This window comes from Nesoenas mayeri, assembly GCF_963082525.1.
Source record: "Nesoenas mayeri genome assembly, chromosome: 20".
Taxonomy (NCBI): Eukaryota; Metazoa; Chordata; class Aves; order Columbiformes; family Columbidae; genus Nesoenas; species Nesoenas mayeri.
In genome coordinates, this window is record NC_137569.1 from 10,111,281 (window position 1) to 10,227,091 (window position 115,811).

Genomic DNA, 115,811 nt, shown 5'->3' on the forward strand with positions numbered 1-115,811 from the left:
TACTGAAAACTGTCTATTTTGCATGATTTGTTATAACTGAGCATTGGGGTCCTCAGACTTACTCATGACTGTCCATCTGACAGCAGCTTGGTGGAAGTCACTGCAAGGTCTCACTCTGGTTCTCCTGCTGGGATTTTCCACGACAATGACCAGAAGCCCAAGGGCAGCAGCAGCTCTCCTACTGCCTGCAGCACCAATTTCACAGGGGCCAGGGATTCAAACTCTGTGCTGCCCCATCCCCAGACACATTCTATGGTGCTTTGACACTTGACAATGAGTTGGACTCGATGAACTTGAGAGTCTCTTCCAATCAAAATTATTCAATGACTCTATGATTCTATGATTCTGTGACAGGGTATTTTCCAGCCTTTCCAGCTACTTGTTTCCCACATCCCTCTTAAGCATCAGGAACGTGTGCTTTAGCACCAGCTCCTGTCTCAGCTCAACCTCTGCTTGCTGACAGGGACATCTCAAGGGGCTGGGGTGGCCTGGCAGTACTTGGTCATTCTGGCACACTTTGAGCATCCCATCCCATCCCATCTCATACCATCTCATCCCATTTTGGCCCATCCCACTTCATCCCAGCTTCGCTTCTTCTGAACACTGCCTATCCCTCTTGGCATCCTCTGCTGGACAATTTCTCATCCAAAACCAACTCCTGATAGCTGGGGTGACTCCTGATCTGAAAGAGTTTCCTGCACAGCCCTTGTTAGCATTTCGGCCAGCTAAGGGGCCATGGGAAGACCTATTATCTTCCAGGTATTTGTGTCTCCAAGGCTGCTATCCCACAAGCCCCCTCATGCAGATAAGAGCCACCTCATCCTGTCACCCAGCCCTGCTGCCTCAACCACCAAAAGCTTATTGAAGGGTCAAGGTCATGGTTCTGCCTGTCACACGTCTGCAGGATGGATGAACAGCCCTGATGCAAAGGAAAGGGCCAGAGCAGGGTGAGGAGACTTTGGACATGGGCTACAGGGCCACCTGGGGAAGAAGAGCTTCAGGAAGGAAGAGAAAAGGCTGACGGGTCCCCAGTGGGGTCACGGGACTGCTGGGCTTCCAGGACATTGGCACATCTGTCCTGGCATGGCTTGTTGAGTGTCAAGCCCATTGATGAAGTTTGGAAGCAGCCATGGGGCACAAGAGAGGAAGAGGAGAGTCTGGGTCCATGCAAGGTGTCCCCTGCCCCCAGGAAAGCCCACACTAGACTGGGTCTGCCCCCACCCCCCTCACCCCCCCATTCATCTGCGAGGGGGAGCAGGCGCTGGCACTGCCCAGGCAGTGTTGCTGCACCCCTGTGCCAAACGCAGCCCCCAGCACAGCCACAGCATCGCACTGAGCACAGGGTTTGCTCTGGTGCTTCATCTTGGCTCTGGGAGGTGTTTGGAGGCATTTCCTGTGTTGCCTAAGCATGGACATGCATTTGACCAGATGCCTGGACTACCCTTGTCCAGTTTGGACTTGTCAGTTTAAGAAGGACAAGGAATTACTGGAGAGAGTCCAGCGGAGGGACACAGAGATGCTGAGGGGTCTGGAGCATCTTTGTGATGAGGAGACACTGAGAGAGCTGGGGCTGTTGAGCTGGAGAAGAGAAGCTGAGAGGGATCTGATCCATGGGATCAATAGCTCAGGGTGGGTGTCAGAGGATGGACCAGACTCTGTTCATGGTGCCCAACGCCAGGGTGAGGGGCAACGGGCACAGACTGAAACACAGGAGGCTGCATGTGAACATGAGCAGAAACTTGTTTGCTGGGAGGTGCCAGAGCCTGGCCCAGGCTGCCCAGAGCGGGTGTGGAGTCTCCTGCTCTGAGACATTCAAACTGCCTGGACCCACCTGTGTGATCTGCTCTGTGACCCTGCGTGAGCAGGGCTGGGCTGGGGATCTGCAGAGCTCCTGCAGCCCAACCAGCCTGGGGTTCCGTTCGTGTGGGCTGGTGGGCTGCTGGAGCAGTCAGAGGGACAGCAGGCTGCACACTGAGATGGTGAGCAGTCAGGAGCTGGAGGGAAACAGGGGGCTGTGGGCTCTCTGCCACATCCTCAGTCTCAATGTGACCTGGCTAAGGGCCCAGGCGGGCAAGGGGGGAAGGCTGCAGGAACTTGATAAAGGGTGTGGAGGGTGGGGACATGGGGCTGGCTCTGGGTTGCACAAGGAGAGCTGTGGCTGCACTGGGATCCCAGGGATGCTGTGGGGCACAAAGAAGCTGATCTGGGAGATGTTGAAGTGTCATGGGGTGAAGAAAGGCAATAGGCACAAGCCTCCCTGGCAAGGAGGGACTGTGATGTCCTCACCCAGCAGGGAAGGGGGTCCCTGCAGCCTGGACTGGCTCAAATGAATCTGCACCAGTGCTCAGGTCCCCTGAGCAGCCTGTGCTCAAGAGACATGAAGATGCTGGAGCAGAGGAGTTGTGCTCTGCCTAGACAACACCTAAACATTTGCACTGTCTTCCTTGCTCAAAGGACCCCGTGTTTTGGAGCTGTAAATCTAGAGCCTGGTGGTACCTGGGCTGTCTAGGATACTGGAGTCCAAGGCATCCTCCTGAGCCCATCTGAACGTGCACCTGAGCCCCTCTGAACATGCACCCAAGATCATCCCCACCATGAGCAATAGTTGGTCAACTAGTCCACCAGTACTTGGATGTGTTTAGCCCTTCACTCCACAGGCAAGGAGATGGTCTGCAACCATCACAATGGTGCTGCGTGCCTCAGTTTCCCCCATCATCCTAGGCAGGAGCAGATGAGACATCAGGGCTTGAACACAACTTGTGTGGTCCAAGCAGTGCAAGGCTGAAGGGGATGGAGGTCTGAGACCCACATGGCGCTGCAGTGAGACCAGCGCCAAGGTGGGAAGCTGCTGGCACTTGTCCCAGAGGCTTCTTGCCAAGATGACACTGGCTGGTGTCAGAGTGGGGGACAGGGCTGGCTGCTGCTCTGTTCTCCATGCTCCATCCACTGGCGGGACCACGGGCTGATTTGCTCCTCCTGTCGTGTTCCAGCACCTCATGTTTCCCTGTAGCACATCCCAGAGGGATGTCCTCCCCATGGCACACTGGGGTTCCAGCCAGACAGGGGCTGTTCAGGCCAAGACATGCCTGCTGCTGCATTGCATCCCCTCTCATCTACTCTACTGCAACAAAAACAGCCAGCACTCTCAACCCTGCCCAGCCCCGGCCCCTGGTGTGACCCAGACAGGCCCTGCTGCGAGGGAACAGGGGGTCAAGGGCCACACAAACATCTGGAGGGAGGCGCAGCCCATCCCGCATCCATGCAGAGGGGCTCCCCGCAGACAGGCAGCACTTGGGGGTCAGAGGTGTCCCCAGAGGCTGTGCCCCCAGCCGTCTGATGGGCAGGGGAAGGGCATGCTGGCAGCATCCCTCAGACACAGCCGGTCCAAGGAGTCCCAGCAGCAGTGCACAGCTGGCTCACTGACCGCCTGCACATCTGGAGCTGCTCCGGCAGGTCCAGGCAGCCGCCCGCAGAGGGAAGCGCTGCATGTTGCTGCTCTGCTGGGAGGAACGCCAGGCTTGTGGCAACGGGGCTGCCACTGCACCCCACTAAAGCCACACCAGGGCACACTGCTGTCCCCACTCACTGCCCTGCCCCATCCCCACAGGATGTCATCCCTTGTCCCTGGCACCGGGGTGGCACACGAGGGCTGGGCTGCAAGGACCGGCAGAGCAGGGTGACATACAGCTGCTATGTCAGCTGTCTTGTCCAGGATGGATGGCTGCTCTGCCAGCACCCCCTTGCTGCCCACCGTTGTCTTCTGGAAGGACAGATGGGATGGATGGACAGGGACAGAGGGCATGAGCAGACTGCACAGGGAGGGTGGAGCAAAGTGTGAGCACAGCTGGTTGGGGAGGGTCACCCAGGACAGCCCAGCTGCCCCTGGTCTTGTTGGACCTGGGTGTTATTATCAGTTGTCTCTACGAGCCTTGGGCTCCTCCTCACATGCACCCTCTGTCCTTTGCTTTGGATTCCTGTGCACTCCCAAGAAAGGAGCCAGGAAGATCTCAGAAAGGCTTTGGAGCATCTCCTGGAGATGCTCACCCCATGGTGAGGGGGTATGTAGGGCCACCAGCACAAGGTGAACATGTCCCAGACCAAGTCCTGCCTGACAACTCCACCAGCAGCCCAGTGGAGAGCCCTACCACAGCCTTCCTACCCCACCATCCCCCTGGACCACTCCAGAGCATCTGCTGAGCACCAGCCCTTCTCCATCAGGGAGGATCTGCTGCTGCCCACCAACAAGCTGGCAAGTGAAGGGGAAGAGGGGGAGTGGTGTCCCAGTGCTGGAGCAGAAAACGTCATTAGTGAAACATCAGTAGCTCATTGGGGAAAGCAAGGCTATTCTTGAGTTCAGATCTAGATTAGGCAAGAGAGGTGAGTAACAGCGTGGGCTGGACCCATGTAAAGTTGTTGGCTCAAACAGACTAAAAAATAAACAAAAGAAGAAAAAAATAAAAAGAAGAAATACCATATTCAGGTCTGGTTTGTTTATTCAGAAATGGAGAAAATTAAAACATAAGTACTAGGACAAAATATGCCAGCTCTAAATTCTGCCTGAGATGATGATTTTATTAACAAAGAATCTGGATCTCAAGTTATATCTCAAAACAACACAAAACCAGATGCAGAGGTCAATACTCTCATGCCTAATAACAATGCTTTCAGTGACATCCTTAAGGAAGAGATGGGCTCATCAGTACTGCAAGAAACTTTTCAAGCAAATTTGGACAGCAAAGAAGACAGCAAGATTTCACTGTTAGAACCTGCAGTCTAAGTTGAGACAGAGCATAATGAAAGTTCTGTTCCAAGTGCAGTCCCATGACATCACTAAGATTCAACAATTAACATCAGCTGCTTCCCAAGTAGTTAGAAAAATGGAGATAAAGTCGTAACTCATCAGCTAAAGTCATCCCATAAGAAAAATCAGCGGTATCCTGAAAAACAAGGGGGCTTGAAGTCTCAATCTAAAGCCATTTCCAAAGGGAATAACAGCAACACTGGTAGGAAATTAAAAGTATGTGAAAGTCATACAGCTTGAAATGTTCATGATAGTACTAAGACAAATGTAAATAAAAAAACATTCTTGCAGCAGAATCCAATTCTGTGGACAAAACACTCTGTACTACCAACCAAAGGAAAGACATCTTGAAGGTCAGCAGGAGCAGATTCCAGCTTTCCAGGTTTGGAAGAGAAGATCCAGTTCCAAAGAATTATTTGGGCATAACAATGTTGTTCACATTAAAAATGCTTAAGAAGATATAAAAAACCCGGAACACTAAAGATTGTCACAGAAGTAGTTAAGAGATCCTGCAATAAAAACAAGTATTTGGGGCACTGAGACCAGATGGCATCTGTTATTTTGCCTTAAAATCTTTTCTCCCCTGCACTCAAGACAAACAAAACTTTCCAAGCATTTCTATAAGGGAAGGCATTGCAAAGTGACACAGCGAAGGTGAGAGCCGACAATGAAGAACGAAGGTTTAGACAGTGAAATGTCTGAATATTTGAAAAACTGGGGTTCATCGGATGAGAGCTGTGGCCGCTTTGGCAGTCACAGGTATCTCCCACAGGAACAAAAATGAGACAAAGGAATGGGAGAGTCAGCAGATCGATGGCTGGTTGCTCATCGACCACAAAGGCTCTGCATGGATGTGACACGAGTATCTCCTCCAGCTTCACTATGGACATGAGAGGCACTGCCAGTGCTGTCAGTGGTGTCAGAACTTGCTTTCAGCAAACCGGATCTCTGATCCAAAGTTTCAATCGAGACATGGCTCACATCTGTCAGACAGTCTCCCAGGAGGGCTTCTTGGCTTTGCTTGCTGCTATCTGTCCTGGAGGAAAAGTTGATGAGGCTCCACCACAAAAAATGCCACTATCAGTCCCTGCTCATTACTGGCATTTGAAATCCTAGAGCAACATGCCAGCGTTGAAAAAGATATGAAGACCTTTTGTGGTTTGGAATGGACAAATATGGTACTGCAACCATTATAAAGGCGCCCAGTGGGAGTGGGAACGAGTCTCCAGTACCATGGGGAACCCTCTCTTATCTTTAAAGAAAGCAACAAACACATGGCATGTGGTGTTTTAGAGAATGTTTACACGCAACACTGATGGTTGGAGGAGAAAAGGCTCCAGGGAGACCTTACTGCGGCCTTTCCATACTTAGAAGGGGCCCATAAGAAAGATGGGGACAGATTCTTTAGCAGGGCCTGTTGTGAGAGGACAAGGTGTGATGGTTTAAACTAAAGGAGAGAGATTCAGGACAGACATGAGGAGGAAATTGTTGGCCCTGAGGGTGGTGAGAGCCTGGCCCAGGTTGGCCAGAGAGGTGGTGGCTGAACCATCCCTGGAGACATCCCAGGCCAGGCTGGACGGGGCTCTGAGCACCCTGAGCTGGTGCAGATGTCCCTGCTCATGGCAGGGGGGCACTGGGGGAGCTGGGAAGGGCCCTCCAAACCAAACCCTTTGATTCTATGATTCTAAGTGACCACAGGTTTCTAGAGAAAACCAAATGACCATCGAGGTTTGGTCCCTGTCTGGTGGTGTGCCCTGAGCGACTCAAACACAGAGGTGAAGACTGAGGTCTCCCCTCAGCTCCTATTCTCCAGCTGAACCCCTAGGTCCCTCAGCCGCTCCATCACACTTGTGCTCCAGCCCCTCACCAGCTCCGTTCCCTTCTCTCAACTCGCTCCAGCACCTCAAGGCCTTTCTTGGCATGAGGGGCCCAAAACTGCCCCCAGGATTTGTGGTTTGGTCTCCTCAGGTCCCAGAACAGGGACGGTCACTGCCCTGGGCCTGCTGGCCACACCTGGTACCAGCCAGGATGCTGGTGGCGTTTTTGGCCACCTGGGCACACACTGGCTCATGTTCATCCAGGAGACACTCTCACCCAGGGGTGTCGGTGCCTGGGGATGAGCAGGGACCTCAGAGACCATCCCTCTGCCTGCAGAGCGCTCAGCTGCTCCCTCCTCCCTCCAGATCTCCGCATGCATCACCAGATTTTGCAAAGGGGATTTTCCAGGATAAACAGTTGAGATGAACTCATGGAAATGTGTGGCTCGTTAACCCTCGTTAACGGCCACTGGCAGGAGCCCGGGGACTCGAGTCCCCAGAGGGACAGCCTGGGTGAGGGTTTTAGGGAGAGCTGCTGGGCAGGAGGGGCTGCGCAGGTGACCCTGACGCTGGGGCTGGCAGGGCTGGACGTCCTGTTCTCCAGTCTCTCAGCCCAATTAACATCACCTCGGAGAATGAGGTCACCGTAGCGGCCAGACAGTCTGAGAAAACACTTTCACAGCTCCAGGAGGATTTCCTTTTTCCTTTTTTCAATTGTTCCTCTGCGCTGGCTCCCCCACTCCCTATCCATGTCCTCAGGCCTCCTTTGCACTTGGGCAGAGGCAGCTCCTGGATGCTGTGCTCACAGCATTCCTTCGGGGAGGCAGTAGAGGCAACCACAGCCTGCAAAAGGGCTTCGTGGGAGCTGGGGGTGACCCCAGGTGCTGCAGTGGATCCTGCTCTGCACAGGCTGTTGGGTGACCATGGGAAGAAGGTGGCTGCAGAGCTGCCTCTGCTCAGCCCCAACAAGCACATCCCATCCCCAGGAGTGATGGGGAGTGGCAGAGCCAGTAGCTCTGTCCTTATCCTCCTCTTGGTCACCTATTTAGGACAGTGATGTCTGCTCAGCGTGAGAGGCAGGACACCTCTATATTTTGTCGCCAAGGATATGAAGATGCAAGATGCAAGTCTTGAAGATGCAAGTCTTTAGAGTAAATATTTATCCAAAATTTGTCTTGCACCATGTGGGCAGCAGCTGCCGCTGAATCATGTGTCATTCATTCAGCAGCATCACTCTCCCACCTGCTGATGGTTTGTCTTGTGTATCTTGTTCTGAACTCCTCAGCTTCACATCCCGAGGACCCTGGTCCTTGAGCTGTTCAGGCCCTGCATGGTCGTCACGGTACTTGATAGCCAAAGCAAGTGAAGATGTGGGGCGTGACACTGGACCCACATTACCTGGAGTGGCTGGTTTGGCACGTGTGAAGTACAGTATTTGGAGAGTTTATGTGCCTGTGACTTTCCGAGGGACCAGATTGTTGCTTTGGGGCACCTCTTCATTCAGATGTTGAAGGGTAGCATCCAACATGGCCAAGACACCAAGTAAGAAGGACCCTCAGGGCTCGGTGTCCTGGCACTCGTCCATGGGCAGAGAAGGTCCTGGCGCTCCTGGGCCAGCTTGGCCTTGGAAGAGGAGATGTGCTTGCAGAAAAATCACATCTCACAGCCAATCTGATGCTCCACAAAGCATCCAGGGAAAGGAGATCTGCAAAATCACTTTTCCAAAGGAGATGCCAGACTTGTCCATGGCTCCACCACAGCCCTGGGCTTTTGCACTCACAAGCCACTGCTGCCTTATCCTTTCTGCACCACAATGTTTATTCCCGCCAGCGCCCACCACCCCTCCTCACCTCGGGAAGTGCTCCCATGTGCAGCATCGCTCTCCCCTCGAGCTCGCCACCTGCCCTCTGCTCAGAGCCAGCGCTCCAGCAAGGGTTTGCCAGCCCGCTGGTAGACATGACCTCAGGCCAGTGTGCAACGTGCTCCAGAGGTGCCTGTTTTCCTCTGAGGGGGTGGAATCCACAGAACAGCTCGGATACAGGGATACACAAACCCGTCTGATGTGTTCAAAGAATTACTGAGCATCTGCAAGGAGAGGGAAAGAAAAACAAACACATGGATGAAAGGATTCCTGGAACATGACAAAAAGGCAAGAAAAGGAGACAGGGATGAATAAGGCCACCCAGACTGGTCCCAGGCTTGTCTGGGAGCCCACCATCCCCTTGAGGAGAGGAACCTCAGCACCTGCTCTGTGGCCAGACCATCACCACCTGCCTGTCCCCTCTGCTCGTCCTCAGACAAGCCATTTGGTGCAACTTCATCAGTGCAGAGCTCCTTTCTGCCAAGCAGAGCCATTACTCCTGAGCTCCCTGACCTCTGCCCTGACCATTTGGAGAAGCTGATGGTTCTGTAGGTATTAAATGAGGCTCATGTCCCTTTTACATCCTCCCTAAAGAACTCTTCTTTGCATGAAACATGCAGCCCAGGGCAGACTTTTCTTGCTGTCCTTGGCACCAGTCACATCAGACACATCCATCCATTTTACAGTCTTCCAGGTCTCGCTCCACTGACATTCGGAAGTCTCCCAGGTATTGTTGCACAGCTTCTTTTTCCTGACCCAATATCAAGCACAAAGTTTCATCCATCCGAAAAAAAGCCCTGAGGGCAACTTGTGGTCTTCCAGGATGACCAGAGGAGCTGCAGCTCTAGCCATACCCAAGGTGACCACTGGAGGAGGATGCTGAGAGCAGTTCACATCCCTCAGGAGATGCTCGAGACTGGTCTACAGACTGGACTGGGATAGAGACAGGTCTGCGCTGCCCATAGCCAATGCTGCCTTCGTGGAGAGAAGCTGTGCACGGGCACAGCTCACTCCTGCGATACACAGACCTCTACTGCATTAAGGACGCTATTTTAAAGCACTGATTGCATCTTAATTACTCCAAAAATGGGAGCCGAAAAAGGGAGGTGAACCAGCAGGAAGCTGTTTGCTGTCAGGACTAGTTTTCACTCTGCAGTGTCTCAGTGTGCGATGGGACAAGGAGGTACGGGTGGGATGGATGAGAAGCAGAGTTCTCCAGCAAGGGAGGGAGACGGACACTTTGAGTGGCTTCAGCCTTTGGACAGGCTTTGCTGGCTCATAAAAAAAAATCAAAATGGGCTCAAGAAAGAGTCAGTTAGGGACCGGTGCTACCTGAGAGATCCCATGGGAGTCTCAAAGGACCACAGCATCAGCCCGGTGGTGGGACAGACCCAGGAAGGAACAAGCACTAGTGGGATATTCCCTGGTCCCCAGGAGCCAGAGGCTCTGGGGCACATGGAGAGCTCAGGGGTGCATGGGCAGCTGTCCACTGCCCTGTGTGCAGCCCCAGAGAAAACGGCAGGTCTGGGTCCGGGTCCAGGTCCAGGTCCAGGTCCATGTCCATGTCCATGTCCCGGTCCAGGTCCATGTCCATGTCCATGTCCATGTCCAGGTCCAGGTCCAGGTCCAGGTCTAGGTCTAGGTCCAGGTCCAGATAGAGGTCCAGGTCCAGGTCCAGGTCCAGGTCCAGGTCCAGGTCCAGGTCCAGGTCTAGGTCTAAGTCCAGGACCGGGTCCAGGTCTAGCTACTGCTCAATGCATAGCTGGACAGCAGGTGCCACGCAGTTGCTGAGGTGTATCCAGGGGCTGGCTAACACAGGGACAGGAGGAAGATCCTACAGACATGTCCCCACTGCCTCTTGCCTATGTGTCCTCTCTGTAGGGGCCTCCTAGGTGCTCCTGTCCCTATCTGCTCCCTCCCCACAGATCCCAGCCCCTGCCCCTTGTCTTTCTCCCACCCTGGTGCCTTGGTCCAGCAGTCAGCTGGTCTCCAGGAGATGCTGTGTGGCTGCAAAGCTCTCTTGCAGCTGTTTTGGTGGATGCTGTTTGTCCCTATTAAGATGAGACCTTCTGGGGTCCTCCCCCAGAAGAGATGGGGAGAAATCACAGCCTGATGTGATGTGCAATGATAGCACCAGCCAGTGCCAGCACAAAGCACCCTGAGCACACCAGTTCATGGGGACAGCACTGGGAGAAAGCCGCGCATGGCCAGCACAAGGCACAGACTGAAGCTCAGTGTCTTTTTCTGGGTTGCACAAATATTAGTGCTCCTAGGTCCGAGGTTTAGTTGTTGAGTCAGCAAGCGCCAGGACCATTAATAGTGCAGTGACAGTGTTTAAACTGGAGCTGCCACCACCGCAGACACAATAACTCCTCGTGCCCGGGGAACTGATTAGCCATGGCCCCACTCTACATTTTCCATCACCCTCTGTAGAGCAAGTGAGGGATGTGTCTGCAGAGAAAAGGGTGCAAAGTGGAGCTCTGGGGCTATGGCCCACCCTGCCACCACCAGGTCCTTCCCCATAGCTGTACCCCGTACCCTCGCATCCCAGAGCCCCTTCTGCAGAGCTTCACGGCTGTGCTTGCGAGCTATTGCTGAGTGTTTACTGCCATTGCCGGGGAGACATTAGTTCAGATTATGTCAAAACAAAGTTATTCCAAGCTCAATCCTAGAGAAAAATATTATTGTAAGCAGTGATTGGCGAGGGGCAGCATGTCCACCGCCAGCAATCCCAAAGCCCAGGGGGTGGGGGGAGATGATAGGATCTTTGTTTTCAAGCCAGGCTCCCAGCCAAGAGCAGCCAAAGCCGAGGTAGAAGGGAGATTTTGTGAGGCAGCCAGCAATTCAGGTCAAAGCTTCATTTTCTCCAGAAAAAAAAAAAAAAAATCCTTTAAACTGTAAAGAAAAAGTCTTGTTCCAGACCCAGCTTTGGCCAGAGAGCATATGTGCCATATTGTCCAAGAATTGAATGTAAGGAATCCAGATATGCCATGTTATCCAAGAATCACATGTAGGAAATCCAGGAGTGACTTGTTATCTAGGAATCACATGCTGGGAAGCCAGACACAGCCTGTTAGACAGGGATTGTATGCAAGGAATCCAGATGTGGCACATCAAGATGGGGGCTGGCTACAAGGAATCCAGATGTGCTGCATTACCCCGGAGCTGCAGGGAGCGATGAGAAACAGGCAATCATGTGTAGGCTGCACCCAGCCTGAGAGTGCAGGTACCCAGCTGGCTCCAGCCTCCACTCAGAAAGAGATGAAACGCAAAAAGTAGCCCCAAAACCAGAGGCTGTGAGCAGGGCCAGACCAGGCACAAGCTGGTAGGGTGGGAGACCAGGCGGGCAGCTTGCAGCAGGGCAGAGAGGAACGCGCTGGGGGTGGAGGCAGATTTATGGGCTCAGAAACCAACCGTGGAGATGGGGGTCAGCAGGGAGAGGTGGTGGTCATTCACACCGGTGCTGGACAGTGGCCACAGGGCCACCAAAAGAGATCCAGGAGCAAGAGGGGGCAGCTGGTGGAGGGAAGGAGATGCACCAAGGAGGGGAGGAGATGATGCAAGGGTATAAATGAGCCTAAAGAGGTGCAAATAAGGACAGGAAAAGTCTCAGGAGAAATTCCCAGACAGTGAGATAGAGCGGGCAGTGGACACCTCTCCCCGGGGCTGGAAGGGGATGGATGGGAGCTGTGGAGCTGGCTCCCCGGGGAGGACAAGAAGATGGAGCCGAGAGCAGCCCGGCTGGGCTGGGTGCCTGAGCCTCGGTGAGCTGCATGAGGACATCTCAGGAGGGTGGTCACCGAGACCACCCCAAGTCTCATCGCAGTCAGATCAAGGGTAGCACAGCCCGCTCAGCTGGGGACAGGGGCATGGTGGGGGGTTGCGTCTGCACAGGCGAGTTGGCATGGGTGCTACCACCACCCCAGCCCCCCCATGAGGCCTTTTGTGACCCTGATCAGTGCCAGGGGAAAGGAGAACTTCCCCAACACATGTCCCCTAGGAACATCACTTGGTTTGGTTGGAGGGAGACAGCGCTGCAGGGTCACAGTCCCACTCCCAGACCCTCCTGTGCTGCCAAGACATCTTCCCAGGAGCTGGGAAGAGCTTCAGAGCAGCTGGTACCACCCTGGTAGTTGAGGCTCATCTGGTCCCACCCCTGAGGAAGACTGGGAATGGATCGCAATCACCCCAGTGCTGGGACAATCAGGTGCAGGCAGCGATCCATCGCTGTGAGCTTCCCATAACAGTGCCCAATGGTGCCCAGGTGCTCTGACCCCATCCCCTCCCCTTCGGGATGGGGTTTCTCATCTGCTTCTTCTCTCAGCATCTATTTTTGTCCCTCCTTCCAGCCCATTTAATAACTGCTACAGAAATAAAGCACCAGACGGCTCTTGGGACTGGCCAAAGCACGAGATGTGCAAATGGCACCGGGCAAAATGCCCGGTATTATTCTGGCACTGGAACAGGCTCTTTAGGGACTGGCCAGAGCCTTCTTCCCCAGAGCTCCTGGAGGAACAGACACCCACAGGGTGGAGGTAAATTGTGCCCCAAACACTGCGATGCACAGAATCAGCAAATCCTCCTTTGCTTTTTAAGGTGGGGGTGTAGGATGGAGCAGAGAGGAGGGAGTGGGCAGGAGTAGGGCAACAAGGATGTCTCCAGGCAAGTGGGTAACACTTGCATCTGAGCCTCTGGGTGTATGCTCTGGGAAAAGAGCCACTGCGGGTGCCTGGTCCTGCTGGTGACATCTGCTGGGCACCGCTGCTGAGTGGTGACAGACACATGGCAGACGGGTGCTCAGACCAAGCAAGATCCTTTTGCAGACACATGGGTGAGTGTCAGCACCACCAGCTGCATCCTTGTCCCCAGCACTGTCTGCTGCTGGTCTGTATCCTCATGTTCAATGGCTTATATCTCTATCCCATAGCATCTTCCACTCCTCTGCGCTGTCTTGTCTGTCTTCCATATCATTTCCAACGTCCACCACTGTTCTGGTTTCATGGTCCTCTGTGGGTGGCCTGTGGCCCGAGAAGCTCTTTGGTGCAGGACCTGGGCCCAGACCCACTCTCCTGCGAGTACTCTGACCCTCTGCTCAGCTGGATAGCCCCACCAAAGGGTACAGCCCATTTCCACTGATTAAAATTGCTCTGTCCCAGCTCCAAGCAACAGTGAATCCTCCCAGTATCCAAAAATCTCCTCCAGTGCTCAGTGAACCTTGAGGAGTGGGAAACTGCAGCTCGTTTCAAGGTTCAGTTTCTGTAAATTATGTTTCCACCCAGTGGACCGTAGCACACATTTGTCAACGCTCCCGAAAGCCTTCCCCACCAGGAAACATCTTTATGTGCGCGTACCTATAAAAATGATCACGTCACCTCCCAGGCTTCTCTGAGTGAGCAGGATAAACCAAGACACACATCCTGCAGCTCATTTCCCAGCCCGTGGGACCAGGGGTCCATGACAAATGGACACCACGTCTGGTTGCACGTCACCCTCCCTGGGCCCTGGATCCTGGCAGGTCTCCAAGCCCTCGATATTGTCCTGTCTTTCCAAGTCTTGTTCAATGTCAACATAAGCATTTCAAGGACTCTTCCAGCAGCTCATTCCCGGCTCAAGGGTTGATCTGGGATTGCACAGCCTCCAACCATCACAGATGTTAATCTCAACCCTCCCAGGACTGAAAGTGTCTCTGTGCTTTGACCCAAGCACAAGCTGGAGTCATCTATTGAATACTTATGGTTTCGCTTGTTACAACTTGACTCTATTTGTTTTGTGCAAGGCTGAGACTTGGGGTTGGCTTGGTTGTCCTAAATGTATATTTTTGAAGACTTCTAGCTGTCATCAGCCAGCAACAGCCCGTTGATTTGTTTAGCTTCCCATTATACCACCTGCAGACTTTAAGCAGCAGTTCTTTACTCTCCCTTTACCCCATCCTCGCTGCAGTGCTCCAGCTTCTCCAGCACATGGCTTGGACCTTGGTTTTTGACACATCCTAGGCTCTTGGCAAGAAGCCTTCTCCGTGCAGGAGGAGATTTCTCCTGCCTGCTCTGCATAACAGGTGTCAGGACAGATGGGAGCGCCCCATGGACCAGACAGACCCTGCTTGAAGTGTTAACCCTGTGTATTTCATTGCTGTACAAGCTTCTCCTGGGCTGCAGCAGAGCTGTGCCTGATTTTCAGGGATCTTGAGAAGCTGAATTGCACCATTTTGGTGCTCAGTAACAACTGGTGGGAGTGACAGTGCCTGTGTCTGATCACTCCTCTCTGGTGGGATGGAGCAGGAGGCTGGTGGCTCTGCAGGGTCTAAGGGCAGATCCTTGCTGAGGTCTTCACCAGCTGCAATTGCCCTGTGGTCCCAGGAGATGCCACCAAGGTCACTTTTCTCATCCAATAGCCACTCCGTTCCACAGCACCACCCTCTCACTCTGGCTGCTCCGTATGAGTCACCCCTCCAAAATACACGGTCAAAGCAGAAGAAAGAGGATGAGGAAGAGGGGAAGGCACACTGCCTTCTTTTAGGCAACGAAACGAAGTAAATACTTCAACCTTCATCCAGCTTTCTTCTCCCTACCCCAGATGCCGGCCAGGCTCCCGCCTGGTTCCCACCTGCTGCATCGCTCAGGGCAGAGCGGTCCTCCCCCTCCGGCTGTGGGCCACCACGCTTACACGTCCAAACCGCCTCTGACAGCCTCTTCCCTGGGAGAATTATTTTGGTCTATGAAATCATGGCTTTTTGGGCACTGTTGGGATGTCCTTGAACGAGTCCCAGTTTTTGCTAACACCTCCCACTATAAATTTACAGTCCCAGCTGGCCATGCCAGCGATTGTTTCACATTTTAGCAAATTTGACCTTTCAGATGTCCAAATAAACACTCTGTTCATTGATGTCCAAGGCAGCCACGCCGCTCTCCAGTGCCTACAGATCCCCTGCGCCCGAGCCCAGCAACCAGCCTCTTGTTAGCGGAGCGGAGCCCACTCTCTCCTTACCCTGACAGTGTCCAGAGCTTTCCGTAATGACCGGCTCTTATCTGGGATTTTTAGAAACTCTTGAGAAGTTACGTCACTGGCTGCACAAGACATCTGCTGCGCCTCTACCGGGCATTTCCAGGGAAGGAGCTCCTTCCCTCTACAAACTTTCCTGTAAGCTGCAACCACGTTTCCCCTAAATGACCCTCTAATTAAAGAAGCTGGGCTGTCTCTGGGGTGGCCGGCGGGTGCCAGAGCCATTGGTGACCGTGTCCGGTCCCCTCCTGCCCCTGGGTTGAGTCAGCGCATCCTCGGCAGCCACTCTGCTCCCGGGGTCACGATGCTCATCAAGGATTTTATCAGCTGTTCCAGGGCTTGAACAACCCCTCCTGGCAACAGCACTTCATTCATTCCTCAGCCCATTTTTCCCTTCCTGTGAGACAATTAAATATTTTACCTTTGGGGGGTTTTATTACTATTATTCACCATCAACAGCTCTGCAAACACCCTGAGTTTGGACTAGCGCTTTGCCAGGTTTTTGGCAGCCCCAGGGACCAAGTATCTCCCAGCCACCTTCGCTCCTAAAAGCCTTTTTTTTTTTTCCGTAACTCGCACTATTTCTGGCGATACTTTCACTAGACGGACTGCTGCCACTATGTTTGTATCATGTGTTGGGCAATAGCATGAGGAGATTTCATGTTTCTAAAACTGACTAATTTTGGGACATGTGCAGCGATGCTGTGGCTGAGGTCAGACATCCAGCTGTGTCCACGCACCGACGTCCTGGAGACTCCTCTATCCCATCCCACCTTGTAGGACATTCACTGATGCTCAGGTGTCCCAACCCTGTGCCAAGGGGCTCAGCCCATCAGCACAGGTCACTCACAGTGGGGACCATCCTGCAGCAGCTGACCCAGGGTCCTGTGCCTACCACTCACACACACGGTCCACACCAACCGCCCAGGGCCTCCTTGATCTCCCAGGATCTACTTGATCTCCCAGATGGTGGGATCATTTGCAGGAGGAAAGCTGGCGAGGGTTAGATGCCAAGTTTATGTGGTCTCCACATGTGGTTGGGTACTGAGCACACTTTGCTTGGCATTGGACACGATGTGGGTAATGTTTACTTGTTGGTCACAGCAAGAACCGCTGCTCCAGGAGCTGCTCATGCAGCACTGTCTGCTGTCTTCTGCCCTCATGTTGTCCAACAGCACATGTGACTGGTTCATCAGCAATGGTGTGAATCTGGATTCAAGCACATTGCATGGACAATTCCCTCTCAACACAGCTCTTGTGGCATCCAGATGCTTCCATGGAGATTAGCTAGCACAGGGGTATGGTCACCTCCTCCCTATTGCAGCCACATCTCCAGCATGAAGGTCTGCAGCAGGCTGAGCTTTCTGCATCAGGTGGGAAAGGGTCAGAACCCACCACACCAAAATGTGCAATGCTGACGGATATTCTCACAGCTGGAAGGACCATAGCACCCCTTGGATCTACTTCCCACACAGGCAGAGGGGACAGGAAAGGCCATTGGCTCCAGCACAAGGTCGGTCTTCTGCAAGGAAACCCTTGTCCCATGGGACAGACCCTTCACCTTGAAGATCTGCAGCATGTCATGCTGTCAGACCCTGGGATGAAGGCCCAAGACAAGCTGCCAATGGCTGTCGGGATTGCTGCTGGTAGATGACAGAGATGTCCAGGGGGCTCATCAATCCCAACAGACACATGTGCCCACCTGAGCTCCCCCAGGGCATGGAGCACGTCTGCTCCGGGAGTCCACAGCACATCCAGCACAGAGCAGTCCCTGGACCACCACGCGGGGTTTTAGAGGTGCCGTCAGCGGCAGCGCAGGCGTCGGTGACTCATGGAGTGAGAACAGGCAGTTCTGCGGGACGGGGGAGCCCAGGGAGACAACAACAGTCTGAGATTTATTCCACAAAGCAGCCTACAAACAAGCCCGAGGAATGTTTTTTATTTTTCCTATGTGGCAGGGAAATAAAGCACGATTGTCTCTCGCCTGGAAATGCTGGCATCCCCACACACGGCTCCTCCGCTGAGATAGCGTCCGCAGCTGGACACTCCCAGCCTTGAGTCAGGGCTGCCTCTCCGCCATCCGCACCACGGAGGAAGGGAGATTTATGGACTGACTGAATCTCTGGGACTGAGCCCATTGGGAAAGGTCATCCTGGCCGCAGGAGCACCTGCCATGGATGTGAAGGCTTGGGTTTTCTTTCCCTCTGGCATAGTCCCCAGGCTGGGCGTGATGGATGTGCATCAGCGAGGGATGCCACCTCCCCTTCCCCCAGAGCCATTTCCCTCCTCAGCGCTGGTGGCACAAGAGAGCTGTCACGCACAATGGGGCTGCCACATCGGGATGCTTCTGTCAGGTCCACAGCTTGCACACCATCTGCACCCTCCCTTGGCATCCTCCCAGCCCCCCTCCTTCCCTCTCTGCCCCCCACATCCCTCCTGGCTCCAGCAAAGGCCAAGCAAGGTAGCACTTGGGACATCATTGGCCAAACAGCACCCACCCCAGCCCAGATTCTCTGCAATTCTTCAGGCACCAGGCAAAAACTCAGAGACATCATGAGGAAGACCAGGTCATATCCAGCACTAATGTCCACACACCCTACAGACAGCAGAGATTCACCACAAAGCCCGGCTGGTCTCACATGGCACCACATCCCACTCAGACACTCTCTTCTACTCTGCTTCCAAGAGATCTGAGTCTTTGCACCCCTTCCTGAGGTGCTGTTCCCAAAGGTATGAGGGCAGCACCCTCCTGGGGTGCTGTTCCCCAAAGCTGCACCTTCCCTTTCCCAGGATCAGGAATAGCAGCGCTGAGACTGGTATGAACTGGATGTGTGTGGGGATGGGCTGTCAACGCTGCTGGGAGAAGGGCCCTGGGAAGGGAAGGTGTTGGCAGAGAACATCAGCCCACCAGCAGCACCTCTGCCTTGTGATTTCCAGAGGTGGGCAAGGACGGAGAGAGGAAAGACTGTGGGCGCTGCTAGCCCATGCACACCGATCGCAGCCACCCCCAGCTCATGTTTTCCATATGCCACCTTCCCCTGGATAAGCCAGACTGCAAGCCAGGCTCCCGCTGGCCAGCGACCTTCTCTGTAATGTGGTCTTGCAAGTTTTTCCAGCTTTGACCTCAGTTCTGCTGCAGTACACGCAGGCTTGGGAGGGCTGGAGCTGGTCCCGCTCCCTGCCCTGTCTCGCAGGGCCCAGCCCTTTACAAATCAAGAATGTTTATTTAAAACAATTTAAAAAAAAAAGCCCTCACGTAGAGCTAGGGAAGCCCTGAGACAATAAACGAACATGAGTGTGACACTAAGCTTCAAAAGGGCAGGGAGAACTGATCTGTGCCTCATAAAATAATGACTGAGTATTAGGAAAAGATCCTTAAATACCACAGATGAAAAAAGCAAAAGCATCTGGCACAGACCTTTTGCAAAGAACATCTCTTGCCTGACAAACTTCATGGTGTTGTCAGGAAGAATTATGGGATGAGGCCAATTAGAGCCGGATTTTGATTCGGTGCCCAGTCTGATGTCCCCAAAGATTAGCACCCACACGCATCTCAGTGTCCTGAGCAGTGTCACACCAGCTCGGGTCCAGCACATGGAGCAATACCTGGGAACTGCTGGGGGCACAGGGCTGTGTCATGGTTGATGTGGTCACCAGCTGCCCTAGGAGGGGGGGCAGGGTCTGTTCCTGAGCCCTGGGGACACCACAGAGCCTGGTCTGCTCTTGCCCAGAGAGAGAAGCGAAGTAAAGCCCTTGATCCCCGGACCACACAGGTGGTCCATGGCGTTCCTTCTCTGAAGGGTCTGGGGAAATGAACTCTGGAAAATGGTCCTGAAACCTGGAGAGGGCAGTGAGGAAGGACAAGTTTGCATGGTGATGGAGAAGCAGGATCATCCTCAGAGTGCAGCTTTGTGCTCCCAGGCACCGTCTCCAGGAGCAGCCCATCACAACCTGCTCTGGTACCTGGGGGAGGACGTGCAGCTCCAGCAGCAGAGTAATGCTGGTGGATTGTGACCATTCTGGCACCGGGTTGGGTGCTGGAGACAGGAGGAGGGTCACACCCCAGACAAGTGTGCTGGAAATTCAGCTTTAAACAGAGGCTGTAACGAACAGCCCAGGGCTCAGTAACAAGGTCAGGGTCCCAGGACACACTCAGGGGACACCCCCCATCCTGCATCTTCTTCACCACTTTCCAGCAAACCTCCTTTGCAGTTTATCCCTTCTTTGACAGCCACCGCTTGATGCCACCTCAGTGCCTTCAGCCCCTCAGGCTGCGCTGGGCGAGCATCATCCCTGTGTGCTATCAGAAAATTACAGACAAACTGAGGTTGGAGGGGGCTTGTCTGGTCCAGCCCTGGTTCCCCCAGCACAGCAGGTCCAAGGTGATCAGGTTGACTGGGTTCATGTCCAGTCAAGTCCTGAACATCTGAGCCTTTGTTCCGATGTTTGATCACCCTCGGGGGGAAAAATTTCCATCAGGAAACACTGGGATGATTCCCTGTGTTGCAACCACTGCCCATCACCTCTGGCCCTCCTGCTGCACCCCAGCAAGGCGAGGGTACCAGACCATGCGGGGTAGGGAACAGTGCAGCCCCCAGCACCCCTTCCCTGCTGCTCCTCCTCACCCCCATGGTCCTGCTACATCACCCCAGCCAGTCTCCTGGCCAAAACGGGACTGTGTCCTGCTGAGGGGATGGGTGGTGGGTCCATGTCTGCAGGTGCTGTGCTTCCTGTGAATATTTGCCCTGCCCATACTGCTGGGGCTTTGGGCTCAGGGCTTCGTGGGGCGCAGGGATCTGCGGGGGCAGCACGGGAAGTGGGAAAGGACAGAGATGGGGAAAGCTTTGGAACAGCACATGCTCAGGGAGACATCCATTCATGACAAACAGCAACAAAAAACGTGAGTGAAACCAGACCCTGGTGGAGAGATAACAGAACAATTACAGTGAAACTGGAATTCAAAAAATGGCTTACTTGCTTTCGGCTGGGGAAAGTGCAGACAAAATAACAAAAGACCTACCACGGGGACATGGCCCTGGGCACCGGCTACTGACCCACAGAGCAGGAGACAGGGCAGGGGGTTGTGCTCTCAGTCAGACGGGGCTGGTGGCACCCAGGGTTGCTTATCATAGGATTGTAGGATCATTTTGGTTGGAAGAGACCCTCGGGATCACCAAGTCCAACCATAACCCACCCCTGGCTCTGCCCCACGTCCTGAGAACCTCATGTCCGTCTGTCCAACCCTCCAGGGATGGTGACTCCAGCACTGCCCTGGGCAGCCTGTTCCAATGCCCCACAGCCCTTTGGGGAAGAAATTGTTCCTGGGAACAGGGCAGCAAGGGGGCTGAAAATTTGGGATTATGGGATGGAACACCTCTTCTATGAGGACAAGCTGAGAAAGTTGGGGCTGTACAGCCTGGAGAAGAGAAGGTTCTGGCAAGACCTTATTGTTGGCTTTCTGTGCTTAAAAGGGGCCAATAAGAAAGATGAGGACAGATTTCCAGCAGGGCCCATTGTGAAAGGACAAGGAGTGATGGTTTAAACTAAAGGAGGGAGATTCAGGCTGGACATGAGGAAGGAATTGTTGCCCTGAGGGTGGTGAGAGCCTGGCCCAGGTTGGCCAGAGAGGTGGTGGCTGAACCATCCCTGGAGACATCCCAGGCCAGGCTGGACGGGGCTCTGAGCACCCTGAGCTGGTGCAGATGTCCCTGCTCATGGCAGGGGGGCACTGGGGGAGCTGGAAAGGTCCCTCCAACCCAAACTATTCTATAACTCTATCATAATCCTGGAACATTGGACCCTCGGCACTCTCATCATAGGACAGAAAGCATAAACTAGTCCATGAGACATTGGGGAGGCGTTTCTCTCTTCATCGCTGACCCTCAGGTTCCCCGGGTTGGTGGGACATTGCCCCTCTCTGCCCACAAGCCCCTGCAAGGGGATGGGGCAGTTCCACTGGCACCATCAGCCACAGGTGGCTGCAAATTCCCCTCTCTCCACTGGGTGCAGAAGTACCATCCCAGGATGTGCTTGTCAGGAGGAGGAAAGCGGCCCATAAATCACTCCAGCTGTGACAGGAGCTGGGTCGGGGCCATGGCCATGGCAGCCCCTCCTGCTCCCCGTGCCAAAGGGAACAAGCTGGGCACGGGGGTGCTGGCTGTGCCGCCGTCAGACGCAATCCGTCTGCAATGCTGCAGTCTGTATTTATATCAAACAGGGGGAAGGGTTGTATTATTTAATTTCTCTTTTTTTCTCTTTTATTTTTTTCAGTCCAGCAGGAAATAGTTGGGATAGTTACATACCTGGCGAGATGGCCGAGGAACCAGAGGCCAAGAAACATAGCAGATCTGGCATCACCCGAAGCATCTGTGCTGCACACAGCTTGCGAGCATCCGGGGCTGCGTGTGGATCCGTGTGCCTGGCAGGGGAGAGCCGGGTCACAGCAGGGACCCTCACGAAGGGCCAACGCTTTGTGAACCGGTGGTGAGCAGCCAGCATGTGCCCGGTGTCCGGAGGTGGAGCACTGAGCTCCATCCACCCGGCCGTGAAGCACAGGTGCCCAACAAGTTGCAAACAAGCACACAAAGCCCAGCCACCACTCCACCTCGGGGCAGGCTCAGACACCCCCTCACAGCCCCAGTGCTGCGTTCATCTGCTGACCCACAGCCCAGGAAGGGACCAGGCTTCTCTGCAGCCCATGGGGACTGCAGGAGAGAGGTCCAAAGTAGGAGCTGCAGAGCTCTTGACATAGAATCATAGAATCATTTCAGTTGGAAGAGACCCTCAGGATCATCAAGTCCAACCATCACCTATTCTAACTCTAGCACTGCCCCATGTCCCTGAGAACCTCATCTCAGGTCTGTCCAACCCTCCAGTGATGATGACTCCAGCACTGCCGTGGGCAGCCTGTTCCAATGCCCCACAGCCCTTTCTAGGAAGAATTTTTTCCTAATATCCAATCTAAACCTCGCCTGGTGCAACTTGAGGCCATTGTCCATCCTCCTATCCCAGCCAGGAGCCAGGACCCCCCCCACATCGGTGTCCCTGCATTAGGGCATGCTGCCCACAGCCCACCGAGTCCCAGCACAGCACCAGGCATCAGGCTGGTCTCTGGTGTTGGTAATAGTAGAGTTTGGACTAGGAACCTCCTGTGGTCCCTTCCACTCAGCTCTGCAGTCAATTCCATCTCAGAGACAAGGCATGTTGAGCTCTGCCATCCATCCCAGACACCCTGTGGTGAACCTCAGACCAGACACCCTCCTCCAACGCCCACTGTACCAACCACTGTTTGAAGACCAGACCTGGTGAAGCTCAGCTGGCTGTGGCACCAAGGGATGACCTCCCTGACTCAGCCTTGTGGCAGGACAGGACCTGTTATGGTAGGACAAGGATGGGGGGAAGAAATGAGGAAGAAATGTTTTACCCTGAGGGTGGTGAGAGCCTGGCCCAGGTTGGCCAGAGAGATGGTGGCTGAACCATCCCTGGAGACATCCCAGGCCAGGCTGGACGGGGCTCTGAGCACCCTGAGCTGGTGCAGATGTCCCTGCTCATGGCAGGGGGGGCACTGGGGGAGCTGGGAAGGGCCCTTCAACACAAACTGTTCCGTGATTCTGTGATTCTATGATGTCAAGAGGGCTGCAAGACACCAGCCCTCAAAAGCAGGGATGGGATGAAGCTGGAGAGACTCTCCTAGGGCTTGTGGCACAGAAGTCTCCCCCAGCACTGGTACTTCACCACTGTCATCTCGATCCCCAGATCCTCATCCTACCAGCAGAGCAATTGTCATTCCCTTGCTCAGGCAGATCAGACGAGGTCCTGACCCTGCCCTCCAGCCCCCACGGTGCCACTCCAGCCCTGCTCCTTTCCAGCCTGCCTGGCTGCATCTTCTTGCTTGAGAGTTTCCTTTTAGAGCATTGTTAAGCTATACCAAATAATTCAATAACTTAAGGCAGTATATTCCTTAACAGTATGTCCCTTAAGGAGGTGGGTTGTGGAGTGCTTTTTAATAAGATAATTTATTTGATGTCTCAGGATAATTTTGATCTCTGAATTGGTCCTTCAAGGCTCCTCGCAGGGTTGTGGAGTCTGCAAATGAGACCAACATGGTCTTCATTTGAGGGCGTTGAGGATTGCTCTTGGGGAACTACATCTGCACACAGGTTGCAGCAGTCCCAGGTGATTCACGCTCCCTGCTGACCAGCATAAAACGATACCAGAGACCTTCCTGCAGTTGAGGATCTGACATGTGCCTTTTCCACCCACCTCTTCACTTGCTGCAGAGGGCGGTTCGCTGCCTTGCCCTGCACTGAAAGGTGGGTGCAGCGCCCCAGGGCGCCGTGCACCCCGTACCTGGCAGAAGCACAGGACCCACACGGGGTGACACATCCTCAAATACTTTCTCATCTTACAGCAGTTTGCAATTCATGGACCTCCTGAGCCAGACCGGAGTCTTTTTATGTGATAATCCCTGGTGGATTTTTCTTCCATGAACTTGAGCTGAACCCACCCTTTGAACCCATGTGAGCTCCTAGTTTACTTGTTCTCAAAGATAATCCACAGACGAGATTTCTTCAGCCAGTATTCCAAGTGCCATAAGACAAAAGCCCACCATCAGGCTTTTGAAAATATGGGGGTTATCCAAACACCCTTTACGCAGACCTCCAGCCCAGCCTAGGCTGAGCTCTCACCCTGCCGGAGGACATCAGCTCAAAAGGAACGTGACCAACCAGCCATCCCAGACCCAGCCACAGTCACGCCTCCCCACGACACTGGGACCACCAGGGACCACCAGGGACCACCTTCCCCTTGCCTGTGGACTCTTGGAAATGCATCAGCCACCTCCAGCAGGTCGTGCTGCGTCTGCCCATGCACTCACATTGCCCTGTCTCTAATGATTTAATGCTGTTTCCGCTGTCTGGGCTCCTCCTCCTTGTTCTTGAGATAATAGCAGAGATTTCCATTTTGCCAGATTCCTAGCCTCTCTCTGAACTTACTCCCTTAAAGCTGTTTCTGAAGGACCAGGCGGGATCCTCCCTCGCACGTGTTTCCCGGGAGTTATTACGTTGTGTTCCTCAGCCCGTAGTCTTCGCTTTGCTGCTCCCCCACCTTCCTTTTCCAAGACATTGATTGCACATCCTCTTCCAGCTGCAACTGTGAGTTAGGATAGACCCACCACCAGACTGCCTAACCAGGTCATTTGGATCGACGTGGGCTGGAGAGCATTCAGACAAGCAGCTCAAGCCAGGAAATCCAAAGGAGCAATCCTCCAGCAAAACCCTCCAAAGCTGACATCCTCCGGCAAAGGGAGGGCAACACTCCACAGCCAGGAGGGCTTGGTTGATGTTGTTTCAACCACAAGAGCACACGTCATCACGCTCTAGGACACATGAACTCTCAGTCCGTGGTCACCATCACTCAAACCGTTGTCACCTTCTCGGTCCATTGCTCTCTGCTGGTCAACCCAGACTCAAAGCCACTTCATCTTCTGTGCGTGCTTTCCCTGAATGTGTTATACAGTCCATGTCTGGTGATTTGGTTCCAGTTGGAACTGTCAAAGCTCAGCTCAGGTTTAGCTCAATTTAAGAAAAAAATAATGATTTCACCTCATTGGCTCCACTCCGCAAGAGAACCCCACAGTCCCCATTTGCAGGGGTGGGCAGGGGTTGAAGCAACCGAGGGATCCTCCGTCCCTCCTGCCGAAGGTGAGCTGCTGGGCTCACAGCAGAGCTGGCGTCCACAGACGCCACTGCCAAGAGAAGGCCTGGCCTTCCGGAGACAATGCAAGAGCCTGAGGATAAAGTAAATAGGGACAGCAGCAGTCCGTCCTCCTCCCTGAATATATGTATGTGGGTGCTGGTGGAGGGAATTAGAAATTGCTTTTTAAGATTCAGATATCCAAATGACACCCAAGTTCCAGTGTAGACAGAGTTCAGATGATTTGACCTCACCAAATGCCCAGAAGTGCTTTAGGATCATCAAGATGGTCCTCAACAGGTAAAGTCCAGACTACCCAGGGCTCACTGCGCTGTCTGCTTGGGCTACACCAGCCTCACCGAAAGCACTGGGTCATCTCTTACAAGGCACAAGAAATCCTTTGTTTATTTATGGCCATTAATCCACTCATTAATTCCTGCTCCAACGAAAATTTGCACCTTATTACTGAGCTGAACTTTATTGACTCCAGCTTCTACCCTCTGGATCTCGGCCAGCCTGTCCCCAAGGTTCCCCAGGAGGTGGCAGTCGCCTCCTGAGACACACGGGCAGACCGAGGCAGTCTCAGGGATGAGACTTGGAGCTGGGCCGGGTCCCATGGGTGAGATCTGGGCAGCCGGGCTGGTGGCAGGGGGTGGTTGGGTGGGATATGCACCCTGCCATGGGGTTGTGGTCTCCAGCCCTACCCGGAGACCCAGCAACACGCTTCAGGATTTACAGTGAGTGGCAGGGATGTGGTCAGCAAGGAGTGGGAATGAGCAGCTCCTGGGGTGTGCCTGGGGAGGGACCACGAGTCACAAGGGTGCTGTCTCACGAGGGATGTTGAGTGATGAGGGTGCTGTCCCACGGGGGATGTTGAGTCATGAGGGTGCTGGCCCGCTAGGGACATCAGCTCACGAGGGTGCTGTCACATGAGGGACAGGGCTGAGATGGTGACGATGCGGTGGCGCTGCCCATGGGCGTGGGAGCAAGAAGGTGGCGCGGGGTGCCTGGCTGCAGGAAGGGCTGCGAGGGAGGGGACGTGGCTATGGGACACGATGGCTAGCAGGCAGGGGCTGTGGGTGGGAGCTGAGCTGAGGCTCCCAGGGGGTGTTGGACGTGGCTGGGGTGGAAAGTGGAAGTCCCTGGTCAGGGGAAGAGAACAGATGGCAATGGGGACAACAGGAGGGAGCAAGGCGGAAAGTGCAGCTGGGGCAGACATGGGGAGAGGCCCGTGAGCTGGGGTTTGGACATGGTCTGTGTGGGGCTGCTCAGTGGTGAGGAGGTTGAGCAGAGCAGTGGGTGCTCAGGTGAAGAAGGAGTTGCTGGCATCTGGGATAGGGATGGTGAGAAATGGGAATGTCACCAGTGTGGGAGCACCATGTCCCCATGATGTACTGATGTGGGACTGCTGTGCCCTGGGGGTGCAGTGGGGCAGGGGGCACCAGACATTTGGGGTACAGGAGGGGTGGAAGCCATGTGCACCAGAGGTACAGGAGAGGTTGGAGAACTATACATTGAGTGTGCAAGGAGGATGAAGCCCTTACATTGGGAGTGCAGGGGAATGGAGCACTGGGCACGAGGGATGCAGGAGGGGTGGGAGCACCATACAGTGGGGATACAGGAGGGATGAGGTGCGGGTGACACATGTACAGAGGCTGAGGCTGATGTGGGAGCACCATGGCCTGGGGAGGTTCTCAGCATGGTGGGACGTCTTGCTGTGACCTGGCCCTGGGGAGCAGCCATGGTCAGAGCCCCACAGGGTGACAGGCCACAGCCGGGGGACACGTCAGGTCCCCAGATGTTGCATGTGGCACGGGCAGCGTGCTTCGCTGGCGGGAGGACAACCCATCCCAGCCATGAATCAGCTCTGTGAGCTGCTCCCCCCGTCCATTCCATCAGACTGATCCCCAGCCAGCGCTGTGCTGCACTGATTTATATTGCAGCCTTTTCTGGCTACCTGGTCCTGAGCCATGCGGGCGTGAGGGGCCGGTGTGGATGGTTTAGTGACAGCAGCCCCGGCCACCATCAATCACAGCAACACTTGGATTTACGAACTGAGAAGTCGGGCAAGAGCCCAGCCGTCCGGGGGGGTCATGGTGCTGAGTGATATGTGCTGGGGGCAAAATCCACTTGTCCTTGGACACCGAAGGGCTGAGCTTTAGGGAAGGAACTGTACAGTTCAGGGGCTGATGGACTCCAGCCACGTTTGGATGCTGGGAAGGGAAAATGCTGTGTCCTCTAAGCATGCAAGCGCTGAGCCGCCCCAGCCCACGGCAGCGCTGATGTGCAAACCCCAGCAGCCACCCCATCCGTCCTGCGTGTCCTTGGCCTCAAGCACAAGCTCCCTCCTGCCTCTGCCCCCGCATAGGTCCCTCCTGGCTGCACCCCACAGATTTTACTTGCTGTGCCCCATTCGTAGCCCCAGAGCACCCAGTTTCAGCAGGGCAAGTCCTGCACCTTGTGGGGCTCAGGTGCCCCCAGGATGGCTGTCCTTGCTCCTCCAGGCTCAGGATGCAGAGCAGGGAGGTCAGAGCAGTCCATTACCAGAGCTGTGTGTGTCGTGGGGTGCCTTGAGGACATTCTCTGGCCCTGGCACCCTCCCTCCGTCACCAAGGAGGACCTGGGGTAGGGAGAGGTGATGGCACCTGTCCCAGTTCAGCGGCAGATCCAAGGACGAAGGACCCACCTAAGCTGCCTTTCCACCCCTGCCACCATCTGCTTGGTGAAGTAGAACAGGTGAGGTCATGCCAGATCTCGGGGTGACCAGCCAAACCCCTGCCTTGGGGACACAAGTCCCCCAAATCTTCTGGAGGGAGGACACCCCACCAAACTGGTTGCACTGAGCTGGCCCGGCCCCAGCTCCAGGGTCCCAGGAGCACAGGCCAATGTGCCCCATATGATATTGGATATTAGGAACAATTTCTTCCCCAAAGGGCTGTGGGGCATTGGAACAGGCTGCCCAGGGCAGTGCTGGAGTCACCATCCCTGGAGGGTTGGACAGACGGAGATGAGGTTCTCAGGACATGGGGCAGTGCCAGGGGTGGGTTGTGGTTGGACTTGATGATCTTGAGGGTCTCTTCCAATAAAAATGATTCTGTGATTCTATGATTCTGTGCAGCCAGCACAACCAGGGCACAGCCAGATCCCCTGTCCCCAGGCAGGGGACAAGGACAGCACCCCAAGGAACTGCACCGCAGCAAGAGGATGACACATACCTGAGTGGGAGCCATGGGTGTCAGGACAAAGTCTGACCTCAGGACTAGCCACAGGGAAGCTCCAACCTGCTTCAACCTGCTGCCACCCCTCTTCGGGGTCCCCACCATCCCACCACGCACCCTCAGGGGACACAACACATCCTCCGACATTGGCACTGGGTCCAGTTCAAACCCCGGTTGGCCAGCACTGGGTCAAGCCAGCCCAAAGCCACCGGGACACGGGACAAAGCTGTTTGCACAGCTGTGCGCAGCGTGGCGGAGCGAGCCAGCCCCGGGAAGGCGATGTTTGGAAAAGCACCGGAGGATTTGGGATGGGATCTGTGCGGGTCGAGGCTCGGGGATGGTGTGACCCAGCTGCAGCCCGGAGGGTGGCAGAGCCAGGGACAGGGGGACACTGGCGGCGTAACCTGCCTCTGGTTTATCTTTTGAATGAAGATCAAGCTTACTTAGTGGTGGAAATCATGCTGGGAGTGTGAAAGCCATTACGAGAGTTCTGGTCACAAAGCTGTCCGGTGGTCACCACGGTGCTACGGCAGGAGGTGCAGAGCTCGAGGGTCAGGATTGAACCCGTGACAGCGGCTGCAGAGGGGACAAAGTGCCCGTGGGGGTGGCAGGAGCTGTCCCAGGACTGTAGTCCCCCCGGGCCCCAGCCGGGAGTCACCCATGTCCTTGGCACAGGTGGGGGTGACCCCTGCGTCCCCTCTGCCACCTCGGGGGCTGCTCCGAGGGTGTCCCCGCGGTGACCCGGGGCTCTGCCGGCCGGGAAGCCGAGCGCGGGCGGAGGGCTCCCTCTCGAGGTCCCGGCCAGCACTGCCCGGCCAGGGGCACGGCCACCCCCACGCGTGACCGCGGGCAGGTCCCCGCAGGGCTCCCGGACCTGCTGGCTGGAGGTGAAGCGGCCACCAGTGGGGTGGTGGCCAGGAGGACATGGGGACAACGGAGGAGCATCATCAAGCTGCCAGAGGAGTCGAGCAGAGCAGGAGGTGATACGAGCCACCAATGCAGCCTCAGGACAGCCACCAGCTCCTTCAGGCCACCCTCATTTTCTTTCCGGAATTAATTAGCAGCTGGTTTTGTCTGCTTCACGCCTGGAAAAAGCCAGAAGGCAAATGATGGGTTACAACAGCTGGGGATGGTCCCACTAGCCAGAGCTTGTTCCACATCATCCACCATGAATGTCAAAGGTTGGTCGAGCAGGAGAATCACCCCGAACACAGCAGAGACTCAAAAAGTAATGAGTGTGTTACCTCCAGGTGGGATCCTTTCTACCCAAGAGCTAATGAACTTCTCTCATTAATCAGCTAGCTATGGTATGTTAAAAATGCTGGGCACCTGATCAAGGGAGAAAGCAGCTCACCACCTCCTTGTGCGTGTTGGTGCTCCGTGATGTTTCTTGTCCTGCTTCCCCTGAGCAAAATTCAAACTTGATAGAGCCAAGATGTTCGACCTCCCTCACAACCATGGCCCCGTCCTCTGTCCCCAAGCTCTGCTCCTGCTGCTGCACACCTTGTCCATGGGTGAGGGGCAGCGCACAATGGCCACCCCATGGGAGTGGTTCACGCAGAATCACACAGCACAGCTGGGGTTGAAGTGACCTCTGCAGATCCCCAGCCCAGCCCTGCTCACGCAGGGTCACAGAGCAGATCACACAGGTGGGTCCAGGCGGTTTGAATGTCTCAGAGAAGGAGACTCCACACCCGCTCTGGGCAGCCTGGGCCAGGCTCTGGCACCTCCCAGCAAACAAGTTTCTGCTCATGTTCACATGGAGCCTCCTGTGTTTCAGTCTGTGCCCGTTGCCCCTCACCCTGGCGTTGGGCACCATGAACAGAGTCTGGTCCATCCTCTGACACCCACCCTGAGCTATTGATCAGCATACATGGCTGGGCAGCTTGAGATGGGTGGACATGTCAGGACATGAAGGACCTACCCCGGTGGTGGGGACTGTGACAGCTGCTGTCACCTTTACCCGTGGTGGGACATGCTGGGGTCAGGTGGTGCCTGAGGAGCGTGGTGGGTGGGAGTGGCAGAAGATGCAGGTGCAGGTGTGGAGGTGACAGCACAGCATCGCGGATGGGACCAGTGGTGGGGCAGGAGGTGACCTGTCCAGGGAGCAGGGTCACCATGCACGGGTGACACGGGGGAGCAAGAAAGCAGCGCCTGAGCCCGCCAAGGGACAAGGCAGGACCTCCAGGAGCAGCAGCTGCCTGGGGACACTGCAGGGACAGAGCACTTGGTGTCAACTCTGCCAAGGGTTCCTTGTGCCACCACCCCAGCAGACTTGATGTCAAACCCCAGGGCACTTGGTGTCACCATCCCCTGGACAGTTAGGCACCCGTTGGGGCACTTGCTGCTACCCCCGGGGCACTGTGACGCCCCACCGGGACACTTGGTCTCACCCGGCCCCCTCGGTGCACCCCTACCGCCCCGGTGGACTTGGTCGCGCCCGCTCGCCGTTTCGCGCGGCGGAGTGGGCCGGAGGAGGCGGTGGCGCAGGTCGGCCGGCCAATGGGGCCCTGGGGGCGTGGTTCGGGTTCACGAAGCCAATGAAACGCTGGGGGCGTGACCAGGACAGAGAGTGAAGCCAATGGCGCTTCGGGGGCGTGACCAGGACAGGGAGTGGAGCCAATGGCGCTCCGGGGGTGGGGCCGGGGCGGGGCGCGGATCCGGCGGGCCCGGGGATGCGGCTGTCGGCGGGCCCGCGGCGGCGCGTGGCCGCGGTGCACGGGGCTGCGCCGCTGCCCGAGCGCCTGCGCTTCTACGACGGCTGGGCCGCCCAGTACGAGCAGGTACCGGGGCCGGGGAGCCGGGGCCGCCCCGCCCCCCTCCGCTCCACTCCCCGGCGCCGCTGATCGCCGTGTCCCCGCAGGATGTGGCAGCGCTGGAGTACCGGGCACCGGCCCTGGCTGCCGCTTCGCTCGCCTCCGCCTTCCCCGCGCCTCCCGCCGAGGCGCGGCTGCTCGACGTGGCCTGTGGCACCGGGCTCGTAGCGCGGGAGGTACCGGCCGGGCCGGGGCCTCGGGGCCGGGCCGGGCCGGGCCGGGGGGTTAACGGCGCCGTGTGTCCGTCTGTCCCTGCAGCTGCACCGGCGCGGGTTCCGCTGCCTGCACGGCGTGGACGGCAGCGCGGGGATGCTGAAGCGGGCGCGGAGCACCGGGCTGTACCGGGAGCTGCGGCGGTGTGTGCTGGGCCCGGAGCCGCTGCCCGCGCCCGCAGGTACCGGCCCGGCGCCAGGGAGCGGGGGTGCAGCCCGGAGTGACCCCCGGTGACACCACGCGTGTCCCCGCAGAGCACTACGATGCCGTGACCGTGGTGGGGGCGCTGGGCGAGGGGCAGGTGCCCAGCTCGGCTGTGACAGAGCTGCTCCGGGTCACCAAGCCGGGTGAGGGGGTGTCCCCTGCTGTCCCCTCCCTGCCGCGACCCCCGGGTGGCAGGACAGGGACACCAGATCCCAGTAGATGTGTGTCCCCAGCTGGGCGCTGGCCCTGTGGCACAACCAGAACGTGGCCTTGTCCCTTCTGCCAGGTGCAGGGATGTGCAGTGAAACCCGGGTCCCTGGCCATGCCTGCTGGCTGGGGTCAGGCAGGGGACATGGCAGGAGGTGGCAGTGGCACTCCTGATGTGTGACAGTGTGTGCTTCCATGTGCTGTCCTGCTGTCCCCTGTCCTGCCTGTCCCCTGCCTGCTGACACCCATCAGGGTCTCTCTGCTTCCCCTTGCCCCCCACTTTGCAGTGTGACACCGGTCACATGGTGCCCTGCTCAGGGGGGTACAGGCATGGATGTCCCCTCTCCTGGCAGGAGGTTTCATCTGCATGACAACCAGGAGCGACCCCTCGAACCTGCGGTACAAGGCAGAGCTGGAGGCAGCGCTGGAGCGGCTTGGGGCGCAGGGAGCCTGGCGGAAGGTCCTGGCCCAGGAGGTGGAGCACTGGGAGAGGGCGACCACCGAGGAGGACAGCACCCAGGGCACCGGCTACATCTCCGGGGTGGTCTACATCTACCAGAAGTGCCCCGTGTCCCCCCTTGAGGAGGGCTGAGAGCCATCGTGCTTCTGGGGAGCTGGGTGAGCACTTGGCCCCACGTAAAACCCAACTCAGAGACCCTCCTGGAGCTGGGCAGCTGCTAGGGGGTGAACAGTGTTTTTGGGGAGCCTCCTCATTCCCTTCCCCAGCTCCTTCTCCCCTGGCAACCTTGCCCGTTCCTCAGCCTGGGGAGGGTCTCCTGGTTTCAGTGGGGTCTCCTGGGCACCACTGTTTGCTCTGACATTCAGGTACTGTCCCCAACACCTTGGCCCTCACCGTCACATCTTGCAGACTGACTGTTCAGAGCCATCTCCTGTCCAGGATTTCTTCTCCCTGCTGTGCTCACCTCTCAGCCCTCATGGTCAAAATTTAGACCTTTCTTCATCCTCCCCCATCCCAGACCCCCATGGTCTTTACCCGAGGAGTGTTGGAGGTGGGTCCCCATCGCCATGTCCTGCGCTTCCTCCATCTTCATCCTCCCCAGGAGCTAACCCAGCGCACCCTGAGCTGCAGGAGGCGTCCCCAGCTGCACCAACGTGACACCCAGCCGGAGAAGCTCTCCAAGCACCACATCGGCCTTTCATCCCACAGCAGCTGCTTAAGATTCTCATCTTCCTACATCTTTGTAGTTAATGGTCTGGGTGGGAAATGAGGCTGGAAGGCTCCCAGGAGCACCCGGCATCGCCGGCCCAGCCTGTTCCCCAGCCCCTCACCCAGCTGCCCCCACCCCTCCTCCCCCACTGCTCCCTTGGGAAGTTTTTTACCCAAATCTCTTGCTGGGATATTTCCTTTTCATCTTTTCTCTTTCCCAGACCTGTTCCTGCTCGTCCCGTTCCCATGGCCCTGGGGAAGGTTCCTTCCTTCCCCTCAGGAGCTCGTCCCAGGCTGGAAGTGGTGACTGTATCTCTCCTTGTCCCCGTCCCCCACCCAGGGCATCCCACCCCTCCCACACTCGCCTTCCCCACGGTTCCTATCACCCTTGTGTGTTGTCCCGCCAGGTCTTGGGGTCCATGCACCCATTGTGGGTGGCTGCCCTGCTCCCCTCTCCCCCATTTGTACCCTGGGGACAATCCCACCTGTTGAGTAAACTCCCTGCCTCTGTTGCCTGCTGTGTGCTGTGTGCCTGCTGTGGACCCTCTGGAGTGTGCAGGGGAGGGTGGCCAGGAGCTGGGGATGGAGGATTTGGCCTTTCTTTGCAGTCCCCTCCCAGCCTCTGGGGGCTGAAATGTCCGAGTTCTGGGTGCCTGCTGTCCCTCTGTGCCCCTCTTGGCTCTCAGCACCCTCTCCCTGCCTCAGTTTCCCTGCTGGGGGATGCACAAGGAGCATCCTGGCTGATCACCGCCACATCCCTGTGGGGACATGAGGACATGCCAGGTGCTGGGGCAGCAGCCCCCGAGCTGGCAGGACACAGCACCCATAGGACATGTCACCATCCTCCCCCCATTGCTCCCCAATGAGCCCAGGCAGCCTCGGTGGCACCAAGATGTTTATCGTCCATGGTGAGCGCAGCACCCGCGAGCGGGGGAGGGCAGAGATGGGAGGATGGTGCTGGGGGTGCAGCCGGTGTGGGGGCGGGCAGGGGGAGGCAGCGAGTGGCGGGGGGGCAGGACGGTGGTGCTGTTCCGTGAGCTGGCAGTGGCGGCTCACACATAGTCCTTCATGGGGTAAGCCATGGGGCTGCAGCCCTTCACCGCTCTGTACACCTTGGGATAGGTGTCCTGCTGGGAGGGGGGTCCCGAGCAGCACAGGATGCCCCCACCAAAGAGCAGGAGGGCACTGGCAGCCCAGCCGATGTAGAGGGCAGCCCCCAGCTCCCGCTTGAGGGCTGCGGGCACCATGGGGTTGTAGAAGTTGGTTACGATGCTGTTGGCAGACCAGGAGACAGGGATGAGCAGCATGATGCCGGCCAGGACGAAGATGGCACCTGCCACGATGGAGATCCTGGTCTTGGCATCCTTGTCGTCCACGCAGCGGGTGCAGTCTGCGCCCGAGATGGCCGTGAGGAAGGCGAAGAGGGCCACGAAGATGGAGGTGACCACCAAGGCGCGAGCGGCTTGCAGGTCCGAGGTGAGCTCCAGCAGGGAGTCGTAGGCCTTGCACTGCATCTGCCCCGTGGTCTCGTACACGCAGTTCATCCACAGCCCTTCCCAGAAGACCTGGGCCACCACGATGTTGGAGCCGATGAAGGCCGTCACCTTCCACATGGGCAGCGCGCAGGTGAGGATGGAGCCCAGCCAGCCCAGCGCCGCCAGCAACAGCCCACCCAGCTGCATTGTCATCGTTGCCATTGACAGCACCTGTGGGAACAGGGGACAACTATCATCAATACCGTCCCAGAGACAGGGGTGCTTTCTGAACAGTGTGGGCTCCATGCTGGGTGTGTCCTCATCCCCATCTGGACGGGAAGAGATGCAGGATAGTGTGGGGACACGTGTGACCTGGGGCATTGCTGCAGGATGGCATGGGGACAGTTGTGACAAGGGGCATTGCTGCAGGACGGCATGGGGACACGTGTGACAAGGGGCACTGCTGCAGGAGGGCATAGGGACATGTGTGACAAAGGGCACTGCTGCAGGAGGGCATGGGGACACGTGTGACAAGGGGCACTGCTGCAGGAGGGCATGGGGACACGTGTGACAAGGGGCACTGCTGCAGGTCACCCCACAGTGCCCACCCCACGCCCTGTTCCATTGCTGGTGCTTCACCCCCCGGCACCGGGGGTCCCGGGCAGCAGCTCCTGCTCTCACCGCGGCACCAGCTGCTCCAGGTTCAAGAGCAGGTTCTGCTTCGCCCTTGGCAGCCGTGCTGCAGTGCCCTTTGGACCCGGGAATTCTCACCTGTGGCGCTGGAAATGGGCCAGAGCTCAGCGCTTACAGCGATACCAGCTCTTCCCTCACACCGTGACCAGCGCCAAGAGAGAAAACCCCCGGCAAGGGGCTATGGACCCACAGGCATCACCCCTGTAAGAGGGGTGGCAGGTACAAGGGGACATGCTGGACACGCCAATGGCTCCACCACAGTCACACGCGGCCAAGTCTCCGCTTAGCCCCACACAGAGCAGATCCACGGTACCACCGCAGGGCAGAGTGCACCCGTGGGTGCTCACACCCGTGCTGGGCAGACAGGACCAGCTCAGTTTTTATGAGCCCCACACAACAGCGCGGTATCGGCTGTGCCCGGCGCACCCTCTGGCCTCGTAGGAGGTTTCACCACGGTTTCTCTGGTCCCAGTTTCGGTTTCTGTGGCCTTTTCTCCCCCATTGCGTCCCCGCTCCTTCCCCAGCGCCTTTCATCACACAGACACCCAGGGCTGGGGCTTTGATTCCCTGATCCATGAAAGCCCCTTTGGGCCAAAAATAAAGCTTCTCTCACCCAGAGAAAGGGGGACCAACCGCTGGGAAGGTTGGGGAGCCAGGACAATGGGAAGCCATCACGGGCACTGTTTCCCAGCCAGTGGGACCTGGACTACAAGAGACACCCAAAATGGGGTGCAAGGCCACCCCCAGTGGGGACAAGCGGTGTCCCCACGGATCCTGGCAGGAATGTTCACCCAGGCATCGCACTCACATTTCCACCCAGCCACCAGCACAACAGGGCTGTGGGAGCATTTTCTAACATTGCCAGTGAAGGGATGGGGGAGCTGGGAGACCCCAGACCCAGATGAGACACCCACAGCCTCATGTTCACCACGCAGCAGCATCACCCACCATCCCTGCGCACCCCGAGGCACAGGGGAAGGACATTCCCAAGCCGGTTCAGCGCCGCCGCTGCGCCCCAGCACACTTTGCCATGCAGGAACCGAGATACGCAAAACACCGGGCGGTGCCCACGCTGGCCCTGGGGAGCTCCCAGCCGGTGCTGCAGGGTGGCCCTGGGGCCAGCAAACCCCGACCTGCCCTCACCAGCACCCGTCACCTTCCTCCTTTCTTTGGAAGATCACGTCAGGACAGGGGGTAGTTGCGATGCCATGTCGGGTGCTGCCAAGGCATTGTGCCATGGAGGTCCCGTTGTCACTCCCAGGGAGCAGGGGCCCAGGGAGGGGAGCGGTGGGTGACGGAGCAGGGGTTGGGGGGCTGGGATTGCAGGAGGCTCTGGAAAGCAGATTTAGGGGGGGTCTCAGGGGGACGGGGATCTGCGGCACAGGAGCACTGGTCTGTCCCATCACCAAGGCAGGTGTTGGAGAAGGTAAAGACAACAATGCACATGGGGCTGAGCAGCTGCCGTTTAATGTGGGAAGGTTGTGACATGGGGACAGATGGCAGCACAGTCCCAGAGGACACCACAAGCCACCCCCTCCCAGACAACCCACCCGGGGGATGCCAGGGGACTATATGGGGCTGGGGGCACCCCATGGGTCAGGATCCTGGAGTCGCCCCCTCCATGCGGGTGCACAGACCCGCTCCGCTCCCGCCTCCCCGACCGGTTCTCCCAGCCCGGCCGCTGCCATCCCACTCCCAGGATAATGATGCCCCCGCCCCGGAGATCTGCTGCGAATAATCACACGTCTGTACCATCCATACCGCCACTGCGAGCACCGAAAGTAGGTCAGTGTCAAAATCTACAGGGACAACAGGGGGTACAAGCAGGTGAGATCCCCCATGTCACCCCTCAAGCCCCTGACAGGGTTTTCCAGAGCCACCATGTCCCCATGACAGTGTGGGACAGCTTCGCTGTCCCCATCAGCACCGCCGTCCACCCGGGGGGACGCATCCTGGGGGGTTTTACCAAGTGAGAGCCCCGTGTCACCCACAGGACAGGCCCCGGGAGTTGCGTCACCGCACGGCACACCCCGATACCGGGAGCCAGGAGATGCTCCGGGGGGGTGTCGGGTGGTGTCTCAGAGAGATGCCGTGACCAGGTGCTCCAGGGGGAGCGGGACCCCGCCGGGGAGGCAGCCAGGACAGGATCGCCTTGTTCTCCGTCTCAACCGAGATTAAAGAACCAGCTTCCATCCCCCGGTGAACAAAGGCAGCTCTGTCTGCCGTCCCTCGCGCCGCCCCGCCACCGCCTCGGCGCCGGCCAGCACCCAGCCAGGGGGGTCTGCGGTCCAGGGGCGCCCCAAGAGCTCCCGGCTCCATGGGGAGGTGGGGGGTCCAGGGGGGCGCAGCGGCTCCTCAGACGTAGTTACTGGCTGGCAGTGAGCGAGCAGCCGTGAACTTGGCAGAGTAGGGCTTCTCGCCCCGGGGGGGGCAGGTGCAGCACAGGATCCCCCCTCCCAGCAGCAGCAGCGCGGAGGCCGCCCAGCCCACGTAGAGGGACGAGCCCAGGTCCCGCTTCTGGGAGTCGGTGACCATCGGGTTGTAGAAGTCCTGGATGATGCTGTTGGCCGACCAAGAGATGGGGATGAGGACGAGAACACCGGCGATGATGAAGATGATACCGGAGACGATCATGACCTTGGCTTTGGCGGTGTCATCCTCCACGCAGTTGGTGCACTTGCCGCCGGTGACAGCGAGCAGGGTGCCCAGGACGGCCAAGACGATGGCCACCACCACCATGGCGCGGGCGGCTTGCAGATCCTGCGGCAGGGCCAGCAGGGAGTCGTAGAACTTGCACTGCATCTGCCCCGTGCTCTGCACCACGCAGTTCATCCACAGCCCTTCCCAGATGATCTGCGCCGTCACGATGTTGTTGCCGACGAAGGCCGTCTCCCGCCACATGGGCAAGGCGCAGCAGAGGATGGTGGCCAACCAGCCGATGACGGAGAGGGCGATGCCCAGCACCTGCAGCCCCATGGAGGCCATGGCTCGCTGCCTGCACCCCTGCCCGCCTCCCTCAGCACTGTGCCGCTCGCCAGGACCATGGCGGGCGTTATATGCCTTCGCCGAGGGAGGAGCGCAGCCACCGCCGCCGTCCTGCCGCCGGCACCGGACGGAGGGGTAAAACCAGTTTCCCAGGATTCCTCCACTTGTGTTTCTCCCTGCAGCACTGACACCGAATATCCCGGCTGCTCTTGCGGAGGAGGGCGCAAGGGACGGGGATGAGGCCACCCAGGTGTGGGAGCGTGTCCCACCGCTGCCCACGGGCAGGTCACAGATGCCAAGGGCAGTGCTGGGGCTCAGCCTGGGATGCTGAAGGGGAAGAGCCGGTGTCCAGGCATTGGGATGTCTCTGTCATTGCTGCCAGCACCTCCTGCTCCATCACCCACATGTAGTCTCTCTATGCTTTTGTGCCTCAGTTTCCCCCCAGCTCACAGGGCGGCTTTTCCCGCAGCGCTCCAGCCCCTGGCTCCCGCAGCCCCGTGCCGGGGAGCAGCACGTCGGCCGTGCCCCGCCGCCGGACGCCGTGCCCAGCAGGACACAACCGACTCTTGTTTGTTCCTTTGCGGCCGGACCCGCGCTCCCTAGCCCTCTGCCAGGCCTGGGGCGGGAGGTGTCGCCACCCAGACCCACAAACTGGTTGGAGCGGCTGCCGGCTCCCTGCGGAGGAGACACGGTGCTGCCCCAGGCGAGGGGGGGGCAGATCCCGGAACCGACCCCGCCTCGTGCTCCACTGCCGAGCCGGCGCTCACACGGCAGCCCGGTCCCTGCCCTGCTGCCTGCGCTGCCTGCGCTGCCTGCGCTGCCTGCGCTGCAGCCGGGCTCAGTGGGTCACAGGCTGCAGGGGCAGAGGTGACCCTCGAGGTGCCCCAGTGGGGACTGGGGTGCCAAGCACGGGCAGAGCAGCATGGACAGGGGGCCATGTCGTGCTGGCAGAATTCTGGCACATCTGGCCATGCCAGTGGCCAAGCTGTGCTGATACCAATACCGATGCCAGCTCCAGTGCCAATACTGATGCCAATAACGATACTGATACCGATGCCAATGCCAATACCAATATCAATATCAATGCCACTTCCAATGCCTGTGCCCATGCCACTTCCAATGCCAATACCAACTCCAATGCCAATGCCAACACCAATATCAATGCTGATGCAAATACCAATGCCAATTCCAATGCCAAAACTGATGCCGAAGCTTTGGGCACTGCCCAACCTCTCCTTCACTCCACGAGGCCCTGCACACACTTCCCCTCCTCGCTCCCTTCAAAGTCCCTCCAGCACCCACGCAAGCACTGCATGAGGCCAGACAGACCATAAGGACGGACAGACAGACAGTGCACCGTTCTCCCAGCCCGGCTTAATCCCAGGCCTCTGGAAAAGATAACAGGGCCATAGATTATCTTGGTTTTCCCAAGCACTGGAGTTACCGATATGATCCCATCGCTTGTGCTAATTGTTTGGCTACCGCTGCCCACACTGGGGTGTCCCCGGGCATCGCGCCCTAACACAGGGGGAGAACCGGGTGGTTCCTGCCTGCGGTGCCGTGACGATGCCAGCAGCACCTGGGCTGGGGACACCAGTGCCCGGCGTGGCAGGAGCAGGCAGGGTGCTCGGAGACACTGGGGTCTCATGGCAGACCCTCACCTGCGGGGACAAGCCAGGGTCCTGACCTGTGCCAGGGGAGCCATGCTGGGACCATCTGTCTGTCCATCTGTCCTGCTGGAGCGCCCACATTGCTGGCATACCAGCGTGCCCACCCCAGGGCCAGAGCCTTGTGGTCAGGGGCTCCCTTTAATCCACGGGGATCGGGAGCATCCCCAGCCTCTGCCCGAGGCTGAATGTGGTTTTCACCTCCCAGCCGGCTGCTGTAACCACCAAATTACATGGGGTTGGAGACAGGCGTGCACCACGTGTGTGTGTGTGCAAATGGCATGGGCCGTGTCCCTGCAGGCACACAGGGACACGCTTCAGGGCTGGGGACAAATGACAGGGACTCCTCCACGTGCTCACGCTCCCCCTTGGAGCAAGAGCAGGCGCCAGCACGGCCCTCCGACATCCAATTACTGTAATTAAAGCCAGAACGTGACATATATTCAAACAGGCAGCTGCCACCCAGAAACAGCCCCTGTGCCCATCCCCATGTCCCCCAGTGACGCACTCGCCCGGCCGGCACCACTGGCCCCATGTCCCCAGCACTGTTGGCCAGCAGGACAGACAGACACGGACTCGGCGGGGAGGGGAGGAGCAACAGCCCCCGTCTCCATGGGCCAGCCCCTCATCCCCAGCACCCATTGAGCCAGGGTGCTACTGCAGCTCGGGCAGGACCACAGCACCACCAAGCACCTTGACACGTGTCATTCAGGGATGTGACCACAGGGACACCAGCACCACAGCCCCATCCCAGCTGCCCAGGTGCATCCTGCAAGACCTAAGCCCCAGCTTTGTCCCAGCGCCACCTGCAAGGACACACAGCGAGGAATGTGTCCTGATAGCAACACAATCCCCCTGCTCAACTGGGAGCTCCTCCACTCCAAAACAGGTGCTCACCCCAAAACAGGTGCTCACCCCATCCCCAGCCCTCACCACCTGCAGCTGCCGCAGCACCCAGTGGGTGCAGGGACACAGGGATCCGAGTCCCTGCCCCACTGCACACTAATGGGATCGGTGACAGCACAGCCACCATCTCGGCACATCAGCCACCGGCCCTTTGTGGCTCGGGACATGCCCTCTGCCCCTCACCCCTGTGTCATTGAGATGGGGACACATTTCAGCCCCACGGCTGGGCAGCAAGGACATCCCCGGGCAGGGAGAGGGGACCGACAGCCTTGAGCAGGTGTCACCGCAATGCCGGGCACCACCAGGCGCACAGCAGGAGCTGCGCCACCCTGACCTTGCTCAGGGCAGAGGACACCCCGCGGGGAAAGGGCTCGGGGCACAAATCCTCTGCCAAAGCACTTCGGGACGTCCCACCAGGGACACAGGTGACATTCCCACCTCATACCAGCTCAGCCCCACGTCCCCCAGCACCCACGCACAAGCTCGCTGCCCCGGCTACCTTGAGGTCCCACAAAGGCGCGTGAGACTTGCCAGGAGCGGTGATCCACCGGGATCTCCGGCTTCACATCCACTGAGCAAGGCACAGAGGGACGGCCACCAGCCCTCCCGCTCCGCCGGCGCGGAGCTGGCAGCCTCCCCTGCCAGCGCGCGGGGATTAGTTACCGGCAGGCCAGAGACTGAATGTTCCCAAAAAAAAGTCCTTGCCCAACATAAACCCCCCCGACCGGCTCAAATATGCAGAGTCAGGTTGTTTCCTGCTATGGGAAAGCAAATTCTTATCGGCTCAGCAGAGAGGAGCCGTGGGGTCCCCTGGGGGACGCGAGACGTGAGAAACGGGACCTTGGACCTGAAATCACTCCAAAATCAAAAGTCCTGCCTAATTTTCTGAGCAAAAAGCAGCTCTGAACGGGGAAAACATGCACAAGTGCTGCCGAGGTGGTTGTCAAAGGGATGGGGAGATGACAGCCATGGCCCAGGGAGGGGGATGCAAGCCATGCCATGTGGGGACCCCCACAGACGATGCTCGGAGGAAGCGGGATGCTGCAGCAAAGCTGTCAGAGTGAGGGTGCCCCAGGGCACACTGAGATTTATGGGTGACCCGGCATCCCCCGGGCGAGCTGCCAGCCCCCTGCCGGGTCCTGCCGGACCGTGCCCCCCACCACCCCGGCTCTCCATGTGCCGACAGCCCCGTCCCCGCCCCGCCAGCAGACAGAGCTGCCATTGATGCTGGAGGAGCCCTACCTGCTCCTCGCCGTCGCCGAAGGGGCTTCAACAATGGGCTGCCTGTGTGCCCTGGCCGGGGCAGAGCCAGCAGCCCCGCGCCTGAAATATAAGAGGTCGAGGCAGCGTTTACCGCCCCAACCCAGCTCCCCCGGGGGGGAAACGCGCCGTCACTCCCGAGACCGCAGCGGGGGGGAAACACCCCAACCTGCCCTGGTTGATGGCTACACGTGAGCGGGACGCGGCCCCGCGGCCCCAGGGCGGTTTCTGGTGTCACCTCCTGCTCGCCCCGGGGTGCTGGGATGGGGGTGCCCTTGGTGGGTGTCCCCCCCACCAGCACAGGTGTCCTTCCCACAGCACAGGCCACCAAACCAGCAATGCGACTGTGACCTTTGGGTCACCACAGCACAGGGGCAAACCTGTCCCCATGTCATCGGTGGCTCCATGCAGCCACGCCACCTTGTCCACATCCTGGGAGACCCGCTGGCTAAGGTCCTCATCCCATCCCTTCCCAGCTGCAGGGGGAGAGCACAGGGGCTCCACCAGGGGTGACACGGCAGGGGATGGATGGGGATGCTCCAGCACCCCCCAGGGACACCAGCCCCACGCAGCTCTTTTCAGTAAACCCCACGAGCCGGTTTGCTGGCCACAAGAATGCACCTCGGAGCGCGCGGCAGCCGGCACCCCGAAACCCCGGTGGTTTGCCCCTTCCTCCGCCGTGACTCAGGCGGCTGCTGCCCCGGGCCGGTGCGGCACCACACGCACAGCCTGTACTTTGGGCAATTTGGGGTGACAAAATGGGGACGCGGCGCGTGTGGGGCTTTGATTGCAGGGTCGGGGGCTGCGGTGCTTCCCCTGCCCCCTCCCACCCCATCTCTGCCCCATAGCCCCTGCCCCACGTGTATCGCCCCTGCCTGGGATATCCCAGCACACCTGCGTGGGGTACCCCTGCACCCCACAACCCTGCCCGGGGTACCCACAACACCACAACCCTTACCTGGGGTACCCCCTGCCCCACATTCATCGCTGGGTACCCCAGTGCCTCACAGCCTTGTGTTGGGTACCCCCATTCCACAGCCCTACCTGGGGCACCCCCTGCCCTAAATCCCTCCCTGGGTACCCCTCGCCCCACAGTCCTACCTGGAGTACCCCCCCTACCCTTTCCCCACAGCCCTGCCTGGGGTACCCCAGTGCCCCACAGCCCTGCCTGCCGTATCCCCTCTCCCCACACCCCCACCTGGGGTACTTGCCTGCCCTACAGCCTTGCCTGGGGTCCCCTCCACCCCAAAGCCCTGTCTGGGGTACTTCCCTGCCCCACAGTCCTACGTGGAGGACCCCAGAGCCACACAGCCTTGCCTGGGGTACCCCGCTCTGCCCCAAACCCCTCCCTGGGGTAACCCTACACACAGCCCCCCTGGGTTACACCCACCCCTGCCCCGCAGCCGTGTGTGTGGGGTGTGTGGGGTGCACATGCGGGTGTACCCACAGCCATGGGTACACCATGGCGGGGCTGGGGGTGTGTGCGCCCCCACTGTCATATGCCTGTTTGCCTCTTCCTGTGTGTGGTGTCTGTCTGTCTGTCTGTCTGTGGGTGCAGATGTGGGTGTCCCCACCAGCAGAGGGGGTGTGAGCTGTGTGTGTGCGTGCGCCTGCGCGCATCTGCACCCCGGGGGTGCTGGCACAGCCCCGCCCACGGTGTGTGCTGCCTGCACCCCTGCCTGCACCCCTGCCTGCACCCCTGCAGATGGGGGGCCCTGGGCCAGACTGCACCCCGCTCTGTTTGGGTTTGTGGTGCCAGTAACACCTTGGGCAGATCTGACCCTGTACTCACTGTCACCTGCTGCAGCACCAGCATCATCGGCACTCCATGGTGTCCCCAAGGACCAGCACCCAGTGACAAGGTTACTGCCCCCAGGGTGCTGCTGGCCTGGGCTGCCCCTCAGCAACATATACAGGGTCACCCCTGGGCACCCCCGCAGCCACCAAGCCTGGCTCAGGGTGCCCTTGGGGGGTGATCAGGCTACAACGGGGTGGCAGAAGCCAGGACAGCCAGACACGGGGGACATTGGCACACAATGGGGTGGCAGAAGGCTACCTGGATGGATACAGGGTGTTTTTGGGGAGCCATGGGTTGGTAGTGGCTAGCCTGGCTCGGTACGGGGTATCGGGGTGGTGCAGTCAGGTACAAGGTGCTGCAAGGGACCAGAGGCCAACCCAGATGCATGCAGGGTGCTGGGGTGACATGGGGTGACAATATCTGCCCCAGCCAGATTTGGGTTGTCAGGGTGCTGTGGGGTGGCAGGGGGACACCCTACTGGCTCTGGTTCGGGGTGCTGACCCAGGCACATCCGTGGTTTTGGGGCGCTGTGGGGTACCCAAAGCCAACCCCCTGGCTCCAGGGTGCTGGGGTGCTGTGGGGTAACAACCAGGACAGAGAGCTCTCCCCATCGCAGACCTCGGGTCCCCGAGCTGCTCCCGCCATGGTCCAGCATCCCGCTGCGCTCTTGAGTAGTTAATGAGTTGTAGGGGAGATTTTGAGCAGGCAGGGAACAGGCAGGAGCGAGCCCGCGTCTGGCGGAGGCCAGCGACCGCATTCCTGGGGGCGGGGGGTGGCTGGAAATGCCACCACCAGTGTGAAATGTTGGGGGGCTGTTGCTGGGGGACGCACACGCCCCCACAGCCGCTGCCCGGTGTGTGTGTGTGAGCGCAGGAGCCGCCCCGCACCTGCCCTCTGGGGTTTTTTTATTTTCCCTTTGCCGTCTCCCTGCTCGGTTGACCGGGTGACGCTGCGGGGCGGTTACGTGCGTTATCTGCTTCCTTCAAGGCCAAAATATTTGAGCAGGATGAGTAAAGGTATTTATCACCCAGTTCGGGGATCCCCGCCGGTGCTCCCTGCCTGGCAGGGTGGGAGAAGGAGGGGGCCGGGTGTTGGGGACCCTGCACCCACCCCACAGGGCAGGGAGCACCCATGGGTGCCCTGAGGTGACAGTGTTGGAGCAACAAGCATCACAGCAAAGGGGCTGCACTTTGCACAGTGATGCAGAGGTGCCTGGCGGTCGCTGAACTCCAGTTAAACGTGAGCACTGATAAGATGTTCTAGAAATAAAAGCAAACCCTGACCTGGCGACAGCTCCAGGTGATAATGGTGAAGCTGAGGAATTTCCAGGTCCCCAGAGGGGGTTCAGTGGGTCCAAATGAGCAGGGTGGCTCTGTGTTCCTGGCACCTATCACCCCGAAACCAAGGGGACGGCCGTGGCAGGTGGTGTCTCTCCCCCTCCCGCCCTTCTCAGGTAACCCAGCGCCATCTCTGCAAACAAAGGGGAGGGTGTGGGACGCAGGTGACGGTGACGGAGGAGCCGAGAGGAGCGTCCAGCAGTGAAACCCCACCCCGGGCGGGCGCTGGAGCTGGCCCCGCCAGCCCTTATAAGCACAGGTGCACCCAGGTGTAAGCTGATCCCCCAAGGGCTGCGAACAGCGACAGGTGGCGGTGACGGTTTCGGTCCGTGGGTTCTTCTCCACCATCGCCTGCAGCGCGGCAGCGAAGCGGTCACCATGTCGATGGCACTGGAGATCAGCGGGGTGGCCTTGTCGGTGCTGGGTTGGTTGTGCAGCATCCTCTGCTGCGCCTTGCCCATGTGGAGGGTGACGGCTTTCATCGGCAACAACATCGTGACGGCGCAGACCATCTGGGAAGGGCTGTGGATGAACTGCGTGGTGCAGAGCACAGGGCAGATGCAGTGCAAGGTCTACGACTCCCTGCTGGCCCTGCCACAGGATCTGCAAGCCGCCCGCGCCCTCCTGGTGGTAGCCATCCTCTTGGCCGTCCTGGGTTTACTGGTGGCCATCGTAGGCGCCCAGTGCACCCGATGCGTGGAGGACGAGAGCACCAAAGCCAAGATCACCATCGTCTCCGGCGTCATCTTCATCCTCTCCGCCATTATGAACCTCATCCCCGTCTCCTGGTCGGCCAACACCATCATCCGGGATTTCTACAACCCGCTGGTGCTCGACGCGCAGAAGCGGGAGCTGGGCACCTCGCTCTACGTGGGCTGGGCAGCCTCTGCCCTCCTGCTGCTGGGGGGGGCTCTGCTCTGCTGCTCCTGCCCCCCCAAAGACGACAGGTACACCACCGGCAAGGTGGCCTACTCAGCCCCACGCTCCGCCGTCACCAGCTACGACAAGAGGAACTATGTCTGAGCCCCCCCGGGATCCCCGGGACCCCCCGACACCCACTCCCCCTACCCCACCCACCCCGAGACCCTCATCACCCTCCACAGGGCCAGGGGTGGCGGCAGCGGGGCAGGGGGGCGCGAAGGAGGGGACGGGGACGGCGGAGGGGTCAGGGCCAGGCTGTGTAAATAGAGACAGTTTCGGGTAAACAAGAAGCGGTTTCGGGTTGGCGGGAGACGCGGCGCCCAGCGCGCCCCTGCCCGCGCCGATGGGGCAGGATGGGGACTGGGCTGGCGACAGTGGCCCCCCTCAGTGTGTCCCCCCCCATCACGCCGGCCGGGCACCGTTTGTCCCTGTTACGTGTGTCTGTACCGGTTACATTTGTCAATAAACGTGTCCTGTTTTGGTAGCCAGAGTATCTTTGGAGTGTGTGTGTGGGAAACAAGATCGCACCAGGTACGGTGGGGTTGCTGGGGCTACGGCCCCCCCAAGGCGCCACGTCATGTCCCCCGCTAGGGCAACACCGGATTTGGGGGCGGGGGTGTCCCGTTGTGGGGTGTCCCGTTGTGGGGTGTCCCGCTGCAGCCCCTCGTCTCCCGCACCGGGGGTCTCTTCTGGGGGGGGGGGCGGGCTCCCCCCTGCCCGTTCGCGGGCACATTCCTGGCGGGGTCGGGAGGCAGCGGAGCCGCTGAACTCCGGCAGCGACACTCCCTGCGCGCCCGGTCCAAAGTCTGGCTCCACGGAGGGGAACACGGGGTGCTCCCCCCGCCCCCCCACCGAGAGCAGCGCCCGGGGCGAGGCCGCATTGCACAACCGCTCCCACCGGCCCGGCCTCCCCCGCCACGCTCCAGCGGGCAGGGACAAAGGGGGAAGGAGCCGCGGCAGGTGCCCGGCCGGATCCCGCGCTGCCCGCGGCCGAGAGGGCTGCCCGCTGCCCGCACCCCGCCCGCCCCGCGGCTCGGAGCAGCTCTTGGGAAAACGCCGCCCGCGGGCAGGTGGGAGCGGGACGTTGTGTTGCCTTCGGGCTGGGATGTGGCTGCGGGCAGGCGCAGGCAGCGGGAGCCCGGCCCCGAGCGCGGTGTCCCGGCCGAGCCGCGCTGCCCAGCCCGCAGGCGGGGACTCTGCCCCAGCCCCCCCACAGCAGCCGCGATAAGGATCGGCAGCGCCCGGGCTGGGCGGCGCTGCCCGGCCGAGCCCGGGGGGGGTGACAGACGGGGACGCGGCGCCGCGTCCGGCCCGGCAGGCAGCGCGCGCCCGGCGGTGACCTTGCCGCCGGCAGCGCCCGGCACGCAGCGCCCTCCCGCCGCCAGGGGGCGCCCCGCTGCCGGCAAGCGAGGCGGGGGCGGGGCCGCCGGCGCGCACGCTGCGTCACGGCCCGCGCGCCGCCGCCGCCGTCGCCATGATGCTCCGCCGGCTGTCCCTCGCCCCCGCCCCGCAGGGCCGGCTGCGCCCCCGCCCGCCGCTCGCCACCGCCCCCCGCTCCGTGGTGACGTAAGGGCCCGGCCGCGCGCGAGGGGCGGGGGCGGCGGGAGGGGTCCGGAGAAGAGGGGCGGGGCCGTTACCCGCCGTTGGTCCACGCCCCCCGGGCGTTAGCCCCGCCCCGTGGTATGGTTTCCCTTCACGGGGGCGGGGCCCGCCTGTGGCCCCGCCCCCAGCCCCCCTCCAGCAGGGCAGCGCTTGGCAGCACTCCCGGGCTAGCCACGCCCTCACCCCGACCGCGCCCCCTCGGCCACGCCCCTCCCCCTGGCCACGCCCCTCTCCCGCAGCGCGGTGCCGCTGGCGTACACGGAGGTGTCGGGACGCGGGGACCGGCCGCCCCTGGTGATGCTCCACGGGCTCTTCGGCAACCGCGGCAACTTCCAGACGGTGGCCAAGGCGCTGGTGCGCGGCGGCAGCGGCAAGGTGAGGCCGCGGCGCCCCGAGGAGGGGTCACGGGCAGGCAGTGCCGGGCCGGGGTGACACGGTACCTCTGCCCAGGCAGGTGCTTGCGCTGGACGCCCGGAACCACGGCAGCAGCCCCCACAGCCCGCTGATGAGCTACGAAGCGATGAGCCTGGATGTGCAGCAGCTCCTGACCCACCAGGGCATCACCAAGTGCATCCTTCTGGGCCACAGCATGGGGGGCAAGACGGCCATGACGCTGGCCTTGCAGCGGGTCGGCAGGCGCAGGGCTCTGGGGCTGGGGGTGCGCAGGCTCAGGGGGCCCCTGGAGCAGGAAGCTGTAGGAAGGGGGGTGGCCCTGGGGGGTGTTGTTCACCAATGCCAGCCTTGCCCACAGCCCCACAGCGAGTGGCTTTTCTCCATGTGGTCGGTGGTGCTGTCCCGCTCAGAGTGGTAAGCCGGGCTGTGGAAGCAGGAGCGGGTCTCTGTCCACCAGCCCACGCTCTGGTACTGATTGCAGGTGAGGTTAGAGATTGGTGCCAAGGCACAGGGACACAGGAACTCACGGAAGGGCACGGGGAGTCTTTGCTGAGGCAGAAATGAGCTAAAAGCCTCTAGGGAGGCTGACTAAGAGCAGAACTCTGTGCTCGGTCATGCTGCGGAGATCCTGGCTGGCATCTGTCTGCCGTTTGTGTCCCCAGCCAGACCTGGTGGAGCGCCTCATCTCTGTGGACATCAGTCCTGTCACAACCGCACCTGTCTCCGAATTCTCTGCCTACATCTCAGCCATGAAATCAGTGAAGATCCCGGAGGGTCTGTCCCGTTCTGCAGCCCGCCAGCTGGCTGACGATCAGCTGCGACCAGTGGTGCAGGTAGGAAATGACGCTTCTGGGATGGGGTTTCCTTTCCCCACCTGTCCCTGGGAGTGTCCCAGAGCTTTATGGCCGTGGTCCTGGTGGGACGCTTTGCACACCCGGCCTGGGCAGCTGAAGGACATCTCAGGGCTGCAGGGGTGATGGGGAGTGTGACAGCATGGGGGTTGGGCAGAAGGGATGGAGGGGAGGTCAGAGGGTGCCAGGATATCTTCAGGTCTTGTTGTTTTCACTGAAAAGCATACGATCCCCTTTTGTGGCAGCTCCCACAGCTGAGGCAGTTCCTGCTCACCAACCTGGTGGAGGTGGAGGGCCGCTATGCCTGGCGGGTGAACCTGGAGGCCATTTCCCACCACCTGGCAGATATCATGAACTTTCCCGCCTTCCACAAGCCGTATCCTGGCCCTGCACTCTTCTTGGGAGGATCCAAATCACCCTATATCAGGTAGGACTGGGAGAAGCAGTTCAGAGTCTGAGGGTCTGTGGTTTGACCCCTTGTGGTCTTCTGCAGCTGCTGAGGATGGGAGGAGGCCCCTGAGATGGGGAAGGTCCTGGAGCGAGCTCTGTGCCTCCAGCAGCCGTGACACCAAAGCGCTGGAGAGCGAGGGGGAACCTGAGGACAGCCCCAGCAGGGAAGGGGACGTAGTCAGACCTAGGATCCCACTCTGCTTGAGTAGGGTGAGGGAAGACACCTGGACAGACATCTGACCACACTTCCCATGGCATGTTCCCCTGTCCTGCAGCTCCAAAGACTATCCGGAGATCCAGCGCCTCTTCCCCAGGGCTGATGTCAAGTACATCGAAGGTGCGGGCCACATAGTCCATCAGGATAAATTCGAGGAATTCATCACTGCTGTCCTCAACTTCCTGCCACCTCCATAGCGCTGGGGACCTGGGGTTCTGCAAGCACCACGTGGGACCCGGGGAGCTCCGGGCACTGGAGCAGGACTCTGGGCTCTGTGAGGGGGGCTCAGCCTGGACTGATTAGGCTGGATCCTGCCTGCAAGGGCTTCTCCCAGCCTGGCATGCCTGGATCCAGAGTGGAGAGGCACCTCCATCCCGCATAGCTCTCCTGCCACCCCGCAGGGTGGCACTGGCCCTGCCACTGCCTTTCCTGCGCAGCCTGTCCTGCCTGTGCTGGGGGCTCTGGGAGGGGACAGCAGAGCCCTCTCGTTCTGCTGCCAGACCACCTGGCTGTGGATCTGGCTGTGACTTTGCCAAATGTGCAATAAAGCTGAATCCATGCCAAGGCAGAGAAGGGTTTGGATGTGGCGGTGGAGGACAGGGGAGTCGGGGAGGGCACAGGAAGGGGCTTTCACCACCAGCAGGAATATTGGTGGGAGGTGACAACTGGGCTGGGCCTGTAACACACTGAGCTGCGGGAGCATCGCATGTAAGACACAGGTCTGAGGGTCTTCTGTGTCTCCCAGGGGGAATTGCATCCTCCTTCCACCTCAGGGGCAGACAGAGGATTGTAGGATCTTCTGAGCAAGGAGATGCTGCGAGCCTGCAAGGCAGGGTGCACAGAAGTCGCCCTGGAGCGCATCTGCCTAGCACACCCCCAAGGCAGGCACCTCCTCCTCCCTGAGCTCCCCCCGATTTCTCACCTCCCACCCACTCACAGCATCCCTGAGAAGGCAACGTAACACCAGTTACAACCATCCACCCACCGTGGGCTAAAGGCAGAGAAGCGGTGCCGTCTGCTGTAAAATCTCTTTATTAGATGATGGATAAAAACAGAGATGGGGCGGAAGCGTCTCTGGGGGTGACGGATCATTTCTGTCGCAACTGGGTACCAGCTCTGGGAACAGTTAAGAGAGACACTAATCAGCTTTGCATTTGGTGCTGCAGAGCCAGGTGTCTGTTGCTCCCTGAGAAGAGTTTGCCCAGTTTGGGGTTGCCTGGAGGCCACAAAAGGAAGGGAGGAGACCAAGGACTATTTTATTGCAGGTCTGTTTGTTGTTACCAGCACACAAGTCCTTTGGATACCCTGTCACAGGAGTGGTGGGAAATTTCTCCCCGCTCCGCCTTGCTGGCCGGTTTGGTACCAGGTTTGGGGCACAGACAGAAGGCTGGCGCAGAGGTGTGAGGTGAAGGGACTCACCACAGGCTGGAGGTCAGTGGCCTGGGAAGAGGTAGAACTTCCTGAGCAGCGTGGTCCGTTCTTGTGATGGCAACTGCCAAGGGAACTTTTCAAAGGCGCGTTGCACCTGGGGTGAGGGAGGCAGCGGGGACACATGAGAGCAGCTCCGTGCCCAGCATTGGAAGGGTGCAGGGAGTTGGGAAGTGTCCCCAGGGGCGTCCCCAGATGTGTGTCTGGTGGCATGAGATGCCGTGGGCTGCACCAACACGCCAGGCTTTTGCACGCCCACCCAATGGCAGGGTGCCAGCTGACTTTCCAGGCCAAAACAGACCTCTTTTTGACAGATCTTGCTGGGAAATGGCCTGTCCCGAACTCTGCTCTGAGCAGTACTTCTGACCATTGGTATGGCTGCATCTGCCGGCACACCTGCCGGTAACTGCAAAGCCTCACCTTTCGGAAGATCTCCTGTAAGCTGCTGTCACAGGCGTGGTTTCGAAACTGTTCTATCAGGTGCTGGACGAAAATGGTGCCTTTTTCTGTGCTTCTCCAGGACAAAGTATCTGAGGAGACAGAAGGTGCCAAGTGTGATTTCACTGCAGCAATGATTAATGCTGGGTGCTGAAACAGGAGGCTGGGGCACCTTCTCTGAGATCATTAATCAACCCACGGGCTGGGAAAAGGACAGGGCATCCCAGGGAAGCTAGAAGTCTTCAAGCCTCTCCGCTCTCATGTTCTCAGCCATGCCAGCTGCCAGGCTGGCACGGCCTGGAGCCATCTGTGACCTGGCAGAAGACAATTTCCCCTGGCCGGCCACTGCGGTGAGATAGATTGGCTGGGGAAGGAGTGCAGGCAGAGCCAGTGGGCAGGGCTGGAGCTGGGGCGAGGGACAGCAGCCAGGCAGGGGAACAAAGCTCTGGCCCTGGCCAAGAGGGATCTGTGGTGTCCTGGAGCAGGCTTGTACCCTGGCATTAGAGGACACTGACTTCTCCAGAGCTGTTGGAGCAATGCCTGAGCAGTCACTGGCTGGAGGGGATCCCCATCAACCAGCCTCAAGGAGGAGGAGGTGTGGAGGAGACCCATGGCATCAGGAATAGGAGTCCTGTTCTCCTCACCTGCTTTCAGGCATGGCAACTATTTCCAGGAACCGCTTACCAGGTGTGGAGGCATGTAAAGTGGCAAAATCACTCTCCAGGTGGACTTCGCGGGTTCCCTCAGCTTCCAGCCCTTCAGGGAATGCGTCAGCCGAGCCAGGAGCAGGTGCAGCAGGGTCTGCGGAATCACTCACCAACACAGACCCTCTTTTTCCTGGGAAGGAAGGGCCAGCCATCAGCGATGATGGGCTGTCCTGTCCCCACCCTGCGCTCAGGGCTCACGTGCCCTGGGAGAGCCTGGCTGGCTTGGTCACCTCACAGGCCCCTCGTAATGGGGACTCACCTCCACGGCAGGCCTGGATAATGACCACTTTGGGTTTGCCCAGCAGTGCCCGGCAGTTCTGGTTGTTGAATTTCTCATAGATGGTGTCGAGGGAAAGGATGTCTGTGGTCTCATCTTTGCTCTTGGTCCCGCAGAGCCCAGCCCTCAGCCCGTGGGACATGAAAACCAGGAAGGTGCTGTCAGAGGTCCGGTGCTCTTCACGGTCTGCAAAATCCTTCATGACTGTAGCCATCCCCTACAAACCAGCACAAGGAAGCAACATCAGCAACCTGTGACCCAGCCACCCACTGTGGGCAGGAGCCACTGCCACTGGGGACAGAGTTGTCCCTGTGGTGCCTGAGCCCTCTCACCAGTGCAGGCAAGGAGGGTCACTGTGCCACTGCTGGGGCCGGTGGCAGCTGCTTTGTGCACTGCTTTACCTGGGAAGTTAAGTTGTAGTGGGTGTCCACCACATAGCCCAGCCCTTCTAGCAGCTTTGTCATCCCCACCACGTCTACTTCAGCCCCATTTCGCCGGCTCAAGTGCTCAAACTCGATGTTGCAGATGAGCAGGGCCCTACGGGTTCGCGTCTCCCGTGGTAGATGGATGGGATAGATCTGTGAAGAAGGAGGGAGGGAGAAAGTGCTCAGTGGTGGGTGGGTGCAGGGGGGCTTTTCTTGAAAGGCAGCTAATAGTGGAGAAGGCCCATGGGTGCAGCAACCACATCTCCCTGTCCCTGGGACATCTCCCCACATCTCCTGCCCTACTCCTGGGTCAGCAAAGGCCCTAGCTCCCTGGGGCAAGGCCCTGCCACGCTCCAGCCCCCTCTGATCTCTGCAGCACCTGGTCTCCCTCTGTGTCCCTGATGTGCTGGTACTCGCTCAGGGAGCACTGCCGGATCCACTGCTGGCCCTGGATGCTGATGGGGTGCCCAGTGGGGACCTCAGTGTTGGGGGTGGGCAGCTGCACATCACGAGGCCCTGCAAGCAGAAAGCCCCACTTTATGCTGGGAAGCACCTGCAGCAAGAGGGGCCTATCACAGGGCACAGACGGGTGAGCAGAACTGGGATCTGCCCCTTGGGAGAGGACAGACACCCCTTAGAGCGCTGTCATTGCTGCACAACAAGGGGGACTCAGTGCCACAAAGCAGTGACACTGGGAACACCAAACTGCCTCTTGCCTTTGGGCCTGGGACACCCTCCAGGGCCAGGCCCCCCTCCAGTACCACACAGGAGATGCTGGCTCCCCCCGCAAGGCCTGGAGCAAACGACAGCTCCACAGTTCTCACCCGACTCAGTGGCCAAGCCCAGCTGCTTTGCCAAGACACCATCGCGCTTCCTGAGGCTGTCGATGAAGATCTGGCTGGCCCTGGAGCCCTTGAGGCGCACGCTGTCGATGAGGCAGCGAGCCTTGTCGGTGCGCACCACGTACCGGTCCTGCACCTCGTCTACCTCCTGCAGGTTCAGCACCCCTTGGGCCAGCAGGTCGTCCAGCAGGCCAGAGATCAGTGGCTTGCTCACCCGCTCCACAAACTCCGTCCGCACGTTCAGGAGTTGCTGATCTGTGGGGCAGCCCCATCAGTTCCTGGAGCACCCACACCACAGCTCCTGCTGTCCCGCTGCCCATTCTGCGTGCTTCCTCTTCCTTACCGCCTCCCCTGGGTGCTGATCCCTTCCCCGCCACCCCTCTAGCTGCTCCCCCTCCCCTTCCCCATCGCCTTCCCTGGATGCTGCCCCCCGCTTCTGCTGATCCCTCCCACTTTCCATCCCATGTGCTCCCTGTCTCCCATTTCCCACCCAGGGTGCTGCTCCCTCCTTCACTGCCACCCCAGGGGCTTTGCCTGCAGTCGCCCACCTCCCCCTTTTCCCACACACCCACAGACAGTCCCCCAAGGAACGCATTCGCAAGGCCCCTGACACTCAGGGCCACAGTGTCCTGGAGCCTGGTCCACGTGCTGTGTCCCTGTGCCGCGGGCCAACCGGGGCAAGCAGGACCCAGGCAGGACCCCCACTGGCACCCCCGTCCCACCACTGAACCCCAGCACCGCCGGTTGGACTCACCTGCCATCGCCCCTCAAACCGTGGCCTACGGAAGCAGCCACGGAGTGTCCTGATGTGGAGGAATACGAAAGCAAATGTTTTACAGAGCTTCACTTCCTGCTTCTTTGCGCGGGCCTTGGGCTGCTGCCCTCCCCCGCCTGCACCCCTGCGGTCGCCTGAGTCTGAGAGTTCACTGGGCGTGGGGTCAGAGCTCCTGCACGCTTTGCAGCCACACTTGGATCTGCTTCTGGGGGTGCCCAGCACACTCCTGTGACACTGGGGCATCATGAATAAACGTGACTGTGCCCAGCGCCAAAACACTCAGTGCCTGCAGAGCCAGGAGGCGGCTCCCAGCCCTGCTGTGCCGCTCAGAGCCCGGCACGGAGCAGCTCCTCTCACAGCTCATGGCCCCAGGGCCAGGACCAACATCATCTTCATGCACACAGCCCCGAACCCTCCAGACCTGTCTGAGGCTGAGCTCCACTTAACTCTTCCTCACGCTGCCCTGTGCAGGCGCTGAAAGGAAGACGCTACCTTGGGCAGCGGGATCTTTATCCATGCAGAGGTTGACCAGCCTGGTCTCCATCCCCCAAGCACTGAAGGGAAGCCTGCCTGGAATGTAAAATATAGACTGTAAGAAAGCCTGAGGTTGCCCCGTAATTCTATTAGCAGGGCTGCTTCACAGGGCAGGTTGAGCACAGGCCGAGACGTGGGTGGGAATAGCAGAAGTAACACTCGTGATGGGGAAACCCAGGAAGGAGCCATGGGGAAAAGGGACATACACTGCGCCCTTCGGGAGGGAGAGGCAAACAGCCACGGAGCACTGCAGCTGCTGAATGCCAAGCACCAGTACAGGCTGGGGTTGACCTGCTGGAAAGCAGCATCGCGGAGAAAAACCTGGGAGCTGTGGTTGGCAACAGGGTGACCACGAGTCAGCAACATGCCCGTGTGGGCAAGAGGACAATGGTACCTGGGATGTATGAGGAAGAGTGTGGTCCAGGAAGTTGTTCCTCCCCCTCTGCTCTGCCCTGATGTGAGGCCACATCTGCAGAACTGGGTCCAGTTCTGGGCTCCCCAGTTTAGGAAGGACAAGGAATTACTGGAGAGTCCAGTGGAGGGACACAGAGATGCTGAGGGGTCTGGAGCATCTTTGTGATGAAGAGACACTGAGAGAGCTGGGGCTGTTGAGCTGGAGAAGAGAAGCTGAGAGGGATCTGATCCATGGGATCAATAGCTCAGGGTGGGTGTCAGAGGATGGACCAGACTCTGTTCATGGTGCCAAACGCCAGGGTGAGGGGCAACGGGCACAGACTGAAACACAGGAGGCTGCATGTGAACATGAGCAGAAACTTGTTTGCTGGGAGGTGCCAGAGCCTGGCCCAGGCTGCCCAGAGCGGGTGTGGAGTCTCCTGCTCTGAGCCATTCAAACCGCCTGGACCCACCTGTGTGATCTGCTCTGTGACCCTGCGTGAGCAGGGCTGGGCTGGGGATCTGCAGAGCTCCTGCAGCCCAGCCAGCCCGGGGTTCTGTGGTTCTGTGATAAAACAGGGTGGTGGCCTCACGCTCTTGTCACTATCCCGCAGGCCTGTTGGGGAGCCCTCACCCTTCACTGCTCCGCGGTGCCGCAGCCCCGCGCTGAGATCCCAGTGCCGCCCCCTGGCCAGGACCCGGCAGCCGGGAGGCGGCGCTGCCCGCGAGGGGCCCGGGCTGCCCCAGTGCGGGGCACGTGGGGAACGCCCCTTTCCTCAAATTCCGGCCCTTCCCCTCCCACGGCCCCAGCGGCCGGTTCCCGCTGCCCGCGGGCGCAGCAGCGGCGGGCGGGGTGTCCGGTCACCGGGCCGATCACGTGACGGACTCCCCCTTTCCGGTTATGCCCCCCCCCCGGTTATTTTCGCCCCCCCGCGGCGCCCCAGTGACCGCCCGCCGTTTTCTGAGGGGAAGGGCAGCCCAGCCGCGGATTGGCTGCAGTTGGACGCGCTGTGATTTCTCATTGGGCTCTGAGCGCCCGGTCCCGCCCCGAGCCTCGCCGCACTGGGTCACGGGATGAGCTTGCGGGAGACAAGAAGGGCGTGTCCCGGCGGCCGGTGGCGCTGGGCGGGGACGCGTTCGCTCCGTTCATTGGCCCACGGTGCCGGTGGCGCCTGGCGCTGATTGGCTGCGCCGCGCGGGTCGGTGGGGGGGGCAGGGCGGGGAGCTGCACGCGGCAGAGGCGGGAGCGGCGCGGCCGGAGCAGGTGAGACCCGCCGGTTCCCGTTCCCCGCCCGGCGCCGCCCCCGCGGGCCCAGCGCGGCCTGTGACCCCGGCCTGGTCCTGCCCGGGCCCCGCGCGCTCCTCAGGCTTCTCCCCGCCGCCGCCTCCCGGTTAGCGCGGCCTCCCCGGGCCCTGTCTGTGAGGGGCGGGCGGCGGCCCCGCGGCCCTACCGCGTAGGGCGGGCGACGGCGGGCCCGGGCCGGCCTCGCTGTTCCCCCGCCACGGCGTGGGGTGGCTGGTGAGCGCAGGGGGCGGCCCCGAGGTGCCGGAGATTTAAAGGCCGGTTCACGTTAAGGAGAAGGAACGGGCCGCGGGTTTTCCGCCGGGTCAGACTTGGGGGCGGCGCCGTGCCGGGAGCGACAGCCCTGCCCCAGCCCCGGGCTGGGAGAGCTCGGCTGCGGAGAGGAGGCTGCGGGCCCGGCTGGACTTCCCTGGGCCCGGGACGAAGCGACGCCGCCGCTGCCGCCCCCGAGCCCCGGAGATCCCCCTGGAAGCAGCTCCCGGTCGCGGGGTTCTTGTGCCACACGAAGCGCGGTAACAGAGACTGGTCCTGCCCCTCCCCCCGCTGGGGGCTGCCTGGTGTCCCCGCACACGGTGCTGGTTTTTGGAGAAGGTGCCTCCCCTCCTTGGGTAGGAGCTGGTGGAGCTCCCTATGGAGGTTTGAAACTGCTGGTGGCTGAAGTTTGGTGTGGAGAGAACGCTGTTGCAAGTTTTACATTTATTAAAAAAATCTCACACAACTGCTTGTTGTAAACATAGGTTTCCCTAAAGCATTTGATGCAATGCCTTTGGGTTTTCCCGCTGAATTAACCAGAGGGGGATGAGCTCAAAATAACCTGCATAAGGTCGGTGGCTCCCAGAACATTATTGGGGACATTATGTTAATGGTCTCCTAAAGATCCTGCTGCTGATTTTGTCAGTCATCTGAAGAAAGTTTGCAGCTAAAAGCTGATGGAGCACACAAGCAGCTTGGAGTGCTGAGTGAAAAGTAAGAGATTAGGATCCAATAGGTTGGTCTGGTGAGTTTGGCACTGTATTTCTGGCTGGGGTCGTGCATCTATTACCAGGGAAAAAGCACTTCTGCAGCGCTGCGCCCAGGTTTGGTGCCCGTGTGTGGCGCGAAGGCTGCTGGAAAGCTGGGCAGAGTTCAGAGACAATGTGTGAGGGTGGGATTAAAGGTGAAAAAAGCTGCCATGCAGTATGAGAACTCCGGTCTGCTTCATGCAACGAGATTGGGTCAGTGTGTGTGTACAGGGGGAGGACAGAAGTTGGACTGTGGGACTTCAGTGTGGCTGGTCGTGCTATACAAGTGCGTACATAGAAACCAGAGGGTATATTTTGAAATGATAATCAAGCGTGCAAACAAACTTCCTGAAATCAGTGATGACACTGTATTTGCTGGCAACTTTTGCATCAAGCCGCAGAACTTTTCTTTTAATAAAAACTATGGCAAGTGTTGTAGTTCAGTTAACAGTGCGGGAGGTTCTGTGGTCCACTCTGCTTGTGGGTTTGTAGGGTCGCCACATAACGTCTTTCAGGGTGTTTGCTGCAAGATGGATATCTACGCAAACAGAGATGAGGACTGGTAAATAAATGGAAAAGTTTTACTTATAGTTATTAATTTCTAGGAATAGCTGGTTTCCCCTTTGCTGTGTTTGCAGAAATCTGTTTACGCTGGCAGTGACAGTTATTTGATTTTGCTCAAAGAGCCTGAACAGGGAAATTTCCTCAGATTGCCGTTAGCCCTGTGGAAACGTCGTTGCAGCCCTTCTGCCTTGCTGAAAGTGTCGCTTTGCTGTCAGGTTTGTCTGTGGCAAGCTAAAAGGGAAAAAAAAAATAATTAAGGGGGAACTTTAGGGCTAGATCTTCCCATGCTACAGAGGCTTTGGAGAATGCCGCTGTGCCAGCTGTTTGTTGTCTCGATCTGCTAAAATATGCGCTGGCTCGCTTTTATTTTTTGTTCACGTGGGGCTTTTCAAAGTCGCCCTTGTCCCGGGCTGGCGGGAGCGCAGGGGACGCTGTGGGCGGCCGTTCCCCTGCCCGGCGGCCGTGTCACTGAGCTTTGCTCACCTGAAGGCCGGTGGGTGAGGGTTGCTGGGGAGCTGGGCCGCCTGCTCGAGGTGCTGCTTTAATCTGTGAGTTTGAGACAGAGCTATTTCCACTCCTGTGTCCTCAGCCCTTCTTTAGGGGCTGCTGTCATCTGAGGGACAGAGTTGTTCTCGATAATAGTTTGGTAAGTGAATTAAAAAGGAGGCCGGAGGGATGAGTGGTTCCATTGAAGGAGTGTGTGCGGTTGTGTTGGAGATGACCGAGCGTTGTTTTACAAGAAAATCAAGCAGTATAATCTAACTCAGATTATTTTTATCAGGGAGAAATGTGAACAGGAGAGAGAACAAAACAAAACAGTGCTGCATACTTGCACATCATGCTCAGCTTCCCAGGACAGGAATGTTCCCCCAGGTATTAATAACTAAAAGGCAATTATGAAAGTTCATACCTTTCTCTTCCATCCTTGCTTGCCCAGCCTCCAAGGCAGCTCCATCCAGCCAGAGTTTTCTACTTGTTGGCGTGTTTCTGGGTTTCGATGTGGACTTTTATCATGAGACTCTTCTATCACTGCTTACAGGAAAACATCGACATTTGCAGGACTAAATCGGAGCCCTTTTTAGATAATGATGACTGGGGAAGAGAGCTGTTTAAAAATTACTTGGCTATTAACAAATTAGCGTAAGAGATTAATCTCTGCTTGTAATCCCTGGCTTGTTCTCCAGGATGATGCCTGCGCTGTGATGGAGCACAAGGAATTTTGAGCGTGCTCCTCGTCGGTATAATTGTTTCCCTTCCGTTCTTCCCTGGCAGTTCTGCGGAGACTGTGCAGCTCTGTGCTCTCAGCAGCCCGAAAGGATAGGATTTCCCCTAGGAGGGATCAGATGATTATCTTATAAATAGTAAATGCCTGTTCGGGCCTACTTTCAGTGCGCGTTGTTTGGCTGCCGTCTTGCTCTCCGCGTTTGCAACAAGTACAACTGCGTCTGCACCCCGTGGCCCAAACCGAATCCAAGGAAATGGGGCGTACTTTGTGTGGGAGATGATGGATTTCTGGGAGGAGGGAAGCGGCCCTGGTGCGAGGTGCTTTGCAGCCGGCGCTTCAGGCGGCGCGATGGATTGAAAGGCTCCAGCAGCAGCAACGCTCTGCACGCCGTGGTAGTGCCTGGTTCCTCGCCGGCACAGGAAAATTGGCTCATTTGACCGGGAATGCGAGCTGAAATGAAACTGAGACACATTCAATGGCTGAATCCCACTGGAAATGAGCCCGATTTCCTGTAAGAGAGTGTGTGCTTGTACCGAGGAGTCCTCCTCTCTAAGCCTGAGCTCTTGGTGTCCTTTTTGGGCTGCACACACGCATCCCCCTTACCTGACATCTGTTTCCCTCCAGCTTCGCTTCCCTCGTCCCTTGGTGGTCAGCCTGACGGCTGCTGAGCACTGGGCTCGGTGGACATTGCGGGTCCATGGACAGTCCCGCGGTTGTCCTGCCGTGTTTGTGCTCGGCCCTCCCCGCACTCAGGTTTTGTTCGCTCTGCTGGACCTGGGTTTGCCTCTTCCCCAGGTGACGAGGATCAAATCAAGGGAATCAGTTTGCTTTTGGGTTTGTTTTTGTAGCATCTTTCTGCAACCCTGAGTGATCTGTGTACAGCTGGTTGGAGAGCAGGGTCTCACCTTTCCTGGGGGAGATAATGGGACATAACAAGGACAAAACTAAATCACATGGTTTGTGCTCTTAGTAGTGGAAATGACTTTTTGTTTCTTATTATTGCAACTGTGTTGCTTCTCAGCTGAGATATGCCCTCAGATTCTTCTTGGAGAGGGAGAAGCCTGTCCAGAGCATGTCCCAAGAGAAGAGTCTTAAGTGACTGTATATTCTGTTTCAACACGTATCAAGTTACTGGCATCGGAGCCTTCCTTTTTTTGTTGTGTGTATCCGTAGGTGCCTTATTCCTTTTAGTCTCTCATCTAGAGCATTATCAATCTTCCTTCCCTCATGGATCGCATTGCTTATCTTCTGGGTGGGGCGTTTGCTCAGCAGCGGGTTTGATACAGCTGATCTCATGTGCTGTAAACCCGTGAAATTCAGCTGTCCTGGGCACGCACAGCACAGTTCTGCTTTTGCTGTATTTATTTTCCAGAGGAAAAGAAAATGTCGTGCCGTTTCTTGCAATGGCACGAATTTGATCGCGCTGTGGAGAGCGGGCATGGTGTTCACGAGAGGGATGGTGATGAGGACCGAGGTTTATCTGAGCCTTGGGAATGGCGTTAGCGGGGAATAAAGTGGATGGGACTGCTTTGATAGCAAAGTACGAGCGATATGATGAGCACCTCTGCCTGAGATGTAGCAAAAAGCCAAATCCGGTGACTTGCTGAGGTTGCTCAGCACCGTCAGCTCCACCCCTCTCTGGAGGAGTCCGTCCTGGCAGCAGAGACACAGGTAGACACAGCTCACAACTTATCTTCACGGGGGCAAAGTCTTGTATCTGAACTTAAGCCCACATTCTTGGCAGAGTATTCTCTGGAGCTCTGCTTGCTTCCATTTCACGGCTGGAAAGTGGAGTCCTTGTTCCTTTTCCAACCTCACCAGTTCATTGCAAAACGAAATTGTGGAATTGTTTGCTCTGGCAGAACGTGCTTGGACGTGGTGCTGTGTGAGTGACAGCTGCATGGTAAGGACCCTCAAAGCATTTCTACTTTGCAGGCCGTTCAATTGCTTGGACTCTGCCAGTCTTTCTCTACTGGGCGCTGCTGAAACTGCGGGCTGCAGTTTGCATTGTTCCTTCTGGAAGCTTCACAGGGTTTTGTTGCTCTGTTTTATTCTAGAAACTTGTTGAAGTAGCCAGCTTTCTGTGAGTGGATGGGTGCCTTGTGGCAATCCAGCATAAATCTATCCAGTTGTCTCTGTTATTCACAATATTCACTCTGGATTCACAATAATTTTATTTTTTCTTTTTAAATCTTTCAAAGTAACCAGTGGAAGTGCAATTTATTGCTGGAGCGTGACTGGCACGTAGCACCCAGTACCACCAGAGCCCAGTGGAACTGTGTGTGCCTATTTTAATGCGAGCGAGAGGAGCCGTTGTCCTGTTTCGTGTGTGGTTTTGGAGTCACACGCAGTTTTTGGAACATCCCACTGAGGGTGCTCGAGGAGAGTGTGGCCAGGGTGGGTGCTCCCTGCAGCACGGCTCTCCTGCCAGCAGCAGCCTGGCCCTGGGGGTTTGGGTGGAGATTTAGGAGGACGTAAGGAGTCCCAGCGTCATTGCTTCTCACCCGTCAGCATCATTTAGGCTCGTACTTGCTTCTGCTTTCTGGCCAGACTGCACAGCCCCCATCCTGCCGCCCACCAGCTCACGGCTGCAGCTGCCCCGGTGCCAAAGGCGCTTCTGCCTTCCTTCTCTAATGCCAGACTGAATTTCCCAGAGGCTAAAACGCTCTCATCTTGCTGAAAACTTCAGAGCAAGCCCGTGGCAGCTGGGTGCGAACTTAAAAAGCCTGCGCTGCCCTGAAGGTCAGACTTGGGTAAGTGGAAGTGAATCTCTGGAGGCACAAAGCCTGGGGAAGCTGAAGGCAGATGTGAAACGGAGCAGCCTGTGTGTGGTGGGGCAGAGGCTGTGGGTGCGTGGGGGAAAAACAGCTTAATGTGTTTTGGGGGGTTGGTGGGAAGATGCACAGCAAAGAGGGGTTTGGTGAGCTCCGCTGGAAGGATTGTTGGAGATTCTTTTTTTTTAAGATGCTTTACATACTGCCGAAGATGCTGCGTCAGCTCTACATTACCAGTGACTCGAAGTGCTACATTTTCCCTCTGGCTGTGCCAAAGTACAGTTCTTGCTGAAGCTTTTGGAGTGCTGTTGTCAGCTTTCCTGCGCTCCTGGGTGGGTCGGGGCCCTTGTCAGCCCCTCGTTCCCTCTCTGATGCTCCTGCAGTGTGACGAGTGCTGTGACTGCAGGGTTTGTCACAGCCTGATACTTTTATGTCCTCTGCATGTGGGAGTTATTTCCTTTGATGGTGTAGTTCAATGCTGCTTTTTTGTGGGGTATTTTTTTGTGTTTTATTTTAAAACTGAGGACCTCGTGACATGGGGAACTGCTGCTGGGTTCTGCGGTGACGAGGATCTGCCTGCCCTGGGCAGCCATGTCCCTGCAGTCCCCATGGGTCAGACTGGGATCCCTGCAGGGCAATTAACTCAATCTCCTTTTTCTTGGGTATCAACATTTCTTTCTGTGTATTTGAGGCTTTTGTGCTTCTGGACAATGTGTCTGGTTCCTCTCAGTCCTCTGCAAACATCTCTGTGACCGGCACAAGGCTGTTCTGCATGGTATGAAAGGGAGATCTGCTTCTAGAAAGTGCCAGCACTTCATATGTCTCTGTCAGGGGACCTGCTGGCTCACATTTTTCACATCCACGCCCTTTACAAGCAGCCGACAAGAGGTAACTACTCCAGGAAAGGAACGCTGCTGGTGCCCCCTGTTTCTGCTCACCTTCTCTGGGGGTATCCAGAGGCCACGGATCCATCTGCAAACCCGGCGAGTAGCTGTGGACAGACAGGGAGGGTGTCTGGGCAAAGAGAAATCACGTTTTGCTTGCTGCAAGGGAGCTGCTGCCTCTGTGGCCCTGGTGTCCACAGGGCGCTGGGGCTCTGTGTGCTGCTGCTGTCCCTTTTGCAGGAAAGGGGACAACGCTGTGTCTGGGGAGGGGACAGAGCCGAGGGCAGCAGTGGCTCTTGGTAGAGATGTTGGAGCCTGGCTGAGCTGATGGTCCGTTAACCAAGTGAATTTTGGTGATGCCAGCTCTGATTCTGATTGGCTCAGGTTGGTACCAGAGCTCGAGTTGGTACAAAGCCTTTATAAAGTAATTTTACTACTCGATTAAGGGAGTTTTGCCATCCCCAGGATAACTCGGTGCTGTATATCCTCTCCGTTCTTGCTCCAGCTCCCACACTGCTGCCCTGCACAGGCCCTTGTTGCTTCTAACTCAGGTGAAAAATATATTTTCATGTTGGGATTTAACCACCTATGAGAAAAGAAAGTACCTCGGTTTCAAAGGAGAAGTGCTGGTTTAGGCTGTAAAGTCCCTATTTTCCAGGGAGTTTTGAACCTCTGGTGCTTTATTGTAGTGGCTGTTGTAACTGAAGGGAACATAACAGCCAGAACACACAATCGTTTTGTTCGAAGTCCTGCGGTAAGGGAAGCGGCTGCGGTGGGAGACTCCGGGCTGTTGGATGTTTGTGCAGAAATCCCCGAGGGGACCTAAGAGCAAGTCCCAGACTTTCCCTGTAGCTTTGCCAGGTTGCACCATCTTGTAGGGCAGCGTCAAGCGTTGCTGTGCCCGGAGGCAGCGGCACCTCGGGGCTGCTGCTGCGGCGGCTTTGCTCTCATCCTCCTGCTGCTGTTGGCCCGACGGCTGCAACAGCTTCATTCCTGTTCCTCAGCCTGGCAGTTCGATCCTTGGAGTGGGCGTCTGCAGTGCCTGGTGAGAACGCGTGGGAGCTGTGGGGAGGCAGCGGCGTTCGGAGAGGTGACCCAGGCAAAATTTGTCTTTGCTTTAAACGTTAAGCGATGATGTTGACTCCATGTTCTTCTGTGGTGTTTGTGATGCTGTGAGTTATTGGGATGCTGACCTTAGAGGAGCAGATGGTTGCTTTTTGTACCCCGGTAGGTTGGAAGAGTGAAGAACCGTGTTGGGAGGCAGCTTTTCTGCTTGCTGAAGGTGAGGGGTGAGACTTGGTGCAGGAAGCGATAAGTAACGGAGTAGCCTCAGGCTGAGGTTTGATGGACTTAGCAAGGAGCTGGGCCTACAGGGAAGCCCCTGCAGTGCTTCAAGGCAAACAATCAGAAGAACTGAATGAACAGCCGTGCTTTTGTCTGCAGAATCGGTGCTGTCCTTTCTTGTGCCTGTGGCTGACTCACACCACTGACACACCGCTGACTGTTCCGGTGAGGAGAGCGGCAGCTTCCAGCATCCAAGGTGCTGTGCTCGTTCTAAGGCCTGCAGACGGATTGCAGGCAGCTGCCGAGGGAATGCCATGGTACCGGGAGTGCCGCGGTACCGGCAGGCAGCCAGCCAGCGCGCCCGCCAGGCAGATCCGCAGAGGGAACAGATGCCAGAGCTGGAATGTGCCAGCGAGCGCCTCATCCCCCTCCCTCCTGTCCTATGCGCTGCCTGGGACTGGCACGAGATCATTTCTTACCTACTCTGGTCTTTGCTCTTTCCCCTTTCTGTCAAAGTTAATACATTCAGTCTGCTGGACCACAACAGGGTGACCGTGAGCCAACAATGTGCCCTTTTGCCAAGAGGCCAATGGTACCTGGGGTGTGTGAGGGAGAGTGTGACCGGCAGGTCAGGGAGGTTGTTCCTGGAGTTCTGGGGCCGGTTCTGGGCTCCCCAGTTCAAGAAGGACAAGGAATTACTGGAGAGAGTCCAGCAGAGGGACACAGAGATGCTGAGGGGTCTGGAGCATCTTTGTGATGAGGAGACACTGAGAGAGCTGGGGCTGTTGAGCTGGAGAAGAGAAGCTGAGAGGGATCTGATCCATGGGATCAATAGCTCAGGGTGGGTGTCAGAGGATGGACCAGACTCTGTTCATGGTGCCCAACGCAAGGGTGAGGGACAGCAGGCACAGACTGAAACACAGGAGGCTGCATGTGAACATGAGCAGAAACTTGTTTGCTGGGAGGTGCCAGAGCCTGGCCCAGGCTGCCCAGAGCGGGTGTGGAGTCTCCTGCTCTGAGACATTCAAACCGCCTGGACCCACCTGTGTGATCTGCTCTGTGACCCTGCGTGAGCAGGGCTGGGCTGGGGATCTGCAGAGCTCCTGCAGCCCAGCCAGCCCGGGGTTCTGTGGTTCTGTGCACTCAGGAGTGACCCCGCGGCAGACGATCCCTTTCCTCTCCCTGTTCTGTGCATTTCCATCAGGAGAGTTGCCAAGCACCTTTGGATGCTGGATAAGATGGTCCTAGACAGAGCCTGTTTTGTTCAGCAGGGAGAGTAAATGGAGATTATTTTTCAGTACGAAACTGTTGAATGCAGAGGTTCTGTGCGGATCTCCTAACTGCCTCATTAGGGAACAACATGCAGAGTTTTCATTGCTGTTGCTAGATGAGGCAAAAGAGGAAGCAAAAGTGGTGTTGTCCTGCGGAGCAGTCTAACAGCTTTGTTTTATAATAAAACAGACTTGATGAAAAGTGAGAACTCCCTCCCTACCTCTCTTCCTCTCTTTCTTTTACTGCATCTTTCCTTCGTCAGTAGGTGTTTCAGCTGAAGGAATTTGCAGAAGTATGAGAGGAACTGTTCCGCCTGTGGGCTTGCCTTCTTTTAATTGAAATAAGAGAGGAAGTTACTTAGACTTCTCAGGAAAGGTTCGATAGGTCTTGTAGCAGAGGAAGTCACATTTTCAGCGTGTTTTGCTAATGACGGAGTGGTCAAAATTGAAGCTGGAACAAGCAGCTGGTTCAACGGTTGGAGTTCCCTGAGGAGCCCAGTGCACTCATGCTGTGGGTTGTTCGGCGGCTGCTCCTGCTTCCCCCACCCCCCAGAAATCACAGGGAAAGGGTTTTTATAGAAGACGGGAAGCAGGACACCTCCTCGAGGGTTTAATTTCTGAGATGCAGCTTCCACTCTGCCCATTCTCCATCGCCGCTGGCTCCGGGATAGTTGTGCGGCAGCCCCAGGTGCTGGCTCGTGCTGCAGAGCATGTGCTGAAATTCATACGCAGTGCTGGGCAAGATCTGGTTACAGCTGAAATTGCCGATAGATCTGCTGCTGGTATCGGCAGCCGTGGGGTTTCATCGCTGTGAGCGACGGGAGGAATTGGCTGTCTCATATTTGAGCAAAAATGATAAAAATCCCCTTGCCTCCTGAAAGTTGTCTTTGTGTTTAGATATAAGTGCTGCATTTCATTTTTATCCTAAACCTTTTTGAGGCAGGAATTTGATCCTTAATGAGTTTTAATACAATCCGTTCTTTCAGGTGAGAAATCCCAGACTCCGCTCTTAGCGCTAGAACCATTAGTGTGAGTTGCAGCAGATAATTCTAAATCCTTGGGCTCCTTTCAGCACCGAGTGTGCTCCGTGGTGTCCTCGGCCCTGTCCTGGGGGAGCTGCCAGCGGGGCAGGGACAGCGCCTGGGGATTTGTGCGGCTCTTACGGCTCAATAAGCAGGGGACTTGCTATATATATCGAATTGCCTTCTCTTTCCTTTTATTGATTGCCTGGGGATTTCCCTTTCTAAGAGGGGACGTCATGGGCAGTGCTGTTTTTAGAAGCAGTTAAGCTGGTGGCAGAGAGCAGGCGTGGGGGCAGCTAAGCTCACCTGAACTTGCTGTCCTGCCCACGTCGTTCGAGGTGAGTTTATTAAGGGAAGCAGGTCAGTATGCAAGGTGGATTTCCCTTGATTTTCTGCTGCTAAAGTGCACAACATTTTTAAAGGCTCCAGATAGAAGTTAAAAACCAGAGGCTCTAGCTTAACCATCTCGAACACGAGATTTGGGGAAAGGGGCATTGCTAAAGGCTGGGTTAGGCATTGCTTGGTGTTGGGAGGGAGCAGTGTGATACCACCCCAGAAGAAGCCCCACGAGGTGCAGGTTTCTGAGTTCATGGGTGGGAAGAGCAGCAGTGACAACGCGGAGCTCCCTCTGGTGACATGGGCAGGACGGCCAGGCTGCAGGCAGAACCCACCATCAGAAAAGCTGCCCGTAAACCCGGCTCTGGTGGGTTTGGCTGCTGGGTGACCGTGCTTAGCAAAAAAACGAGAGAATTCAAGCCGCACATGTAATCAAAAGTGAGCTCTTAACTTATTAATAACAGCTCCTAAGGGTTTTCCTCTCATCTTGTGGTCATCCATCTTCCTGCAGCTTGATGGTAGAAACCACGAGCAGTTGTTTGTTGCTCTGGTTTAGAGTGTTCTTCCTGTGAAGGTGGAGTTGTGCGCTTAATTTGATAATGGTGTGATTATTGCACGTTTTATAGAGGAGCTGGGCTTCCAGCAGGAACTGTGTGTTCCCAGCGCGTCTCCAGCCGTTGGATGCCGCTGTCAGACCCTGGTGCAGGATCCTCCCCGGCTGGTTGTGGGGAGGCTACTGGGGAAACTGGGCTTGGTTTGGGTGAGTCGGGAAAAGAAATCTTGATGCTCTCTTGTCCTCTCAAACCTGCTCTAGTTTCAGTTGTAGCTTTTCCACGTACATGTTTCTGGGGGTAACTAAAAAATGCGTCATTTTATCCCGTGGAAGGTAACTACCCTTGAAGAAAACAAGGTCTCCTAGAAATTTTGGCTACAAATACTGATGGTACCATGGCTACAAATAATGATGATTCCACCTCTGGTCAGCAGCACATGCAGAACAAGCCCGGAGGTTTCAGCGCTGACACGTGTCTGTCTCAGGGCTGCCAAACCCAGTCGTTTTGCAGGCTCATCCAGGGCATGTCATCTGCTGGAATAACAGCAATATCATTTTTCCTTTCAGGCACTGTTTTTGTTGAATCCTGGTGAGGATTCAGGTGCTCGCAGGTACCAGTTTAGTACCAGTTTGGATGCCAGAGCAGTCCTGCCTGGCTTCCAGTTGCCTTTAGGGAGGTGTGTTGTTTCCTCATCAATCCTGTCCTCTGGCTGATGCCTTAGAAACCTTAGGGCTTCTAAAATAATACTGGATGAGTATGTTTACACACCTGTGTAAAAGAGTAATAGTAGTTATATTTGTAATAATAGCAACTGGGCTGAAGTTGTGTTGCTGCTGTTAAGTAAAAATTATTTCGAAGTACCCAGATGGTAAGTACAAGCATCTCGTGCTCTGAGGAGCCGGGAGCTCGGCTTGGGAAAGTCAGGGCGGTGTGGAGGGGGGAGCAACACACTTCAGGGCTTTATCTTCTGATTTCTGAGCCTTCTGGTGCATTTGGGTCACATACTTCAGGCTTTTTTTCCTGCAGTCACAAAGACTGGCTTTCAAAGAAAACCGTGGCTGTCAAAGACCACACGAGTTGACGGGAATTAAAAGGTGAATTCTCCTGGTGCGTAAGAAGAAATGAGTGTTTGCACAGAGACCGGTTCACACAGCTCTTCTCCAGCTGGGACACTTGGGATGTGACCTCAGCAGCGCAGGCACCGTTTCCTTAAAGCTGATGCTCCTTCCTTCCTGAGATTGAGTTCAAGTCTGTGCATGGTTGGTGTGGAGAGGGGAAACGGGGCTGCCCGGTGTCCGTGTGTCCCTCCGGGGTGCAGGGAGAGGAGCAGGAGCCAGGATTGCAGCTGGGCTGGGTCCATCTGCAGGGCTTTGGGCAGGGACCAGGCAATTGTTTGTACTTGAATAAAGGCTTAATTGTGACTTGAGATGTCCCAACTGCTTTTTTTTAAAGAAAAGCAAACAACACTGGAGAACAACGGGCTGGAGTTACAGGGGGCTTTGGAAATATTTCCTGTCTCCATTAGTCTGATAGTTCTGAAGTTCAGCTTGGAGCCTTGGTTGGCTTCAAATCCCTTCGGGATGAAAGGCCTGGAGGGCGGGGATGGTGGGGGCTGTTAAAGTCCTTGTGTCATTGAAATGAAAGAGGGGACTGTCTTGCTTTCTGCTGGTGTGTCAGCTTCTCCCTGGCTGCGATGGGAGATGAATTGGCGATGGCAGCGCATGTGGCATCGTGCAGAGCCCTTGCCAGCCCTGTGCTCTGCCAGTTGGGTAGGAAGATGAGGAGGAGGAGGCAGAGCCCGACCTGCCAAGGGAGCATCCCTGGGCTGCTGCTGCCACCTGGTGCCACCGTCTGCCCCCAGCCCCTGGCTGCTTCGCCTGCAGAACAAAGTATTTATTTCCCTGCCACAGCCTTGGCAAGAGAACGGAGACGTTCTGGAGTAACACACATTAACAATCTCTTCGGTCTGTGGGGCTTCCTTCACAGTTACTGCTTTCCTCTTAAAACTCTGATTTCCCTGCCATTAACATGAAGAGTGGAGTCAGGTGGCAGGCAGGCTGCTGGAATTAATTATGCTTAAAATCATGGTGGTGATGGATAGCAGTGCTCATTAGGGGTCTGGCAAAATGCTGGGCTCTCTTCTCATCCCTCATAATCCCGCACACCTTGGTGACATCTGGGTGGCACTGCTGGACCCTTCTTGCTGGAGGCGTCCTGTGGGCTGGAGTCTGTCGGTCTGTCTGCCCATACACTGCTGTTTTGCACACAGTGTTAACTGCTTTCTGTTCCTGCGTATCCCCCTGTCCTGACTCCTGGCTGAGTGGGTTGTGGCAGAGGAAAGGATGGGACACCCACGGTGGTGCTGGAGAAGTGGTCCTGCGGCTTGAGTGCACCGTAAAGATCTCCTTTATTCACTGTTTTGGAGAAAAAGTCATTAGGCGGCTTTGATAGTGTCCCCAGGCTAAGCTGTTCCCTGGGGCTGGAGCACAGGGGTGGGTTGCAAGTTCCACCACATGCACATCTCTGGCCCAGCCTCGCGAGTCAGGCACTTTTCCAGTTCTTGTGGTATTTTCCTCCCCCTGAGCTCTAGTCCTATTTGCCCATTTCCCGCTCCAGCTCCCTCCACACCCTCTTCTACATTCCTGCACCCTTCCTGCCATGGCTGCCGCTTTCACCGTCCCGTCCCCCTTGCACTCCTCACTTCTGCACCAGTCGCCAGCACGAACCTCAAAACTGCCCGTGCCCCAGGTCCTCAGCGCCAGCAGGGACCCCTGGTGCCACCGTTGTCTGTGCCCTCAATGTCTGTTTCTGTTGTCACGTTCTGCAATCTCCAGCCCATCTCTCCTCTCGTGTATTTACTTTCCCAAAGCCCTGCTGTTGGTTCTCACCCGGCAGGGATGCAGCCGCACGCCAGGCCCGTCTGCAGCCTCGCGGGCTCGAGGCTTGTGTCGGGTCTGCTCTTCACCAAACAGGAGCTTTGCTTTTGTCAGGCATTAAGCAAAACACTCTATCAACGTCCTCTCTTCCTTCTCTGCATTCCCCACACGCTCTTCTCCTTTCCCTGCACCAGACGCAAGTTCTCTGGTTTGTCCTCTGACCCTGTGCTGTCCCTCCATCCCCATTACACCATTCTCCTTCCCCTTTATCCTCAGTTTTTCTCCTGCCTCTGAATCCTTCCCCATGCTGTGTAGTTTCTCTCTTGCTCCTGCTCACCTCCTGTGATTGATTTATATTTTCTTTTTCTTCCCCGCTTTCCTGGTAAGTCCCCTGTACACAGTTTACTCAGACCAAGGTCCCTTGTCTCCTCAGCCAGCCTTGCCTGCTATACTAGAACTGCTGGTGCAAAATCCTGGAGCTTGGAAAACCCTCCAGGTTATTCCCTCCCGTTTCACCATTCAGGAGGTTTGTCTCTGTGGCAGCTGTGCTCCTGAAATCCCTTCCCTAAACTGGCTTTGCCCATTTTCTCCCTCGCTCTGCAGCTCTTCCAGCGCTTCCTTAGGGATTTGCTCTCCCGGCGTGGGCTCTGGTTTCTGTCCTTCTGTCGCTCTGTGTTCTCTGTAACCTTATCTGCACATGTACGTTCAGCCACCCTCCTTTGCAGCTGGCACATGCATAGGCTGGTTTTTGTCTCCTCAATTCCCAGCTCTCAGGCAAGCAGGGCTGGAGAACCTGTCCCCGTGTCACCCGCCTGACTCTATGACTGGTAACGCTGCTGTTTTGGAGGACAGTGTCTGACATCTTTGTGTAAATCTGGACTGAGAATGTGCAGAAGCACTAGCCAAAAGAGGGGATGTTTCTGAGGGCCAAAAGGTGAATTTCTGCTGTGGGGTGGTGCTGTGTAGCCAGAGCTCTCCCCGCTCTCTGCAGCCCTGCAAAGAGCTGCTGTGTCCTCAGTTCATCTCTTGGCTGCGATCGCCGTGTTTGCACCCAGGGTGTTCCTGAGTCGAATGCGAGAGGAGCCTAATGACTTTCCAAAGAGGTCTGGATGGCTTTTCAATAAGAAGGGAAGCACTTTCCGGGCATTTTAATAACAAACTGACTCAGACCGGATGACCGGGAAGGGTTTACGAGCTGTTACCATCTCCCAGCTGCAGTGGTGGCCGTGGTTCGGGCGGGTGGTTCAGCTCTCGGGGAGGACGTGGGTCTGTGCCGTGGGCTGAGCAAGGTGATGTCTGTGCTGTGCTGCTTGTTGGTCTAAAACCATCCCCTGGTACTGGGGACGGAGAACGCGTGTGTGTTATCCCTTGGGAGAAGTTCTCTCGCCCTCCAGGCGGGGTGACTCTCCTGCTGTCACGCCGAGTCCCCACCTGGGTAGAGCAGCCGGAGGGGGCTGTGCCGAGGGCAGCCTGTGGGGATTCAAACCTGCACGTAAATAAGTATCTGATCTGGTTTTAGTACTCCGAGCAGTAAAAAAACCAGCTTTTTTCATCAGCCTGATGGAATCTGTCCAACTCTGAAACTTTGTCTACCAGGAATTGGCTCGAGTTATGTCCTCGTCAGCTGAGTTGCCCAGAGCTCACTATACTTTGCACAAATACTTCAACATAATGAGCAAGTCTTCTCTCTTAGTTTTTTCTTCTTTTTTTAAGCTGCATATGTGAGCTTGTTTTGCTTTGTGTCGCTAGATGGGTTTTGTCCTTCTGCTTCCACCTTGCTGTCTGAGCTTTGGTAGTTACAGCCACGACCCTGGTGGCAGCAACACCATCGATTCACCACCTCTGCCGTTTCCTACTTTTATATATTATTGCAGGAGGCTCTTTGCTGCTCCTGGTCCGGCAGTTCTCACAGAGGTGGCTCCGGGGTTTTCTAAAGTACATGAACCGGAAAGCAGCCGCTCTTCATCTTGTGGGTAATTGTGGATCTCTGGATTCATACCTTGCTCTGGTTGTACCCACATGCAGTTAAATTACGATTGCTTTAGCGTTGCAGAGCAATCTGAATACTTGGACAACTTGTCAACATCATCTGGAATTACTGTGACGTTCCCAAGCTCTGGTAGCCCAATCTTTTCTTTTAATAGTCATTCATTAGTACGTTTTTTTCTTTTTGAAGACCAGCTGGTAGCGGCATTCATTAGAAACAGCCCTCAGACCTGTAATTTTGCTTAAAATAGCAAAGACTGTCCCATACAATCTGCTTTGCATGTAACTATGTGGTCTGGCAATTATATTTTTAGCATCTAATTAGTTGAGCGGTCTGAGATGGCTGTTCTGTTTCATTTGGGATCAAAATAGGCTAATAAGGTTCCTGGTTATTTCTTCTAACATCTCCTGTTTAATATCGGGGCTTGTTTTTCCCCACTAAGTGCATCAGGACTAACTCTCCCATTTTAGCTGAAATTAAAGCGAAATCTTTGCCTGGGGCAGCACTGAGTGTGAGGAGCTTCGCTCCAACTGCGAACAATTGGCCGAGTTTTATATGCAATTAAAACCCAGCCTGGTAGCGGGAAGCACGGCGCTGCCAGCGGGGCCACCCACCAAAAACCGCGGCACGGCAGCGCTAACGAGGCCGGGAGCTCTAATGAGCAATTGCTGCGTTTCCACCTTTCGTGCGTGCGTGAAATACCCCTGTGCGTCCGTCCCCCTCCTGAAGGACTCTGCTCCGACTGCCGGGGATTGCAGGAGCAGCCCTGCCGTTCCTTATTATTCAGTCTTTTCCTAAGCCTGGCTTGCTGTTGTTAAGCTGCGCTCAAGACAGGGCGGTTAAGCTTTTCACACGGTTTTCCGTGGGGCTCTGAGAAGCACACAGGGGAAGCAGCGATGTGCTTTCAGGGCGCCTCTGTGAGACGTGGGGAGGCGGAGAGAGAGTCAGTGTTTCTTCTGATTTCCAACAGCCTCGTTGTTTGCTTGGACAGTCGGGTTTTCCGGCGCACGTACAATTTAGATCGCACCTTGACTTGTCTTGCAGCTGAGAGGCAACCCGGTGTTTGCATCCAGGGCTGCGATCCAGAAAATGGAGAGTAGTCGCTGCTCCGCTGTGAAATGTGGCTCAGGTGGTGGCCGAGCGTCCCCAAGGAGGACGGTGGGTCCGGCTCTGCGGACAGAGCTCTGTCCTGTCCTCCTCCGGCAGCCCCCGCGTCTCCTGTAGCACCTGCAGCAAACGAGGGCAGAGGTTTCAGCACGGCCGCTGCTTCAGTCCCCGCCGCTCTGTTTGACGCTGAGAGAAGCAAAAATCCCTGGAGGAAAGCAGGCGGTTGTGTAACAAAGTGTGCAATAACACCGTGAGTCACACTGGCGAGAGGGCTATGGGGAGAGCAAATTAAGATTTTTATGAGTGTTCTCATCTCTGACATTTCCTTATTATCTGAGGGTTTGGCTCTGGGATTAATAGTTCCAGGGTAGGACACAGGCTGTAAAAATGCTTGAGTGAAGTGAGTTATTTTCTCTGGTTCCGCAGCCCGGGTGTGCCGGGCAGGGCTGGGCGGCGGGGCCGGCGCTGCTGGTGTCGGTGCGCAGGGCAGGGGGTGCTGGCTTTGCCGGTCCCCAGCCGTAGGACACCAGCCCTGTGCTCTGCCCGGGACTGCACGGCAGCAGAGCAGCAGGAGGCTCTGGGCTGTGCTTCCCATCCATGCGTGAAAGGGCATTGTACTCTTTCATCTCTTCTCCGGTTTCATCTTTTTTGTCTTGTCTTTGTCTCTGGTCCCCTCTTCATTTAACCCAGCAGTGTCAGCCTCCGCCTTGGCTGGGCATAGCAGGGACCAGCTGCAGTGCAACCCCCATGACCGAGATTTTAGGAGAGCTGCTGACCTGGATTTTGGGGGAAACTGTTCCTTGAGCGGCTGTAAAAACACGTGGGATTCCAGAGGAGAGGTGGTGGGTGCCAACCCGGTGTTTGGCAGCGGTGCAGGGTGGCAGCTGCCATCTTCCCTCCTGGGGCTGGGGACCGACCGCTGGGGGAAATCACAGCAGCAGAGCTGGGAGCCAGTCGAACACACCGGCTTTGGAAAGGAGGGTGACAGCTGGGGGACAGCAGGGTGACCATGAGCCAGCACTGGGCCCTTGTGGCCAGGAAGCCAATGGGACCTGGGGTGGGTTAGAAGGGGGTGGTCAGTAGGTCAGAGAGGTTCTCCTGCCCCTCTGCTCTGCCCTGGGGAGACCACACCTGGAATCTTGTGTCCAGTTGTGGCCCCTCAGTTCCAGCAGGACAGGGAACTGCTGCAGAGAGTCCAGCGCAGCCACCAAGATGCTGCAGGGAGTGGAGCATCTCCCGTGTGAGGAAAGGCTGAGGGAGCTGGGGCTCTGGAGCTGGACAAGAGGACACTGAGGGGGGACTCATTCCTGGGGATCAATATGGAAAGGGGAGTGTCAGAGGATGGAGCCAGGCTCTGCTGGTGACAACCAGTGACAGGACAAGGGGCAATGGGTGCAAACTGGAACACAGGAGGTTCCATTTAAATTTGAGAAGAAACTTGTTCCCGGTGAGGGTGTCAGAGCCTGGCCCAGGCTGCCCAGGGGAGTTGTGGAGTCTCCTTCTGTGCAGACATTCCAACCCGCCTGGACACCTTCCTGTGTAACCTCATCTGGGTGTTCCTGCTCCATGGGGGGATTGCACTGGATGAGCTTTCCAGGGCCCTTCAACCCCTGACATTCTGGGATTCTGTGAGACAGGGGCATGTGTTTGGGACACCAGCAGAGGAGCACGTGGAGCTGCACAAGTGCAGGAGTGATGGTGCCCGTGGACGGGTGGACTGGGCCAGGTGTAACTTGGGAGGCCCAAGGCTTCCCTTGGTGGTACAAGCGGCACTTGGGTTTTTGTGGTATCACCCCATAAATCCTCAGGAGCCCCTTCAGCTCCACGGCCACTCCGGCCAGGCCGAGGCGGCTCCGGGGCGGAGGAGCGGCTGCATTCCTGCGCGCTGAGCTCAGCGGCTGCAGGAGCCGCTTCCCCTGGTTCCTCCTGGGCTTCCAACCTGACGTAGCCAAGGAGAATCACAGTTTCTAGCGATTAGCGACTTCTCCTAGGAGGGAGGAAGTCAGAAACTGAAGTGGCCTTCAGCAGCGATAGAATGAGTTGGTACAAAGTGTGCTGCAGGAAAAGTGCTCGTGTGTCACTCGCTGTGATCAGTAATTCCGGTATCTTCAGACTAGTGAAAAAATCATTTTACTTCCCTTGCTAATTGTGCTTTTCACCTAATTTGTAAGTCACCAGAGGCAGCGACTCTTCCTAAACGCTTTGTAAGCTGCTACTAGATTTTATTTATCTCTATGAAGCCTGATCTGTATGGTCATTTTGTCAAATAGTGGAAAAAAGGCTCTGATAGTTGAAAGGGGCTGGATGTGGGTTTGAAGCATCGCAGGATTTGTCTTTTTTCTCTTTTCCATTGTGGGTTTTTTTTCATATTTTCCTGGAACTTGGTGATCTGCTTTGAAATGGAAGTTCATTTAGCGCACAAGTTGTTAATCCCTCCTGCACTCCTATTCCTTTCTCCTGTCTTTTCTCATCGAGTGCGTGGCGAGGCATGAGAAATGACCTGGAAGCAGGAGGGTGGTCATTCCTCCCTGCCGGTGCTGGGGGAGGGCAGGGGGTGAAGGACTCGGTGCTGCTCGTGCGCGATGGAGGTGACATTTCAAAGACGCCTCCTTGGTGCTGGCGTTGAGCTGTGGGTGTCAAACCTCACTTGGTGCTGGGCTGGGGAGGAAACCCCTGAGCGGGCAGAAAGCCTTGAGAAATTACGCCTCCTGTGTTTCAGTCTCTGCCCACTGCCCCTCACCCTGGCATTGGGCACTGTCAACAGAGTCTGGTCCATCCTCTGACACCCACCCTGAGCTATTGATCCCATGGATCAGATCCCTCTCAGCTTCTCTTGTCCAGCTCCACAGCCCCAGCCCCTCCTCAGAAACTCTTGTGTAGCTGGACCTGGTTCCATGATGGTGGAAGGAACAGTCATTCTCAGCTGGGGTATGTTGTGCAAGATGTTTAGACACTCTCCAATTCCACAGTTTTGCACTGAAAAAGGGTGGATTTAGAACAGCTATGAGGTCCCATCTGGAGTTCTGTGTCCAGTTTGGGCTCCCTGGCTTAAGGGGGACAAGGAATTACTGGAGAGAGTCCAGCGGAGGGACACAGAGATGCTGAGGGCTCGGGAGCATCTTTGTGATGAGGAGACACTGAGAGAGCTGGGGCTGTTGAGCTGGAGAAGAGAAGCTGAGAGGGATCTGATCCATGGGATCAATAGCTCAGGGTGGGTGTCAGAGGATGGACCAGACTCTGTTCATGGTGCCCAACGCCAGGGTGAGGGGCAACGGGCACAGACTGAAACACAGGAGGCTGCATGTGAACATGAGCAGAAACTTGTTTGCTGGGAGGTGCCAGAGCCTGGCCCAGGCTGCCCAGAGCGGGTGTGGAGTCTCCTGCTCTGAGCCATTCAAACCGCCTGGACCCACCTGTGTGATCTGCTCTGTGACCCTGCGTGAGCAGGGCTGGGCTGGGGATCTGCAGAGCTCCTGCAGCCCAACCAGCCTGGGGTTCTGTGGGCAAATTCCTCCCCATGGGGGTGCTGAGGCCCTGGGACAGGCTGCCCTGAGAAGCTGTGGATGTTGCCCTTCCAACCCAAACCGTTCTGTGCTTTTATGATTTGTTGACATTTGTATTTCATCTAAGGAGGAAAAAACTTTACCTCAAATAGAAGCAACAGTTACCAAAGTCGTTGAGGAATCCTGGAGCTCTGGCGTCCTACAGGCTGCCGGTAACTGGCAAAAATCAGCTTTGCTTGATGCGCAAAAAAATCAGGTTTGCTTGACCCCTTCCAGCTGCAGGGTTTAATTGCGTGTAACTGGTGTATGTGGGGCTGAAAGAGCAGAACAGAAGGCGGAATTTGGACAGGTGAGAGATGTTGGTGATCAAATGATCCCGCATCAGAGAAATCTGGCAGAGCCTTGAGGAAGGGTCTCTTCATGGACATCCCAGGATCTGCGTGTGGGACCAGCCAGTGCTGTTGAAAGGTTCTTCTCAGAGTGGGACGTAGCTCAGATCTTGCTCCTTGGCTTTTCCCCTCCTCCCAAAGGCCTCCCGACCATCCCGCTGCTGACCGGGGAAGTTGGCAGAAGGGGCTGCGAGTTTTCACGTGGCACTTGGAGCTCCAGCATCCTGCCCCACCTCCTGGGCACCTGAAATGGGATTTTTAGAGGCGATTTTCCCCCAAGACACCAGCAATCTTCTCCAAGCACCCACGTTTTGTATGAAGAAGGATCCTCCTCAGGTCCTTGAACTGTAATGACCACGTCTTTCTTTCCTGAGCCCCCTCTGGTGTTTTTGGTACCTCTGGGTGTGCTGTGTGTTGTGTCCGATCGAGAGGGTTTGGTGTCACTGTGTGATGCTGAATCTGGTTTCCAGCAGCTCCTGGAAAGGGCACTAAACAGAGGTTGGCAGTGGTAGTACAGCACTGGGCTCTTGCTTTTTTCCCCCTCTGTGTTCATGCTGAAGTCTCATTTCTGTTGATCTAAACTTCTCCTCTGGTTTCTCTTTCGTTTGCTGCAGGTGAGACCAGTGGCAGAACAAGAAGAGATTGAGCTGTGATTGAACCAGGAGGTTTTAGACGGTGTCTGAGGATGGTGAGTACATATTCCAGTTTGTCCTCTGGAGGTGGTTTTGGGCTTTCCTTGTGTGTCCAAATCTTGTACTGCTGCCAAATGTGTGAGAATAAATAAGAGAATGGGAAAGAAAAGTGCTGGTATATTATATAGAATAACATAATATAGAGAGATTTTATTACTGTGACCAAGATGCTGTTGGTAGGACAAGTTTACCCTTACATTTTTTATTGGAATATACCAGGAAAAAAGTAAATAAGACTGGAATCCTCTTCTGCCTCCTTGGGCTACTGACATGGTTATTTTGGGTTTGTGGCTTACTGATTTATTTTTGCTTTAAAACTGAATATTGGGCTTTCTCATTCTGTTCTTCTGTCACCTCTCAATGAAGATTTAACACCATATTAATAACGTGCTCTGGTGCCACCAAGGTAGCAGAATTTTCAGGATAATTAGTCGCAGAAAAATACGGTATAAGAGAATCTGGAAAGACTGGAACACAGCCAGATTGCTGATAAACTCAGATCAAGTGCCTCTAATGCAAGAAATAACCCAAAATACGTGCGATCTGATGAGAGGAAGAAAACCAGAGACCAGGAATGTTGAAAAATATGCTGCAGGTGTTGTTAGGGCGGTGGTTTGAGGGGGTTTGCAGGTGACACGGGGACCTGCGGGCGCCAGGAGCCCGAGCGTTGCTGCAGCAACGCGGGATCAACAGCAGCTCCGCGCTCGCTGCTGCCAGGAACCAGTCGTGGTGTGGGGAGGAGAACAGAGCAGAGCAGCAGAGACAGTCAGAGGGCTGGAAATCCAAATTGAGGACGTGAAAATGTAGGTTAAACATGTGAAAATAAAAATAAAATCTGGCAGGCTGCTCAAGGAAATAGTGACGTCTCCTGTGGGATCGTCCCCCGTGTGATCTGCTAACAACTGGAATAGAAAAGGAAACGTGCTCTCTGCACTAATTGCACTGTCAGCTCTAGTAGTTACGCATGCAGCGGTTTTTGGTGTAGTCCCTATGCTGATACTCCCTGCTTTGGCTTCAGGGTCTCTTGTGCTTTTGATCAGAACAGTTTGGGGTTGAGGAGCTTGCTCTGGGGTGCAGAGATGAAGGTTTGTCCTTGTCGTGGCCTGGGAAAGTGTGTGACCCTTCAGACTGGTGTTACCCTGGTGGCAGATTGTAAAAGACCCAACAACTTCTCTGTATGAGACTGATGCAGATGTATCCAGATATCAGCGAAAAAGCAAAGAGTGGATTAAAATTGAAAATACATCCAAAATCCCTCCAGGAAACACAGGTTGCACAGGGTAGTCCCTCTTGCTTTGTTTTTGAATTTGCCCTGTGTTGTTTCAGTTGACGGTCCCCAGTTCTTGTATTGGGATTGGTAAAGTGCGGTGCTGCCCGTGAGCATCTCCATGGCCTTTGGGGTTTGTAGATCTGTCACATTCCAATTGGGCATCTGAAGAGCTCTAGTCTTCTAAATTCTTCTCTGTAGAGAAGCCATCTCTAATCCTAATCCTAAACCATCTCTAATCCTTGTCACCCCTTATTCTCTTTGGGGTGCATAGGCTGGAACTTGGGACTTATTAAAACATGAAAGCATTTGCTTTCCCCTGTGCTCCTTTCCTGTGTCTTGACAGATACTCATCCTGACCTGGCCCTGGCCCACCCTTAGTTGTAACCATGGATGGTTTGGTTTCTTCTAGACAAGAGGGTCTTCTGCTCCTTATGAATACCTGAAGTTGACTTTTAGGAAGAAAATATCAGCTTTTTGTCTCCTTTGGCAAGGGAGAGAAAGCAACTAATAGTTGCGAGCTGTAGGAATAAGCACTTGCCTCCACCTGCTTCTGAGCTTCTGGCAGCAGTTGGAGGTGGGGACCTGCTGCAAACTCTTGACAACCTCCTCTGAGCCCTTTTGCCACCTCTCGGGAGGGTCGTGCCTGCTGGGGTGAGGGCTGGAGCGGGGGTCTGGTTGATGGACCATCTGCAGGGTTCTCTGCCAGCCCTTCGGAGCTGGACTTGTCCAGGCAGCTGCTGGGAGGGTTGGCTGGAGGCCCTGCTCCCCACAGGAGTGCTCCGGTGATTCCTCGGGGAGCTCTGCAGTCAGAGGACACAGCGCCAGTGCTGCCTGAAAGCTGCTCCCGTCTCAGCAGCGCCCGAATCTGGATGTGTCACCAGCTGCTCTCTGCTTTCTGCTGCTACAAATGCCTGGTGTAGCGGCCGGTAGGAGCTCCGTTTGCTTTCATTGTATGACTCTTCTCATTTCTTTCCCAAAGACTCGCTGCTGCTGAAAATGACCTTGAAGGCAGCAGGTAGTAGTGGTTTAATCCTTAACTCTGGCTATTGAAGTCCTAATGAGCACCCAGCACCTTCCCAGAACCCCAGGCTGGTTGGGCTGCAGGAGCTCTGCAGATCCCCAGCCCAGCCCTGCTCACGCAGGGTCACAGAGCAGATCACACAGGTGGGTCCAGGCGGTTTGAATGTCTGTGTCCCTCCGCTGGACTCTCTCCAGTAATTCGTTGTCCTTCTTGAACTGGGGAGCCCAGAGCTGGCCCCAGAACTCCAGATTTGGCCTCCCCAGGGCAGAGCAGAGGGGGAGGAACAACCTCCCTCTTAATGCACCCCAGGTACCATTGGCCTGGGCCACAAGAGCACGTTGCTGACTCATGATCACCCTGTTGTTGACCAAAACCCCCAAGTCCTTAATACATAACTTAAAACTAATACATAACTTAATTAATTACATAATTTAATGACCCTTAATACATTACTTAAAACTAACCTGGCAGGTAAGTTGGCACGAGGTTCTGTGGCTCTGCCGGCAGCTCGGGGTTCGGCTCATGCCCTTTGGCAGAGTCCATGACCGCTGGTCTGGATGGGTTTTTGCAGCTCAGCCGTCCCTTGTCCCCTCTTGCTAACGTGCGGAGTCGACAGCCCTTGACTTCTGTCTGACCTCTGGGCAGCTTTCTGAACAAGTCTTAAATGCAGTGTTGCAGTTCTAGAACCTCTTCTGCAGGCCTGTAAAGATAAAAAGATGGCACTCACCATCCCGGTCCTGATTTAAAGGGTATAAAATAGTAACTTTTCTTTCACACGAGTTCAGGGGTTTATTTCTGGGAGGCCGCCTCAGTGGCTCAGCAACCCTCCAGTTCACCCAAGGACCTCCTTAGGCTTTGAGGAACCGAATTCTTTTTGTAGAGGGACCTGGAACAAAGATGCCACCATGTGACAAAGGTAGAGAAGGCAGCACAAGAAGTTCTGTTGCCCACAACTAGTCAGCTTTTGGCGTCAGCTTCTGTAGCTCCCCTGCATAGGTAGTGGAGAGAAACAGAAATACGTGTCTGAGTGCAGGTCACCTCACCATGGAGTAGATATCTGCTAAGCAGGAGGATAAATTTTAACTTTTAGGATAAGATAAACGATACAAGTCTCTCCCTTCCACTCCTTGCCTGTTAAAAGCTGTTGATAAGCAGGTCCGGCGGGGCTCGGTGGCCGCTGGAGCCCCAGGCTGTTGGGCAGAGCTGCGCTGGCTCCCGTCGATTTGACTGATGTGCTGGCAGCACCTGCCATGGAAGTCACCTCCTCGTGCCAGGTTTCCTGTGGTTTTCCTCCAGCTGAGGCAGATCGGGGCAGCTTGTACAATGCACAAACTACCTGGGACAGGGCTGTGGGTTCAGATCTCCACCACCCATTGCCGTAACCCCTTGCGTTCCCTCCTCTCTGTCTGCAGGGTGATGCTGTGGTGATGAAAAATTCACGCTTAATATCTAGAAGGGGTGGGAGTGGTGCCCTCTGCCTAACGAAAGAGTGATCACAGCAATCTTATTGGTGATGCCGAAAAGAAATGGAGGATAAAGACATGTCGTGGCTGGGAAGGGCACACCTGTGCTGGTGGTGGCACCTCCCTGTAGTAGATGGGACCAGTTTTCCTCGTCCCACCCTTTCACTGCTTCCACCTTCCTGCAAGCGATGGGCTCTGCCAGCACCTGCTTGTTGATCCCCCCGGCTGTGTCTCACGGAAAGCTGGACCAGCTGCTGACTAAGAGATGCAGTTCAGGGTGTTGACCGGCTCCAGGCCGGGAGAGCGGTGTGACCATCGCAGTGGGTGTCCCATGCTCCCAGTGTCACTAGCAGTGCCTGTCCTGTGCTCCCGGTGTTACCATTGCGGTGGGTGTCCTGTGTTCCCAGTGTCACCATCGTGGTGGGTGTCACCATCGCGGTGCCTGTCCTGTGCTCCTGGCATGATTCCCTGGACGTGTTAGTCCAGGTGTGGACCCCATGTTGCAGGCTGGGCTCCTGGTGCGTGCCGGCACATCTCCATGGGGAATATCGTCTCCCTCGGAGGCTGCAGGATGGTCCCTCACGTGCCAGCCCTATATTTGCAGAGCGCTGTGCTTTCTCAGAGCCTCCCAATCCCTTTTGGGACCTTCACGAGGGGTTGTAAACTGTTCGTGTGGAGGGGGTGGGAGGAGCAGCACGGGAGGGAGCCGCTGAGCATCAGCAACATGCATTGCAAGTTGGGGGAAAAGGGGTTAATTACTGCAAACCGGTCTTAAGAACATGCTGCCCATGTTATATTCGCCTCTTCTTTTCCTCAAAGAACATGAGACCTTTAGGGTGGTTGTGACTGGGAGAAAACGAGGGAGGTTTCTCTCTCCCCTTGCATGAATGTTCATATGCGCGACACTCAGAGGAGCCCAGTTCTGTGACAATAACCTCGTCTTTCACGTTCGGTCTGCTGGTGGTTTGTGACAAGGAGCAAATACCGGCTGTTCAGCCAAGGAGGCATCTGAGGTGACATTGAGGAGCTCCCTCCAGCTCTGCCAGCCAAACCAGGCCCTGAGCACTCAGTGTTCCTGTGCCCGGCACCGGGCGGCCTCGCTGCCACCGCTCCTGTCCTCGTCTGGTCGATGGCGCGGGAATGAGAGCAGGTGCTCTGTGAAATGCTGGAGGAAGGGGTGAACGTGGTGGAGTTTGAATCTGGTTCCTCAAACTCCATGAGCCTCGGTGCTGAACTTGAGGGCAAGGTCTGTATCCGCTCTGCGCCAGGCACAGCTCTTGGGTGGAAGTTTCTAAGCCATGCGTGAGTCTTTTTTTAATGCTAAAAGTGCAAAAATATTTCAGTTAAAACAGGAGAACATCTATTTCTGGATGTTCAGGTCATCTTAGGTTGGAAATTCAAAGTGATGATCTGATGAGCAACCTTTTAACTCCGCACAGCTGCAGCTTAGGGTTATAAAGGTCCTTCTGCAACTCGAGCTGGCAACAGTCCCCATGCCAGGCCCGGAGCTGGGCGCTGGTTCTAAACATCTCGCTGTGGTTGGAGCAGACCCCTCACCTGCCTCGTCCGTGGGTTTGTGTGTTATTAACGCTGCCGATGTGTTGTATGCAATTAATATGTTAAATAGCGATGCGTACTGAGTCTACCTAAGAGACACCTCTGATTCAGCCATTATCCACAGATGCGCTTTGTTGCTTTTCTGATATGTCAGGGAAGAAAAAACATATTCGTTTTACTTTAATAGCTACACTTTCCAATATAAAAGGTTCCTTTTGCTGCCCTGGTTTCGCAGCAGACGTCTGGCATTCACCGAGAGAATAACCCGTGGGGAGCAGGTGCCTCTCCTGCTGCCCAGGGTTGGCCAAGACAAGTCCGTAACCTCATCCGTAACCCTCTGTTCTCGGTTTGTTGACTTTGTGTGTAACGCAAATGTGTTTTGGTTTGTGGGTGCCAGCTGGAGTCGGGTCCCCCAGGCTGAGCAACACCTGACGTTTGCCCCCCGTGCACTGTGGAAATGGAGGGCAGGGATGGAGCCGAGGCAGTGATGGGATTTCATGGCTTATCTCCAGGTGTAGTCACATTTTCTTCTGGGGTTTTTATCCTGAATTGTGCGTGGCTGTGGTCTGTGTGTCTGGTTTCTCAGCACGGGGGTTCATTAAGTGGCTCTTGGCCTGGTCACTGTCACCCTGCAGTGACAAAGGGCAACAGGCCTGGGCGTTGAAAAGCTTGTCCCTTGGTTGAAGCAGCTCAGAATAATCTAACCCTTAATGAATTTGTGCAGAAACGCCTGAATCTTCTATCTGACTTCAGGAAAACCTTTTGGGATGCGGTTGGTGTTGCTGGGTAGTGCTGGCTGTGGGGAAACCATGTTGAAAAGGAGCTTAATGCCTACAGGCTGTGCCCTGTTTGGATGGTCCAGGAACAAAAAAGCTGGTGCAATTTGAGCAAAATTACTTGGGCCTGGGCCTTGAAGGATTAATGAAGGCTGGGGTTTAATTTTTCATTTTAAGAAAGAGATTCTCACTCGGACTGAATGGTGGGAGTTGGAGTGCAGAGCAGGAGCTGGTGCTGGAACTGGAGGTGACATTGCTGGGGAGGCTGCTGGACTGTGGCCTCTGGCACAGGCTGTGACTTGGGGAGTTTGGGGTTTGCTCCTGGACTTGCTAAACAACAGAGAGCAGAAGTCAGCTCCTGGGTGTTCAACCTGCAGCGCTCCCTGTGCCCCAGGCATTTCCCTGTGTCTGCAGGCATTGCTATACCAGAGTTAAATCATAGAATCATTTTGGTTGGAAAAGATCGTCAGGATCATGGAGTCCAACCATAACCCACCCCTGGCACTGCCCCGTGTCCCTGAGAACCTCATGTCCGTCTGTCCAGCCCTCCAGGGATGGTGACTCCAGCACTGCCCTGGGCAGCCTGTTCCAATGCCCCACAGCCCTTTGGGGAAGAAATTGTTCCCCACATCCAACCTCACCCTCCCCTGGCGCAACTTGAGGCCGTTTCCTCTGCTCCTGGCGCTTGTTCCTGGGGAGCAGAGCCCGACCCCCCTGGCTCCAAGCTCCTTTCAGGCAGGTCAGAGATCAGAAGGTCTCCCCTCAGCTCCTGTTCTCCAGCTGAACCCCCAGGTCCCTCAGCTGCTCCATCACACGTGTGCTCCAGCCCCTCACCAGCTTCATCGCCTCCTCTGCACTCTCTCTAGTATTTCAATGTCCTTCTTATGATGAGTTGTTGACACTGCAGTGTGAACTGTCCAGGCGGTCAGTGAGGAGGACAGTGGCCCTGGGGAGCCTTGTCCCCACCAAGAACCATGGGCACACAGGTGCTGGTGCGTTCCAGACTCATCCAGCTGCTCCTCGCACACACAGCAGCCCCTGAGCGGGAGGACTGAAAGGCTTGGGAGCATCCAGCACTGCGGAGCGAGCAGCACAGCCCTTTGTCCTCCCCCGTGCGCAGGCAGGCCCGGCGGGAGGGCGCAGGGAGAGGTTTGCGGCGGGCGGCTCCTGGCCGAGCATCCCGGCGGGTCCGCGGGGCTCGGGGCCGTGGACAAGGCCTCCCCGCGCTATTGTTCCGGCGCTCGCGCCGTGGGTGCGACACGAGGCAGGTGCTGGCGGGAGATGTGCCGCAGGCTCCCGGCGGGCGGGGCGGGATCCCCCGGCGGCTGGTGGGGCAGCAGATGCGTCGCTGCCGCCCGCCCGCGGGCACCGCGCCGGCTCCGCGCACGGGGCCGGAGCTGGAGGGGCGGGGGGATCCCTCTGTCGCTCTCTCCATTTTCTGCCAGGGAGACACTCATGGCAGAGCCGAGCTCGGCGGCCTCGGGAGGGAGGAGGAGCCTGCCCGGCCCCCGCCCGCCCCCCCGCCATTGTCAGCGGCAGCCGGCAGCGCTGGGCACCTGCCGGGGATGCTCCTGCTCTTGCCGGGCCCGGCGGAGCGCGGGGGCTGCAGCCGGCCCGGCGCGGTGGCCGCGGAGCCGCTGCCGCCAGCAGCAGGGACCCGGGGGCAGGAGATGCTGCTTGTGCCCGCCCGGCCCAGCTGCCGCCTCGGGAAATGAATATGACTCTGCCCGGCCGCGTCTCCTGCTCCATGCTCAACTGCTTCGTAAGTGCTGCTTTTCTCTGCCCCCCCTTCCTCTCCTCCGTGCAAGCGGGGCTGCACGCCAGCTTCGCTCCGTGCTGAGGCGGCTGCACTAGACCAGGCCTGTCCTTGAGGCCGGGCTGCGTGCGGGTCCTCCTGCCCTGGATCCGCCTGGCCTGGCTGTCATCTCCTGCACAGGGGGATCCCTCCTCCTCCCCCCGTGCCACCCCTGCTCCCCGTGTCCGCTGCCCGGGCCCAAGGGCACAGCAGCGCCCGGCACCGCAGGCCGAGCCGCCGGAAGGCCCGGTGAGCGTGTCGTGCCACGCAGGCTCCGGCCGGTCCCTGCCCGGGGCTGGAGAATCGCCGTGCCAGAGCCGGCGATGGGGAGCCCCGGCTCCCGCCATGGCTGCGGCGTGCACAGCGAGACCCCTGTGCTGACACTGCGGGGGTGGTGCTGGGGGAGGGGGTCCTGCCTCTGCATCTTTTATACCTTTGGAGAAAGGAGTTTCCTTGCTCAGAGGAAACCTGGTGCCCCTTCCTGCAAAAAGCTCCCCTCAAGAAGGACTCATGGCCAAATGAGCTCTGAGGCTTTCAGGCTTGTGAAAGGAGCAGGGTCGTGGGCACCCGCTGGTAGCCGTGGCTGGGGCGGTGGCAGCGGGAGGTGCTCAGCTCAGCCTCCTGCCCGTCCCGCGCCGCCGGCAGGAGGGACTCAAGGACAGCCGGGCCGGTGGAGCGCTCGGCTGCCCTGTTCCAGTTCCTGCTGCTCACTGGGATTTCTTTGCGAGCTGCGGAGTGGCGACGGGAGATGATCTCTGCTCCCCAGCTGTCGCACGGCTGTTCAGGCACCCACCTTCCTTCGTGCTCTCCTGGGCTAGTGCCCCAGCATCGCAGTGGCCCCCGAGCCCCCAGGGTCTCCGGTAACCAAGGGCTGCTGGAGCGGGTGCCCTGGCAGCCTTGCCCAGGGCCTGGTGAGCGGGTGAGGAGCGGAAATGCCCTGGCTGGCAGTTGGGGTTCGTGCTGAGATTTGCACCAGCTCGGGCAACTCTGGAGCCAGGGGTGGGCTGGGGGCAGTCCCGCTCTGTGCTCCTGGGAGTGCGTCAGGACGGGCTGTACCTTCAGGTGCTGGGGCTCGAGCAGTTGTCAGCAGCGTGAGGGGATTCAACAGCATTTTAAATAGAACTGAGCCAACAGTGTCAGGTTCACGTTTTTTCAGATTGAAATTTGGTGTTGTGGCTCAGATGACTTAACTGGAAAGAGATTTCATTTTAAAATATTGTTTGGTGCTTACAGAACAGAGTATTTCCTAATAAATGCTGGAGCCTAGAGGAGCTATAGTTAGAGAGCAAGAGGCATTCTGAAGAAAAGATTCCCACACTGAATACCCATGGAATTAACACTGTCCTGAACTCCAGGCAGGCGAGCATCCTCAGCTGAGTGTCAGGATGCTGCTTGTTCATGTAGCCAGTTGGTGGTTTGGCAGAATATGGGGTGAGGGTCGGTGAAAGTGAGGACCGAGATTTCATGAGTGACTGAAGATCGACACGTCCTGAACTGAGACACTCTCTCCACTTTCCCAAAGATGGTGTGTCCAGGCTCTATGTTCTCTCAGCCTTTGTGGTTTTCCTGGCGTGTCCGTCTCAGCAGCTCAGACGCGTCCAGCCGCCCTGAGGACAAATGTCCTGCTTGGGTGCTGTCACCAGTCGGTAGCACAAGTTGTGAATTGGCTGCACTTGGGTACAGCTGTTGTAGAGTTACATTTCACGCTTGCATATTCTCCTCAAAAAGCTTCAGGCTCTTCCCAGATTTCTTTGGGCTGAGAGTAATAACAAACGCTCCCAATAGATAATAGTCCTTCTGAACACAGGAGGAGGAAGAGTAGGTGGAAGCTGTAGTTGGAAACCTCTGTGTTATGGTGTTTCTGCTGTGCTGCCACTGTAAAGGTAATGGGGTAACCTTTCACGTGACAAATTACGATCATATCGATCCAGGATCCTATGTGTGGCTGGGATGTTTCTGCTTGGCTTCCCAAATACAACGCGGGTGGAAGAGATGGGGCTTGGAGACCTGGTTCAGTCTCTCCCTGTGCTGTGGGTGCAGCAGGAGGAGCTACTGGGGTCCAGAGACAGAACAGGCATTTCCATGCACAGGTCCGGGAGATCCCCAACGTATTGGGGTGCCAAGAGCATCCAGCAGCCTCAATTTTTGCCTTTTCACAACACGTGCTGGCTGGGGCCTGTCTCAATGTGTGTTCTGTTTGCAATGCAGGGTGAGGAAGGCCCTCCCAGTTTGGAGTACATCCAGGCCAAGGACTTGTTCCCCCCGAAAGAGCTTGTAAAGGAGGAAGAGTCATTGCAGGTAAGGAAGTAAAAACAACAAACAAACCAACCAATAAACCAGCTCTGAGGTTCAGCAGGCTCAACTCTGGTGGTCCTGAACCTGAGAGCCATTCTGCAGCCCGCTTCGTGTTCCGGAGGGACCGCGCGGGTCCTCCCGCACGTGTGGAGACTGTGGCGGCGGCTCTGAACGCCCAGGCCCTGCCTCCCCGGCCCTGCCAAGATGCTGCGATTTGCACAGCGTCACATCTGCCGCTTGGAAATATGGCTGGAGCATGATGCAATATGGAGCCGTCCTGGGCATTCCCTGCCCTCCGCCTGCGCTGACGGAGAAACCGCGGAGCCTCTGCAGCAGGTAGACACTGCTGGGACAGGCTGAGTGTCGGCGCTGGGCTGTGCTCTGCGTAGCCGTACAGTGCAGTTGCACTGGCTGATCTGGCTGTAATACATGTTGCTCCTGGCATTTTCCTGCTGCAGAGCTGTTGGAAAGAGAAAGCTCTGCCCGATGCCAGCCTCCTGCTGCAAAAGCCCTTGAAAGACACCCGGTGCTGTCACTGCTGTGCAGCAAGGGAGAGATCCTGAGCAGTGGGAGCCAAAGCGTCCTGGTGTTTGCTATTGCCTTTAACATCGGCTGCTGGCACCTTGTCCATCCTCCTCATCCTCCAGGCTCACGTTGGGTGTTCTCGCTGCAGTGTTTGAGTTTGTTCCGCGATTGGCATCATCTTGGTTAAACGATGCTGATAAAAGCAAGGGAGGAGCGGCGCGCAGGAGCAAACGCGGGGTCAGGGCTGCAGGGCTGTGGCTTTCGGGAGGTGAAGCTGCTGAGGTGACTGAGCTGAGCCCACCCGGAGAAGAGCAGAATCTGCTCAAGTCTTCTGCGTGGAGGACCATAAAATTCACCCCTCCCAAAGGGCAATTTGCCTTCAGCAATTTGTTGTTCTCTTAGTGGAAGGTGAAGTCTAAAAGGACGCCATCGGCTTGACAACAAGCTGTATTTGGGCACCTGTCAGTTTATTCCAGGATTTTCCTCTGTCAGTTCTTGCAGTTTTCACCATCCCGTTTCTTATCTGTCCCCCTTCTGTTGCTGTGTGAAAGAGCCACACAAGCAGAAGAAACACATGCCAACTAAAAACAGCTCTGGCAATCGTGCACAAAAAAACTGCAGGAATAAAGAGTGTCTATTTTTTTAATGTCAAATAATTCAGTTTTTTAAAGCGTTTTCAGATGGGTGCCAGTCTAAAGTTATTTTTGTACAAGCAACTTAAGAAGGGAGAAGTTGTTGGTACAGTTGTCATTTGTACATAAAGTCTGAAATCCAGGAAACTCAATTTTTAGGCAGCATATACCCAACCTCTAGAATCGGCTTAGAAATCGAGACAAGGCTGTCTGACTTGTGCTAATTACAGTATAATGAGTTGTTTCATCAGATGCCCTGTCTGGCGAGTCAAGGGCTCTGGCTGAAATGATAAATCTTTGTGACATTTTCATATAATTGGTTCCCAACGTCACCTGGTGCAGGTGGCATTCAGGGAGCAATGAGGACTCTACTCGGTTAAGGGAAGAGGAGCCTGATGAATTTTAAGCTGGTTCACTTTTTAATTTTTTTTAATTCAAGAAAATCAGAGTTAAACTTGCCCATCTGCCAGGATCTCCTGTTTTAAAACTAGCTGGGGCATGTCTGGGCTGATAGGCAAAGCCAGAGAAACACTTGATTATCTGGGTTTTTACTTTTTAGTTTCTAATATAGGTAACTTAATTAGTTTCCTCAGTCACGCAAATACTGTACGCAGAGGTTCCCTCGCAGCCTTGCTAGCAGAAACTGGGCAAACCTTTGATTCATGGACCCGGATTGGTACCCGTCAATCTTGGGATGCTGCTATGAGCCCCCTTGGTTTATGTGACACATCGGGATCACGTCTGGACTCTGCCGTGGGGCAGGGGACTTGGGCTGAGAGGCTCCGAACTGTGCCTGACAGTGTCACCTTTGTCATGTCACCTGTGCCAGGGCTGCCTGTGCCCTCTCTAAAAAGCAGGGACCCTAAAACCCTCCACCCCCACGCAGCCCCTCGCTGCCAGGTGCCCATGGTTGGCGTACGTGGTGTTTGTGGTCACACCTCTCTCCACACCCGCTCTGGGCAGCCTGGGCCAGGCTCTGGCACCTCCCAGCAAACAAGTTTCTGCTCATGTTCACATGGAGCCTCCTGTGTTTCAGTCTGTGCCCGTTGCCCCTCACTCTGGCGTTGGGCACCATGAACAGAGTCTGGTCCGTCCTCTTGACATCCCCGTTATCCATCAGGAGGTTCTCAGCAGCTCCTGATGTATCTTTGGCAGCAGATCCCTCGCGTGGTCCCAGCGCTGTTGGTGCTGTTGTGGGCTCTCAGCACACGACGAGCACGTTGCCGGGAGTGATTCCCACGGGAGCTGCGCTGCGGGGCAGCGGGACGAGCGGCTCTTGGCACGGATGGTGCCCACAGCTCTCTGCATGTCTTCAGCTGGCGGTGTCTCCCTTGCAGGTCCCGTTCACGGTGTTGCAGGGTGAGGGTGTGGAGTATCTCGGCCATGCGAACGACGCTGTGATCGCCATCTCCAACTACCGGCTTCATATCAAATTCAAGGATTCTGTGATCAACGTAAGTCCGCATCTGCCTGTTCCTGCTGCCTGAACCATGATTCCTCGCAGTATTTCGGGGGGGTAAAGGCCAGTTCTGTGTCGTTGAGCTGTGCCTCTTCGAAGGCCATCTCGTGTTAATGCTGGTCGTGCAGTTGCTGTTTTGCTGCTGCATTTTGGGGTGTAGATGGGGTTCTCAGCTGGATAATAATTAGGTCTTTCCCTTGCTGTTCTTTTTAAGTTCAAGCATTAAGCTTGGCAATTTTAAGACTGTTAAGGTCTCTTGTAGGCCAGTTTTAATGAGACTTCTCCTGCCTGGGGACCAGCAATCGAGAATCAGACAGTGGGAGCCTGAGGCTTTCTCTCGCTGTCTTGGCTCGCCGTCTTTTATTGCAGCTTTTGTCTGGCTCGGTTACCTGCACTTGTCTGGATGCGATTTAGTCAGTAACTACCCCCAGGTGTGAGGCTACCCAGGGACAGAACAGAAATCCGAATAGTAATTGTCGAAGGAGGCTCTACGCTGAGTCACCAAGCTTCATAAACCTCCGAGTGGGTTCGTAGTTTGGAGTAGAAGCTCGTGACTGTTGGTGGAGCCGTGACTGCGTGTGACGGGCCTGCGGGCCAGGCTGCGGTGTCTGCCGCGGGGTGCGGCGCGTCTCGTCATGCCCTGTGTCTGTCCCTCGCAGGTGCCTTTGAGGATGATGGAAAGCGTGGAGTGTCGGGATATGTTCCAGCTTCACATCGTCTGCAAGGACTCCAAAGTGATCAGGTATCTGTTTAATTGTTATATCGTAGATGCTGCTGCAGGCCGGTCGCCACGGTCAGCTCCAGCGTCTCCCTCTGTGCTGCCGTTGGAATGGAGCTTTTCCTGGCCAGGGTTACTAAGACAGAGCTCCCTGTCCATGTGTCTCGGCTGGATGAACTTACCCACTGAGGATGATTTACTGTTGGCTTTGCAGGTGCCATTTTTCCACCTTTAAGCAGTGCCAGGAGTGGCTGAAGAGGTTAACTCGAGCCATTGCCCGCCCTGCGAAGCCTGAGGACCTCTTTGCGTTTGCCTACCACGCGTGGTGCTTAGGAGTCTGTGTCGACGAGGAGGATCAACATGCACATCTCTGCCGTCCAGGTGAGCTCCTGGCTGGTCCCCTCTCTGCTTTTCCATCCAGAAGCGCTGCAATGCAGTTTGAACTGTTGTTCATAAACTGATGTCTGGCTGTGTCTTATGCTGTGCTGTAGCCATAGCTCAAGTTTACCTTGGTGAGGGGCATCCTGTACCGGGCCTGGAGATCAGCTGATGGCCAGGTACAGCACAGTAAAAGAAATAATAGTAATAAGGACAATAAGGGGCGTTCTGAGCCAGCAACATGTACACAACTTTTCCCTTTTTCCTGTGAAAACACCCCATACTTTAGTACTCTCATAATGATGGAGAGCCCACGCAGTCTTGCCCCAGGGTAGTAAACACCATCAGCTTTGAGGCAGCTTAATTAACATGAGTCCATCTGCATCTCTTCTCCAACACCTAGAAATCATAGAATAGACACTCCCGTGTTCAGATCTGTGGAGACGTCTGGTACGTCTTTATACAGACACAAACAGAATCTCTGAATCCATAAAGAGAGGAGCAGAGCTGTGATGGTGCCCTCGTGTGGACTGGGAGTTTCGCTTCACTGGGAGCACAAAGTTCACTTGCAGTTGCTTTTTCTTTAAACAGCTTCATCATGGATAAAAGGGGATTAAAATGAGTGACAAACCTGGCTGGAGTCTTAAAAATGTGCTGATATGAGAGGAGAGAAGCAGTAGCATGAATGAAATATCCAAACACAGGTTGGGATGGAGGGATGGGGTTGAATGGGTTAGCTGAAAGAGATCTCAAAAAGAAGCTGACAGAGAAAAGGTAAAGTACATGTTTTAACTGTGTCCCAAACACCAGCCATTGGGTGATGTTTGTTGTCTTTGCTTTAGAGAAAGGAGTATTCTCTAGTATAAATAAACCTAGCTGTGGAAGTTGTTGCTGCAGGATATGAATGGGGTGAAGAGCTTTGCAGTGTTTATTTATTAACAAGATTTGACACTTGAGCAACAAAGGCATCCAGGATTTGTGAGGCCAGGCTGAAACATGAGAGAACAAACCCCGAGTCAGTCTCTGAGAGATGAGTCCAGAAAAAGGAGCTGCCTGGAGTGGGTGCTCAGGACTCCTCTGCCATGGGTTTCCTGACATCTGCTTCGGAAGCCATTCCTGTCAAAGGGCAAATGTGGGTTAAATTAATGTCCCCCACTCTCACATGGATGTGGGAAAGCTGTTTCCATCTGCTCTGTGCCCTGAGACTGAGAGTGACCTGATTTAACACAAAAAGCAGAGGAACCCCCGTGATGCACACATCTTTTTGGCTTCTGAAGCAGATCGCCGCTGTCCAGCTCCTGTAGTTTCTCTGTGGCCTGTGAACGCTGCGCCGGAGCTGCCGCTGGCACGTTTGTCAGTAAATACCCCATGCTCTGCTCTTCCAGGAGACCACGTGAGATTCCGATTTGAGATGGAGCTGGTGAGGATGGGCTTTGACTTGCAGAACGTCTGGCGCGTCTCTGACATCAACAACAATTACAAGTGAGTGTTTCACCACCGGGCTCTCCCCGCTCTCCCCTTCCCTTCTTTCCCTTCGCAATCCCTGGCAGAGCAGCGGGTGAGTCACACCCCAGCTAATCCTCTTTCCTGACCTTCAGAACCCTCAGGCAGATCAGCATATGAGCCACATCCCCTTTCTTCCCACCTTTCACATTGTAGAATTGAAGGAATCCAGCCCAAAAACCTGGGCCAGCAGCAGTTAGAAACGCTAACTCGGGTGGTTGATAACGCGCTGGCCATAACTCATCCTTTGATGACATTGTCTTGGCGGAACCGTCCGTCGTGGGTTCGCGTTTCTGGCCAGTTGTTCTCTCTAAAATGCTCTTTGAAATGAAGACCAAAGTTTTGATGGCTGTTTAGGAGTGGGGTTGGGCCAGTGCAGGGCTGTCTGATGCTCGGCACCCTGGGGAGCACGGGAGGCTCGGTCGGTCTGGAGCAGAGGCTGAAGGGTGAGCTGCCCGCAGCTGCTGGAACGGCATTTCCAAAGGCGATGGAGTGAAACTCTTCTGACGACAGCAGCCGGTGGCTGAAGAAAGAGACGACAGCCACGGGATGCAGCTTGGGACGTTCAGACTGGACATGGGAGGAAAAAAGCCCAGTAATTCCCCAAGAGTGTCCTGGGGCCGATCCCCGGAGAGGTGGGGGTTCTTCATCCTTACAGATCATCTCGGGTGATCTGGTGGTTCCCCGTGAGTGGGAGGCTGGAGTGCAGATCTCCCGAAGGTCTTTCCCATGAACACGTCAGTGATCCCAGCCTGTCTTCTGCTCCTGGAAGAGCCCAGGAGCTCCTGGAGAAGCGCTGCCGCATTCTTTGCAGCAGGTGGCATTAAGCCAACAGGATTTTATTAAGCTTTGCCAGACATATTCATTTCTGCATTCCCTATAATCCTTTTCTTGAAATGACCGGTATCCCTCAATCTTTTCTTTGTCTCAGCCAGTAAAGGCATCCCCGTCACCTCTGTGTCACCCAGGTCCCTGTCACTGGTTTCTCATGGAGAGGCCTGGGGGGGAAATCCTGGTGGAGTTTTGCAGTTTGCTGCCTTTTCTCTCTTCCTCGAGAATCCGAGCAGCAAGCACTAGATTTGGGGGTTGTTTTACAGTTTACTTGGCCGTACTGACCACATCATTGCTTTTGGACTGTTAACATGGTTTTAATGGCATTTACACAGTTTCTCCAAGGATGTAAAATAAGAATCGTTCTCCTGACCTGCGCAGTTCTGGAGGACGCAACCTGTAGGTCCCTGCCCTAGGCAGAGTCTCCGTGTGTCTTTGAGAGCAGCCAAGGTTTTTGGGGATGTGGTTCCCTCTGACAGCTGCAGAAAGTCCAGCTTAGGTTGGCCGTCTGTGGTTTGCTCTCCTGGCCAGTAATTCACAGCAATTAGCCAACTTCTCTCCAGACAGATGTTTTCTTTCCAATCAAACCAGGGAAGAATGGACTTGAAACAAAGCTCAGCGAGCTGGATGCAGGCCTGGCTTTGCTTTTCTCCGTGTCCCGAGGTCCCGCGTGGGGATCCCAGCAGGTCGCACCTTCCTGCAGACATCCCGACATCTTCAAGGTGGTGGTGTTTGCTTGTGCAACTCAGAAACCAGTTCTGCTTCGGGGAGTGTGTCTTTAAATCCTGCCTTGGCTTTTGATCCTTACCACCTGCCTCTATTCACAGGAATCAGGTTACTTTTTAACTGTTTATAGTCCTTTTATCTTTTATTTCCCAGCGTTGGCAAAACAGTGTTGTTAGAGACAGGATACTCCAAGGTAATGGCTTTGTCCGTTGTCTTTCAAGTCTGTTCCGAGATGTCCTTATCTGGAAACTATTATCTTCTTCCTGGCGACAGCCATCGTAAAATTAGAGCAATACAAGCATATAATAACCACTCCTTTGGTCTCCATAAAGGTATACTATTCCAGCATACAAAGATAACAACATGATTGCGTGATCTCTCTGTGGCTCTCGGTGGGAAATGGACCTGTTTGGCCATTCCCCATCTGGGGCACCCGTGTTCTGCGACAGGACCCGTTTCATCTCGGCCTTGATGCTGCTGAATTTGCCATGTGCATAGTTCCTTCAAAAAGGAAAACAAACCCATTGAGTGTCGGTGCTGGTTTTCAGCTCTGATCTTTTTGCAGTTGTGGTTTTATTTGTTTTGTACTTTGTAAGGGAAAAGCTGAGTTCTGTCTTATGCTTTAGGCAGCTGATGTTTCCCACCCATTTCTGTGGCTGCTCTTCATTCGTATTTTGTCTTTTTTTTTGGTTAAAATTCTCTACAAATTTTAATACTATCCTTGGCTTTAATTGAAGGGTGATAATTAGTGTTCTCACTTATATTTGCCATGTGCAGACAATAAGTCTGCAGAGGCCATTAGCAAAACACTGTTTTTGCATCCCATGGAGGAGGATCCCTCTCCCCGGCCTGGCCGCTCCCTTCGTGCTGAGAGGACCTTTCGTGTCGCTCCTTGTCCGTAGGTGTGACCTGTGCCGATTTGTGTGTTTGTGGTGTTATAGCCACACTTTTCTGGGGTCAAAACCTCACTGTTGAAAACAGTCTCATCCTGTGTTCTGAGACATCCCGAGGTGTCTCAACCCACACTTGTATGACCTTCATCGCTTGGGCTCTTCTCCTTGTGACACACGAGCACCATGTGGGGATGAACACGGTTCCCCTTGGCGCTCCCTTTGTTGTGAAAAATGACCGTTAAAGTCCTGCGCTATTTATCTTTTCAAGAGTTGCTCTTTCCTCAGAGGAGCTGCCTTCCGGTCTGTGGGGAGTGACCTGTGAAACAAATTGAACAAACCAAAAAACACCCCACAGCAACAAAGGAAAAATAAAACAACCCTTCTGAAAACCCACATCCACTGGCAGCCCCATGAGCCGCATCTGCTCGGTCAGTGATGCTTCCAGCGAGCTGTTCGTGCGTGACACAGCGTCCCTCCTGAAGAGCCGTGTTGACTCTTCCCGCGTGTGCCATGTTTGCCCTCGAACCAACCGTGGCCGCCGGGCGCTTTATTCTGAACTCACATTTAAGTGCTTTCCCAGAGACCTTTTTACCAACCCGACGCCGTGTTTGCCACCGTTCATTCCTGCGGCGCCCAAGCCAATGTAAGCACCGGCGGTTAATCATTCACCTGGTGCACGTTTGGGTTGCCGTGGAAATGCTGAGCATTATCTAGTCCTGGTGATTAGTTACTCCTCGTTCCTAGCAGATTGTTCTAAAACTTCCCACGTTGTCCCTCGTAAAACGGGGTTAGTGCTGGCAGCTTTTTGGGGGCTCTCCTGCTGAACACCAGCGCAGATAGTTCAGATTTTCTGCTGTGATCTTGCTGATCTGTTAGACCTTCACTTGTGCTAGCAGGCCGATACGCCCGCAGTGTTTGAAAAAGGTCTTCAGAGCTTTAATCATTTAACAGATCATTTCTCAGAAGCTGCACGACGTCTCATTTTTACTGTTCTTTTTAATTTAGGTGCACATTGGGCTCCTCTTGGGTTTGAGTCCTTTGGAAACATTTCCCCTCTTTGAAGGGTGTCCTTTGACATCTAAAATCCTTCTTTTGGTCACTGTTTAGCCCTTTCTGATCTTATTGATGCATTTATATTAATAGCATGTCCAAATAACCACCATATCTACAAGTTTTTTCCCCTCTTTTCTGAATCTGGTTGTTACTGCTGTGGGAGGCTCATCCCCTCCGAAATTCTACTGTGTGATGAATATGTAACAAAGCGATTTTTCAATTATTCTATTTTGAAGCAGCTTAGGACCGAAGGAGGAGTTCCATACTTTTGTATTATTTGGCTGGTGGCTTCAAGAAGCAGCTGATGGTGTCTAAAACCGTCACCTTTGTCTCATGTGTTATTGTGATGCTCACGTGGAAGCAGCGCGAGTCTCCCATTGCAATTCCTGCCTGCACAGCCTTTCTGAGTGTGTTCCAGCCTCTCGTGGGTGTCGTTATGGTCGCTGCAGTGTTTGGTGTTTGCGCCTCAGTGCTCCCCCAGTTCTCTTTAGGCTCGGGATTTGAGTCCATGCACATTCTGCTTTGTTTCTTGGTGCTGGTGACTCTGAGCTTCACGCTTTTACCTTCATGTTTTCCTGGAACATATTTGTTTTCTAGCTCAGCCTATTTCGGTTTTCCTACAAAGCTTGTACTCTGAAATTTAGGACGCCACTAATAAATCCTGCCTTTTCAGTTCATCTACTTTATTTTTCAGAATTCTACCCTAGAAGCACAGGTCTGTTTGTCTTGACATCGTTGCCTGTTTCTACGCGCTCTGCTTAAATTTGGACCAACTTCTTGAGTCTGTCCTGTTTCCTACCTGTGTTTATCGAATTCCATCTTACTGTTTTCCTAAGGCTGCAGAGCTCTTAGAAGATGTGCTCCTGAACCTCTGCTCTGCCGACTCTCCCCGGTTTTCGGTTGCTGACATCTCCTGGAGTGTTTCACCTCAAGTGCCAGGGAACTCATTCTGTTTTCATTCCCATGAAGCCAGTTCTTGTACAGACTCAACTGTTCCAAAAGTTCCTCCAGGTCTTACCAGGTGCTCCCACATACCTTTATTCTCAGTCACACTTCAATGCTTCTCTAATTTCCTGACCAACTTCACCGGTGGAATCTGAGGTATTTCAGAGATGTCCAAGCTTAGACATCCTACCACAGACATCCTGGTCTCCAGCGTCTTTCCTGACAGCTTTAATTTTGCTGCCTGAATTCCTCTTCCTCACCCTGTTGTTTTTTATCTCATAGACCAGCTTTGCTTTCAGCCCGGGGCTTTTCTGCGGAGCTGTCTAGACTCTGTGTGAAGTGCCGTGGCAGGCGGTTCCTCACCAGCATCGCGGACTAAATAGCACTAAGTGCCGTATCGTGCCTGTTGCCATCAGCAGGGAAGTCCCTGAGCTCAGAGGAGTCACAGAACCCCAGGCCGGTTGGGTTGCAGGAGCTCTGCAGATCCCAGCCCAGCCCTGCTCACGCAGGGTCACAGAGCAGATCACACAGGTGGGTCCAGGCAGTTTGAATGTCTCAGAGCAGGAGACTCCACACCCGCTCTGGGCAGCCTGGGCCAGGCTCTGGCACCTCCCAGCAAACAAGTTTCTGCTCATGTTCACATGGAGCCTCCTGTGTTTCAGTCTGTGCCCGCTGCCCCTCACCCTGGCGTTGGGCACCATGAACAGAGTCTGGTCCATCCTCTGACACCCACCCTGAGCTATTGATCCCATGGATCGGATCCTTCTCAGCTTCTCTTCTCCAGCTCAACAGCCCCAGCTCTCTCAGTGTCTCCTCATCACAAAGATGCTCCAGACCCCTCCTCATCTCCGTAGTCCTGCACACCAGGCCACCTCTGGAGCTTACGGCTGGGTAGTTTCACCCCCCTCACATTGTTTCCCATCTGCCCTGAAACATTCCTGCTAAAGGATGTGAGTTATAGCCTGGAGCTGGAGCTGCTCTTTGATGTCGCTTGCATGTTCGGCTTTGTTTCAGCTGCTGGATGGAGCTCAGCTGGTCCAGCATCCGGGCAGCGCTTTGTCTGCAGCATGTGACCTGCCTGCCCTGCCTGTAGCTGTGTGCTGCCTGCCCTGCCTGCGGCCGTGTGCTGCCTGCGACCGGCCCTGCCTGCAGCGGGGAAGGACAGGAGCTGCAGTAACCAGGAAGCGCCTGTGCTCCTGGTTTCTTACCTTTGCATCATTCTACTCTCTCCCCTTCTCCCCAGCACCCCTTGGCTGTCCCTCCTCTTGCCATGCTGATAACATACCTGCAGCTGGATTTTTAACATTTTTCTTGGGACCTCAGCATTTGCAATCCTGTTGCCTCTTCATGTCTTGCCCACCCTCCCCAACTGAATTTCCATTTCAGCTGGACTGTTCTACACTTGTGTTCGCGCAGATGTGGGGCTCCTCTGGCACTGCTGCTCTGCTCGTCAGAGAGTTGGGTCCCCCCACTATTCACTGTGTGCTCCGGGATTTAGAAGCATAGAATGTCCTGAGTGTCTCTTCTTGAACACTGTCAGGTTGGGGCCGTGACACCTCCCTGGGGAGCCTGTTCAGTGTCCAGCACCTCTGGGTGAAGAACCTTTTCCTCATGTCCCACTGACCCTCCCTGGCACATCTTCTGCCGTTAGTTCCTTCCGCAGGGTCCGGATCGGACTCGCCCATCACACTCCTCTCACTGCTAGTGTGTTCACATGGGAATCAGGAATCTTATTTCTGGTGCCCCACAAAACAGGATATTCTTTTAGATCTCTCTCATGTCATTTTATTATAGCATACCCCGAATCACCACTGCCAGCTCTCTGGGCAGAGCTGTGTCTTCCTTGCAGAGAGCAATGTGCGAAGCTTATCTGCAGTGACCCGTTTTCTGCAAGGCAGAAGGTGGCAGATCGTAATTTACCAGAAGCCGTGTGCATTTCTGGGTTTGCAAGTGCTGCGAGGAAACCAAAACCCCACATAAATTAAGGACTGTTCCCCTAAACCCTCATGAATTCTTAAATCCCGAGTATGCACCAAAGGCACCCTTGGGAAGAACGGGGGTACTTTGTACAGGCCGGAGCGAGTTGCGGGGTGAAAGCAGGTTGTCTGCTCTCAGCTCATTCCTAACAGCACTTTCTGGGTCACTTTTCCCGCATTGAGATTGTGCTAAGATGGGTATGAAGAAGAGTCGAAGTCCCACAAGCCAAGTTTGGGGAAACATGAGCTGCTCCTGCCTTCGCTCCGCACGGCTTCTCTAGTGCGGATTTTTGAATGCAGAGTCCTCATCTTGCCTCTGTGCTGCTTTTCCTTTCTGCCCAGACTTTGCTCCAGTTATCCCCAGAAGCTGCTGGTCCCTGTCTGGATCACCGATAAGGAGCTGGAGAACGTGGCTTCGTTCAGGTCGTGGAAAAGGATCCCTGTGGTGGTGTACAGGTAACAACCAAAGAGCTCTCCCCTAAACCTACGGCAGTTGCCTTTGTCCTCGTGGTCTCACCCGTGCTCAGGTAGATCTGAAGATGTGGGTGATTTTCCTCCTATGGAGATACAGCAAGAACACTGTGTTGGATTAAGATTTCTGAGTTTCAAAACCTTTTCACATCTTGGTACCTGGATGGTGCTTTGAAAAGAAGTCTTGCCCAAAACAGGCCCTGCTGCCAGCTGGACATACCTTTAAACACCCCAGAGCAAACCATTTCTGTTTTGAGTGAGTTCTGAGGGTCTGACAGCGTTTAGGTAACAGAATGAAATGTTTGCATGTGCTTGAACTTTGTTGATTCGATAGCTGGTAAATATACAGAATACCTATTCCCTGATCAGCCTTCCAAAAATAATGTATAGAGGGGGATGCAGGAGGCCAGGCAGCAAACAGAGCAGGGCTTTTCAGGGCGGAGGATGGTTTCCCATCCAAAACATCCTCTGGGAGACCGGTTGAATTAGTGCACCCAGTCAGTGCACATGCTGGAACGTACGTTATGGTTTCTAGCCTTAGATTCCATGCTAGCAGTTACTAAATCCAAATATAAAACGCTGTGAAAATAAAAGAGCTGCACAACAGAGGACAACCCTGCGAAGTACAAAAGCCTGGAAACAAAACCAGGGAATTTACACGCCTCTTAATTCTACATCTTGGTGTTACATTGTTTGCTGTCAGGTGGTGGCAAACACTGGGTATTACTTCTTCTAGAAGGACTAAATTCTCTAGCAGAGTAATAACAAGCGCTGCTCATTGTCGGGAGCCTTTCCCTCTTTGTAGCCAAGTCAGCTAAGAAGTTAATTGTATTTGCGATTACTTTTGCTAAAAATGGCCCAGCGCTGGAGACTGTCCCGCTGCGCCTCCCCACCCGAGGGCAAAGCCGTGTCTTTTTGCTACTCTAACAATTATTTTGTTCCTTGCTTTATAATATCGCTGTAATGGTACCCGGTAATTTACAACCCTTTGCAGCCGGGGATCAGATTAGAAGATGCTGACAAGGGATGCTACAAGATGGGGCAAGCGCTTGGCCATGGTGTATCTCTTGTTTTCATGCATTCTTTAGCCTCTGCCCTCAAGATTGGAAGCCAGGAGGGTCTGTGAGGGCCACGGCTTTTTCTGGAGTGCCCTGTGCTGTATGGAAAGGGATGGGAAGATTTTAAAAGCCTCACGCTCAGCTCCCCATCACCCGCAGATGAGGAGAGAGTGGACAAGTGGGCTCGAGTACGTGACAAGCACAGGACTGTTTGCTAGAGTTCAGGGCTTTGGAGAACAAGGCTGAATTCATCAGCTCACAGTCTGATCTGTGAAACGTGACACCAAAGGTACCACATTATCAGTTTTCTTTCAAAAAGTACAATTTACCTGTTAAGCAGAAATCTCCATCTCCGAGTCCTCAGTGGGGATGCGCAGTAGAGATGCAGGAACCAGGCACATTCGCTTTTAAAACAACGCAGAGGATGCAATTAATTATTTAGCTGCCTGCAGAGGCAGACGGGCATTGCCTGCCAGCCGCTCCTGGTCATTACCCACTGTCTGCACAGCCACCTTCAGAAGACCTTGGGGCTGTGTGAGCAGGACAGCTCGATGCGCTCGGTGTCACCTCTGCCCGTGTTGATGCTACAGCAGATGAACAGGACACGGCTGCAGCCCCAGGGCCGAGCACTCGCTCTCAGGCTTTGGGATGGTGCCAGAGTGAGACAGGAGCTTAACCCAGAGACTTGGGAAATGAAAGGACTTGTGCATGTGTGTCTCAGTGGGCAACCTTTAGGCGACAGCTCTGTAAACCCTCTATTGGCTCTTTCGTAGAATGATTTTGGTTGGAAAAGGCCCTCAAGATCATGGAGTCCAACCATAACCCACCCCTGGCACTGCCCCATGTCCTGAGAACCTCATGTCCGTCTGTCCAGCCCTCCAGGGATGGTGACTCCAGCACTGCCCTGGGCAGCCTGTTCCAATGCCCCACAGCCCTTTGGGGAAGAAATTGTTCCCCACATCCAACCTCACCCTCCCCTGGCGCAACTTGAGGCCGTTTCCTCTGCTCCTGGCGCTTGTTCCTGGGGAGCAGAGCCTGACCCCCCTGGCTCCAAGCTCCTTTCATGTGTTTTAATCCAAGCTGCTTGACTTGCATTGTGGCTGAGCTCTCTTATGGCCAGAAAAGCAGGGAGTGGACTCAGGAGATCTTGGTTGATGCTTTCTGAATGATTGTTATGTGTTTGGTAGCACATGCTAATGACATCAGATGTGCTCTAGCCTTGTGCCCTGGATGAATCTGGGAGTAAAAGCTCAACTCATAAACTACAAAGGCACTTCATGCTCCAGCTCTGGATTCTGGAAGGGTCTTGAGTCATTAAGACTAAACTGAGGACCCCTACAAAGTAATTTTGTCCACATAAGTTGAAACACTGGCACCTTCTGCCTTTCCAGCTTCGAGAAAGGAACTTTGTGCTTTGAGGAAACCTCCACAAAAATCCCCTGTAAGAAAAGACCTGAAATGCTTCATGCGCTTGTGCAGGGGAGGTTTGCAGAAGGCTGAGCTGAGCCCTGGCTGCTCCCCTCACCTGGGAACTCCCAGCGAGCTCCCTTGTGGTTGTGGTTTGTCCACTGGCACTTTCATGACTTCACGCTCATCGATACTGGCCATATTTCCTCGTGTTTATTGGCATGTCTGATGTGTCTTGAAACCGGCCACCTCAGGGCCATCCCCTGCCCAGCATTTGTTGCAGCGCTGAGAAGTTAGTGCTACCAAGAAGTTTTCTGTATTTAAGGTGACTCTCTGGCAGCAGTTGCGGTGTTGCATTCAACAGGCGACCTCTGCCTGAAGTGGCCTGCCCAGCTGAACTCTTTTTCCCCCTCTGCACCCCAAAACAGTGCCACTGCATCCCAGCAGCCTGCAGGATCTGTCCCTGGCACAGCTCCTGCCTTTCCCAGCAACGTGCTGAGGCGCTGGCTGGGAAAGCGCCGGTTGGCACAGACCAGAGCACGGGTGTGCCGGCAAATAGGCTCGGGGAGCGCGGGCTGGTGCTTAGTCCACGCCTGGGCTCTGTTTCATTTCTGAGCATGAATAAAGCCTTGGCTGCTGTCTGTGCGAACCGTCCTCCCCTGATCCTGAAGCCGGCAGTGGGGCTGAGTGCTCGGTACATCACCCTGCGAAATGCAACAGCTGTAGAGGTGGCGCCGAAAGAATGAGGACCCCGCGGTGTTTTGACTCAGCTGAACACGTGAAAGCCTTCGGTTTGAGGTCTTGGTCATTATTATCTGTGAGATGTCACTAATGATAACAGATCTTGTGTGTTTATTGATAAGTTGCCTTAGGAGAATAAGGGGACCTTGTCTTTGAGAAGCAAAACTGTTCTGCAAAGTGCAGGAGCTGCTGCTGAGACACCAGATGCCCATCAGGAGGTCAGAGCCTCGGAGCATTGCCGGGGCGTGCAGCAAAAGGCACGAACAGCCTCTGTCATCCCCTGTGGAACAGCAGAGCTCCATGCAGGGTGGCAGCATGAGGAGGATGCACCTTCACGAGAGCTTCTCAGAGCCCTCGCTGGCAGCCACCCAGCCTGGGGTGCTGGGTGAGGCTCCTGCTGTGCGTCAGCATCCGCACTGTGACGTCCCCAACTTCGCACCAGTGCAACTTTTTCAGAGCTGTTGACCTACAAAGAGAAAACACCTGGATGTGGTTTGTCAGGAGCTTTATCTGCATCTTCCAGCTCATCTTCAGAGGGGTTCTGCCCAGGCAGGGGTGGGATAGGAAGGGTGAACGCTGTTGTGAAGAACCGAGGTGCAGGGTCTGGTCTGTCCTGTCCCCAAGAGGGGCCAGGAACCATGAGTTGTGTGTCAGGAGGTCGAACAGGTGGGACAAGTACACAGAGATTCCTTCCTGGGGCATCTCTGGAGCAGCCGCTACCTTAGATTTCCTCCAACAGATATTCAGAAGGTGTGATTGTGTTTCATGGTCACCTGGTGGACCTATCTGCTGTAAATTTACTGTATTTTGGAGCCCGTTTGTGCTTCCACATTTCACTGTGGCAGAGTCAGCTGTCTGTCCTGCCTGCTGTCCAAGAAATACCGCTGGTTTTTCTTAAACTTAGGGCATATCTGACCATTCCAGTACTTATTTGGATTTGGGGGAAAAATAAAACTAATTTTTGTGACTTTTTATGCCTCCCATCCATCCTCATCCTTCTCCCATGGTGGGGACTTTTTTCCTACTCACGTCCCTTTACTGAAGCTCTTCTTTTCCTCTGTCCCTGCCACCCTTCTCTGGAGGTCTGAGTACGACATTATCCTTTTTGAGATGGTTTAATGTGAAATAATGTCCTTGTGAACATGCGTGAGATGTGGTGCCGTCACGTTTGTTGTCTGGCTCTTCTCGGAATAACTGCTGGCATGTTCTTAACCTTTTTGCTTCTTTTGAACATCGAGCCGAGGCTTTTTGAGAGCTCAATGACTTTGAAGTTTTTGAGATTTGGAAGCCGATTTGTACCCCTGTCGATAGCTGGAGTTACATTTTGATCACTTGTAAATACTTTTCATTTATTAATATTAAATGTCATATTCTATCACCTACTATCACAGGATCTTTTGCAACTCTTACCTGGTTGATGCTGTGTCGTCACCAGCAGTTTTGTCACCTAATTTCCCTTGCAGACCATTTGGGAATGACCTGACCAGTCTGTTCCTGTGCAAAACAACGTATTCCTCTGCAGACCTTCCACCGGGCCTCAGTAGCAACAGCCAGTGTAGGGTTCGCATTTTAGGGGTTAATCAACACCAGCTCAGGCCTCCACACAGAAACAAACCGGTCTGATGCTGAGTGAGCTGATCCTTCTGCCTTACAAGTGATAAATGAAACGGTTCAACAACCGGTATGTACTTTGGGGAAAAAAGAAAAGAGAATGGGAGAACAGAACAGTATTAGAATAAGTAACTATTAATTCTCCAAAGTACAACCATAATGATTTGAAGTTTTCCTCTCTGGTTTAATATATTGTCTATAGGCAATAACAGACATATATATTATATATTTATAGATAATAATATGTTATTGTAAATAAAGTATAAAAGTAGCTCAGTAGAGTAACAGAACAACTGGCAGCTTCCGCCTGGCTGCAGAAATTCCCCATTCAGTGTAGTGGTAGCTGAGAGCCAGGGCACAGCCGTCCCTCCTGGAGGTGACATCCCCTGAGCCAGAGCTGTCCCCAGAGCTGCCACTGTCCCCTGGCACCAGCGGGTCCCGACAGTCCCTCCTGCAGCAACCTGCTCCTAATACCTGGTTTTGTGAGCTGTTCCAGCTCCGTGAGCTGCTCGCAGCCACATCTGTTGGTCACCATGTGAGTGACGGCCTCCTCGTCACCATTTTGTTCTGAATGGCATTTATTGGTGATGCTGTGTCCCAGCACTGGAACGCAAGTGTAAATGCAGCAAATGGTGCGGTGAGGGGGTTAGAGGTGTCTCTGTAGGTGAGGTTTGCTGGGCTGGTTCTCCGGGGGTTCACGAGGCTCTTGCTTCCTCTGCAGACATGTGCGCAACGGGGCGGTGATCGCGCGCTGCAGCCAGCCCGAAATCAGCTGGTGGGGCTGGCGAAACGCTGACGACGAGTATCTGGTGACGTCTATTGCCAAAGCCTGTGCATTGAACCCTGGCGCGAAGGTGCCGGGCGGTGTGCCGCACAACGGGAGCAGCGACGGCGCCGAGGCCTGCGACACCGACTTTGGTGAGACACCTCGCTCCCCTCTGCTCCCCAAACACCTGAGTTGATCAGGGCTTCCTACACCTCAGGGTTGCTGCCAACAGGGCAGCAATCCCAGAACCCCAGGCTGGTTGGGCTGCAGGAGCTCTGCCGATCCCCAGCCCAGCCCTGCTCACACAGGGTCACAGAGCAGATCACACAGGTGGGTCCAGGCGGTTTGAATGTCTCAGAGCAGGAGACTCCACACCCGCTCTGGGCAGCCTGGGCCAGGCTCTGGCACCCTCAAGTTTAATCTCAATATGCAGAGGGATCATCTGGGTCCCATCACGCCGGGGCCACGGTGTGTGGGACGGGTTTCTGGGCTCGGTCATGGCCAGCGTTGGTGGCACCGGGGGCCTGTCCTGGGAAGGAGCTCAGTCCACATGTGTCTCTGCAGACTCGTCCCTGACGGCGTGTTCAGGCGTGGAGAACGCGGGAACTCCTCAGAAGCTGCTAATTCTTGATGCCAGGTCCTACACTGCGGCCGTGGCCAACAGAGCGAAGGGAGGCGGCTGCGAATGTGAAGGTACAGAGGGCAAAGCACATCCCAGAACATCTCCCTCTTGGACCCACTTTGTCCTAAAGCGGAGTTTGGGTTGAGTTGGTCTCTGGGAGCACATTTCTCTTCATGTTTGTTCCATTATTCCCGATGTATTGGTGTTGGTTGGTGAGGCTTTTATAGCAAACCTGCCTCCCTGCAGAGCGGGACTGGTGCTGAGAGGGGACAGCTAAACGAGCACATGGAGGCAGCAGCAGCAGCTCTCTCTGAGTGTTTCCCTCTCTCTTGTGTTCAGAGTATTACCCAAACTGTGAAGTCGTGTTCATGGGCATGGCCAACATCCACTCCATCCGGAACAGCTTCCAGTACCTGCGCGCTGTCTGCAGTCAGGTGCCGGACCCCAGCAAGTAAGTGACTGTTCTCTCGCTGATTTTGACACCCTAATCTGTGAACGTCCTGGAGTATTTTCCCTCCCTTTTCCTTTTTCCTGTCCCAGATCTCTACTTCAGAAAACAGAGGGATAGAAACACGCTTACAGTGCTTGAACACTGCTTATTTTGATCCTTGGCAATCCAGAAGAGATTGCAGCGCTGCCCCAGTGTCACTTGGTTGTGTGTGTCCTCCAAGGGTTTCTACAGTGTAGGTGTAGCTGGGAAAAATTGAGATTAGGGGTTGGATTCTTTCCACTTATTCCCAGGCTGGCTGGGTCCTCTTGAACATGTTTAGAAAAGGCTGGTTTTCAGTAAGGACTCCAAAAAGACTTGGGTTACAATAGATTTCATTTTTTTTTCACTGCAGAGCTAAGCAACCATTTTCTTGCCTTTTTCCACCCCTTCTAGCTGGCTTTCCGCCCTGGAGAGCACCAAGTGGCTGCAGCACCTTTCCGTCATGCTGAAGGCAGCCGTGCTGGTCTCCAGCGCGGTGGACAGAGAAGGGCGGCCCGTGCTGGTTCACTGCTCCGACGGCTGGGACAGGACTCCGCAGATCGTAGCGCTGGCAAAGATTCTTCTGGACCCTTACTACAGGACCATGGAGGTACGAGTTGTGCTTCACTGCTATTTCATGGCTGTTAAAAGGCGGCTTTTGTCCTGGAGCCTCAGGAGGAAGGAGCAGGATCGGTATTTGGTAATTAGCTGAGCGGTGTTTCAGAGCTTCTGTTGTGGGCGTTGGGTTTTTCCACATTCTCTTCCTGCCTGTTTTCCTCTGCTCAGCTTGGTGAAGCACAGTGGTAAATAACCTGTTGTGTTCAAGGTTTGGCCGCTTCCCTGCATATTCTCCAGGCTTTTATTGTACAGAAATACCAACTGTGAGTTTGTGTTTGGAAACCTCTGACACGGGGGTGGTTTTGCTCCCAGCCCAGCACGGGTGCCGCCTCCTTCCACTGCAGGTCTTGCGCTGCAGACCTGGGTTTGCCTTGTTGTGTACACATACGCAGGCACGTTGCAAGAAGAGCCAGAGGCCACGGATGCGTTTGCAAAGAGCAAGTTTTATTTTAGTTACTTCTCTATTGGGGATCTCCGAAGCCGCACCTGAGCTCCCAGCAGAGGTGACAGCAGCAGGGACGCAGGCGCTGGTCAGTCCAGCCCTGCTGGAAGGTCACTGGGCCTGCTGAGCTCACCTGTATTTCACGGCTTCAGGCAGGCGCAGCCTCCTGCTCTTTCTCACAACAAAGCAGGAATCTCAGACATAGTGAAAAAGTGCCTAGAGTTTCTCACAGGCCTGTGTTATCCAACACAGAGATTCTACTCGTCAAGCACACAAGGTCAGTAAAACAATTAGTGTGATGTGTGTGCTTTTTCTACAGACAGGTGCAAGTCACTTGAGCATATTTACATTTAACTAACCTCCTCGCAAAATCTTCCGCTATATCCCCATACGCTTGTCCTGCCACCTGCCTACAGCAAAGCGTCCGCAGTTTGCTTTTGTCTTTTATTCACAGGGCTTCCAGGTGCTTGTTGAATCAGACTGGCTGGATTTCGGTCACAAGTTTGGTGATCGCTGCGGTCACCAGGAGAAGGTGGAAGATCAGAACGAGCAGTGCCCAGTTTTCCTCCAGTGGCTGGACGCGGTTCATCAGCTTCTGAAGCAGTTTCCTTGCCTCTTTGAATTTAACGAAGCTTTTTTGGTAAGAAATACACATGCAAAACATCTCTTTATCCCTTGCCAGATGTGAGCAGAGCCAGAGGGAAGGCCATGATATTTTACACCCTTGTGGTTGACAGAAAACAAAAACGGAATTATTTAAAAACGGGGAAGTGTCTGAGCGCTTGGGCTCTGCTGGATTCCTGACGTACCTGCACCGTGTGGGTCCAGCCCCGCGTGTGGGTCCAGCCCCGCGTGTGGGTCCGGCCCCGCGTGTGGGTCCAGCCCTGCGTGTGGGTCCAGCCCTGCGTGTGGGTCCAGCCCTGCCGTTCAGCCGCAGCGTTTCGACCTGGCTCTGTGTGTGTGTTGCTTCTGTTGGCTGTTTGCAGTTTCCTCCTCCTCCCGGGGGTGCTGCAGCTCGGAGAACGTAACAATGCACAGTGATGGAGGGTTTATATTCTCTGGTTTCTTTAAATCGTTTCTTCTCCAGGTCCCTCTCTAGCCCAGTGAATCAGATACCATCAGCAGCATTGTTTTGATTAAAAGCCTGGTTTCCTTATCTCAGAGCAGTATGGGTCTGAAACATTTAATAAAGCTAAATTAAAGAAATGATAACTGTTAATCTACGTCTTATCAGATAATACAGGTCGGGTTATAGAGGGATGGGCGTGGTATCATTGACTGTTGCTTTCACTTTAATCAAGCGATTCCCATTGCTGTCCCTTCGCTGTCCTGCCCTGTGTGGCACAGGACAGCAGCACGGTCACTGCCTGGGGTTGAACACATGAGCCGTCCCAGAGGAGCGTTAAACCTTTCCCTTGTAGACAGGAGACAGCGTTTCCCGCTGGCCCTGAGCGCTGTTCCCCCTGTGCCGCTGCAGGTGAAGCTGGTGCAGCACACGTATTCCTGCCTCTACGGGACCTTCCTGGGGAACAGCCCCTGCGAGCGAGAGATGCACAACATCTACAAGCGAACCTGCTCCGTGTGGTCCCTCCTGCGGGCCGGCAACAAGAACTTCCACAACCTGCTCTACATGCCGGGCTCTGAGCAGGTGAGCAGAGCTCCTGGGCCAGGTTCCAGGCTCTGCCTCCAGGCACCGGGGACTGTGTGGAGAGGCCGAAAGGGTTTCCTTTTGTGTACATATCTGATCACAAGTGGTTATTGCAGGTGCTGCATCCCGTGTGCCACGTGCGAGCGCTGCACGTCTGGACTGCGGTGTATCTCCCGGCGTCCTCGCCGCACCCTCTGGGACAGGATGACATGGACGTTTACCTGCCGTCTGGGTCGCAGAGCCAGGAGTTCAGCGGCAGATGTTTGGACAGGTGAGAGCCCGGAGCCCCAGGCCCGAGCTGGATTCTTTCCCTCCATGCTCGTTGTAGCTGCTCTGTTTTACCGGTTGTTCTCTGTGGAGAGCAAGAGTTCTGTAGCATTGTCACAGCCACTTGGAGAAGAACGTGTACAGCTCCCAGCTGCCCCTAAACCAGCAGATAGTGGAGGCCGCACCGTAGTGTTGTGCATTTCAGCTCGTGCTACTGCACCGCCCCTCCCCACCCACCTGTCATCTGTAACTAAGAGCATTTCCCTTCCCTCTTCTCAGTTTCAGCTGAATTGAGGAGAGTTTCAGGAGTTTTGTTTTGAGATTTCATAGAATGAGAGAATCATTTTGGTTTGAAAAGCCCCTCAAGATCATGGAGTCCAACCATAACCCACCCCTGGCACTGCCCCACGTCCTGAGAACCTCATGTCCGTCTGTCCAACCCTCCAGGGATGGTGACTCCAGCACTGCCCTGGGCAGCCTGTTCCAATGCTGGACATTTCTGTGAATAAATGTTTCCTAATATCCCATCTAAAATTTGTTTTCTTTTGGATTCTAGATTACCAAAGACAAGATCTATGGATGACCTGCTTTCAGCCTGTGACTCCAGCAGCCCGCTGACCCGCACGTCGAGCGATCCCAACCTCAACAACCACTGTCAGGAGGTCCGGGCGGGCCTGGAAGCCCGGCACGGCACGGCCGAGGGGGCCGAGCTGCACGGGGGAGAAGGCGCTGCCGGGGCTGCCGGAGAGACGGGGCGGGTGGAGGAGCGAGAGGAAAATGCTCTCCTGAAAGCCAACAGCGCTTGTAGCAGCCATGCTGAGCACGGAGAGCAGAGCAAGGAACCGAGCGGCTGGGCTGCTGTGCCAGCAAGCGGTGCCTCTCTGGACGCAGAAGAGGGAAATGGAGCGGTCACGGAGGAACGGGACGGCACGTGTCCAGCTCCAAATCCTTCCGAACAGGAAAATATTGAGGGGGTTTCCACTAGTTCTGGAAAGCAGTTAGAAACCGTTCCCCAGGAACCTTTGAAGGCTGCTGGCCTGGTGTCCAATGCAGGAGGCTGCCCCAAGGGAAGCACCACCGGCCAAGACATTCCCGGCCAGGAGTCCGTGGGACCAAGCGCCCCTTGTCAGGACAGCCCAGGCCCTGCCACGGGCGTCCCCTGCCCGGGTGAAGACAACGGCAAAGGCGACGGTGGACGGAACGTGCCCTGCGAGGAGCCTGGCCGGCCGGGCAGAGTCCCGCTCGAGCAGTGGCGCAAGCCCATCTCCCAGAGCCAGAGCAGCGAGTTTTCCTTCCTGGGCTCTAACTGGGACAGTTTTCAAGGAATGGTGACACCGCTCCCCAGTGGGGACCCTGCACCCAGACACCTCCTGTCCTACGGCTGCTGCAGCAAGAGGCTGAGCAGCAAAGCGCTGCGGGCGCCGGGCCTGTGCCTCAGGGAAGGAGCGAAACCTGCCGCCTGCTCTGGCCACGGCAGCGCGCATTTTGCAGGCCCCACGGGGAGGCCCAGCCGTTCGTGGCTGCCCTGCCACCTGAAACAAGCGTCTGGTCCCAAGCACGTGCCACCAAAATGTCCTTCCCCTGTGCCTCCTCTCTACCTGGACGATGATGGGCTCCCCTTCCCCACGGATGTGATTCAGCACAGGCTGCGGCAGATCGAGGCCAGCTACAAGCAGGAGGTGGAGCAGCTGCGCAGGCAAGTGCGGGAGCTGCAGCTGCGCCTGGACATCCGTCACTTCTGCGCCCCTCCGGCTGAGCCGCCCATGGACTACGAGGATGATTTTGTAAGTAGCGGCCTGGAGCACCCCAACTCTGGGCCAGCAGTGCTCCTGCACCCCCACACCGCCCTCTCCAACCTGCAGTTCTCACTCTCATACTTTTGGAGTGGATCGTATAACCGTAGAATAGTTTGTGTTGAAGGGCCCTTCCCAGCTCCCCCAGTGCCCCCCCTGCCATGACAGGGACATCTGCACCAGCTCAGGGTGCTCAGAGCCCCGTCCAGCCTGGCCTGGGATGTCTCCAGGGATGGTTCAGCCACCACCTCTCTGGCCAACCTGGGCCAGGCTCTCACCACCCTCAGGGCAACAATTCCTTCCTCATGTCCAGCCTGAATCTCCCCTCTTTAGTTTAAAACCATCACCCATCGTCCTGTCACAACAGACCCTGCTAAAATGATTAAGATTATTGTATGTTTACTCAGCCCCGTTTTCCTCCTGTCCATGTGCTGTGTCCTCATACCACCCAGAGGCATCTCTGCTTCTTGAGGACCAAGCAACAGCTCCTACATGCTCACTACATGCTTTGCCTCCTTGCGTGGGGAGCTGCGGAGCCACCCCCGTGCCCCTCACAAGCACCGAGCGTGGCCAGAGCAGGGAACGCCCTTGACGCTGCAGCTGAGACAACTGAGGGGACATGCGACTCTGTTTTTGCAGACATGTTTGAAGGAATCGGACGGCAGCGACACCGAGGATTTCTGCTCTGACCACAGTGAAGATTGTTTGTCAGAAGCGAGCTGGGAGCCAGTCGATAAGAAGGAGACTGAGGTATGTGTCTCGTTTTGGTGGCTGTGATGCAGCAGGAGAGGATATTTCTTAGCAGTTAACTTTGTTAGGGCAGCAGAGGGTGGGCTGGAAGCACGGCAGAGAGTATCATCCTTGTCCTTTATCACATCCTCTGCGTTCCCTGCTGCTGCTGGGGCCGGTGGAAGGGGACGTGGGGGGTGGGCTAATCCTGAGCCATCCTGTCATGGTCCAGAGCCACATCTCAGCCTGTGCTGGGGTCCTAGACCTGGTCGTCATGTCACAAACAGAAAGCTGACAGGACTGGGGTTTGCTCTAGGTCACGCGGTGGGTTCCAGACCACATGGCCTCGCATTGTTTCAACTGCGATTGTGAATTCTGGCTGGCCAAGCGGAGGCATCACTGCAGGTAAGCAATGCTCTCGCTGTAGTTCCGCTCCTCTGCTCCGGCTGTTTCTCACAAACTCACAAAATGCCTGTTTGCGATGTTTGTTCCCTCCAGCTCCCAGGAGAGACTTTTAGGACTTTCTTTTATTTGCCAGGCCTCATAAATTCCCTGCAGATTTCCATTCTGCATTGTTCTTTCTATTTTTCCAAGGCCTTTCATCCTTCCCCTGGGTAGTAACGCCCATGAGTCTCTTTTTAGTGGTAGCCAGTTTGCTCCCACTGGAGACCAGTGTATGTGTTGAAAAGTCCTAGTTGGGCTGGTACTTCACCCTGAACCGGATCCTCTGCTCTGCTGTTCCTGGCTCTCTCTTCACCAGTTTTCTCGCTCCTTGACAGGAACTGTGGGAACGTGTTCTGTGCCGGTTGCTGCCACCTGAAGCTGCCCATCCCCGACCAGCAGCTGTACGACCCCGTCCTCGTCTGTAACTCCTGTTATGACCACATCCAAGTGTCTCGTGCCAGGGAGCTCATGAGCCAACACCTGAAGAAACCCATCGCCACAGCCTCCAGCTGAATGCCAGACAAGGGACCTGTCTAAGCCCAGCCTTTCCTCCTGGGGCTTTGAAGGGTGACTCTGCCTCCACTCTTGTGAAGGCCTTTGGTGCAGCCCTCGAACACCACGCTCGAACGCCCCCTCTGCAGCAGTCTCGCTGCTGGGCTGGGGCAGAGGAGCTGGGGCTGGAGCACGGTGCGTGTCCTCCCTCTGGTACCCGTGGGACGTACGTTGTAGCCTGACGAGCTAGGGCTAAAGAGAGGATTGCAACCTCTTCCTTTTGTGGGCTGGAAAGCGACGTTTTCACAGCTATTGCCTGTGCAAAGTACCCCCAAAGCAATAGAAAGGCATGTTTAGAACCACCCCCACCAAGGCAGGCTGCTGTTCCAGAAGAGCGCAGGCTCTGGGCGGCACCGCGAGCTTCGGAAGGGCCTCAGCCTGGAGCAGTCCTGTAGATTCTCTTTCCATGAGTGAGATTTGCGATCAGCTTGGTGAACAAGACTCATTAGCCATCACTAATTGATTTGTCTCTTGAGCGTCAACCAGAAATTCATTCTGGCTGAAAACGGGCCGAGCAGATTTTGCCCGTTTTCATGCTCCGCTAGGACTGGTGAATGCACTTGACTCTCCGACCTCCCAGCTCTGCGGGGAGATGAGAAATTGGCTTTTTCACTTCTGCTCTGCCCGTCTGCTTCGTCTGCGGTCGCGTCACAGCGCGGTGCTCACACAGGACTGGCACCTGGTCCTGTCCCGGCATGGAAACAGAGCTCGCCTTCCCGTGTTGCTCCTCCGGCCCTTCTCTGCCCTCAGCTCTCCACTTCCTACTGCTCTTTATCCTGAAAACTTGATACCTTGAGGGTATAGGCCATAATGTGTTGTTTTACCTCCTGGAATGTGCTGTCTGGTGTATGTGAGGGTTTCGGTCCAAATGCTGCTATATATTTCTGTGCACTTAATGTAACCCGAAGAAGGGAGAATGAAGCATCGATACCAAAACGGGGGTGGAGAGGACACTGGCTGACACAGACACTACGCTCTGTGCTTTCCGCGGGAGGACGTACAGCCCAGCTACAGCGATAACCGTGACGTGCGGCATCTCTGCAGTGGTGGAAACAATCTCTGACGTGCCCCAGCACTACCTAAAATGCCTCTTGAATTTGACTTCTTTTTTGTCTCCTGTACAGTGGTCAAAGTTCAGAGTTGCCGACTTGTAATTGCGTCTCTACTTCTTTAAACAAGAGAGCAAGACTCCCAGCTCGTTCTAAGAAAAACGAACTGGGTTTAGAAAGAAAGGTTTAGAAAGAAAGGTTTGGAAAGAAAGGCTTCAGGTGGGCTTTTAGTCCCTAGATCCCTCTGGGGGTATCCATCCTGCCTCCTTTCTAAGAAATCTGTGGATATTGATGAGGAAGAAGAGTTTGAACACGGGGCATTTCTTTGCTGAAATGCAGGTTTTCTTTCCAGCTCAGTGCAAAGGTCCAACATGCTCTGCACCCCATGAGCTGAGACTTTCATACATGGGGGGCGTGTATTTCATACCCGTGAGGGCATTAGATCTGTTAACAAGGCAAAGGACTTTACGCTGTTAGGATCTCCCAAATTTTTGCTAATGGTTTGTCATCTCCGGCGGAGGGAATGGAATAACGACCCTTTCCTGCACTTTGATATGTCAGCCTCTGGTGTTGTAAATCCCGATAGTGTGAGCAAAGCTGGCGTCGGCTGAAGGCCCTGGGCCGACCGGGACTCTGCTGCTTTTCCGTACTGGGAACAACCGAAATGGCTTTGGGAAGAGAAGGCTCCTTGCTTCGGATTCTCCCCTGCCTTGGACCTCACAGTCATTGCCGGACGTGGAAGAGCGACCGTGGGGCTGCAGAAGAAACGGGGTTCACTCCTGTTTTGCGTGTGTTGGAATGACTGCGAGCAATAAGGAAGCCAGAAACTGGGTACTGTTGGCCCTGCCGTTCAGGCCATTAGTCCAAACTGCTTTTAGCTCTCGTGAGTTTCAGCGTCACAATGTGCCGGCCAAAAAACTCTAAAAAATCAGTTCGATAGCATTGTGACAAACAAAACGTGCTGTACAACTCAATACAGTCGAAATAAAATCTCTATATTAGTGCTGCTGCGTTTGGAGTCGTTCTTTAGTTCGTGTGAATTCTTCTTACAGTGTTTCTCAGGCTGCTGTTTGGTCCTTGTTGCCTTGTCCTTCCATTCAGGTATTGTGGGAATTTAATGTTCTTTCTCACAAGTAAGAATCCAGGCTGGGACACAGAGCGCGCTG

General features: G+C 55.7%; 7 protein-coding genes across 9 annotated transcripts; 4 read left to right on the forward strand and 3 right to left on the reverse strand.

Moving 5' to 3' along the window:
* Positions 1–31,053: 31,053 nt before the first annotated feature.
* Positions 31,054–32,436, forward strand: METTL27 (methyltransferase like 27). Its single transcript, XM_080357017.1, has 5 exons — positions 31,054–31,172; positions 31,253–31,381; positions 31,464–31,599; positions 31,673–31,765; positions 32,183–32,436. Exons 1-5 carry the CDS (start codon positions 31,065–31,067, stop codon positions 32,419–32,421), a joined length of 705 nt encoding a protein of 234 aa, XP_080213143.1. The 5' UTR covers positions 31,054–31,064; the 3' UTR covers positions 32,422–32,436.
* A 1,613-nt stretch (positions 32,437–34,049) lies between these two features.
* Positions 34,050–34,694, reverse strand: LOC308048133 (claudin-4-like; the record flags this gene model as incomplete). Its single annotated transcript, XM_080357059.1, has 1 exon — positions 34,050–34,694. The coding sequence occupies one exon, from the start codon at positions 34,692–34,694 to the stop codon at positions 34,050–34,052; it is 645 nt and encodes a 214-aa protein (XP_080213185.1).
* A 2,825-nt stretch (positions 34,695–37,519) lies between these two features.
* On the reverse strand, positions 37,520–38,149 carry LOC308048134 (claudin-4-like; the record flags this gene model as incomplete). The annotated part of the gene is made up of 1 exon (XM_080357060.1): positions 37,520–38,149. The coding sequence occupies one exon, from the start codon at positions 38,147–38,149 to the stop codon at positions 37,520–37,522; it is 630 nt and encodes a 209-aa protein (XP_080213186.1).
* A 7,346-nt stretch (positions 38,150–45,495) lies between these two features.
* On the forward strand, positions 45,496–46,140 carry LOC308048148 (claudin-3-like; the record flags this gene model as incomplete). Its single annotated transcript, XM_080357080.1, has 1 exon — positions 45,496–46,140. One exon carries the CDS (start codon positions 45,496–45,498, stop codon positions 46,138–46,140), a length of 645 nt encoding a protein of 214 aa, XP_080213206.1.
* Positions 46,141–47,460: 1,320 nt separating this feature from the next.
* On the forward strand, positions 47,461–50,094 carry ABHD11 (abhydrolase domain containing 11). Of its 3 annotated transcripts, XM_080357139.1 has the most exons (6): positions 47,461–47,604; positions 47,880–48,015; positions 48,095–48,268; positions 48,696–48,866; positions 49,130–49,311; positions 49,610–50,094. In XM_080357139.1, exons 1-6 carry the CDS (start codon positions 47,513–47,515, stop codon positions 49,746–49,748), a joined length of 894 nt encoding a protein of 297 aa, XP_080213265.1. In that variant the 5' UTR covers positions 47,461–47,512; the 3' UTR covers positions 49,749–50,094. The 3 variants fall into 3 exon arrangements, with proteins under 3 accessions (XP_080213265.1, XP_080213267.1, XP_080213266.1); XM_080357141.1 differs by lacking the exon at positions 48,095–48,268; XM_080357140.1 differs by lacking the exon at positions 48,095–48,268 and having other exon boundaries at positions 47,484–48,015; positions 48,700–48,866.
* Positions 50,095–50,821: 727 nt separating this feature from the next.
* Positions 50,822–54,565, reverse strand: LOC308048218 (caspase-1-like). Its single transcript, XM_080357200.1, has 8 exons — positions 54,423–54,565; positions 53,651–53,923; positions 53,206–53,342; positions 52,803–52,979; positions 52,384–52,618; positions 52,102–52,254; positions 51,400–51,509; positions 50,822–51,076 (listed from the first exon to the last, which is right to left on the reverse strand). Exons 1-8 carry the CDS (start codon positions 54,427–54,429, stop codon positions 50,984–50,986), a joined length of 1,185 nt encoding a protein of 394 aa, XP_080213326.1. The 5' UTR covers positions 54,430–54,565; the 3' UTR covers positions 50,822–50,983.
* A 2,044-nt stretch (positions 54,566–56,609) lies between these two features.
* On the forward strand, positions 56,610–115,585 carry MTMR4 (myotubularin related protein 4). Its single transcript, XM_080357331.1, has 19 exons — positions 56,610–56,634; positions 78,065–78,138; positions 88,233–88,322; positions 90,814–90,930; positions 91,595–91,677; positions 91,868–92,034; positions 93,417–93,513; positions 100,301–100,414; positions 105,968–106,164; positions 106,577–106,705; positions 106,974–107,085; positions 107,518–107,713; positions 108,618–108,803; positions 109,641–109,811; positions 109,928–110,082; positions 110,635–111,862; positions 112,511–112,621; positions 112,917–113,005; positions 113,380–115,585. Exons 2-19 carry the CDS (start codon positions 78,136–78,138, stop codon positions 113,555–113,557), a joined length of 3,423 nt encoding a protein of 1,140 aa, XP_080213457.1. The 5' UTR covers positions 56,610–56,634; positions 78,065–78,135; the 3' UTR covers positions 113,558–115,585.
* Positions 115,586–115,811: the final 226 nt, after the last annotated feature.

Excerpts from the sequence above, each read along its gene's own strand:
- METTL27 (XM_080357017.1), top strand. The coding sequence starts at position 31,065 with ATGCGGCTGTCGGCGGGCCCGCGGCGGCGCGTGGCCGCGGTGCACGGG. Across the intron at positions 31,173-31,252 it reads GGGCCGCCCAGTACGAGCAG|GATGTGGCAGCGCTGGAGTA; the intron begins GTACCGGGGCCG and ends GTGTCCCCGCAG. Across the intron at positions 31,600-31,672 it reads GCCGCTGCCCGCGCCCGCAG|AGCACTACGATGCCGTGACC; the intron begins GTACCGGCCCGG and ends GTGTCCCCGCAG.
- ABHD11 (XM_080357139.1), top strand. The coding sequence starts at position 47,513 with ATGATGCTCCGCCGGCTGTCCCTCGCCCCCGCCCCGCAGGGCCGGCTG. Across the intron at positions 48,016-48,094 it reads TGCGCGGCGGCAGCGGCAAG|GTGCTTGCGCTGGACGCCCG; the intron begins GTGAGGCCGCGG and ends CTGCCCAGGCAG. Across the intron at positions 48,269-48,695 it reads TGACGCTGGCCTTGCAGCGG|CCAGACCTGGTGGAGCGCCT; the intron begins GTCGGCAGGCGC and ends TTGTGTCCCCAG.
- LOC308048218 (XM_080357200.1), bottom strand. Across the intron at positions 52,980-53,205 it reads GGGACACAGAGGGAGACCAG|ATCTATCCCATCCATCTACC; the intron begins GTGCTGCAGAGA and ends CCTTCTTCACAG. Across the intron at positions 52,619-52,802 it reads ACTACAACTTAACTTCCCAG|GGGATGGCTACAGTCATGAA; the intron begins GTAAAGCAGTGC and ends GCTGGTTTGTAG.
- MTMR4 (XM_080357331.1), top strand. Across the intron at positions 93,514-100,300 it reads GACATCAACAACAATTACAA|ACTTTGCTCCAGTTATCCCC; the intron begins GTGAGTGTTTCA and ends CTTTCTGCCCAG. Across the intron at positions 107,086-107,517 it reads CAGGTGCCGGACCCCAGCAA|CTGGCTTTCCGCCCTGGAGA; the intron begins GTAAGTGACTGT and ends CACCCCTTCTAG.